Consider the following 143,665-nt stretch of genomic DNA (forward strand, 5'->3'; position numbering starts at 1 on the left):
TGGTCAGCGAGTCAGGACTCCTCACCTTGGTCCCAGCTCTTTCACGAATTGGACAAATCCCTTCCCTGCTCTGGGGCTCCGTTTCCTTTTCTGGAAAACCAAGGAGGGGTGACTTGGGTCATCTCTAGGGGTCCTCCCAGTTCTAGGGGTGCTGTTTCTCTCACCTTGGAGAGGGAGCCCCAGATTTCTAGGTTCTGACTCCTGCGGTTGCCAGCTTGCTTGAGCCGGGTACATTCTCCCTCTGGGCCCTGCTTTGCTTGTCTGCCTAGCAGGAAGATGGGTTCCACTTTCAGCTTCGTGGGTGCCGGATGTGCCTGGACTTTTGAGGTTCTGGAGGTGGGCAGCAGAGTGATGCCAGGACATCTCATCCCCACCTCTCTCCTTTGCTCCCTCATTGAACCCCAGCAGAGAGCAGCCACGCCTAATAATAATAGTGACAAGGACACCAACTACCACTGATTGGTCAGGCCCTGTGATAAAGAGCCCTAAGAAGGGTGTACTTTTATCATCCCTATTTTACAGATAGATCCTCAGGCTCAGAGAGGGCAAGTGACCTGCCCAAACTCACACAGCTAATTCAGTAGCCAAACCAGGATTTGATTCCAGGCTTGTCAAACTCCAGAGCCCCCAACACTGTGAGTCTGCACAGAACTGGCCTGCTTCTCTCTGGAGTCCAGAGAAACAGCTATGGCCAGATGGTGTAAACAGCCTCGTTCCACAGTCTGGGCTCTGAGGAATGTCCGTCCCCGTCACCAGCCACCCCCAGGCCTTTCTGGACTCCCCACCCCCTGTCGTTCCCTTCGTGCCACCCACGGTGGCCACAGTGGCATCTGTGTGGTGGGCAGCACAGCCTGCAAGCTGTGTGGGCAGTTGGCACCGAGGGTTCATGGGCGCTTGTATTTTTAAACCCCGGCTCTGGCCAACTTCTGAAGTTAGCTCAGGGGTTTTCTTTGGGTGCCGCTGACCCTGAGTGGGAGGGCGGGGTGGCATCCTTAGCTTTGGGAGGCACCCTGCCAATAAGTGGGGCTCTTAGCAGCCAGGGAGATGATCAACACTGGCTGGGGTCTGTGTCCCTTGGACCCTGGGAGCCCCAGGCAGGCTGAGCACAGACCATGGGAGCAGTGGGCAGGTTGGAGGCTTGGAAGGAGGAAAGCAGGGAGAGCAGGAGAAGAGGGAGGAGGGCGGAACGCAGTCGGAAGGGGTTACAGGATGTAGGTGGGAGGCCACTTAGAATGCTAAGAGTCTGACCCACTCACTCTGAGATGGGGATGCTGAGGTCCCTAGAAGGAAAATATCCACGTCACACTGAGTTAGAGGCACAGTCAGGACTCGAACCCAGAGCTCTTGATTCCCAATCAAGAGCAACTTTAGACCAAGTTTTCATCTTGGCTCCCAGGGAACTCCTGCTCCTGGGTAGGGGAGTTTTGTCTACCCTGGAGGAAGGCGAGGGCAGAGGAGACCCCTCCTGTGTCTGCTGAATGCTGCCATATTGAAGGAGCCAGGGCAGGGTTTCAGGATCAGGGTCAGATGACAGTGAAAGATGTGACTAGGGTGTAAAGGAGAGGTAGCTATACTCACGGGGCCCACCGGGGCCGCCCTTGCTCTCTCCCTTCTGATACTTAGGACATTGGCCAATTTCCTTGTCCCTGACCCCTGGCACCAGGAGGGTCCCTCATACCATGGTACAGAGCAGAAAACTGAGGGCACTGTGGGGGCCATTTACAGGAGAAACATGATGAAAGTGAAGCACAGAGAGAGCGGGAAGATCCAGTCTGCGCCCCCAGCTTGGACACTCTCCAGCTGCATAACTTTGTTACAGCATCTTTCTGGGCTTCAGTTTCTTTATTTATCAAATGGGGACAATCATCAGCATTTACCAAGTACTGATTTTATGCCAGGCACTGGACTAAACACTTTCATATGTTATCTTATTCAACTTTATGATGATCCATTTTTCCGATGAGGAAACTGAGGCTCAGAGAGGTTAAGTTACATGTCCAGGGTCACTCAGCTGCTAAGTGGCAGAACCTCGGTTTGTCTTTAGAGTCCAGGCACTTAACCTGCATCCAATGCGTCCACCTAGGGTGTCAGGTTGCTCAGATGAAAGACAAGTAGTAAGAGAAAGGGATTTGGAGAGGCTGGCTGGAGACATATACAAGCTGGGTGTTTCAGTACTCTTCCCTTGCCTCCTACCAGGGAAAGGAGGCCCAGACCCATTCCAGGCCTCTCTCCAGATTCTTTCTTGCCCACCCTGCCTAATCCAACCTCCATGCCACTGCCACAAGTGCTGGCCTTCTGAAAACACAAACCTGATCGTCTCACTCCCCAGCTTGAAACCCTTCCATGGCTCTCCACTCCCTCTGGGGAAAGTCTAAACAGCCTAGGTTGGCATTCAGGGCCTTTTTGTAATCCAGCCCCTTCCCACCACTCCAGGGACCCTCTACATTGGCCACATCATTCCCTGGACAGATTTTCTTCTCCTCCCTCATGCCTTTGCTCTGGCAGTTCCCTCTGCCATTTTTACCTTATCCTCAAACTCCTATTCATCCCTCAAAACCAGCCCAAAGTCACTTGTTCTGTGAGGCTTTCTGTGCCTGTCCCTGGTGGAATGTCACTCTCTATTGGTGCTCCTGTCACCTTGAGGGTGGTTCTCGTCACCAAGTTTTGGAGTAAATTGTTTATGTGGCACTCTCCCCAACTCACCTGACACCACCTGAGGGTCTCTGTAGAAAAGGGACTCTGTGAGCCACTCCAGTGTCCTAGCCCCAAGACTGGGCACAGTGAACGTTTGCTGCTGAGTGAATGAATCAAGGGCGTGGATCAGGAAGCTGCAGAGGGTGGTAGACCAGATAAAGTTCTTTCTGGGTAGAAGCCACGTCCTGGGTTCTGGCACAGCTCCATCTGTATCCCACTCACCAAGGATGGTTCAGGTTGAGAGCTAATGGTCCACAGTTGGACAGATGTGGAATTGAGCCAGGTGACTTTGGATAAGTCACTTAACCTCTTTGAGTCTCTGGTTCCTTATCTGTGAACTGCGCTAACAATATGGTTGATATGAGGATTCAGAACAATAGTGCCAGGAAAATGGCTAGAATAAAGCTTAACCTGCAATAGGGTAGGTGCTCAGTACAGATTTTTTCTCTTCTCCTACTGTCATCCCCATCATCATCACCAACGTCTCCATCATCATCATCATCTCCATCAATATTATCATCCCCATCATCATAACCATCATCATCATATCGTCTTCATCCCAACATCATTGTCATCCTCATCATCATTATCATCACCACCACCACCACCATCATCATCAACAAACCACCACCATATCAATATTATGAGAATGTTGTATAAAGGAAATCATATAGTATGTTACCTGTTGAGATTGACTTTTTTCCCCCTCAGCATAATGGCCCTGAGGTCCATCCAAGTTCTTGCATATATCAGTAGTTGGCCTTTTTTGTGTGTGTGTGTGTTTTTTAACTGCTGAGTTATATATTCCATTGTATGGATGTATCAGTTTGTCTTTCACCTATTGAAAGACATTTGAGTTGTTCCAGTTTTGGGCTATTACAAATAAAGCTAGTATGCTACTTTATCTGATATTAATGTAGCAACTCCTGCTTTTTATTTTTTTAATCATTGTTTGCTTGGTATATTCTTTTCCATTCTTTTCTTTCAACCTATCTATATCATTATATTTGAAGTGTATTTCTTGTAGATAGTATATAGTTGGATCATGTTTGCTTTTTAAAAAAATCTACTATGCTAATTTCTGTCTTTTAATTGATGTATTTAGACATTTACATGTAATATAATTGACATGTTAGAGTTTATGTCTGCCATTTTATTTTTTGCCTCTGTTTCCTCTGTTTTTCATTTGTTTTCTTTTTCTTCCTTTTAACTACTTGAACATTTTTTAGGACTTCTATTTTGATTGACCTATAGTGTATTGATATTTGAATATATCTCTTTATATAGATAGACTTTTAGTTGTTTTTCTAGATATTACTTTATGCATACATAACTTATCACAGTCTACTGGTACTGACATTTTACTAATTTGAGTAAAAACCTTACCTCCTTTAATGTTCCTTTCCCTCCTTGTTTTAAATATAATTGTCTTAAATATTTTCTCTACATATATTTAGAAGCACATCAGACAATGTTATACTCTTTGATTCAATTACCAAATATAATTTAGAAAACTCAAGAGAAGGAAAGTGTTTATATATATCAATATATAAAAGAGAAACAGAAAAGTACATATATAATATTATATATATCTCCATATTTTTGCTCTTTCTATTGTTCTTCCTTCCTTCCTGATGTTCCAAGATTCCTTTACTTCCTTACTGTTTCAAGAACTCCCTTTAGCCATTCTTTTAGGGTTGGTCTTCTGCTGACAAATTTTATTATTTTTCCTTCACCTGAGAATGTCTTGACTTTTCTTTGTCCTGAAGGAAAATTTCACCAGATATAGATTTAGGGGTTGACAGTTCTTTTCCTTCAGTACTTAAAATGTGTCATGCCAGTTTCTTCCAGGCACCATGGTTTCTAATAAACCATTGTCATCTGAACTGTTTTCCCCACAAGTAAGGTGTCTTTTCTCTCTCACTAGTTTTAATTTTTTAAATTGTCTTTAGTTTTTTGAAGTTTGTTGTGATGTGCCTGAGTGTAGATTTCTTTAGGTTTATCCTCTTGGAGATTCATTCAGTTTCTTAAATCTCTAGGTTTATATCTTTGGCAAAATCTGGGAAATTTTAAGTCATTTCTTTTTCAGCCCTACCCTTTTTCTCCTTTCCTAGGATTCTGATAACATGAATGTTAAATATTTTGTTATAGTCCCTTAGGTCCCTGAGGGTTATTTTTTTCTGTCTATCTTCTCTCTTATTCAGATCGGGCGATTTCTATTGTTCTATCTTCAAGTTCACTGCTTATTACCTCTGCGTATTACTCTCAATTTTGCTGTTGAGCTTATCCATTGCATTAAACATTTTTCCTGATTGCATTTTCCAGTTCTAAAAATTTCCACTTGGCTCTTCTTTATACATTCTATTTCTTTCCTGAAACTCTTTATTTTTTGTTTCTAGTTGGTTTTCAGTTGCTTGTTGAAGGGTTTTTATGATGACTTTTAAAATTTGTCAGATAATTCCAACAGCTGTGTCTTCTCAGTGTTGGCATCTGCTGATTGTCTTTTCTCATTCAGGTTGACATTTTCCTGGTTCTTGGTATGATGAATGATTTTCACTTATATCCTAGACATTTTGGGTATTGTGTTATGAGATAACGGATCTTAGTTAAATCTTCTGACACTGTGCCAGTGAGGGAAGGAGGGTGTCACTTCATTACTGCCAGGTGAGTGAATGTCCAGGTCCCCTCCTCAGTTTCAGCACTCCAGGGGAGAGGCATGGCTTGTTACTGTTGGGCAGAGGTGGGATTTCAGGTTCCCCACCAGGGCTCCACTGATACCAGCTTGTCTGGGAGGGGGAGGGGTGCCTTGTTATTGCTTCTCACATAGCCTTCACTGACACTGGAACTGGAGAAGGCTTCATGACTGCTGGAAGGCAGTGAAAGTTTTGACTTCTGCTCAGTCTCCTCTATTGCCATTGTAGGAGGGAGGGTAAGGTTGCCTCATTACCACTGGGTAGGGGTGAAAGTCCAGGATCCCCACGTGGCCTCTATTGACACCAACATGGGGTGGAGGAGAGTGTGTTATCACCTGACAGAAATGGAAGTCCTCGCTCTCCATTGTGTCTTCTCTGATACCGTTCTGGCAGGGGAGAGGATAGGGTAGGGGGTGCCTTCTTAGGTACCTGGTTAGGGTGGAACTATAGGCTCCCCACTTGGCCTTTACTGATGGGGTGGGGAATGGGACCATATTTTTTCCTGTAGTGTTTGGCCGGAGTTGGGTGATTATTGTTTAGATGTATACTGTGGACTAGTTTCTCGCTCTTTTCTGGTCCTTTAGCTAGGGGGCAAAAGCTTTCTTGTTGTTGTTGTTGTTTAATCTACTCCCAATAGCATTTCTAGGTTGCTGGCTTCTCCAGCACTCAGTCTGAGATATACAAGACAAAAAGAAAACTCAAGGAGCTCACCATTGTGTTATCCCTTAGGTCCCTAGCCAGTCTGCCTTCTCTCCACCTTTCAGGGTCTACATATGCTTGTTTTAGACATAATGTCCAAGGCTTTTAGCTGTACTTAGCAGGAGGAATAGGGAGAAGAGCATCTACTTCATCTCGGTTCAGAACCAGAAGTCAACTTGGTTCTCTATAGGTTTTTTAAAAAATAAGTAGATCTATTTTATCTACTTGGTTAGAAAGAGAAACAAGCCTTGGTTAGAAACTAAAAAGGGATAAACCAGTTAAATATAATTTGGCATCTGTAGGATGAAACAGAAAGTAAATATCTGATTGTTTGCAGGGTTTAATCACAGAAGCATACTATGGTTGGCACACCCTTGGCTTTAGGGTTATCACCAGGAGAGCAAAGCAGCCCAGCACATCCACTGATGCACATGTGATACCAATGTAGTAATAGGAGGTAGTGCGTGGACAAGCTAATTTAGATCTAGAAGAGGACAGCCATATAGTACCACTTAGGGGGAGTACAGACAACTCTGAGGAATGTACCCTCACTGGAGCTGGGTTGGCGGAAGTCTAAGTAGAATAGGGTGGGGGGAGGATTGGGCATTTTGTACCAATGTGTAAATCCAAACATGTGAGTGAGAATGTGGCAGAATGCAGGTCTTTTGTTTATTCTACTGACCTTGGTCAGGTTCCTGAAGCCAATAAGGGGTTGGTTTATCACTCTGTGTCTCATGGAGTACCTGGCACATAAGTGCTCAATAAATATTTGTTGAGGGGCTTCCCTGGTGGCGCAGTGGTTGAGAGTCCGTCTGCTGATACAGGGGACACGGGTTCGTGCCCAGGTCCAGGAAGATCCCACATGCTGCGGAGCGGCTGGGCCCGTGAGTCATGGCTGCTGAGCCTGCGCGTCCGGAGCCTGTGCTCTGCAATGGGAGAGGCCACAACAGTGAGAGGCCCGCGGACCGCAAAAAAGAAAAATAATAAAAAAATAAATATTTGTTGACAGAATGAATGAATAAATGAATGAGTGACTGGGTGAGTGAATGAGTGTTTACTTGTATTGACTCACGTATTTCACTAGGTGTGATGTTGTTGCTAACTGGAGATTCCCTATTGATGGAGAAAAGTTGGAAACTTACTCTCCTGAGGCTCTGGGTAAGTGGCCTATGGGGAACCCTTGAGGCAGTGGTGCATAGGTTTTCACACTTGGGGGGGTAGGCCAACCGAGAGGGAAGAGGAGATCAGGGAGTCAACAATTCATGCAGCCACTGACCCATCCATTCACCTACTTATACAGGTCTGGGGCCACATGTTGCAGGTTTTCATGCCCAGAGGAGTGGGCCCATGAGAAGGGAGAAGTGGGGAGAGGGTTAACATTTTATTCATCCATCCATCCATCCACCCACCCATCCATCCATCTACCTATCCATTCATGTATCTATTCGTGTATCCATGCATCCACGCATGCATCCATCCATCTATCTAGGGTTGGGGCCAGACTGCTCAGGGTCCTTAAATACCAGCTTAGGACTTTAGACTGAAAGTTATTTTTTTGGTGACAGCTGTCAAGGAGGAGAAGTTAATTTGTATGAACAGCCCAAGTGTATGTTGGAAACTAATTAGGGCTTAAGCAGGGATAGTCTGCAGATTCTGGAGTAAGCCTAAGTAAGCCTAGGCATTTCAGAAAATGACCCCTTCACTCCTCATGACAGTTTTAGAGAGATATGGGGACCAGATGGGACACAGCTACTCTCATGAACAAAACACCTGGATTATGTACCCATTAACCATTTTATACTGACTCTAGAGTATAGGGCAGCAGATGGAATGATCTGGCTGTTCTCAAAAGTTCTTTTGAGAGGGAGAGAACCCAGTTAGGCTTTCTGGCATCATTGTTGGGTTTGAGACTGGGTAACAAATACTTTCTGAATGAGTAAATAATCTGGGAAGGGGTGACTTTCAAATGCTCTTGTCTTTCTGTAGAGACCACAGGTATCTCCTCAAGGTCAAAGCCGAGGCTGGGGCTGTGAGAGGGACCAGGCCTCATGGAGGCACCAACTTTTATTTTATCTTTGCCCCTGTGCTCCCCCTTCTCCATAGGCTGTGCTTGGTTCCTCCCTGTGCTCAGTATATGAAACATAGTAGATGCCAATAATGCTTACAGAGTGAGTGAGTGAGTGGACAAATATATCCATTAGCCAATACATATTTGTTGTGTGCCTACTATGTGCCAGGCATTGTCCTAGGAGCTGAAGGTATAACAGTAGACAAGTGCTCAACATATTTAAAAAACACAAGTGAGTCCTATGTCTTTTAGGGCATGTGCTGCGGTTGTTGTTTCCTGAGGACCTTTGCCAAGTAATGTTTGCAGGTGCCAGTGGGTGATAGTGTCTTGGAGCCAAGGCCCAGTTGTTGATTCTGGGAAAAAAAGGTGAAAAGAGGGCAGTACTAACTGAAGAGTCAAAATTGATGGAAAAAAATTTTTTTTATTTTTATTTTTTTGCCAAGCCATGCAGCATGCAGGATCTTAGTTCCCCAACCAGGGATCAAACCCATGCCCCTTGCAGTAGAAGTGCAGAGTCTTAACCACTGGACCACCAGGGAAATCCCAGTGGAAATTTTTTTTTTTTTTTTTTTTTGCGGTATGTGGGCCTCTCACTGTTGTGCCTTCTCCCATTGCGGAGCACAGGCTCCAGACACGCAGGCTCAGCGGCCATGGCTCACGGGCCCAGCTGCTCCGCGGCATGTGGGATCTTCCTGGACCAGGGCACGGACCCGCATCCCCTGCATCGGCAGGCGGACTCTCAACCACTGCGCCACCAGGGAAGCCCCCCAGTGGAAATTTTTAAGGGCTGTTTATTGAGTATGTTACATGCCAATATATAGGTTCTCTGAGGTCTCCACCCCAGGAAGTAGGCTCTTTTATTTGCTCTGCTTTACAGAGGAGGAATTGAGGCCCCAGCAGCTGCTGTGACTCACCTGAGGCCACAAGGGGAGAGGGTGGTGGAGCTGAGATTGAATCCAGGTTTGTTTGGCTCCAAAGGCCACATTCTTAACCACTTGGCTACACTGCCAGGGAGGGTGGAAGAGAGTGGCAAGAGGGGTCAGCACGAGCTGGGGCCTGGCCATGGAGAACTTTGGAGAGCTGCCTTGGATGCTGTCTTTGCCCTAACACGCTCTTGTCCTTGAGTGTGAAGCAGTCATGGGTGACTTCAGGCAGACCTACCAGGCCAGCCTCCCTGTTGCTGCTCCACTGAGAAGTCCATTCTGCAGTGCAAATCAAGTCTGTCCACACCTAATACAGATCCTGTATGTTTACACAAATCACTGAATAAAAGTTATATATTGTTGCAATTTCTAAACACCACCTACCACCCACCACTTGTAGCTGCAGGAGGAGGCACTGAGTGCTTGGGGAAAGCTGACAATGGCTCTCAGCCCCGCTGGGTGTACTGTAGCTCTGGTAAGTAGAGTAATTCAGTAACTCAGCCGCAAATGGCAGGAATGAGAACCTGGTTCTGCTGTGGCTTCAAGGGTTGACCCAGTCCTGGCTATTTGTCCAAATCTGCATTGATTCCTCCCCACATCTGGAGGCCAAATCCAGAAACTAATGATTATTATGATAAAACAACAATCATAGCCAACTCTCACTGAACACTTTATATAGCCCAGAAGCTTGATTTTACTACAATTCTTAGAAATACATACTTTGCTGTCTCCATTTTATGAAGGTGGAAACAGGCTTTGAGAGGTTAAGCAACTCATTCAAGGTCACCCTGCTAGTAATTGGTGGAGAAGACCACAAACCTAATTCTGATTGATTTAAATGTCTGGCTCTTAGCTGTGATGTTGCCCTGTCCCCACCTGCCTCCTCCCTCTGAGACCCATCAAGGAGATCTTACTTGGGGGAGTAGCCAGCAGCAGTGAACTCAGAGAGGATCCAAGAGAACCAAGCCAGGGGCCAACTTACCATGTGTGCAAAGGTCTTTGAGCATGTGTCCGTTTGTGTGTTCACACGTGTTCTTAATGTGTGTCCTTGAGATTTTGCATGAGCCTATGCGCTTGAAGCTGTATTGTGTGTGTACTGCATATGTTTGCATCCTCACATGTGTGTTTGCAAGTGTGTGGCTGGGTGCTTTTGCGTTCTTGTTCACAAGTATCATCATATGTTTGTGCTAATGTACATTACATGTGTATCTAATTTGTATTGGGTGCTTACTATGTTCCAGGCATGATTCTAAATGCTTTGTAAATATCAACTAATTTAGTCCTCACAACAATCCTATGTGGCAGGTACTATTAATATCCCCAAATCACGGATGGGGAAATTGAGGTACAAGGAGGGTACCAAGTTGCCCAAGCATCTCTTCTTGTGAATACGGAGCTTGTTTTCTTCCTTTATGCTGCCCTCCCTCATTTTTGGCCCATGTAGGTTTGGCATTGGTCCCTAGCTCCCCCACACCTGGGTTGGACGTGGAACACAGGTGTGGTAATGAGAGTCACTGTGATTGGTTCAAGCAGCTGAACCAAGCAGCTCCTGAGAAGCAGCTGAGTATAGTTCTGTGTTATTGAAAGTGTGGTCTGCAGATGGCAGTATCACATTCCTGAGACCCAGCCCAAACCCCCTGAATCAGGAATCTGCTTTCACAAGCCCTCCAGGTGACCCTGGTGCACTTAAGAATTTGGACCTTGAAGCCAAACTGTCTGGGTGGGGGCTAGAATTCCAGCTCTGCCACTCTCAGCTATGGAAAAGTGACATAAGTTTCTGTGCCTCAGTCTCCTCATCTGTGAAATGGAAATAGTAGTCCTGACATTTTTAAGGTCTAAATAGCTTAATACATACAAAGGGCCTAGAGTGGACCCTGGCTGGTGACTTGTTGCTGGAGGGTTTACTGTCACTGTCTTTGCTCAGGAACAGCATGATTATGATGGGACTCAGTCCTGCCCAGGGAGCATCAGCCCTGAGACTTTTGCTGACACCATTAGGAAAAAAGTCTCTTTCTGCCGAGATAGGATGCAAGGCTGGAGCTGCTGGTGACAGCTCACCACCTCACGGGGAGAGCCCGCCTGGGACTAAAGCAGCAAAGAAGAAAGCAAAGGGGGAGGGGACATTTTGGGAGCACCCAGTCCATGCCTAAAGCCACCGGACTTTTCAATTTCATGAGCAAATACATTTCATTTTGGCTTTAGCCACTTGGATTCAGGCTCCTGTCACTCACACGTGAAGGACTCCTGCCAAGTGCCTAATCTGACCCAAATATTTTACAAAAAAGTGAGTTCGAGGCCAGACAGTGAGTTGGGGCAATGCTCAAATACCTGACCCCCAGTGTGGCCCCTCTTCCTGGCTGTCCCATCCCAACAAGGTGACTCCAGGCATCAGCTCCCAGCCCTCAATCGTCCGTCCTCTCTGGCAGGCAGCTGAAGGCCGATGCTGTGTGTTAAAGGTGCCCTCGTGTTACCAAACACAGGTCCGTGGGCCCAATGCATAGTGAGGCCAAACAATACAGAAACGTTGGCATTTGGAGCAGAGAAAGGTTTAGTGCAGGGCCATGCAAGGAGATGGGTGGCTCATGCCTTAAAAGCCCCGAATTCCTCGAAGGCTTTCAGCAAAGCCCTTTTATAGGAAAGGTGAGGGAGGGGCGTGGTTAGTTGTTGCAGACTTCTTGGTGTCACATCCTTTGTCCTTGCAGCTGTCCAGGGAGGTCAGATCAGGGTAAACCTCCATCAAAACAAATGTTATTCTCTGTTCTGCAACTTTTGTTTTTTTTGCAGTACGCGGGCCTCTCACTGTTGTGGCCTCTCCCATTGCGGAGCACAGGCTCCGGATGCGCAGGCTCAGCGGCCATGGCTCGTGGGCCCAGCCGCTCGGCGGCATGTGGGATCTTCCCGGACCAGGGCACGAACCCGTGTCCCCTGCATCGGCAGGCGGACTCTCAAACACTGAGTCACCAGGGAAGCCCTGTTCTGCAACTTTTTATCCAAAGGTGTAATACTCTTAAAGGTATAGCCTTGAGAAGTATACGAGAGGGAAGGGGAGGCATTAAATTCTGGCTCCATGCCTCCTTGCCACTTTGAACAATTAACAAATCTCATAAGCAAAGGGACATCATTACCCCTCAGTTCACTTGTTCAAGGTCCCAAGGACTGACTTTCGCCCTCCGAGGTCCAGGCCCTGGCTAAGAGGCTGGGGTCCAGGTGCGGGCCAGTTACCCTGCCCAGGCATGTTCGTCCAGAACCTGGTCTGGGTACCCCCCCCCAACCCAGGGCGTAGGCCCAGCTGAAGAGGCAGATCTCAGCTAACGGCGCCCTCTGGGCCAGGTCCCCAGACCCTGACCAGCTGTCATCACTGAGGAAGCCCGGAGCCCAGGACCCAGCCGGCCCTCAGGCTGCTCAGGCTGCGCAAACGGGGGCCGGGTCCCGTGGACTGCGACCTAGGGTGACTGCCGCCTCCGGGACCAGATCACCGCGACGCTGCCTGTTGGCGGAGTGGGACCTCTAAGGGCTGCGTTCCCGCCCCGTGCCCCTGTTACGACTCTGGGCCCTGCAGTAAGCCTTTCTCTGCTCCAAACTCTGATGTTTCTGTATTGTTTGGCCTCACTGTGCATCAGGCACACGGACTCGTGTTCGATTAACAGTCGCATTTCTTTGCCGGGGAACACCATGGGCCTGAGAGGGGCGGCGGAGCTTCCAGAGAGAGAGTGACGTATTGGCCAGCTTCACCACGGGGCTGGGCACGTTAGCCACGTGGGGATTTTCTGATGAGGCTCCTTGGCCTCTCAAAGTCAAGCAGAGCTTCCCTCTGCCAGGCCCCCTCTGTAGCTGCTGCTGGGCCCCCTCATTGGCGGTGCCAAGGCCCCAAGCCTGGAGATGGGCTGAGGTCAGAGGCCGAGGACGGGCAGTGGTTGTGTCCATCTTCTTCCTTCCTTATTGGAGGTGTGCGGCAGGCCAGAGGCCATTTTCTGCCTTAGCTTCCCCGGCTAGTGCGCCTCTGCTTCCTGCTTCTGTTCCCTGCCTGACCAGCCTCTCTCTGCCTTCCGCCATCACCCCCAGGGTTCTCCCCGATCTTGCGCATCCCTCGCTCCACTCCCAGCCTTCCCCTGTCTCCCGATTCAAGTTCTCACCATCTCCTCATCTCCCCAGATCTGCCAGTCTCTCTGTCTCCCCATCTCCCTCAGCTTCGTCAAATCTCCCCAGCCTCCTTTAACCACCTCCATCTGACCTCTCCCCATGTCTCCTCGCCTCCCCAGCTCACGCCCACTTGCCCCAGGGTCCCCAGAATTCCAGGCTTTTCCCTCTTCCCAGGGCTCTCCTGATTTCTCCAACCTCTCGGAATCTGCCTCCTTCCATTGTCTCTGTGCCTCAGGCAGCAGCTCCACACCTGTCTCCCCCTCCTCCCTCCCTTTCCCCCAGGTGGCTCACTGCCAGTCGGATACCAGTTGGGTTGCCATGGGAACCACTGAGCTGCTTAGGAAGCTGCCATAGATCTAATCATGGCTGTGAGATTTCAAGGAACAGCTCAGTTTCTGGACGAAAGAGGGTGCTGACAGTGATTAGGCTGCTGCTGGAGGCGGGGTGGGGGGTAGGGTAGGAGGAGCGGAAGCTATGGAAAATGTCAGCCAAGGCAGGGCCTGGCCTCCGGGGCAGCCACGGGCAGGAGGCCAGATGCACCCAGCCCACACCGCACTGTCTGCTACCTCACTGGCGCTCTCAGACCTTCTGGGATTTTCCTTAAGAGATCATTGATGCTCCCTTTATTTTTTCCTCCCCCATCACTCACATTCATTCATTCATTCATGCATTTGTTCACTTACCAAACCGCTTCCCTCTTTTGGTCGTGTGCTCCCAAGGCTTTCCGGCACAGTGGGGGAGACAGATCCCTACACAGGGATCTTCCCCAGGGGGCCAGGCTCTGCTGGAGGGCCTCCGGGGGCTATGGGAGATCCAAGGAGGGTGGAGGGCCATGCAGAGGGGGGACAGTGAGGGGACTAAGTGGTCATCTTCACAGGACATCCCTGAACTGAGTCTCAAGTAGGGACAGGAGTGGGTCAGCTAAGCAAAAAGTGAGGGCCCTTCTGGACCTACAAGTTCTCTCTCTGAAGGGGGGCCATGGAACCTCTTTTTGAGTATGCTTGAGTGAGGCCAAGAGGAGCCACTGCCTACCAACTGAGCCATTTCTGTGGGAGCTGTGGGTGGTCTCTTCAGAGCAGACCCTTCTTACAGCTGTGCCAAGGATGGGTGGGGGGACCTCACCCCTGGAAAAGGGGCCCAAAGTTCACGGCACCCAAGTCCCCTGGGGTTGGTGATCTGTGTTTTGGGAAGGTAGGAGGATGGAGGGTTATTTGGGGGGAGACGTTCTCACCTGCAAATACCCCCCAACCCCTTTTGTTGTGTAGCCAGTAGGGTTGCCTCCAAGCTTTATGGCCAGAAGGGCCTGCCAGCTTGATCTAGTCTCAGATGGCTCCCCGGGTGCCAGGTCTTTGGTTTCTTTCATCCAAGCCAGAGACTGTGTTTGCACATAATTTGCATACATTTGCATGTGGTGAAAGCAGGGCCCGGCATAACAGGAGAAAACATATTTTTCTCGCTAGGGTACTTGCAGTCTGAACTAGATAGAGCTCGGGTGCACAGAGACCAGGCCTATAATTCTTCCTTCCTTTGGCCCTCGAGCCTCCTCTAGGGCATCCCTTCCTGCATCCCTCCCCCACTGTGGTGCTTGGAGCCCAAGTCAGCAGGCAGGAGGGTGTCCCAGTCAGGGAGCCTGGGTTCTCCTGATCCTGGTTCAGCTACCTACTTGCTGTGTGTCACAAGTCACTTTTCCTCTCAATGTCTCCACCTGCCTTTGGTTTACAGAAGATAGAGAAGTGGGGGTGTGTGTCCCTGAAGAAGTGTCCACATCATTCGTTCATTTATTCATTCATTTGATTCTACTCATTGTGTGCTTACAATGTATCAATGCCCTCTCTTCTGAAATGAACAAAACTAGCCATGATCCCTACCTTTGGGGAGTTTCAGGGAGAGTGGCATTAGTCAAATGACCCTACAAATCAATGTACAATTGCAACTGTGATAGGTGCTATACATTATAGAGACACGTGGTGCTTTATGGGAGCCCAGAATTAGTCTGGAAAGTCACAGAAGACTTCTTGGAGGAAGAGTCCTTCAGCTGAGCTGTTAAGTGTAAGATGTTATTTAGTTAAAGAGGGGCTAGAAGAACCTTCCAGGGAGAAGAAAAAGCATGTGCAAAGGCCCTGGGGTGGGAAGGAGCAGAGTGAGTGTGCAGAAGGGAGAAGAAGGCGCTGTGTCTGAGTGAGAGGGTGTGAAGGGAAAATAGACAGGAAGGTGGGGCCAACCCTGCAGGGCCTTTCTGACCCATTAGGGAAGGTTGTCTCTAATACAATGCTGCCTTCATTCTAAGAACAATAGAAGATATTAAGCAAGGCAGTGATATAATCAGGTTTGCATTTTACAGAGATGGCCTGGACTATGTTGTGAAGAATGGGTGGAGTGAAAGCAAGAACACCAGTCAGAAGACTGTGGGGTTGTCCAGGTGAGAGGCAGCAAGGGCGGGGTTAGGCCATGAAGGTAAGGAGGGAGAGAAGGGGAAGAAGCTGTGAGATCATCAGGCAAGGCTTGGTGATGGTTGGGGTATAGGGGACCAGGGTGGGAGGGGGGCTGTTGACAATGACTTCTAGATTTCTAAACAGTCTTTGAGCCATTGACTAAAGAGGAAGACCAGGTTTGGGGATGACGAGCAGGAATTGAGTCATGATCACGTTGAGTTTGCATTGCCTTTGAGGCATCCTAGTGGCAGTTGGGCAGAGGGTCTGGAGCTCAGGGAAGAGGTGGATGGGGGTTTTGTGTCCTTCCAGCCCCCAGTCCTAGGAGGAGGGACCCTCAGGAGCCCCTCTGTATCTAGTACCTTCCAGAAGCAACCAACCTCATCTGTCTCTTTTAAAAAAATAAATTTATTTATTTAATTAATTTATTTTTGGCTGCGCTTGGTCTTCATTGCTGCATGCGGTCTTTCTCTGGTTGTGGAAAGCGGGGGCTACTCTTCGTTGCCGTGGCTTCTCTTGTTACGGAGCATGGGTTCTAGGTGCGCGGGCTTCAGTAGTTGTGGCACATGGGCTCAGTAGTTGTGGCATGCAGGCTCAGTAGTTGTGGCTTGTGGGCTCTAGAGCGCAGGCTCAGTAGTTGTGGCTCACGGGCTTAGCTTAGTTGCTCCTTGGCAAGTGGGATCTTCCCAGCCCAGGGCTCGAACCCGTGTCCCCCGCATTGACAGGCAGATTCTTAACCACTGTGCCACCAGGTAAGTCCTCATCTGTCTTTAGATCAGTACATTGGGCTTATTTCTAATCCCAGGGTAGGCAGAACACTGGGGAATGTGATAAGCATCTTCCCACATTATGTGTATTAAACATGCATCTTCCCTATATGGGGATGGTATCTTCTGAACCCTAAGTCAGCACCTGAAAAGGAATTCCAGGCTAGTTTCAGGAGAGTATACATTGTGAAGGACATGATTTAGATGCAAAAACTTTACCATTTCTGGGATCTTTTGACGGTTTGTGGGGATGAGGGGACAGAATATTTGAAATCAGGACAGTATCAGAAAATTGAGGCTATGTGGTTTCCCCCAGAAGGCAAGCAAAGGGAAGGGAAAGAAAAAGAGGATCTGTTATTTAGGAACATCTACTGAATGCCAGAACTTAGGCTAGGTTTTTTTTTTTCTTTTCGTTTTAATAGTATCATACTATTCTCACAAAAGCGAGGTAGCCCATTTTACAGATGAGAAAACTGAGGCTCAGAGAGGTTAGATAACCTGCCCCAAATTGCAGAGGGAGTATGGGTTGGAGGTAGAATTCTAACCCAAGCTCGTGCTCTTTCCACCACATCAGCAGTATATGAAAGTGCAGTTTTACTCTGAAGCCCAGGAGGGATTTGGCTTTCTTGAGGACCAGGTGCCAGGAGGGTAAGGAGTCACACTTTGTGCATGCACTGCCAAGCAGGAGCCCAGAGCTCAGCTGCGGGCTGCTTTAGGCTCCCGGTTATTCTGCTCTCAGTCCAGTAGTCAGCACGGGGATCTCAGCCCTCCCTTTGTGGTCTCACTCCCCCTTCACCTGCAGGAACTTTCCACCTCAGCACCCTTGCTCTTCTCACGGTCCCCTGGGAATGCCCCCTGCTCTCTCACCTCCACACGTGGTCCTGCTGTGACTCCTTTAGAATGCCTGGTTCTGCTCAAGCCCTGCCAGCCACATCCCAGCTCCTGCCACACTCCCTCTCATCCTTCATGACCCAGCTCAGGGGTCTCCTGTGAACCCTTCCTGATCCTCTGGGCCGAGCTGAGATCCTCCCTCTCCTGGGCCAGGATGGCACCTAAAAGCCCAAGGCCAAGTTCAAATCCTGACTCCTCCACTTAGGAGCTCTGTGACTTAGGGCAAGTTGCTTAAGCTCTGGGGCGTCCCAGTCTGCTCCTCTATAAAATGGGGATCATAATGGTCCTCACTTCACAGGCTCGTGGGAAGATCAATGAGATGATGAAAGTAAGATTCTTAGCCCAGTGCTAGGCACATGTGAGCCCTCAGTGAGAGATGGTCATTGTATAGCTCGGGGCCCACTTTTTGTATTTATTTACTTGTCTGTAAATAAATTTATAAATTTATTTACTTGTCTGTAAGTTTCAACAGGCTGGGAGCTTCTTGAAGGACAGAGCCTTTTTTTTCAGTATTCCCAGGGTCCACCACAGGCCTGATGCATATTAGGTGTTCAGTGGACATTTGTTGAATGAATGGACAAATGCTAGTGTCTTTTTTCTATATATCTTGCTTCCCTTCCCTGCATCTGGCTTTTTTTTTTTTTTTTTTTTGCGGTATGCGGCCCTCTCACTTTTGTGGCCTCTCCCATTGCGGAGCACAGGCTCCGGACGCGCAGGCTCAGCGGCCATGGCTCACGGGCCCAGTCGCTCCGCAGCACGTGGGATCCTCCCGGACCGGGGCACGAACCCATGTCCCCTGCATCGGCAGGCGGACTCTCAACCACTGCGCCACCAGGGAAGCTTCTGCATCTGGATTTTTAAGGTAACAGTTGGGTTTCATGCTCAGTCGTATCCTTCACAAAGCCCAGCCTACACACAGGAGGAGCTCAGCAAAGGTCTGTGCTTCATTTCCTAATCAGCCCTTTCCCAGACAAATGGAATCCAGTCTCTGATCCACACATGCAGCGGCCGTCCTCTTGGGTGTAATGGATACAGATTTCTTATTGCCCACATGTCTCACCTTCCCTGCTGAGCACTGTATTAAGTGGCTGTTCAGCATCTCAAGTGCACAAATATCCCTTTCAAAATTATTACATTCCCCTTCTGTTGGCAGAACATGCCATATGAAGCAGCATAACCTCATATTGACTGTGGGTGTATGCTTTCTGCTTCCACCTCAGTGGCAGTGCTTGAGGCCAAAAGGCCTTGTCAGGGTTCCAAGTGCCTGCTTTGCCAAGTATTGGCTGGACTTGGGGGCGAGTGGGGGAACTGATTCTGGGTTAACCTGAGCTGACCTAAGCAAGGCTGGCATCACCATCACATTATCATTGTCTTCATCACTGACACCAGTACCACAACCATTACTACCATTACTATCACCATCACCACTACCACCACCACCAGTCAGCACCACCACCACCACCATCATTACCATCACCATTATCACCAACATGGCCACCATCATCACCACCACCATCAGCACCAACATGGCCACCAACACCACCATCACCACCAGCCAGCACCACCACCATCACCACCATCACCACCACCAACATGGCCACCATCAGCACCACCACCGTCAGCACCACCACCATCACCACCAACATGGCCACCATCACCACCACCACCACCATCACCACTATCACCAACATAGCCACTATCACCACCACCACCACCAATCAGCACCACCACCATCACCACCATCACCACCATCACCACTACCAACATGGCCACCATCAGCACCACTACCATTACCACCACCATCAGCACCACCACCATCACCACCAACATGGCCACCATCACCACCACCACCACCACCACCATCACCACTATCACCAACATGGCCACCATCAGCATCACCACCATAACCACCAATGTGGCCACCATCACCACCACCATCACCACCACCACCACCACCATCACTACCATCACCACCACCTCCACCACCAACAACAACAGGGCCACCATCACCACCATCACCACTACCACCACACCGTCATTACCACCAATTTTGACACCATGATCACCACTGCCATCCACACAGCTACTATCACCACCACCATTATCACTATTGCCACCATCACCACCATCATCACTACCACAATTACTAATACTATTAATTATCAACATTTATTGAGAGCTTTATCTGTGATAGATGTAGAGCTAAGCATCTTATGTGCATAATTTTATTTAATCTCAAAAGGACCCTGCAGGCAGATACATTTTTAATTCTCACATTACAAATAAGAAAACTGAACTCAGAGAGGTTAAGAAACTTGCCTGACATCACACAGCCAGCAGTTGCAGAATTGATTTTTTAAAAAAACTCAAGCCAGCAGACATTTAGTGAGTGTCCGTCGGCACACAGATACAGTGTCACTTATTACCAGGGACACAAAAGTAAGTGTGCTTCCTGATCATGGGGGATCTTTACAGCTCTCTGAGGGAGACTGGACACACAATTAATACAAAGCAGCCTAAAGGCGTGTCTTAGAGAACACAGGCAAATTACCCTGACGGCCATGGGGAAGAAAGATCCTCTGTGGTTAAGAACCGTACCTAGAGGCACCACTCTACTACATGTGTTTTGATAGAAACCGTCCTAGGCTTTTTGGTCACTTAAGAGCCTCGTGGTCTTTATGACTGCCCTAGGAGGATGGCCAACTTGAGGGAAGTCTTTGCTGTCCCTCTAACTGCACGTGCCGAAGCCCTGGGTCAATTCCTCTTGCTGCTCTAGGTTTACCAGGACCATCTTGGTTTCCAGCTGGAAGGGAGTCTAGCAGCCCTCTTGTAGGTGGAGAAAACAAACTCTGAGAAGGGAAGGGACTTACTGAAGGCTCAGAGTGAATGTCTTTTTCTGTTAAGTTCCCTGACAGCTCCAACGTTCCGTGAGGACTGTATGGACGCTAAGTTCATCAAGAATGAAAGGGGAAGTACCCACATTAGACTGTCTTTCCTCATCTGCTGGTTTATGCAGTCCGGGGTGAGGGAGGGGCTCCTCCCTCAGTCCCTTCCAAGGGGACCTCAGGACATGCTGGTTGGGCCTGGGAGAAGAGAGCTGAGGGCTCTTCGTCCACCAGTCCTTCAGGGGTTCATATTCCCCATGGCTGGCCAAGGAATCCTTCCCTTGGAGGAGGAAGGTTCCAGAGCTCATGGTGTGGTTTCCAGATGCCTCGTCCGAAAAACAGGCAAGCAGCACTTCAGTCCAGGCTTCCTTCCTGGAGTAGCAGCCTGGCCCCTTCTCCCGAGAGGCTGCAGCCAGCCAGAGGGGGTGTTGAAGGGATTTAAAGGTGTTAGGTCCGAGTGATTAGCATGTTCACCCCCTGCCCACCCCCCGCCAGCCCCCCCACCCCCGCTCTTTGTCATTCTCTCAAGAGACTACAGTCCATCCTTCAAGTGGCCTTGGGATGATTTCTGGGTCTAAGACGCGTGTTTCTTTTTTTCTTTTTCTTTTTTTTTTGCAGTACACAGGCCTCTCACTGTTGTGGCCTCTCCCGTTGCGGAGCACAGGCTCCGGACGCGCAGGCTCAGCGGCCATGGCTCACGGGCCCAGCCGCTCCGCGGCATGTGGGATCTTCCCGGACCGGGGCATGAACCCGTGTCCCCTGCATCGACAGGCGGACTCTCAACCACTGCGCCACCAGGGAAGCCCAGACGCGTGTTTCTTTGACAGTGACTCGTGCTGAGGTTGACTTGGAGGAGGCAAGATTGCCCGGCTTGAAGAGCGTCACATCTGGTCCCTTCATTTGCTCAGACAACAAATATTTTTTGACCTCCCGGGAGGCATCAGGCTTTGTGTTGGGAATGGGGTCCAGCGGTGAGGACTAAGTAGAAATGGTCTTCGCCCTCGTGGGGAAGACAGACACGACTCCAATAGTTATGAATGGAAAGAAATGACAAACAGTTTTAAGCTCTACCCCTCGAAGCAGAGACCGCTAAGAAAACATGAAACAGGGAGCTAGGAGTGGTTTTGGGATTTGGGTCTTCCTTGAGGAAAGGATGATTATCATTATTTTACAGATTGGGAAACTGAGGCACAGAAAGAAGGAGGAAGTTGTCCAATATACACAGTTAGTAAGTAGCAGGGTAGGGATTTGAACCGAGGCCCTCTGGCTTTGGAATCCAGCAACTTAGCCATTTTACTCCCAATGTTTCTGGTGGATGAGTGGGTTTAGCAAGGCAAAGATGGGGAGGGCAGATGGAACAGAGCTGCATGGAAAGTGCCTGGTGGTCTGAAGGGTGCAGATCATTCCAGGAGCCAGATGAGGTCCAGTGCAGCTGGCACGAGGGGGTGAGTGGCAGGAGGGCAGGGGAGAGAAGGGTAGGACCAGACTGCTTGGGGTACAGTGGGAACGTGAGGATTTGGGTCAGGATCCTGGTAGAATGAGGTCCACAGGGCAGGCGCTGTGTCTGTTTTCTTCCCCCATGAATACCCAGCTTTGAGCACACTGCCTGGCACGTAGGGGGAGATGGTGAATGATTGACTAAAGAGGGCGAGAACTCCCCTAGCTCCAGCCCCCGCCCTGCTTGGCTTCCTCAGTTCCCACTGTCCATCAAAATCCCCAGGGATCTTGTTAAAAATACAAATGCTGGGGCTACAGCCTCGAAAACTCCAGTTTAGTAATTCTTCTTCTTAGGATCTGTGTTTTCAACAAGTTCCCCAGGTGATTCAGCCTGGCTGTCCCTTGGGTACCCCTGGAAGCCAATAGCTCGGCTCGTATTGGGCGGCACAGAGGGGGCTGCTGCCCTGCAGACACTTGCTGGCGGACACACCTCGAGCTCACAGCCTCCCATTGCAGTCTTCATCTACAGCACCATGGAGAGAAACACTCTTGGGAGAAGGTCTTCCAGTGACCAGCAGGTCTCTCTCCCTTTGGTGATGCAGATGTCAGTTCCCGGACAGAGCCTGAACAGCTGACCACCCGAGAATGTGGACTGGATCATTGTTGACCTTGAGTTTCATGCATCCTTACAGACTCCCTGGAAGTCTGCTGGGAACCAGGAGAGAGAGAGAAACCAATCAATCTGTCAACCAACCAGTAATTGGTCAACACAGAAAAGAGGAACAAGAGAGGGAGGTAGAGACAAGGGAGCAAAGTGAAATAAGAGAGGCGGTGGAGAGAGTTTGAGGATGGAGATGAGGAGTGAGGGGAGAAAGAAGGAGAGATCAGAGACAGAGACTGTGAGGGAAAAAGAACGCACTAAACAGGGATGGAGTAGTTCTGGGAAGGTCGTCTTGAGGAACGGCAGTTCTGGCCATCTGACAGCCAGGAAACGATTCCCCAGCCATTCTTGGAGGGGCTCTGAGGGGGTCACCAGAAAACCTGAGCACATCTCACAGGTGTTGAGGGTGGTAGTGGGAAACCTACTCCCCCCCAACTCTCCTCACTGCCATCTGGGGTTCACAGCTTCAGCTGCTGGGAAAGGATCCCTTCCCTGCAGCTTCCCAGACCTCAATCAATTCAGGATTAATTCCCTGCCTGATTGGGATGGCCTGGCCACTCCCGAGGGCTCACCTGGACTCAAGGGCCACCTATTCCTGGTTTCCATCACGGTACAGTGTTAAAGCATGTGAAACAGGTGAGGCTGGAGGTGGTCAGAAAAGGTGGTCACCCCTGGGCTCTACTTTATTTTATTCAGAACTCAAGACCTGATGTGTAGTGGCCCCTGAGGCCCTCTGTATCGGGACAGGCCACTAGGCCTGTAGCAGATGAACTGGCAGTCATCCAAGCCAGAGCTGACCCCTTATAGGCAAAGGGTGAGGCTGATGGGTCAGTCTCAGTCTCCCCAGCTACTAAATGAGGGCATGGGACCAGAGATCATACCTTTAATTATTAATATTGAGCTCCTGCTATGTGTCAAACTCCTTCTGCAGACATTCTAGGACTCCATCCTGACTTGGCCATACTCACCATTCCAACCTCAGCCCTGCCACTTTCCCCACCACTCCCTGTCTTCAGCCTTACCAGCCTCCTAGACACCGAGCCCATTGCCTCCTCTGGGCCTTTGCACATGCTGTGCCCTCTGCAGAATGTCTCTCCAGGTCTTTGCATGGCTGACTCTTCTTGTCATTTGTCTCTTCAGAGAAGGCTTGCATGATCACCCTGTCTCAGTCACTTGCCATTATGTCGCCCAGTTTTATTTTTTGTCACTCTGCTCTCCCCACCCCCAGCATGTGCAGACCATTAAAGCAGGGACCTTGGCCTTTTTAGACTCAGGGGTATTCAACCCCCACCCCCTCGTCTAGCTCAGTGCCAGGCACACATAGACACTGTGTGTCTGTTTTCTAAATAAAATGAATGAATGAATGAATGCAGGTGGAGTAGTTGGTACTTAATTTGTGTAATTTCATGGAAATATCAGGAATCCCTACTTCCATTAGGTATCGAGGGGAATGTTATTGTCAGCAGTCTACACCCGAGGACACTGAGGTTCTGAGAGGTGAGGTCATGCAGCTGCGACCCGGACCCAGGATTCTGCCCCCAAAGCCCTCAGTCTTTCCCTTACCCCAGGCTGCTCCTTTGCTGAGCCAGGAGGAGACACCAGCAGTGAGAAGGTTATTATTTGCGTTTAGAGATGGGGAGGTGGTGGCTCAGGGTTAAGTTGCAGGCTCCTAGTTGGTGGCACTCAGCACTGCCACCTACAGGCCTTTGGTGGTGATGATTTTCCTGCCTGTTCCTAGTTCCCACCTTCGGCCACTCTGTGATTCTGGGAGGCCCAGGGCAGGGCTGTGGGGAAACGGCTGCTGCGTAGTCTGGATTCAAGTCCCAGCTCTACCATTTACTGGCTGTGTGATGTTAAGCAAGTCACATAACTCTCTGAGCCTCAGTTTCCCCACTGTACAAGAGACAGTGCTTATTGAAGTGCCCCATCCACAGTAAGTCATACGAGAGGCATCATCTCACCATCTGGCCACACTCTCACCTCAGGCCACTCCCAGCCAGTTCCTCCCCTGTACCTTTGCACACACTGTTCTCTGCCTGGATGCCTTGCCCTGCCTTGCCCGCTGGGCAAAGGTCTCATCCTCCTGCAGGGCAGGCACCTCCTCAGGGAAGCTTCCCCCAGACAAATCAGCCCGGGCTTCTCTGGCCCCCACGGTGCTCTGGGCTGATGGGGTTATAAGGGTCAGTGTCCTTGAGGACCTGGCCTGTGTTTTGTTCATCCGTGTCCCCAGTGCCCAACACAGGACTCAGCACAGAGCAGGAGCAAAAGGAATATCCCTTTAACAAATAGATGGAAGAGGAATTAAAAATAGGAATGAATTAATGTGCAAAGGAAGGAATGCAGGAAGGCAAAGAGGAGGAAAAGAGGGAAGAGGGAAAAAAGAAAAAATGAAAGAAAAGGAGAAGGAAGGACAAGGAAAAGGAGGGAAGAAAACAGAAGGAATAAAGAAGCAATGAGAGGGAGAGAAGGCACGGAGGATGGGTTCCAGGCTCGTGTCCCTCAGGCGCCGCTTTCTTCCCCACCCTGCAGCGCTGACACCTCTCCCCTGCCTCTTCCTGTCTGCCTGTCAGCAGAGATCTTCAGTTGCCTCTGGCTCCCACAAAATATTCATTGTTCTCTTGCCTGCCCCATCTCTCCCTGCCTCTTAGGTGCCAAAAACTGGTGGAATTATCAGAGGTAAAATAGGTCTGTCACCAGGCCTGGTGGGTGGGGTGCTGCTACCGGCTGATTCCTTGAAAGATGCTCCTGTCCCTTGTCTAAGGGTGCAGAGGCGGACTCAGGCCCGACTGAGTTTTCCCCAGAGGACCCAGAGAAAGTGGCAAAGACTGTGAAAAGGGACAGTCCCCAGGGCTGGAGAATTTCTTTTAGAGCAACTGGGGCCAAGAATCCTTGGCCAGGGGGCAGACCCCAGCCCATGGGGCTGTAGGGGGCTGGGGAGTGGTGCAGCCTGCAGTGGGGTGGGGTTGGGGGAGAGTGTGAACCCAGCTGGAGATCCTGGGGGAACCCTAAGGGCAGCTCCTTGAGCAGGATCTGGGGTGGCTGGTATCTTGGAATGGGCTTGTGCCAGGGGCAGGGCACACAGGGCACAGACTCTCCAACTGGGGCCAGAGACAGGGCTGGGAGAGCATGAGAGAGTGAAGACTACAGGCTGAGAGGCAGAGGCCAAGGTTCAGGAAGGCCGCTGAGGTCTCAGCCAGCTTGGGTCTGAGATGACAGCCACACAAAATCCGGCTAATTGCTTCTGTTTACCGTGTGCCTACTATGCGCCAGGTCCCGTGCTAGGTGCTCTAGGGGTTTTGTCTAATCCCATCTTCCCACTAGGTGTCATCCCCATGCGAGGAAACCATGGCACAGAGGTCAAGGAAATCATCAGGCCCATGGCTAGAGGATGTCAGAGTCAGGATTTGAGCCAAGAACTGTCAAACCCTGTTGCCTCCCTGTCAAGGCACACATTAAAAATGATTTATTAATCTTTCTAGAATATAATAATACACGCTAGCTGTAGAGATTTGGAAAGTAGAAATCAAGAAATAAAATAAAATTTACCCTAAACCAAGTTTTTTTGTTTTTTCTATGCCCTTAAAAAAAAATCATACAGCACACACCAGTTGGCATCTTATGTCTTCTACTTAACGTTAAAGCATAAGCAATTTCCTGTGTGAGTAAAAACTCTCAGTAAGGGTAATTGTTAACGACTGTCACAATATCCTGGTTGGGGTTTGTACCCTAACTTCCTTAGGAATTCCCTTGCATTTGGACACTTGGATGGACTCTAAGTTTTCCCTGATGTAAGCCTCAGAGTGATGCGTTTCTTTGTGTTCAAGCTTTTTTTCTATGCTTTAGGTGATTTTCTGAGCATAGATTTCTGGAAGGGGAATTACTGAGTCAAAGGAAGGGCTGTTTTTAGGGATGGGTAGATGGGAAGAAGACCAAAGATTACTGGCAGCCTCAGGGATGTAGTTTTTTTCTAAGAGAAACCAACTCATGAGGGAAGTTGGCTTCCTTGGACTAGTACATTTCTGATTTCTGGCTGTGGGAATTAGAACTGAGACAGCTTTTGACAATACTCTTTGGACTGTTTTTTCGCCCTCTCCCAGGGGCTGGTAGGTGAACGTTGAGGGGAACTTCATGCAGTCACCTAGCTACAGGAGGCATCCACCAATTTTATAGACCTCGGGGATCATCCCACCCAACCCTCCCACATTCACATAGATGTGCATTTGACAGGCTGGGCAGCTGAGTCCCAGCAGGGACAGGTAACTTGTCAGAGTCACTTTGCTTGATAGTGACTTTGCTGCGGCCAGAAGTGGGCCCCCTGAATCCCAGTCCAGTGCTCTTTCCAGGACGTTAGCTACTTCGCATTTTAAAATTCCAGGTCATATAATTCTATAAGCGGAGCATAGTGAGTACCAAGCGCTGGTACCATGGTTACCGTGGCAACATTGGCCCTGAATTTCCTCCCAGAGGTGCCTTGGGCAGTGAGAAGCCTGAGGCTGGGGTGGGGGCTGACCTGGATGAGGCTGGAGTCCACTGGTGTCTCAGGCCATTGAGATGACATCACCCTGATGCCCTCAAGGAAGCCCCAGGGCTGGGCCCTGAGCAGGGACTGTCACCAGTGATGCTCCAATTTGGTGCTGATGCTCGGTGTGAGAAGAGAAGCAGGATCTGTGTTTCGGGTTTTTTTAAAGACCGGAAGATGAGAGGCACAGCTGAGTCCTAGAGCCGACTGAGCCACCTAAGCAGGGAGGAGGTGCTGGAGAGAAACCATGTCGGGCCCTTTTGGAAGATCCAGGGAGACAGCAAGGGAGCAGCGGTTCCTGGCAGTGGTGGGTGGCAGGCAGGCTGGTTTGTTCTGGGGAAACTGTACAGAAAAGTGGCTGGAGAGAGGCGAGGCCCAGAATGGGGCTCTGGAGATGGAGGGGCCTGCAGGCAGGACCAGCTCCAGATCCTGCCCCCCGAGGTGTCCTCCAGAGCACTGCCCAGAGAGGGGTCCTCATCTGGGCTGTGGAGAAGGGTGGTGCTTTCATGGAGGAGGATGGGGGAAAGTGGGGGCTTTGGAGGAAGTGGGGGGAGGACCCCAGGAACAGGAGCCGAGGGGAGGAGGTCTTTTTCTGTTCCCCCCTTTTCTCCCCTCCTTATCCATCTATGTCCTTTCCTTCCTTCCTTCTCTCTCGAGCTCGTTCTTTCTCCTCTGTTGCCCTCTTTCTTTCTCCTCCACCTCCTCTCTTCTCCTTCCCTCCTTCTCCAGCCACTCTCCTCTCCTTTCTCCTGCCACTATTTGATCAGTGAATTGAAACACAGCCCAAAGCCAGCAAAATTGAAAAGGAAAATCTATTGCTAAAATTTCCAAAGCTAAATAGACATGCATTTCCCACACTGTGGCCTATGAACTCCAGGTCCTCAGGTGGGACGTGGTTAAAGCACAGACTTTGGAGCCTGTCTGACTAGGTTAACAAATCCCTGCTCGGCAGCATACTAGCCATGTAACCTTGGATAAGTATTTGATCCCCCCGTGCCTCAGTTTCCCTTTCTGCAAAATGGTAACAATAATAACACCTGCTTCATAGGTTGTTGTGAAGAAAAAAATGCCTTAAAATGGAAAGATCTCTTAGCTAGTGGGAAGCAGCCTCATAGCACAGGGAGATCAGCTCGGTGCTTTGTGACCACCTAGAGGGGTGGAATAGGGAGGGTGGGAGGGAGGGAGACGCAAGAGGGAAGAGATATGGGAACATATGTATATGTGTAACTGATTCACTTTGTTATAAAGCAGAAAATAACACACCATTGTAATGCAATTATACTCCAATAAAGATGTTAAAAAGAAAAAACAAAAACAAAAAAGGAAAGATCTTAGAGCAGTGCCTGGCATGTAATAAGTGCTGAATGACTTAGCTATTCCTATAGATGTTCCATGAGAGAAAGTCTGAGAAACACTGAGCACTTCTCCCCCATCATCTTGGAAATAATCAACACACAATAGCACATTAGAAGCCCTAGAAGTCCTACAGCAAAAAGATCTGTTTGCCTTTGCTTACCTTTGGCCATCTCAAAGTGCTCCCTCTTCCTTCTTTGTAAGCACAAAACACCTGTCTCTTAGGACATGCCCACTTCTGAAGGTCGTAGTTTGACAAATACTGGTTTGGGATTACTCACTGTTTCCAGACAATGGTGAATGAGGTAGAGAGAGAAAGCGTTATCTGAGTCATCAGAAAGATCTGAAGTCAACCCCCAGCTTTACCCTACCAGCCACAGGGCTCAGGAAATGTCAGTCAGGCCCAGAGAGAAGAAGTGGCTTGCCCAAGGCTGTACAGTGAGCTAGAGCGAGACCTAAGACTAATACGCAGAACTCCTAGCCCAGGACTCCTTCACTTCCCTCCTCCCTTCTCCCCCATTGTCAAGTAGAAGCAGGAGGTCTTTTCTGGGGGAGGAGGAGAGAGAGTCCCTCAATCTTCGAGACTGATGTGATCCTCTCCGCCCCACTTCCATCAGCTTTTCATGCCCTGCTAGGCTTGAGCCACAATGGCCGTAAAGAAGGTGTGATTTCCTCTCCACCAGGGAGAGTGATGAGGTGAGAAGTTCCGCTTTTCTCCCCCTACCAAAAAAGGTAAAGGAGCTAAACTACCCCCCCCCACCCCGCCCCTACAGGCAGAGTGACCAGGCACTTTTGAGAGAGCCAACATGTGTGTCCCTGTCCCTGGTGCTGAAATATGGCTAGTACCTGGGCAGGGGTCCCCAACTCCTGACCAGGCTGGAATGGCTGCAGCAAAATCTCTTGGGGGAGAGCCCATCATCATGGTGATTCCTAGGCCTTGCATCTCATTGGTTGAATCAGAATCTCCTGGGGTCACTGCCCAGTTTCTATACATTTGAAAATCTTTCAAGGTGTGGTTTGGGACCCCACTTCTTTGGGGAATATTTGCGTATCCCAACGCTAGCCCACCTCTCCCATGGATCATTGTTTTTCAGTGATATTATTTTCTGATTTTTCTTAATAAATTTGTAATTTTCATACTGTGGTAGAAAAACAAATCATTTTATATGCTTCATATTAATGGAACAGATTTTACGGGTGGTTGGCAATTTGAGTTTTTTTATAGTAGTAGCAATATTTTTTCTACTCTGGGAGTTTGAGGGTGCATGTTCCCTCCTGCTCCAATATTTGTGGTCCTCTGAAGTCCACTCCATTCTTTCCCTCTGCCTTCAGGCCTGGAGATTTAGGGTGCTGGAGTGGTTTCAATTATGTTCATGTGCTCTCCGTCCCCACGTTGAAGTGCTCCAGCCATAGTGAGATGCCTTTATTGTGGTATTTACTCTTTCAGATACTTCTCTTTCCCTCTGAGACCCTGAGGAAAATCCCCAATGGAGAAATAGTCGCACTGGAGATTCTACCAAGACAGATGCCAGCAGGATTGGGCCAGAGAGCTTCACTAGCTTCTGACAACCCCCTTGGGCTCTAATGCTGTGGGAGTGGGTGGGTTGGGCCCATGCAGACTGCATGCCTCTCTTATTTGATTTCCAGATTCCAGAGCAGCTGGCTTTGAGGCTGTGAGGAGGTACAGAATAGTGATCACACGCACAGGCTTTGGTGTCACATCTGGATTCAAAGACTGGTTCTGCCTTTTGCTAGCTGTGCGATCTTGGACAAGTTGCTCCTACTTCCTGGGCCTCAGTTGCCTAATGTTTGAAATTGCGCGCTTGCTTGGTTGGCCAAAAAGGGCGTATGCGTTTTCTCCTGAATATATTCAGGAGAAAACGCATACGCCCTTTTTGGCCAAGTGGACAGCACCATTCATGCTTCGATAGGGTTGATGTAGAGATCACATGAGAAAATGGACATCAAAGTGTCATCCTATAAGCCACCATAAGTTATTATAATCGTACAAAGGAATCTCTACCCATATGATGGCTGCAAACTTAAGGAGGGCATTTATTTGCATTTTATTATGATATTCTTGGTGTCCCGCAAACTTCCACTTCTCTCCCCTTCCTCTGGAGATCAAGATCTAAAAATGAAGTTGAGGGCCTTCTCTGGTGGTGCAGTGGTTGAGAGTCCGCCTGCCGATGCAGGGGACATGGGTTCGTGCCCCGGTCCGGGAAGATCCCACATGCCACGGAGCGGCTGGGCCCGTGAGCCATGGCCGCTGAGCCTGTGCGTCTGGAGCCTGTGCTCCGCAATGGGAGAGGCCACAACAGTGAGAGGCCTGCATACCAAAAAATTTAAAAAAATAAATAAATAAAAATAAAAATAAAATAAAAATGAAGTTGAAGGTAGATGTTTGGGGTCACGGAAGGGCAGGGTTGTGTGTCCAGAGCAGAGTGTTGGTCATTGTCCCTTCTAAGGCATCTTCTTGAGGTGCCTCTAAAGGGCAGCTCCAGCCAGAGGAAGAAAGGAAACGGTCCCAGGGGTTGGGGAAGGTTGCTAAGTCTTCCCAGGCCCCAGCTGTGGAAGCCTTGTGCTAGTGTGGGCCTGGAGCTGCTCAGGCCTTAGGGTTGGCCTTAGGGAGCAGAACCAAAGGTCACGAATTGGGGGCCCCTCCCCACTTTGTGCGGATGGCAAAACAGAGGCCCCTACAGGTCAGGTGATTTGCTCCAGGCTACAGAGTTAGTTGGCAGCAGAACCTATGGAAGGAACCAAGTTTCCTTTCATTGTGTCACGTGGCCTCCTGGGCACAGTGCAAGGAGTCCAGCCACGGCTTCTGTCCCGAGCAAAAAAGAAAAGACTTGAAGTGCTGTGGGTTAGTTTCTGGGAAGATGGATTGGGTTGGTTATGTGTGGCTCCGGGGGGAGCCGTAAAGCTTAGGTGTTAGGAACAGAGCTTTCGGCATCAGACAGGCTGAAATGTGAGTTCTGACTCTGTTATTCACCACTGCTAGGGGTTTGGCCTCCAAGAGGCTGGGTTTCTTCACTCGCGCAGTGGGACTAACGAGAGATGCTGCCTCGGTGACGTTGTGAGTCAGTAAGACAGCCAGGAGCGACGTGTACGTCAGTGGTTTTACAATGATACCTCAGTTCTGTGTCTCTGCACGTGCTAAGGTGTTGAATGAGAAAGTGTAGAGGTCACAGCACAGCCAGGAACAGCCAAAATTGTATGCAGAATGGTATGTGCAGACGTCCAGTGACAGAAGGAGCTGCCTGTGTGATAGCGAGCTCCTCATCACTGGAGGGCAGCAAGCCCCTGGTGTGGGTGCCCCTGGGAGGATTCAGGCATCTGCTGGAGAAACGGACCAGCGCCTCTGCCATTCCACGAAGCCCCCTCTCCCCCTTCTCAAGTCCCTGGCCCCTGCTCACCGGGGGGGGTCTCTGTTTTCCAAAGCAGCAAGCTGCCTGCATGGTAATTACTTTTGGACTTATTAAGCATAATTATCCCTAATCGCACACAACCAGTAATCACTGTGGCTGTTACTGGGGCCTACCCATACAGTACCACCCGCAGTCCTGGGGTTCCAACACCCAGCTGGGGCCTGAGGTGGAGCTGGTGCTCTCTGCCATGGGGTTGGGGGGCTCGGCAGAGATGGGGCTGCCGTATCCCCCACCAGTGCTCCTTCAGCCTGGGTACCAGGCTGGTGAGGAAGTTGCTCAAACACCCCAGCCCCAGGGCCTTCCTTCCAAGTACTCCCCACCCTGTATGCCTGCCCAGGCCATGTCCCTTTACCCACACTGCTCCCTCCTCCTGGGACTCTCTTTCTCTCCTCTTTTATTCCCCTTCCTTCCCTCCCCTCCAACAAACTACCCTCCCTTCTTCCCTTCTTTCAAATATTTTTTTAAAATAAATTTATTTATTTACTTATTTTTGGCTGCATTGGGTCTTCGCTGCTGCGCACAAGCTCTCTCTAGTTGCAGCGAACGGAGGCTACTCTTCATTGCAGTGTGTAGCTTCTCACTGCGGTGGCTTCTCTTGTTGCGGAGCACGGGCTCTAGGCACGCGGGCTTCAGTAGTTGTGGTGCAGGGGCTTAGTTGCTCCACGGCATGTGGGATCTTCCTGGACCAAGGCTCAAACCCGCATCCCCTGCATTGGCAGGTGGATTCTTAACCACTGCATCACCAGGGAAGTCTCCCTTCTTTCACATATTTTTGAGTCTCTTTTAGGTACCTGGCACTGTTCAAGGTACTGGAGATACAGCAGTGAGGGAGGGGGCTAAGGACAAAATCCATGCTTTCATGGAGCTTACTTTCTACTGAGGAAAGAGAGAGAGGCAAAGAACAGATAGGTAGTTATATAGCATATTAGAAGGGGTTGAGCGCTATGGAGGAATCAAGCAGAGTGATGAGGGTGAGGTTTTCTTTGTTGGGGGGAGAGAACGTCACAATTTCAATAGAATGGCCATGGTTGGCCTCATGGAGAATGGGACACTTGAGCAAAGACCTGAAGGCTAAAGACTTGAAGACTTGAAGGTGATGGTTAAACTATGATGATATGCGGGGAAAGAATGTTCCAGGAAGAGGGGACAGCTAGTGCAAAGGTCCTGAGGTAGGAACAGGCTTGGGGTGTTCAAGGCACAGGGAAGAGGCCAGAATGGCTGGAGCAGAGGGAGTGAGGGCGGAGAAGTCGGGGCGGAGGTGGAGGGTAGATGGCGCAGGGCCTCATGGGCCATTTTAAGGATGTTGACTTTTCCTCCGAATGAAATATCTGAGCAGAGGAGTGGCTTAATCCGACTTGTTTTTTGTTTTGTTTTGTTTTGTTTTTTAAATCTCTATTCTGTCCATAGAGAGACTGTGGGCATGGGGGAGCCCAATGAGGAGAAGCTGTTACAACAATCAGGTGAGAAATAATGGGAGTTTGGGCCAATTTGGCGGCCAGGGAGCTGGGAGGCATGGAAAGATTCCAGACCCATTTTCAAGGGAGAGAGGACAGGATTCTCTGATGGGCTGGATATGAGGTGTGAGAGAGAGGCAGCCGGAAGGGTTCCAAGGTTTTTGGTCTCAACAACTGGAAGGAGGGAGCTACCACTTATCCAACTGGGGAAGACTGGGGGGCAAAGCAGGTTTCGGAAGGGAGGGCTGATGTTAGGTTCCAGGCACGTTAAGGTCTGGACACCCAAGAGATGCAGGTTAGTCAGTGATTCAGAGAAGACAGGTCTGGCTGGTGTGTGAACGTGGGAGGCCACACACGGATGACAGTTAACACATCCAGATAGGATGCGCTCCTCTAGTGAGTAAATGAAGACAGGTAAGAGGCCCTGGGCCTGAGGGCTAGGGCCCCCCGGGGTTAAGGGGTTGAAGCCAGCAAAGGGCTGAGAAGGAGCGATCAGAGGTAGGAGAAGAATCCAAGAGAAGGAAGGACTCAAGTAGGAGAGAGGGAGCTCTCACTTCTATATCCTTGGGGCACTGGATTCTGCCTCTCGAGCTCCCCGACTTCTGTTCTCACTCCCCTTTCCGTCAATTTATTCCCTTTCCCTCCTCCCCTCCCCCCTCTCTTTCTCTTTCTCTGTCGTTTTGGATGTCTTTCTCAGCGTCTGTCTCTCCCCTGGGCCCCTTCGCTGGGCCTCTCCCTCCCCTCCTCCCTGCTCAGCCCCTGGCCGAGGGTGGAGGCCCCTGGGGCGCCGGAACCCCTGGCAACCGCCGGCACGTGCCAATCTCCCGGCGTCTCAGAACCAGCTCGAGGCCCGTGCCACGCCTCCTGCCCGCGTAATGCGCTCTAATATTTATTTACATGCCTTTCAGACTATTATTTATTAAGGTATCGCTGCCAACCGTGCGCGGGCTAATTGCTCTTAATGTGCCCCCTCCCGGTTCCCACGGCGACGCCTCTGTGCCCGCGGAGTCAGCGCTGCAGGAGCGGGGAAACCGAGGACCAGAGCGCGGAGGGTGCCGGGAGTGCGGGTGCCCGCGCGGGGTGGGGGCGCGGGGGCGCGGGAAGTGCGCGGGTGAGGCGGAGAGGGTGCTCAGGGAGCGCGCAGTTGGAGAGCTGGGGACGAGGAGAGGGCGGCAGGGGGACCCCGGCGCCAGGGCATGAGAGGCGTGCCCGCGGCGCAGTTTGGAGTCTTGGAGTGGGGTGGAGGTGCAGGGGACCCAGCTGGGGGGTCTGGGAGCAGGTGGGGAACTCTGAGTGCGAGGCTGGATGGGACAGAGGTTCGGACGGGCTGCGCTCGGACCTTGCACAGCTCGCTTGGCTGTGGGCAGACAGACCCATGATGGGGGGGGCGGGGAGGGGGGAGGGGGTCGGCCGGGAGGGGGCCGTAGCCTCCCCGCACCCCACCCACATAGGCGGTGGCCTCGCCTCGGCTGGTTCTCCCGACATCATCAGCAGCAGCAGTCGAAGCGGGAGGGAGCGGTTTAATTGGCAGGATTTTGGGTTAAGGACAGATGTGGCTTCGCTGGGTTTGGAGGCTGGGCGTGCGGGGGCGGGGAGGGTGCTGGTCGGAGCGGGCAAAACAGACTGAGAGAGACGCCGGCTAGGCGCCCCTGGAGAGAGGAGGACAAGAAAGGGGTGGCCCAAGATTGGGAGAGAGAAGCAGATGAAGAGGGACAGAAAATACAGCTGGGCAGAAACAGGCAAGATGGACTCTGCAGAGACGGCTGGAAGAGGGGCGCTGCCAGGCTGGCTTCTGCCCTCTGCCAGGTGGAGGCCCTCCCCCTTCTTGTCCGGGACCACCCCCTCCCTGTATTAGCACAGCCCCATCCCAGGCAGCAGTCTTCACTGGGGGGGACAGGGGGCTAACTTGGGGACATTTATTCATTTAATTTTATTATTGGTACTGTGTGTACAGTGTCTGCCAACTCCCAGGCCTTGTTGGTGTCACCCTAAAAATTGTCCTCTGGATTGGAGTTGCAGTTTAATAAAACCCAGGGTGCTGTGCTCCTCCCCCCCATAGAGACTGATTTAAAGCAGCTGTGCAGGGGCCTTTTGGGTCCCTCTTCTGAGCTGCACTGGGCCAAGTGCATTTCTCCCTGTGAACACCGCTGAGGTAGGTGTGGTGATTTTCCAGATGGGCAAACAGGGTCTCTGAGAGGTGAAGTGACTCCCATAGCTAGTGACAAGCTGAAGCTAGAGGGAGTGGCCAGCCCAGAAACTCTACCCAGGGCCAAACCTCTGATTGCTGGTGGCTATAATTTCATCAAGCTTCTGGCCCCAAGGGCTGTTGAGGTGGCCACAGAGCTTTCCGGAACTGAACCCAGTCGATCTGCCTGGTTGGTTGTTGCTTGAGGCTCCGGGCTTGCTCTGTGCTCTGCACGTTCCCCAGATGCCCGGAGCTCATTTCTCCATCCCTGGACCAGATGTGGCCATGCTAGATGCTGCCGCCTGAACGCTGGGAGTCTTATGCCCCATGGGGGAAGAGTCCTCATCTCCAGGAGAGCTGACACAACCTCATAGGGGCTGAGAGTGGGATAGGGGCACCACCCTTTCATCCTGGAATGTTCTGGAGTCTGGAATCAGGATGTTAAACTCACCAGCTTCAGCGGTGGAGGGAACCTTGAGACTTATCCAGTCCACCACGTTCATTTAACAAATGGGGAAACTGAGGCCCAGAGAGAGAAAGGGACTTACCTAGGGGCACACAGTCTGTGCACCTGAAATGACCTCTGCCCTCACTGAATGATTGCTGGGAGGTGTGGATGGCCCCTCCCCCCATCTTATTTCAGCATCGGGGGTGTGGATTTTACTACAGAATTGGGAAAGCGGCAAGATTTGTTTTCTGTGTGTGCCAGCCTTCTTTCCAGCCCTTGCTCCCCCTCACCCAGTGCTCTCTGCTGCCCTAGGACCCGACTTCCCCAGCCTAAGTACCTAGCTTGTAGGTATTACTCCCTGAAGTCACGTGTCTCTAGTCCTTACCTACACACACGTATCTTCCCAGGGACCTTCTAATGACATTGCCTTAGAGTAGCTGTAGTGTGGGATCTTTAGACCCAACAAGGGCAGGTTTTAGGGGACCTGAGTGACCTTGGTGCAGGTCCTGTCCCTCCTGGGCCTCAGTGTCTCCATCTGTAAAGCGGGGGTGCTGCGGACATTTGGAGGTTCCTAGCATCCTTTCCAGCTCTGACATGTCAGGACTGCCCACAGAAGGAGCAGCTGGGACCTGGGTCCCAGACCAGGGCCCATCTGCTGCTTCCCCTCCTTGGGGCAGGAGTAGGAGGGGGTTATGTGGCAAAAACAGTGGAGAAAAGGCAACGGTCTCTGGGCCCCGGTAAGCAGTGTCTGAAGAAGAGAGAAAGGCAGGAGGATTTGTCACCCATTCTCCTCCTGTGTCTGAAGCCTCCTGGCCCCTGGCTGCCTTTCTGGGGAGGGACAGGAAGAGGGGGGCTATATTTGCCTTCTAGGGATGGTGTGGGGCGGAGCGGACTTGGTGGGCACAGGGGCAGTGAGCCTGCAGTCCCTGGACCTGAGCATGGCAGGGCAGTTCTTTGTCTAATGTGGGAGATATGTAACGCTCCGTAACAAACACTCCCCTCCCCTACTTGGCCTGGTTAGCCTAGCCTTGCAGTACCCGGCGCACAGTAGACATGGGGTGAATTCACAGGTGGAGTGAATGAACGAATGAATGTCTTGAAGTAAAGAGGCCTGGCCCTAGAGTTGGGCCGACCTGGGTTTGGATCCTGCCCCACCAATTTCTGGCTGGCTGACCTTGAGCTGATTACTTCATGTCTCTGAACTTCAGTTTCCTCATCTATAACATCGAAAAGATACTTCTTCGAGTTGTGAGGAGCAAACGAGATGAATCAATGGGAAGGCCTTAGAATCGTGTCTGACATTTAGGACTCCCCAAATTAGAACTTCTGATTATTTTCACCAAAGAGAGAGTGACTGGGTCACCCTCTAACCTTGCACTTCAGCACGTGTTTACTGAGCTTCTACAATGTTCCAGGCACCACAGGGGGCCTAGAGGTGATTGAAGCCCAGTCTCTGCTCTCAGATTGCTTATAGTCTGAGAGGGGAGACACCTGACCACACAGCCTTGAAATACCCCTGAGAAGTGCTCATAATAGCTGTTACCTGGAGTATAAAGGGCTGTGGGAGAGGTCGAGTCTGCCCTGGGGTGGGGGTGCAGGTCAGGGAAGGCTTCCTGGAGGAGGTGAGCTCCACACTGAACTCTGAAGGACTTTCCTCCTGGTAAACACCTATCATAGGCGGAGAAAACATGGCAGACATGAATGGCTTGCTTGGGGAGCACTCAGAATCCAGTCTCTGCTCCTATGCCACTTTCTCAGGAAGTCTTCTCTAGCTGCTCTCGGATACATAGCATCCTCCCTACTCTTTTTTTTTTTTTTTTTTTTTTTTTTTTTGCGGTACGCAGGCCTCTCACTGTTGTGGCCTCTCCCGTTGCGGAGCACAGGCTCCGGACGCACAGACTCAGCGGCCATGGCTCATGGGCCCAGCCGCTCCGTGGCATGTGGGATCTTCCTGGACCGGGGCACGAACCCGTGTCCCCTGAATCGGCAGTCGTACTCTCAACCACTGCGCCACCAGGGAAGCCCCTCCCTACTCTTTTATCCGCTTCCCCTATAACTGCTTCACTTTTCTGCTTTACCTTTTACCCCAATATATATTTATTTGCTTTTGTGTTTCTTGTTTCTCTTTCCACTAGGGCATCAGCCCCATGAGTGCAGTGTTATGGATTTAATTGAATCTCCCCCTGCCAAACAGTCTTTGTATGTTGAATTCCTAACCCCTAGTACCTCATGATGTGACCATATTTGGAGACAGGCTCTTTACAGAGGTAATCAAGTTAAAATGAGGTCATTGTGGTGGGCCCTGATCCAATATGATTGGTGTCCTTATTAAAAGGGGAAATTTGGAGACAGGCACATACACAGGGAGGATGCCATGTGAGGATGGGGATTATGCTGCCCCAAGCCAAGGAACCACCAGAAGCTGGGAGAGAGGACTGGAACAGATCCTTCGCTCAGCCCTCAGAAGGAGTCAATGCTGCCGACACCTTGATGCTGGGCTTCTAGCCTCCAGAACTGTGAGACAATACATTTCTGTTCTTTAAGCTCCTGGTCTGTGGTCCTCTGTTATGGCAGCCCGAGCAAACTGATAGAGGCTGAGACTTTGTTCTGTTCATCGCTGTATCCCCAGTCTAGAATAGGGCCAGCGTTTAGTAGGCAACACAATTCATGTTTCTTGAAGGAATGAACCTTGGCTGTGATGTGCAGTGCGGAGGACCCGATCCTGGGTGACCGTGCAGATGGGAGAGAGGAGACGCAGGAACAGGGCGGAGGTGTGGTGCCGACAAGGGGGGCTGGTGGCTTCAGTCCCTTACAAGTCTCATCCACCCACTTGCTGTTCTTCTTTCCCAAAGTGGTGATCTTTTGCCTGATCAAATCCCATCTTTCTCTTACCCAGTGTGCAAAGCTCATGGGACTTGGGGGCAACTCAGATCCCCCCTTGGGGCAGTGGGGAAGAGAGCTGTCCTCATCCGATCACCGTCTGTGAACAGAGTCCTAAAACAGGTGCTACAGGAGCCACACAAGACTTGCCGCCGAGAGTGTACAGTCTGTTGGAGGAGACAGAGCCCTATTTGAGAAAAACCCTGGTCTGCTGGAGGAGATAAGATATGTGCCCTTGGAGAGCCTCCAGTCTGGTGTGGGTACACAGCCCCTGCCCTGCGGGGAGAGATTGCCAAGTGTGATTGGGAGTTTCCAGTCTGATGGGGGAGACATACACACATACATACACTAATAAAATATCCCATAAGAAGCTGCTCCTGGGAGGCCTGGAAAGACTTCCTGAAAGAAGTGGGTTTGCACGGAGTTGGGGGAAGGAAGGGGGGTGGTTTCTATATGGTGGGGGGAGGAGGCGTGGGCAGAGAAGGGAGGGACCAAGTAGGTATCTCTCCTTTCCAGTCCCAGGTGAGCTAGCCTGGTATCTGGACACACACGGGTGAATACGTGACTGGCACAGCCTTTCAGTGGGCTTCCTAGCCATCACGAATCACCCATTTTTAGGAGAGAAAAAAGACTGTTGACAGGGGACGGGAATAGCTTCTAAAGCCTCCCTTCATCCCTGCTGCTCTTGTTTTCCCAAATGTTATCTCCCCAGGCCCTGGATCTGGAAGGCAGTGCATGCCCACAGCGCCCTCTGCTGGAAGGTATCAGAACAGGCTCTGAGCGCCCAGGCATTTGTGCAGGCAGCCCCCTGGTTTCCTGCCAAGGAAAAGAGATTCTGAAGTCAGGAATGAAGGATAGACAGGCCCTGGGTCAGTGTCTGGGAGGGTCCATATCTGCAACCTGGAGGATTTGGAGCTTAAGAGTAGTGTAGGGGAAGGTTAGTTCTGCTTGTGGTGACTGAGGGAGCCATGATAGTAACTTGCCCCCCAGATCTTATCAAGGGCTCAGGAGCTGGGGGTGGCCATCACCCTGGGTAACCAGGACCTCTCCTCCACCCCAGCGCATGGGAGGACCCCCTTCTAGCAGATTACCAGTGTCTCATTATATCCTAGAGGATGTGTGTCCTGGAATTTGGGTGGGTGGTCTGCATGCTTCCAAGAGGGATTGATGGTTGAGAGACTCTAGGTGATGCTCAGATGGGACTGAGGGCCACTGTGCTGGAAGGCAGAAGAAGAGAGCTTGGCAGAGCTAGGCTGGGACTCAACTTAGTATTTTCTCCCTTTTTCAGACCAGGATAAAGATGAATTGAGTCTAAGGGAGCTCAGGGGGCCAGCAGTGCCTTGGAGTGGACAGGCAGCCATAGGACAGAGGACCCAGGAGGTCCAGAGACCCACTGGGCTCACTTCATTCTCTCCTTCTACAGAGTTCCTGGGGAGAACCCGAGTCCCTGCTTTCCTGTGCGTGTTTTTCATGGTGTGAGAGACTAGGAGACCCTTACTGCCATCCCAGCAGGATGCACACGCACACACCCGCCCCCAACCCCAGCTTTTGCAGGATGCACAATGCGAGAAGGGGACAAAGCAGCAAGTTGGAAGTTTCCTAGAAAGGTGGAGGTAGTGCCCAGCTCATGTAAGTCAGTGAGGTGTTAAAGGGACCTTGGGTCCCTCAGCAGCTTGGAGCTGTGGTGGGGATCAGAGAAAGGGCTTGTCTGTCTTAGTGAAGGCCATTACCTGGCTGAAAATCACCAATGAAAGCTGCCCGCGAACAGTATTTCTGTTGACCATTTAATCTCAGCTTGTTGGCTCCTGGCATTTTTTTCTATTAGGGGCTGTTAGCACGTTGTGGTGATGCTTTTGGCCTGTTGGGAATTCCTGTTTTAGTCACTGTTTTCCCCGACCGCTGCAAAGGGATGAATGATTTTGAGGAAACAAGGCAGGCTGCTAGAGGATTTCCAGATGAACCTTGTGTTTGGTTTTGGGGTCAGTCTGTGTAGATTCCAAGATGAAATGGTGGCTGGTGACGATTTTCAAAGAAATATATTTTGTGGAACCACTAATGGCTTCTGAGAAAAATCTGAAATGGGGAAAACAGCTCTGCAGAGATACTGCAGCAGGTGCTGTCAGTGCCTGGCTGTATCCCCTCAGCTCCATTCAGCTCAGTGCACAGGGGCTGAACACCTGCTGGCACCTGTCCTTTGCCAGTGGCTTTCTCTAGCTGCAGAAGTCAGCATGGCTGGTGCACCTGTGACCAGCCACAAGTAATGCCCTTGGGAGGGAGGGACCCTCACCAGTGGCTGAATAGAGCTGATGCACATACACTCCATTCCTTCCCTGTGAGCTTTGAGATGTGCATCTACTCTTGTTCCTAGAGTTCCCCAGGGGGATGAGGGTCCACACCCATAGTAGTAACCAGGTTAGTAACATTCCCTTTCTGGGTGTCCTTCCTGCAGCTATTTCAATTCCTCACTTGCCTAGGATGTTTCGTAGAATCACACAAATACATTATTTGCACTGAATCCTTATCTCAGGCTCTGCTTCTGGGGGAACTACTGTGACCAACTTGTCCCAATTTTCCTGGGATTGTCCCAGTTTTAAAACTCAAAGTCGGGGCTTCCCCGGTGGCGCAGTGGTTGAGAGTCCGCCTGCCGATGCAGGGGACACGGGTTCGTGCCCTGGTCCGGGAAGATCCCACATGCTGCAGAGCGGCTGGGCCCGTGAGCCATGGCTGCTGAGCCTGCGCGTCCGGAGCCTGTGCTCCGCAATGGGAGAGGCCACAACAGTGAGAGGCCCGTGTACTGGAAAAAAAAAAAAAAAAACCTCAAAGTCCCACCTCCTGGGACCCCATCCCCCACCAAGTTCCAGGCAAACTGGGGGACAGTTGGTTACCTGAGAGAGACAAACGTAAGACAGATGTAATCACACTAAGTGAGGCAAAAGGATCACTGAACCACTATTTTGAAAGCCAAGCACTGGCTTCGAGAACAAAAGAGCAGACACAAGTATAATTTCGTCCTATCATCAGGTTCAACAGTTTTTATGAGCTAAAAGCCCTTAAGAGAACAGTAGCCACCATTTACAAAGAAGCCATTCCTTTGAGAACAGGCACACGCATACAGCCCCAGGGTATGCTTTGCTAATTATTGGTGAACACTAGACGCTGGTGTCCAGGATTCCACAATGTCTACATAACTGGCTACCAGGCAGAAAGGTGATGTGTATTCCAAGAACAAGAAGTGTCACAGGCACCATGGGGACATTACAGGTGAGCAGGCAAGGGGGTGGGTAGCCCGTTGTAGGCACTTGAGGCTCTGAGGGGGACAAGCACCGGCCATGCCACTTGAGCCAAAGCCATCTGGGCAAATAGTGAAACTATGCCGCGGGTGTGCCCACATTCGGCCACAGTGAGAGGAGGCGCTTTGCCTTGGAAAGCGGCTGTAAGCTCAAGGCCGCTGGCTCTGAGCCAAAGGGATTTGCAGCATGAACAGGAGAAATCCCACTTTGTCAGGCTACCTGGGAGGCAGTGCTGTTGAGAGGCTGGGGGCCGGGTGAACACATGGGTCAGGAAGCTCCACAGTGGGGACTAGGGGCCTGGCCAGGAGATGCCGCCAAGCTCCTGACCTTGGGACAGATCTCTGCAGATCAGATTATCCAGCTGCAAAATGCCGCACGCGCCCCTGCCCTGTTTATTTTTACACTGGCACTGCAGAGCGTGCTACAGCTGAGGAATGTGCCCACTTTCATTGTTTTCTCTAGTCCTTGCTAGATTGGTGGGGAATAAAAGATCTTCCAAATGCCATGGCAGTGAACACACAACCTATTTCCTGGGGGTAGCAGAGCCCTTCTCTTTCCCTTCCCAGGGCATTAAGGATGCAGAATGCATTTGTGTCTGGGCACCACCTCTACTCCAATATGAAAGTAGTGAGAGGCAGCCTTTGGACCCTGCCACGGCAGGTGCTGCAGTGTCACACAGGTTCCAGCCAGGCAGGTGAAGGAGGTGACAAGTCCCTTGGGGTAGGCTGCACACAGATCTCAGGAGACTCCTTCAAATAAGGGTAGGGACCAACAGGGACAAGTCAGGATTTAAAGGAAACTTGAGAAGTCTTTTCTGACAGCTGTTCCACGTGAACAGCTGGAAGGGAAGAAGAGGAACCCTTGCTTTCTCAAATGTCTGAGGAGCAGGTGAAAACCCACCAGCAGCAAGCCACCAGTAGCTGGTCTTGGGACCAGCTACTCCATTCATCAGCCCTAGCAGTGGAGGACAGTAGATGCCATTGGTTTGGTCCACAGGCAAGGGACAGGTTGAGAAAACAACAGTGCTGGATGGAAACACATGCTGCTTATTTCCACGTCCAGTGTAAGTCTGCCTACGTGTGGGGTCCAGTTTTCCTGGGATCTGGAGTTGGTCTCCTCAGCCGAGGGGTCTGAGAGTGAGGGCTTTGCCTCTGGGTGTAGCCGCAGGTGGGACCCTTGAGGCAGGGACTCCCCCCGTCCCCGCCCCGCTTCCCTGGACAAGGAGGCCCACAGCTACCTCCGCCCTGGCTGAAGTGGTCAGTTTTATTCACACACCAATGAGTGTCAGAAAGCTTAGGGCGGTCTTCAGTGCCAATGGTGCCGGAGGCCACACCCACAGAGGGCAGGACCACAGGGTGGGGGTGTGGCCAGTCAAGACACACCCACCTGGGTGGCCAGGAAGTGAGGAAACGGTTCATGGAGCAGACATCCTTGAAATGCTTCTCACCAAGTTCCAAAAAGCACAGGAACACCACCTAATATGTTCACTACGCCGCCCCAGTGTGCCTGGCATACAGTAGGCTCTCAATAAAGGATTTTTGAATGTCAGTGCCTGAAGAACCCAGGGGGGATCTAGACCAGCATTTTCCCTACTGAATAACCCAGGGAGAGAGACCTGAATCACCCGATGGAGACTGACAATGCATATTTACAGATTCATGGGACTGAGTTGTCCTGACTTCAAGAAATCTGTTTTGCTAGTGTTTTCCCAACATATTTGCCCACCAGACAGTTTCTTATGAATTGCTAATTCACATATCAACCAAGAAATAGTGCTGAAAATGCTGATCTAGTGTCACCTCATCCTACAAAATATGAAATGGGGCCCAGAGAAAGCAAGCAACTTGCCAGAAGTCACACAGCAAAGTAGTGGTGGAGTTTAGACCAACATTTAAATTCCCCAGCTTTTAGCTCCACGTTCTTTCCACTAAAGTCTGGGCTTTTTTGGATAACGCCATTAAGCATTTGTACCCTCCTGATTCTTCAGCCAGGCAGGGCATGAACGTCCTTCCGCATGACCTAGAAAGCAAGGGCTAGGTTAACAAAGAATCCAGATTAATCCAAATCAATCCCGATTGCTGGGGCATCGGTTCACCTACTCAAGAACCCTTGGAACCACTTTAGCTTCAATGTATGTGCTAATTACCTAAGGTTCTTCTCTCTTCCTTAAAGCAAGTCCCTTTGGTCCTCTGCTTGGCAATCCTGGGGACAGATTCCCGAGACCCATGTCCTCTCAATACCACTGGAGTTTTTAAACAATGTCTCTTACCCAGATGTCCCCCAAAGCCCTTGGGTTATCTGAAATCAAGGAGCATTTGTTCCTCTGCACCTTTGAGTGCTGAGCAGGGGAATCAGGGAGTGCACAAGTCAGCTACCTGCTTGTGCATCAGAGTTGTCCAGGGCTCCAGCGACTGCTACTGGGTAAGGGTCTGAGACAGTTCCCTGGAGAAGGGGGTGGTGTGCCCATCGCTCTGCTGGGCTTCTCAGTTCCTCCTTCCAGGTGTCTTGCAGCACTGGTTTTACACTGGGAAGGTACTGGACCACCTGAGCTCTGGTCATTGTCCACACTGAGCTTGGAGGCCCAGAAGCAGGTTAAGCAAGAGGCTGGCCAGCTCAGTCCCACCTGGTCACCTTAAGGGGGAAAGAGGCCCAGAAAGCACATGAGACTTGTTCAAGGTCACACAGACAATCAAGCAAGTCCATGGTCACTAAGAGGGAAACACCTCAGAGGCAGAGAATCTGGGAATATCAAAGCAGGGGGAACCCGCCCGCCAACCCTGGCTCCAGGGCACCCAGAGAGGGATAGCCACTTGCCCAAACTAGTGCCAGGCATTTCAGCTCTCAGCTTGACAATATTTCCATTCCTGGGGGACCAAGAAGGGGATGCCACGCCCCTTCCTCCTTCCCCTGAAGCTGGGGCTGCTGGCTGCATAGCTGCACAAGTGTTATTTTGTGGGGGAGGACGCATGCAGGGAGATGACAAGGTCTGGAGCCAGAGCCTTGAGCCATCATCCCTCCGTGTGGGCGACTGCCTGGCTGGGTTCCTCCCCAGGGCGGGGGTGGGGGTGGGGTCTGAAGCAGAACAGTCAGCCAAGCAGCAGATGAGACTTGATCTGAAGTCTCCAGCCCCTTCCCCTCCATGCGGGATGGGTCACCGGCTTTTTGAGGAGAGCCTCAGAAGGGCTGGGGAGGTGAAATCCCCTCGTGGGAGATTTTACAGCACAGCAGGAGGGTTGGGCGGGGCTGTGCATTGGGGGCGGGTGGCGTGCGGGGTAGGGTACCGCATCCTGGTGGGGCTGCCTTTTCTCCATACGTGATGGGTGTTCTGCTGAAACACCCCTCTCTCTCACCCGCTGCTGAAGACTGGGCATTTCTTGAGTCTTCATGAGACTTCATGAAGGTGTTTGATCCATGGGGTCCTCCACATATCCCTGAAGGGGGACATCTGGTGGGGAGGGTGCTTCTCGCCAGGGCCCTGGGGCCAGAAGGGAATCCTTTCCTTGGTTAGGAAAGGTTATGGCCCTGGAGAGGGGGCTGGGCAAGGGCATGGATTCAGTGTGGAGTCCCAAGCTGATGGGCTTCCTTGGTGAGGTCCAGACCCACCTCCAAGGGAGTCTGCAGGACAGAGGTGATGGGGCCCCAGCCACGAGGGAATCTGAGGCTGGGACACACCTGTCCCCACATGGTACACATGGTGGGCCTGAGAGAGGGACGTCCCCAGGGGCTTTCTGCTTTGAAGCTTCAAGAGTCTTTCATTTCATTGAATAAATCACGGCTCCCAGTGGAAGCTGCCATCCCTAGATGCACTGCAGCCAAGCAAGGTTCTCTTGCAAAAAAAGCCCCTCTGTCTCACAGTGTGCTGTGGCAAGGGAGGGCCCCCACTATCCCAAAATGCAGCTGACACAGGGTGGCTCTCTAGCCCCTCAACACAAGGGGATAGAGCTTGCATTACGCAATCCCTGAATGTCTGTAAAATTACTTCAGGTGTCCTCTGGTTTCTCCACTGACTTCTGTGACCATGGCTCTTCTTTGGGGACTGGTTTTGCACAGACTGCGGCTTAATGCTAACACCTTGGCTTGCAGGGTGCCTCCCCTTGTCCTGCCCATCTCCTCTTTTTAGGTAGGAAGTCACAAATAGTCTGCAAACCAACACTAAAATATATGAAGGGCTTCCAAGCCAAAATAAAAGTTCCCCGGATGACTCTTTTAAAGTGCTGGGAAGGATGGTTCTCCAGGCAGTTTTTAAGTGGGATTTAGGGTCCTGGACTGTCACCATGGAGACAAACGCTCATCCCACAACGCAGCTGGCAGAGGTGGTCTCCCTCTGCCTGGATGCAGGCTTGCGGATCTGGTTACTTTCAGGCTTTGGGGCCGCTCATCCACCCTTTATTTGAGGGGGGCATTGCCCATGTGATCCTCCTCCAGAGAGAACTCAGGCTTAAACTGTATGCTCTCTCTCCCCACCCCTCAGTGGCAGTAAATTCCACGGCTCTCTGGAAAGGAACCTTGGAACATTCTGGGGTTCTAGTCCAACTCCCTCACCTCACCCACTTATTTTACAGGTGGCGAAACTGAGGCCCAGAAGGGAGGGAGGGGCTGGCCTTAAGTTGCACAGTTAGGTGGTACCAAAGTTGGCATTGAACTCAGGCCTCCTGATTGCCAATCCAGGGCTCTTCCTAGCAACCAGTATATTGGCTACAGTTTCAAGAGTCCCCCTACCGGCCCATGTGGTCCCCTCCCCCAGCCCCCTCTCCCCCACTACACATAAGCTGGGTTATAGCAGAGCATATTGAACTCCAGGCTCTCATTCCAGTGTCGCAGGAGCACAAACAGCTGGCGGGCGGCAGCCTTGAGTGCGCCCCGCGTGCGGCCCTCGGGCACCTCCTGCTGCTCCAGCCACGAGTTGGCCTTGGCAGCCACCAGCTCCCACTCAACGAAGTAGGAGGCGGAGCTGTGCTCCAGCCACGCCAGCGCCACCACTGTGGCCCACAGCTGCCCTGTGCGCTCTACCGCAGCCCTGGGCTCCCAGCCTGGCTTGCCCTCGACCAGAGGCTCTGGGGAGAAGCTGTCACAGGAGGGGTGCCGAGGTGAGGGGCTGGTGCACGTCTGGGGACTCAGGGGCTGGCGAGCGGTGAGGGACACTCGGTGGCAGGTGAAGGGTGAGGTCCACTTGAGCTTCTCCATGGGGATGTGGGTGGCCTCGCAGAAGGCTTGGTTGAGAAGGAAGGCTCCAGAGGCCAGCTGCAGAGACACCTGTGTGTGGGGGAGCCCCTCAGTGGGCCTCAAACTTTTTAGCCCATGGAGCCCCAGGCCATGCCCAAGTCTGGGTGCACACAGCCCGCTGGTTCATACCTCCCCCAGCCAGCTCGCCCCACCTACCCAGGGGATTTGCAGGATACCCAGCCCAGCCGAGCACTGCCATGCTTTATCCCACTGGTACTTCAAGCTGATGACTTTCCAAGCCCAGCTCAACATCCTCACTCCAGACCTGCCTCTTGTCCTGGGCAGGTGGGCCCAGCTCGGCCACTGGGACCATCCACTGCCATCCAACCGACTCTCAGCAGCTAACCACCCTCTCCCTCCCTCCATGTCAATCGGTTACCAAGTCCCAACGGGTCCCACTTTCTGAACAGCTCTGCAGCCCACCATCTGCCACGTCATGTTGTCCCTGCCTCTACTTCCCTCCCCTGTCCCCCCACCTTCACTCCATCTTTCCTGCATCCTGAGGGGTATCTGTAAGGCAGAGGCCTTGTCACTTTTTGGAGGCCACCAGCTCAGTAGTTTCAATTTTCTCCTAGGATAAATCCAAGCTATGATTTCCAAAGCGCTGGTTCGTCCTTGACTCTTTCCCCTCCACCCATTCTCCAGCCCCCAAGCTCTCTCTCTCATGTGTAAACTGTCGGCTTAACCATGTAACTTCAGCATGTAAACAATGGGCTTAACCATTACATTCTTCCAGAAGTCATGCGTCATTCCTCCCTGACCTCAAGCCTGGAGTAGGTTTCTCCCTCCCTCCCCATCTCCCCCACCAAACCCAACTGCTCCCATCACAGCACCTAACGATCAGAATTGCCCGGCTTCCTTGGCAGTGCCGTGAGCGCAGGGACCATGTTCACCTAGTTCAAGGTTGTCTTCCAGGGGCTAGCGCTGTGCCTGGCTCAACAAATCCTTGCTGAGTGAATACATGCCTCCTGCTCTATTGCCCGGGACATTTGGAAACTCCAAGTGACACTAAGCACTTGGGTGTGCAGGGGCTGCAGCGGGGCAGTGAAGCTCAAACCCTGTCCCTCCTTTCAGCACCTCTTGCTCCCCAACCTTGCTGAGCCCCCGATGTGGCAGGACCAGGCTCCCTTTCTCCTCGATTCAGAGACACCCACTCCCGACCTGGGTTTCTCTCCCTGCCCCGCATGCTGGGGCATCTGCAGAGCCACTTGCTAAACACGTTGCATGCCCCTGGGGTGTTCATTTTACTTGCCTGTGAGTCATTTCCAGGCTTATTTTTATGTATTGAAAAACAGACACACAGAGGTGGTGGAGTACAGTGCAAGATTCCCGTGAATTTTTAAAGCGAAGGCGGCAGGTTGCAAAGAACGTTCACGGTGCTGGCGCCGGCTTTTAGCAACACTCCTAAACCCCAGATGGAGGGCTCAGGCAAACTCCCTCTGCCCGGCTGCTACGTGGGAGGGAAGGTCTAGGTCTTCTTCCCTTGGTGGAGGGGGAGCAGGGGGCAGCCCCTCTGCTGAGTGTGGGCCTGAGGTCTGGGGCCTGGGGCACTCACCAGCGGGACGTAGTCCAAGCTCTGGCTCCCTGGGGCTGACTCTGGAGCCTTGGTCAGTGGCTTGCCCAGGAAGCCCTTTGCCGCTCGCGTCAGCAGCCTGGATTTGTTGAGATTCAGCCTGTGTGGGTGGAGCCGGGGAAGAGTGACCACCGCTGCGCCAGTGGTGTCCCTGGTCATCCCACCCCCGGAGAGCCCACTCAACAGCTTCTGAAAGCCAGGGCTGGAGAGGGATCTGACAGAGACCTCCTCACGTGACTGTGCATTTCCCCGGAAGCACTCAGTCAGTTAGCAGCTGCCCGGGCGAGGGGCGAGGTAGTGTTCTTTTTAGGACCCTCTTTTGATAGCATGTTCTTGTTCAGCCCAGTGGTCAGAGAGTCTCATGCTAGCCCTCTCAGGGGGACTTGCATTTGCAAAGACACCGTGAACCCGTGGGACGTGAACTTGGGGCGGAGGTGGTTTCAGCAGGGTGATACCTGAAGACGGTGCTATCTCTGGGCAGGGGTCCTTCTTGGCATCCTTCAGATTGTTCATTTTTGTGTAAATGTCAGCCTGGGCCTGCCTTTGGCCTTCCAAGCTAGGGACAGTCCTGGGAAAACGTGTGGCGGTAGAGTGAACCCCCAGTGGAAATCCCATGTACCTGGATCCAAAGAGAGTCTCTGAGGCCTTCAAGGAAGAAAGGGTGTTGGTGGCCAGACTGCGCAGGGGACCTGGAGAGCCAGAGAATGACAGTTAGGGCTTGACAGATGACCCTGTCCAGCTCTTCACTACCCAGATGGGGAAACAGAGGCCCAGAGAGGGCCAGGGGCTTGCCTACACCCCTAGGGATATGAGCTAATGATTGGGCTGCAGGGCTGTTTCCAATCCAGTTGATATGGGGAGGGGAGAAATACGTGGGTCCGTGTGTAAAGAAGCAGGCCTCCAAGTTCCCTTGGCTGGTGGCCCCTGGCATCTTCTGGAAGGTTACCTGTGAGGACAGTGACAACTTCACATCAACCCCCTTCAGCCCCGAGTAGGGACATTGAGTTTCCTCAGTGGGCACATTGCTTGAAGATTCTCGGCAGAGGGAGGTGGTAGAATGGTCCCTCAGCTGGGAATTGGGACGCCTGATTCCTGGCCTAGCTCTGTCACCAACGTGCTGTGTGACCTTGGGCAAGTCACTTCACCTCTCTGGGCCTCAGTTTTCTTCCTTTAAAGTGTGGATACTCCTATTTATCGTACATGGAACTGTTTTGAGGAATAAAAGAACCAACAAGGACTTTGCTGCGTTAAGACACTCTCTTGGCCCAAAGATCTATCACTATTTTAATTAAAGGGAGAGCAGGCAGACTGCCCACTCACCTTCAGGACTAGCGTACTTCCCGTGGCCCAGGGATGTGTTCTCACTGACTGGCGCAGCGGGGCTTTCCTCCACATCTACAATAGAGGAAGCCAGTGAGGCCTGAGCTTCCCCAGCCCTCCTCCTTACCTCCCATCCTCCCAAGGAGAGTGCTGGTCTGAATTCACAGCACCTGGGGATGGGCTGGGAGAGAAAGGTCAGGGTTCCCATCCCTGCCTGGATGGGCCTTCATCTCCCAAAGATACCACCTGTGCTCCACTGTAAGGGTCGGACATGCCTGGGTTCAAATCCCACCTCTCCCAATGATTAGCTGTGTGGCCCCAGGGAAAGTTACTTACTTTATAAGTTTCAATTGCAAATCGGGGATAATAGTATTGATCTGTGTTGTTGTAAAGATTAAATGAGATAATACACAGATAGTGCTTAGTGCCTGGTCCAGGATAACTGCTCAATAAAGCCGAGAGCTACAGACCCAGCAGGGAAGCAGGAACAGGTCAGAGGCCTGAGCATGGTGTTTGGAGGTGGGCGGAAAGGTGGGTTCATGCCAGCTCTCCAGGAGGCATCAGAACATGGCATTGACATGTCAGAGGGCTCTGAGCCTCAGTTTCCCCATCTGTAAAATGGGGATAATACGTGCACATCGTTTGTTCATAATATATAATCAGGATGATTATTCTTATGACTATTATAATATTTCAATGGCTGGAGAGTGATGGGCATATATACTATATAGGAATGATCCAAATTATGGAAAAAGCTTCATGCACAGATTTGTTCTGCAAAGCCTCTGTCTCTCTTATGAGACCGTCAGTAGCTTTGTGAGGGCAAGAAGCTCTGATTATCACTGGGTGCTCGGGGGGGCAGCACAAGAGTGAACCAGTGACTGAATGAATGAGGCAACCAGCAGGCAGAGAGCATGGTGGTTAGTTAACCTCATGGACTCTGGAGCCAGACACGGCTTGTTCAAACCTCCGTTCTCTCGTGCATCTGCGGTGTGACCTTGTGTAAGTCAATTAATCTCTCTGAGCCTAGGTTTCCTCATCTCTTAATGTGGAAAATAAAAGAAACACTCTCAGATGGGTGTGAGGAGTCATGGATAATTAAAGCAGTGCCCAGCACATAGAAAACCCTCAGTGAGTGTTAGCCATTGTCATCCTTGGGGAGAGAAAGGGCTTGGGATAGACTAAGAGTTTAGACGTCCTACACACTGTGTGTGAACCAGAGGACAACTCAAAAGAAGGGATTTGTGACTTTGATGGAAGCCATGGGCCACCAGTAGCTGAGCTACAGAGAAAGGAAAGGGTAGACCAGAAGTTTCCTCTAGACTGGTAAGCCAGCTTGGCTCAGGGGTAGAGCAGGTTCCCTTTGGTTTCGGAGGCTCTGAGGGACCAAGGAGCTGGCAGAACTCCTTAATTCTGAAGAGATCCTCCTCGGGATTTTCACCTCCTTACAAACTGTTCCTTTTTTAACCCATCAAAGTCTTTGAGCACTTTCTAATCCCTCAGGTAAAACATTGTTATGATCTGGGGGTCGGGGCTAGTGGCCCGGTGGGACCTCTGATGTCCTTCCCATGCACAGAAGAAGGCAGGAGATGCTCATTGTACACGTGAGGGCACGTAGGAAGGGGTTAGGACTAGTGCAGCAGTTAGGCTGTCTTTAGTAGGACAAAAAGACACACAGACATCCAAGACACAGAGGATGAAGGCCATCCTGTGAATTGGTGCAAGGTCACCAAATGGTCAAGTCATGGATCTTCAAGGACCCAAGTTGCAGGCACAATGAAATCAGGTGAAGGTGGAAAGGATGCTTTTGGGAATCCTGGAAGAAGCAGAAGGTGGGATGGAACCACCTCTTTGCTTTTCCCTTTATTAGGTTTCCTGGCATTCAGTGCCTGGGAGGACTCAGAGGTTGGAGGCGGGAAACAGACACTGGGGTTGGTGGACCTTGAAAAGAGAGAGGTGGGGGATGGTGTGGGCACGTGGGCAGGGAGGCCAGGCTGCTCTCTGGCGCCTGGTGGCTCTCTCAGCAAAGCTGTGTAAATGATGCATGCCTGGGCCATGCTGAGCCCCGCTGCCCATCTCAGGCCTCAGAGAATCCAGGAAACCTGGCCTTGCTCTCGCCCCATAAGACCCAGAGTGAAGACTCAGAGGGAGTCCTTCGGGGCCTCGGACATGAGGGTGCAGTGGCTAGGGGCCCAGGCTTCAGAGTACACCGGAGGCGGCTCTTACTTAGGTTCTGAAATTTGCCATCTCCTGCAGCCAAGTCTTCCCCAGGCATCGTCTGGGACCGCCTGAAACCAGCAGAAGTGCCCCTCGACTGTCGGGTCAGCACCCGAGAGCTGACCATCTGCAACACAGCACCTTCATGAGGACAAGGAGAAGGGGTCAGATGGGTACAACTGTGCCAGTCTTTTGCCTCTTCCCCAAGGCTGGCAGGAATGATTCTGGCTTCACTCTGTCAATTATCTAAAGGCAGGGAGGCACTGCAGAAGGTAAGACCATGAGCTCTGAGCCAGAATGACCTGGGTTTGAACCCCAGCCCCACCTCTGACTAGCTGGATGGGGTACTGACCACTCTGAGCCTCAGTTTCTTTACCTGGAAAATGGGGAGAATAATGCTTACCTTGCCAGGTAAATTCTATTGCTGAGATAATGTTCAGAAAGCACCAATGTTTTCTAGGTAGTTAAAAGGCTGGTTTTCTCAGAAACACCCCATTTCCCTTCTCTCTCAGTTTGCTGTCTCAGAAACTGAGGTCCCAGTTTCCCCTCCCACAGGGCAGGGCCCTGAGTCCCAGAGCATCACCATCAGGGTATGAAGCTGAAGCTACAGCACCCAACAGTGTGTTTTGGGAAACTCTTTTCTCGGAGAACACTAGTTTGGAAGTTGTTCCTTAAAAAATGAAGAGTTCCATTGGAAAATAAGTCTTGAAGAAGCTTCATACTGTAGTCCATTCTCTGAGCCTCTTGATGTATACTAACACCCTAAAGGCTCTGAGAAGTCCTGCAGTAAAGAAAGCTTTTAAGTTTTATTTAATCCAGCCATTCAGAAATGTTTTTTCCTAGTCTGGTATTTCCTATTTTTGTGCTGAATGGCCATTAACAAGACACGGAACCAGGGTTCTAGTTTGGGAAGTGGAACACATTTTGGGAAGTGCTGATCCAGATCTTAGGGGGCTGTGGGACTTGGGTTAAGATATGTGCCTGGTCCTTAAAACTCCCAGACTGTGGCTACAGAAGCTAAAGAAAATGGTCAGAGATGAGTGGGAGGGGGTGACATCATTCAGGGTGACAGTGCCCAGTGGGTGAGAAGACCCAGTGGAGTGACAGCCTGGGCTGCTGGCCAGAACCTGAAATCAGAGGAACTGAGGCAGAGAGGGAGGGAGGGAGTGGGTTGTTGAATATTTTGGTACCAGATTTTTAAAAAGCAGGGTGGGGGGAGGGCAGAGGAATCAGAAAAGGCATATTTTGTTTCCAAACACAATTCTTTCAGGCGGTCTGCTTTAGAAAGAAAAAAGAAAAAGCTGCTACAAAGAACAGAAAATGTATCGATAATTCAGGAAAGAAAAAGTACATATAGTCCATAAACATAGAAAAGTTTTCAACAAAGAAGCTAAAGAAATTCCCCGAAGATACTTTTCTCCCCTCTCAGTTTAGTAGGTTTAGAAAGATAAACAATTTTCAGTGGTGGTGAGGGTAGAAAACCTCCCTCATGAGGTTTTCTTTGGGGGCAGGGTCAGTTTGATAACATACATCACAATAATTTAAAATGGGCCAACTCTTTGATACACAATCTTAGTTCTGAATGTCAGCCCTGAGGAGATTACCAGACAGGTGCACAGAGATGTTCTTTGCAGCACAATTTACAATAATCAAAAGGGGAATAAACAGGGCTTCCCTGGTGGCGCAGTGGTTGAGAGTCCGCCTGTCGATGCAGGGGACACGGGTTCGTGCCCTGGTCCGGGAAGATCCCACATGCCGTGGAGTGGCTGGGCCCGTGAGCCCTGGCCGCTGAGCCTGCACTTCCGGAGCCTGTGCTCCGCAACGGGAGAGGCCACAGCAGTGAGAGGCCCGTGTACCGAAAAAAAAAAAAAAAAAAAAGGGAATAAACAGAAGGTCTAATAATAGGGGGCTACATTCTGATAAACCTTAAGAGGCAGTGGAGGGACTTCCCTGGTGGTCCAGTGGTAAAGAATCTTCCTTCCAATGCAGGGGATGTGGGTTCGATCCCTGGTTGGGGAACTAAGATCCCACATGCCACGGGTCACAACTACTGAGCCCACGCGCCTCGGCTAGAGAGCCTGCCTGCTGCAAACTACAGCGCCCACACACTCTGGAGCCTGCACACCACAACTAGAGAGAAGCCTGCACGCAACAACAAAGAGCCCGCGTGCTGCAACTAAGACCTGATGCAGCCAAAAAAAATAAATAAATAAATAAATAAATAAATAAATAAATAAATAAATAAATAAAACATTAAAAAAAAAAGAGGCAGTGGAGAGGAGTAGGAGGGAGCACAGACTCTGACACCAGGCTACTGGGAGTCAAAGCCTGACTCTACCCTTCATGGCTGTGTGACCGTGGGCAAGTTACTTACCCCCTTACTTCCCCCTCTGCCTCTGCTTCCCCACCTGTAAAATGGGGGAAACAGTATCTTCTTTGCAGAGCTGTTTTGAGGATTAAATGATTTAATGTATATAAAGGGTTTTGGAACACTGTCTAATTGGCTGTTATGATGATGATCGCTCCCTGCAGTGGGGTACCTGCTGCTGTTAAAATGAAAAGACGGAAAGATATTTCCCACACCCAGAGTTTGTAAGATAGAGCACATATTGGTATGATCTAATTTATACAAAATGATCTGTCTTTTGATTTCTCTACATGTAGACAACTGTAGAAAGAAGTCTGGCAGGATGGTCACACCAAGGGATTAATTAGTACTCATTTCTGGATGGCTGTCAGTCCCAGTCACTTTTGTTTATTTTATGTCTTTCTATATTTAATTTTTTTTTTTTTTTTTTTTGCGGTACGCAGGCCTCTCACTGTTGTGGCCTCTCCCCTCGCGGAGCACAGGCTCCGGATGCGCAGGCCCGGCAGCCATGGCTCACGGGCCCAGCCGCTCCGCGGCATGCGGGATCCTCCTGTACCGGGGCACGAACCCGTGTCCCCTGCATCGGCAGGTGGACTCTCAACCACTGCGCCACCAGGGAAGCCCATCTATATTTAATTTTTAATTTTAATTTTAATTTTTTTTTATTGAAGTATAGTTGAGTTACAATAGTGTGTTAGTTTCAGGTATACAGCAAAGTGATTCAGATTTGTATATATATATATATATATATATATATATATATATGTATATACACACACCCACGGATATATTCTTTTTCAGATTCTTTTCCCTTATAGGTTATTACAAGATGTTGAGTAGAGTTCCCTGTGCTATACAGTAGGTCCTTCTTGGTTACCTGTTTTATATATGTGTGTATATGTTGATCCCAAACTCCTAGTTTATCTCTCTCCCCCTTTCCCCTTTGGTAACCATAAGTTTGTTTTCGATGTCTGTGGGTCTATTTCTGTTTTGTAAATAAGTTCATTTGTATCTTTTTTTTTTTTTTTTTTTTTAGATTCTACATATAAGTGATGTCCTATGATATTTGTCTTTCTCTGGCTTATTTCACTTCATATGATAATCTCGAGATCCATCCACATCTTTCTATATTTTAGACTTTTCTACAGTGAGCACATACCAGTTGGAAAAATACAATCAAGTCATATTCATTCAGTGGGAAAAGGGGAGTGGAATGGTTTCAGAGCCCTCTGCAGAGCAGTGGGATGGGGGTTCATGTGCCCCCTACCCTCTGGCGGCCAAACCATCTGCTGGGGAGCCTTTTAGCTTCAAGGCCCTTCCCTGAACCCCTCCCCACCAGTCTAGGCTGCTTTGTATCCCAGTCCCCTTCCTCTGGCCCCTTCGGAGTTGCTTGGTCCTCAGAAGAGCCCTGGCCGTGCACCTGCCTTACCAGAGTTGGGGTATCCCACGACAGTGGGCAGGTAACGGCTCTCGCTTCTGTCCACAGGCACGAAGGCTGTGTACTTGCTGATGACGTTGCAGGCCTTGCTGGTGTGCACGGCGTTCACTTGGTAGCGGCGGCTGGACCCTGCAGAGGGAGAAGGGGGGTGGGTCACTGTGTAGAGTGGGAAAGTCCTCCCTGACATGGAAGCTCTGGAAGCTAAAAGGAGGGCTAGATCCATGGTGCCGGAATTAAATAAGCCCTTAAAATTAAGGAGCTACCAACTTGCCATTAAGGTCCTTTAAAAGAAACCCTCAAGATTATTAAAACCTCCACCATCACTTCATAAAATAAGGATATTTTAATGTAAAAGAGGTAAGACATCTAATAAAAAATGACAGTTGTGTTCCTTAAATATAGTGTTATTAAAAAAAAAAACCCAAATCTCTGTGTTGTCAGTATCTTCTATTTTCATTTTGCAGCTCTGTGATGAGAATCTTGCTGCAGGATTTCACAGGTCCCCTGGCTGTGTGGGGACCACTGGTCTGGCCCATTGGGACAACCTTGCAGAGACAAACCAGAGAGGGAGAGTGGTGAGCATAGGGTCACACAGCAAGTTAGGAATGGACCTGAGATCAGGACTCAGGATGGTCCCCAAAGCCCAGGCTCTTCCTACTGAGCAGGTGAGCAGTCTCCTTGGCGTGAAGGATGGACAAATGTCCTGTAAACTGTAAGGTAAAGTGCTCATGGGAAGAAAAAAAAAACATTTACAAAAATACAAATAATATAAAATATAAACCATGTAGCATTGTTATATAAATAAAGCATAAACTATAACCAATAATGGAAATATTCTCTATTTATATCTCTATTTATCTGTTCTCCAGGTGTGTTCCATCAAGATCCCAGGAATCACTGTCTTGAAAGTTTGCCCCAATTCCTGAACTAAATTAGCCTCCCCACCATCCCTGTTATACAATTTCTTGGATCCCTGTGTTTCTTTTTAATAGCATTAGGACAAATGCACTCAATTAATTGTGTGTATTTGATTAATGTCGGCTGGCTTCCCTGCTAATCTGTGTCAAGCACTCATAAGTAAGGACAGGGATGGTGGTGGTCACTGCACTGCTCAGCCCTGAGCCTCGCCCCCAGCTGATCTGTACTCAATAAATGGCCTTGATTGGTTACTGGGTGGACCGATTAGATCTAGGGGTTCTGTGGAAAGATAGGTGTGGTCCCAGAGGAGCAAGGCAGGTGGAATAGGGCGATCCCCACGGTTCTGTCTCTGGAGCCCTACAGGGGCGCTGCAGGGAGATGCCCTGGGAAGTGAGGAGGGGTGAGGGACGTGTAGCAGACGAAAAGGAGGGAGGAGAGGACTGGTCACCGGGTGGGTGTGGGAGGTGTGGAGGAGCGTAGGGCTGGGAGGAGGCAGATCAAGCAGGGGGTGGAGCCCTGAGCCGCTGTGTGTGTGTGTGTGTGTGTGTGTGTGTGTGTGTGTGTGTGTGTAGGGGACTGTGGGGGTCAAGGGAGGCACCTGGGGGCAGCGATGGGGAGGGGAGGCGGAGCATTGGGCGGTGGCAGGGCAGTGGGGGGAAGGAAGGGGGTGGAGCCAGGGGAGGAGGGCAGTCCCTGGGGGAGAGGCAGGGGAGGGGCATGGGGCGGGGCTTCTAGGAGGGGGCGGGGCTTCTAGGAGGGGGCGGGCCCTAGGCCCTCACCTTGCTCGATCTCTCCCTCGCGCTCCGCCAGCTGCTCGAAGTCGCGGATGATGGCGCGCGCCGCCAGGTGGTGGAAGGTCTCGCTCCACAGGTCGGGCTCGCACGCGCTGCCCCTCTTGGGGCCGGGAGGCCCCAGCTCAAAGCTCACCTCCCACTGCAAAGGCTGGCTGTCGCGCAGGCCCTTGACCACGGCCTTGCCCAGCACGGGTCCTGGGCTGACGGGCCTGCGGGGACTGGCCTGCTCCTCGGACTCGGCTAGGGGCTCCCAGTCCGAGGACGTCTCGGTCTCGAAGGCGGAGGGGTGATGGGACAGCTCTGGGGGCGGAGGGACAAGCGGGCTGTGATCTGAGCTGCAGGACAGGGGGTCCATTCCCAGGCGACATCATCCCTCCCCAGGATGCAGACACCCCTAAGCAAGGACAGTCCCCCTCCCCCCTCCCACCCCCAGGGAACACACAACTCTTTCCTTAGGAGAGCAGGGGTGGCACTGGCTTGTCCCCAAGAGTAGGGCAGAGCCACCTCTCAGGAAGCCAGTACCTGAGGGGGCCAGATAGGGTGGCGGGTCACTCCACAGGTAGGACACCTGGGAGCCTCACAGGCAGCCCAAGGGCCAGGTTGATTGGGAGAGAGGGATTGGTGAGGTCCTCTGGGAGGGATGGGCCACAGCAGATGCCCCCTCCCAGGCTGGGCTACAGCCTAGGATTCCTCCCTGTCCCCAGTCAGGTCTTGGACCCTGTGGGCACTTACCCAGGTCCCCAGGGCTGCAGCTGTCTGAGGCAGGCTTCAGGCCAGACCCAAGATCCAGCTCTTTCATGGGGCTCCAAGCCTGGGTCTCCTGGCCGGAGGGCAGGAAGGGCTGGCAGCCTTGGGGCAGCAGAGGGGGCCTGCGGGCCCCTGGACCCCGGAGTCTGGGGCCCTGGCTCAGGTCCGGGCCACTGTTCAGCAAGGGCTAAGGATGCAAGAGGAAGAGGAGGAGGCTGAGCTCCTGGTGGCTGGCCCTCTTCCCTCCACTCCCAGCCACAACTCTTCCCCTGGCCACCCCAGCTCCTCCCGGGGGACTGCCCCTGTAGTACCCAAGGACACATGACCTGCTCCCCATTACCCATGAGAAACATCAACACAAGTAATCCCAAACCATAGATAAAGTCCAAACCAGGAAAACCGTGGAAAATCACATACCATGGATAATATTCTAAACCCACCTTTTTTGTTTTTGGCCATAAAGTTTAAAACTCTGTGTGTTTGTGGTTATAATTATCAGCATTTTCCCTTATGTCTTCTCATTTGTCATGCTTAAAAAGTCTTTCCGGGCTTCCCTGGTGGCGCAGTGGTTGAGAGTCCGCCTGCCGATGCAGGGGACACGGGTTCGTGCCCCTATCCCGGAAGATCCCACATGCCGCGCAGCGGCTGGGCCCGCGAGCCATGGCCGCGGAGCCTGTGTGTCCGGAGCCTGTGCTCCGCAACGGGAGAGGCCACAGCAGTGAGAGGCCCGCGTACAGCAAAAAAAAAAAAAAAAAAAAAAAGTCTTTCCTACTAAAAAAAATTCTAGAATTTTTGTGATTCTATTTTTGTTTGTTTAAATCTTTGATTCACAAAAAAATTTGTTTTGATGTAAGGAAATAGAAAACAGCCTTTTCTTTGATTTAATGAAGAGTACAAACGTCATCACCATTTACTGAATACAGTTCATTCATTGAGTCCCTACGGCTTATCAGTTCTCTACCTCTATCCTGGCAAAGCTGTCATGTATATTTGGTTTTATTTCTGGACTTTCTGTTCTGTTTTGTGGATTTAATCTGTTTAGTGCAAGTACAAAACACTTCAAAAGGCAAGGAATAAACTGGGAAATATATTTGCAACACGCATGACAAAGATCATTTTCAAGAAAATGCTCTTATAAATCACTGGGGTGGAGGAGAAGGGAGATAAATTCAATAGAACAATGGGTTAAGGGCATCTGCAGGCAGTTCATAGGGAGAGGATTCTATAAGCCCATGAAAAAATGCTCAGTCTCGTGAGCATTGCTCTAAATTGAAATGTTATGATTTTTTTAATCTTCTGGATTAGCAAATATTTAAATGTTTGATGACAACCATAGTTGTCAACAAGAAGACAGTTTCTCATGGACTGTTGGTGGGACTGTGCACTGAAGCACACTTGTACAAGAATGATTTAGCCGTGTGCTATCTCTCAACAAGATGCACAATCTCCTTTGACCCAGCGATTCCACTTTTAGGAATTTAATTCTGTGGTAATACACAAGGATGCAAATATCCGTGTGCCCATATTGTATATTTATTACGGTACTGTTTGTAAAAGTGAAAATCTGGAAACTGTCTAAATGTCCATCGCTAGGGGTTGGTAAATATGTTATGGTACATCCGTACAATGGAACACCATACAACAGTGAAATGAAAGAGGCAGATTTTTTCCAAACCAATATGGGAAGATGTCCAAGATAGAGTTTATTTCCAAAAAGTAAATTGCAACTGTTCTATATTTTGATTGTGGAGCGAGTTACCTGACTACATGCATTTGTCAAAACAGAGCTGTTCACTGAAAAGAATAATGTTACTGCATATAAAAAGTGAATTAAAAAGACATTTAAAAAGTAAATTGGGGAGCAGTTTGTATATGTGATTGTTCAAAACATATATGTGTGTCACATATGTGTGTTTTTTAATGTGTGTAGTATTTCTGGAAGGAAACACCCAAAACCAAGTGGGTCAGGGCACAGGGGAGGGGGACTTCTATTTTTACTTTATATTCAACTGAATTGTTCGAGAGTTTTTTTATTGAAAACTCTGAATACGTATTACTTTTGTAATTAAAGAATGTTAAATTAGTTAAAAATAAATTTTGCGCCTCTGGGAACACATACATCTGCCTGGAAGGAGGAGGGGATGGGGGGACAAAGGCACTTATTAGGTGTAACAGAGAGAAAAAGTGCCTCTTAGTTTTTAGGCTAACAGTCAACCGTGGGGTCTTTTTCATCTCTATCAAATATTTACTGGAAAGAGGACTGTGCCTCCCCATTAGATGGGGTCTCCTTGGGGCAGGGGCTAGGTTCATCCTTCCTGTTTCCTCTGGGCCTGAGGTCCTGGGGATGGTACAAGGGTGTGGGAGATGAAAGGGACTGCTCCCTCTTAGGACGGGCTCAGTGGGAACTGGTACCCAGCCAAGGCTGCTGGGTCCCAGGGCATCCCTAACCTCTTTACCACAACAGAGACTGGGATTCCTCCTACCCCTGCCCCACCATCACCAGCACACTGAGAAGCAGAAGCTGCTACAGTTTCCATAGCAACAAGTTAATCTAAGATTCAGCCCCCTTCACCCAGCCATAGGCTGCAGGGAGTGTGTGTGTGTGTGTGTGTGTGTGTGTGTGTGTTTGTGTGTGTGTGTGTGCATGCATGCATATACATTCACACAAGTGTATTGGAGATAGATTATGGAAGAAGCCAAGCAGGGAATGGGGAGAGATGAACAAAGATGGGCCAGAAGTGAGGAGGAGAGCTGCCAAGCTGCCCAGAGCTCTCACCAAGTAGAGTTGCATTTAAAGGACACCTACCATGTGCCAGGTGCTGCACTAGGCACTTCATCTTTTATCAGCCAATGCTGCAAGAGCCCTCCACCTACAGTTGGCTTCCAGTAAACACCTGTTGATGACTGTTAGCTCAATCATCTGACAAGCTATTCTCGTCATGTCGTAGATGAAGAAATTGGGGGCTCAGAGAGGCTAAGCAACATGCTTGAGGAGCAGAGTCTGCCTGACTCCATGGTCAGTATCTTCCAACTGCATCGGGTGGCTCCTGGCTAAGCACAGAGGAGAGCCTTCAGGGGCAAGGTGGCAGTGTCCCTGTCGCTGGGGAGCATAGGGGGCTTATGTGTATTTGGAGGTGGGGAGGGATGGGGATTATAGGTGGAAATGGGAGAGCGAAAGGCTACTTTTATGGAACCACAGACTCACAATGACAAAGCTACATAAAGCCCATTCTTAAGAAAATGGGATAAGGCATACAGATAATAGCAAATACCAATTTGGTTTAGGACAGTGACTCTCTTTTGTCCCCCTCTCCTGGGGATATTTGGCAGTGTCTGCAGACATTTTTGGCTGTCCTGAATGGGGATGGTATTGTTCCTGGAATCCAGTGGATAGAGGCCAGGGAGTCTGCCCAACATTCCATAGTGCACAGGACAGCCTCCACAGCAAAGAATTCCCGTGTCGATAGTGTGGGAGCTGAGAAACCCTGGTCTGGCCGGACACCGGATGACTGGTCCTGCTGTGCTTCTAACTCTGAGATGATCTCTGCCCTGGGTGAACATACAGCCTTGGGATCTTCAGAAGGTGCAGAAGGTGACAGAGAGGGGAAAGGAAGGGCTTTTCAGGAAGAAGATCCTTCGCTGCAATCCCCTGACTGGCTGTGTGACCCTGGGTAAGTCACTTTACCTCTCTGACCCTCAATTTCCACATCTGTATGGAGTGGGGGTGGCCGGCCCCCACATTCCCTCCTTTCCAAGGGGTGCTGTAAAATCAAATGAGAGTGTAGATGGGGGTGCTCCTTGCCAACTGGGAAGTTCTATGAGCAGAGAATGGGTGATGTCATTGACCAATGGGTATCATTATTAGGAAGTTGTCATTGGAGGTCAGGCAAGTGAAGGTCCAGAAAAAGGAGGAAAAAGTGACTCACTTCACTGTAAACTGTGGTCAAGCTCCATCCTTATGGCTGAAGCAGGAGACGGAGCTCTTCCCCATCTATGGCCACCCCCAACTCCAATATGCCCTGCTTGGGTACCTGCAAATCAGTCTGCCACCGTGGAGCATCCAGGCTGGTCTGCTTGGTGAGGTCCTGCAGCTTGGTTTTCCTCAGTGGGTATCTCCTGGCAGCTGTTGTGGGGTCGCTGGCCGTGAGGGCCCTTGGAGAGCGCTTGTGGTTGGTGATCTGGTTGGTGCTGTATGCCCGCCGTCGCTGGGAGAAGTTTAGACCTGGGCAGGAGTGGTGACAGGGGAGCCATCAGGGTGGAGGATAGTGGGGAAAGAGAGAGGGGCTTGCATACCCCTTTCTTGCTTGGAAACTTCTTGAGTTTTCCACTGCTTACCTACTGAAATATGTGCAGATGCCTCATCTCACCTGGCATTCAAAGCCTTGCCTAACCTGGCTCTAATCTATCCATCCAGCTACTCTCCTTTCTGCTCAGTTTTCAGGGTATAATGTGCTCCAAATATACCAGCTGTGTATGCGTTTTCTAGGTATGACACCTCCACATCTTTGCTCGGGCAGTTTCTGCTGCCTGGCATCTCCTCTCCCTTCCCACTTCTAAGAATCAGTGCCCTCATTATGTCTTTGTTAATATCCTCTACCAGATGTTCCTTTCCCTGGGATCCTTACAGTTTGTTAAACTCTCTTGTGGTCCATGTCATTCTGCTTTCTCAGAGAGTTAAGGCCAGTTGTGTCTCTCTCACTAGATGGAGAACTTCTGAGGGACAAGTGTCATGTTTGAGTCATCTTTGCTTCCCACACTGCGCTCAGTACCTAGCCTTAGTAGGTCATCAGTAATTACTCTCTGAATGGAAACTAAAACCATAAAGAGGTTTTGGAGGAAGACAGGTCCAAACGCTTTATCTGTACTCTACCTCTTTCACGTTCCATGAGCTTAGTCACGTTGCTAAAATTCTCCAAGTTTCAGTTGCCTCATCTGTAAAGTAGGTATTATAGTACCCACCTCCACAGCTGCTAACCGTTCAATGAGATTGTAAAAAGTGCTTAACACATAATAAGTGTTCAGTAAAAATGTAGCAATCATGGCCTCCCTGGAGAAGGGAGTGAAGCACAAAGAGCAACTGACTGACCAGGACTGGTGGCGGAGTCTCTGCTGGATGGCTGGGCGTCTTTGACCTGCCTCAGGTTGAAGGGTGTCCCCAAGCTCTTGGCAGAGTCTCCACTGTCTGGACTAGGCCCCTCATCCTGTGAGTGGTAGAAGACAGAGCTGCCGGACTCCTGAGAGTGTAGCATGCTGTATCGTCTTCTCTTGTCCTGGAGGGAGGGAGAGAAAAGAGGGCTTAGAGTGAGGCTGGATGTCAGGAAGGACATCCAAAGGGCAGCAAGGGGTGTGAGAGGAGATGGTGGAGTTTCTACCTTTGAAGAACCGAAATAATAAGAAAATTTTTTGCTTGCTTGGGGAATTCAGGCAGACTTCTGCCTCAATTTAAGGGATGGTGAATGGAGGTGGTTTTTCATATCATTTATGTTGTTTATGTTTTTAATTATGTTCTTTATTAAATGTTAAAAAAGTGTAATTCTAAACGCTACTGCTGTCTCCAAATGGATAACCAAAAATAACAGCATGAACCATCTGTTCCTTTCGTTTCATTCTCCGTGATATAAACATATATAAAAATATAAGGGCTTTCTGGGGTCATCTGGCGTTACAAAAGCTGGCCCGTATTACTTACATTTATCAGCAGCTTGAACTTTGCACCTACAACATTTTGGAAATCTTTCCCATCAACTATTCTTTTAAACATTTGGCTGTACGATATTCTACCACCCCTTTTTCTTAAGCACTCGCTTTGTGCCCATTTATTTTTTGCCACCGTAAAAAATGCCACAATAAATCCTTGACCATGAATCTATTACATCACTTTTATTTCTATGTGTTTGATTCTTAGGAGGCTTTTCTGGGTTGAGAAGGTATATATTTCTAATTTTATTTGTTATTTCTAGATCACCTTCCGGGAGGGTAAGTCACGATTATACCCTTACCCAACAACTCTTCTAGTAGTCGGAGAAAGCATTGCCAGTCTCATGGGTAAGGAAAGGAGAATAGATTTGACAGTCCCTGTTAGGAGTAAGGTCTGTGGATGATCTGCTACCTCTCAGGCCCCCAAGAAAGGCCTGGACTGTGCAAAGTCTTGACCAGCATTTTGTTTAGCATGTTCTCCCTGCAGTTGAACACTCTACTCTCCAAAACACTCTTACCATTACTGACCATGGTCCTTAAGAGATTCCATAACATTTTAAAATCTGGAAATTTCAAATAAAATTCTAACTTCTCTTGAAAGATTGGAAACTCATTTAACATAGGGTCCACAATCTTGCATGCTAACTGTTTGTTAGGGCCGAGTAGGGGCTGAGCATTTAGACAGAGTGTGTGCTCTCCAGTTTGCTGTATTCCTCACCACCCCTTATTTCCTCTATATGGGGGAATATCTGCTATCTCTCATGACACTTGTCCCTTTAATTTTTACAACAAGCCCATTTCGTTCATTTTATACCTGCCCACTCCCTCTAGGCATTGAGTTTGTGACTCCTGCTTAAAAGCAAAACAAGATGACAAATCCTTTAAAGCGGAGCGGAGAGACTTACTAACGAGGGAAGCTAGATGAGGAAATAGCATCTCAGGCAATCTTCTACATTTTAGCATGGATTCCACCTCCCTTTGAGAAGTTCCTCGCTTTTATTCCACTTCTGCCACCACATACAAGGGAATTATCCGTGTAAATAAATAAAACACAAATTCATCTAAGGAGATACGATCTCTCTAGTGTGTTCAGGGAAAGAGATCTGAGTGCCATTGTTCTGAATTGAACTATTCACCAAAATCACTTGGAGTAGATTATGCAAAATGCAGGTTCCTGGGCCTTATCTTCAGAGATTTTTATTCAGGGGACCTGGGTCGGAGCTCGGGCTCTGCATTTTAAACATGTTCCCCAAGTTCTCCTCTTGCAGGGCATCTTGAGCACCACATATTGAGATGGTAGCATCTACCCAAGCGGTGTCACCATGACTGAATGCCCATGGCCTGACAACTATACCCCACAAGAGTAAACCCAGATCCAATTGGCTCCTAGCTGCCACAGATAAATTGTCTTTCCAGCCAAGGATGGCTTTGTGGGAAGGGTTCTGGACCCCCCACTGACCCCTGGAATTTCTAAAGTACTTACTGTTCTGGGATTGGAGATGAATAAGGAGGCATCACATACGATGCCATACCCCACCAGCCGTTCTCCAGGGAAGAGGGAGCTGGTGCTGACAGGTGAGATCAGGACCTCGGTAGTCTCAGGGAAGACCCACTCCACAGTCACATCACTCAGGACTGGGGCCATGGCCTTCTTCAGGGATTTGACCATCTGTTGGACAGGGTCGGAGCACAGGTTGGGGGGATGTGTGAATGGGGATATGCACAGATGAGGAGCATGAAAAATTTACCTTCCGGGGCCACCGTGTCCCCTTCTGTTAAAGGGAGTTAGTAATTCTCAACTTTCAGTATAGTTGGGAAGATTAACTGTAGTTGGGAAGATACTGCATTGGAAGTATCTGCCACATGATAGGCATGCAATAAATGGTGGCTGGTTTAGCACTTAGACAGTGGTTTAACCTCCCCTAGGATGATTTCCTCAAACGTACTGCAAAGCTGGAGAAAAGTGATTTGAGGATTGTGGCAACCATAGAGGTGCACTCTCAAATTTCCCTTCGAGAAAGACTGTGTTCTTTTGCTGCAAGGAATGCAGTTAGATGACAGTCTCCATGTGCAATGCCTCAGCTTTCAAACCAAGTTCACACCTCTCCCTGGAAGCCCCCAGGCAACAAATGTGCATGGCAGGGATATTCGTGCCTGGTCTTTCCACCCAACAGAGACAACCTAATGGGCATTTCTTGCTCCAGAGATCCCTGGTGGGTTGGTTGAGACCCTGTCAGACCTGCACTGCAGTCTGAGCCTCTCCCTGACCAATCCTGCTTCCCTCCTTCCCTTTCACAAGTGTTGCATCTGCACGTGGACTAAAAAGTTTTCCCTCCTGTTTCCTCCTCTTTTCCCTTCTACAGATTTTATCCCTCAAGAAAACTTTGCACTCTTAACTTCCGCTCTGTTTCTTGTTCCTGAAAAATCTGGACTGACACAGTGATTTTCTAAGTGTTGGATTATTTGTGCCAATTATGCAAGACATGGAGAGAAGACTATAATTGCCTTGATTTCTGGGTCCTTTAGATTCTTCTGAGCCATCATTTGTCATCATCAGGAACATGGCCAGAAATGACCCCAAGCGCAACTCCTATCCATAGAGGCAATGACTCCTTTGGGAACCCCAATCCTGCCCAGCCAGTGGATGGAACATATGAGCCAGTGGCTGGAGACCAGGGCATCTAGTGTCCTATACTAGCTCCAGGAAATGTCCACTCTGTGGCCTCCAACTCTGATTTCCACTGGGGTGCAGTGTAGCCTAGTGGAGTGCTCAGGCTTGGGGTGAAATCCCAGCTCCACCACTGAGTTGCTGTGTGACCAGTGTGGGCCTCTGAGGTCCCAGCACCAGAAGAGATGGAGGCCCTTCTGCCTACCTTGGGTTGCAGCCGCTCCCCCTCCACCAGGAACTCAGCACTGCCCTTGGACACAGTTGCCAACCCTTTCACCAGTCTGTGGCAGACGTTGGGTCCAATTCCAAAGCTATAGCACCTGGAAGAGGGGGACAAGAGAGGCTGCTACTTCCCATCCTCTCTGCCATTTTTGTCCCCTGATGGGGAAAGGGGTGGATCATGATCCAGCAGAGCTATCTCAGAGCTGGCCCCAGCTTCAGGTAGAGGGTGAGGGAGAAGAAAGAGGGCCATCAGTGGGCACTCACATTCACACACGGACAGCCCATCACCTCCCACCCCAGCACAGAGTCAAAGCAGGTAGGACTTCCTCTGCCTAGACTGCTCTCTGAGACCTGGATGCAGAGGTGTGGGCATCTTATCCCTCCTGAACCACTGTGGGGAAAAGGCAAACTTTGAATTTGGCCACACCATCCTGGAAACAAAGCTCTGTAGGAATTGTGGGTCCCCTCTTCTCCTCCTGGCATTTTCCACGTTGCAGTTCCAGTTCTGACATCCCCAGCCCAGGGCAGTCCAGAATAACCGAGCCCTAAACCTTCAGCCTGTGCCCACCTGGTGGAGAAGGCATGATTTCGCACCAGCTCCAGCACCTTCCCGGTATTGTTGACGGCACCATCTGTGATGAGGAAGAGGAGCCTTGGGTGGCCTCGGAGCACTGGCTGCCGGATGATCCACTTGAGCGGGGAGAGAATGTTGGTGCCACCCATGTCCGCTTGCATTCTCTGGATGTTGTCACAGGCCTTGGCCAAACTCTCCTGCAGAGAAGGGTCGTGGGCAGGGAGATCGTCCCCAGGGTCATTATACGGTGTGGAGACTCTAAGCCCCTTGGAGGATGAATCCTTTGTTTCCCTGGATCTTAGTTCAGCCTCACTGGAGCGGACTCATGTTCCCAGTTTCATCTCTGCCCCACGCCCAGGAAGAATAGGTGGCCACTTTTCGGTGTGAGTCTGCCCAATAACACCACCTACCAACGCCCCAAATGCCACCATTCATGATGTATTAACCTACTGTTGTCCTTTCTTTGTTCCTCTTTAAAAATAAAAACACCCCTGGAAAAGGTAGCGCATCAAGCCCTAACTGCCCAGCACAAATGAGGTTTCCTTTTCTGGTGAGTGAGGCAGGAGGTATGGTGGAAAGACCACTAGACTAGAAATCTTAAGACTTGAGTCCTGGCCTGACTGTGGCACTAAATCCCTATGATACTCTGAGGAAACCATTTCCCCAATCTGGGTTTCAGATTTCCTCCTCCTGGACCAACACTGTGAGACCCAACTGGCCAAGGATTCCTGCCACTGGATGGATGTCACTGTAGCAAGGACAGATTCTCACTGGATATCAGATGTTTTCCTGCTCCTGACTCAGGAAGATGCTCTTCCAACATCCACACTTAGAGTAATGGAATATAACAAAAGTCTTAAAAAAATGTATATGTACCTTTGGAACCAGCAAGATTAGGCATTTATTCCAAGCAAATCATTAAGGATGTATGCAAAGTATTTGCTGCAAAGATAACTAAATAGAAAAGAATGGAGACAACTTAAATGCCCACCTGTAGCGGTTTAGTTAAATAAGTTGCAGCCTATCTGTGTAGTGAAATAGTAGGCAGCTATTGAAAATTATGTTGCAGATTAATACTTACTAGCATGGACATATGCTCATGATAGGCTGTTTGGTTAGAAAAATAGGTTACAGAAAGTATGGGAGGTCTAATCCTACCTTTACTGAAAATGTATGTAAATGCTTAGAGCAAGAAGGGATTTATACTAAGCTCTTAACAGCGGTTTTTCTTTTTTTCTGACTGATCATGGGAGATTTTCAAATTTTTCATTTTGATTATCTAGATTTAAAAATTGTGGGACAATCAATATATATTATTTCTGTATTTAAAAAACTGACAAGTAAGTTATTTTTAATTGAAAAGTGGCTCCTATGCCCTTCTTTCCTCCCTTCCCACCCACCGTCTCTCCCTCCCTCCATCCCTCCCTCCCTTCCTTCCTTCCTGTCCCTAGACCTGGGTAAGATGTCTGCCACCCTCCCGCCTTTATTTTGGCTGTGCTTCATGGCTTGTGGGATCTCAGTTCCCCAACCAGGGATTGAACCTGGGCCACAACAGTGAAAGCCCAGAATCCTAACCACTAGGCCACCAGGGAACTCCCTAGGATGCTCCCATTTTAAACATCCTACTGGGGCCAAGGGTCCTCTTGTTACAAACTGTTACCTTGAGCCATGTGAGTGCCCTTCTTAGTCCACTCGCCCACCTATTCACTCCTCTATCCCTTGCTATTCACTCCTTTGGCTCAACCTTGCATGAGTCTATCATTCTAATGAGATGGAGGCTTCAGTGAGTGGGAGGCCTAAGATATATCCTTTCCCTATCCCTTCCCTCTACCCGCTCCCAGTGTACATCCATGCTTTGCCCCACATGATCTTTATTTTAAGGAGCGGGGAGGCCAGAAGACTGCCTACATGGAGATAGCCTCCCTTTGGTTCTCTGCTCCTGGCATCATCTAGGTTCTATATGTGTGAACAGGTTCTATGAGGGAAGGCCTCGGGGTTACCTCCTCTTTCCTTTTCCTTCCTGTCTCTGTTTCTCACCACCTGACCCCTTCTGGTCCCAGCCATGCCCCCTCCTTACCTCACTGTAGGTCTGACTGGAAGGGAAGAGGGTCTTAAACGTGGATCCAAACCCAATGACGTTGAAGAGGCAGGCTGGCATGAGGCTCTTAAGAGCCACCAGCATGGCATCCTGACAGGTAAGAAAGGAATTTGTAGGAATTCAGGAAGAAGTTCTTACCTTGGCCACCACACAGCAGTGTGCTCATAGCAGCACGGAAGCAGCCTCCAAGTGGACCTTTCACCCTCTGTCCGCACCCAGCATCACTTTCTCCCCCAGATAAAGAAATTCGCTGATGTTGACCAGAGGCTGAGCCAAAGCCATCATCAGAAAACTCCTCATCTGTGTAGCAAGTCAGATTTCTCAAAGCCATCCTATTACAGTTTTCCAGTTTTGTTTCACCTCCCACTGACCCTGAGCGGTGAGGAGAGCGGGGAGCGCCCACCCACTTCCACCAAAACAAAATGGACGTCTAAGGGAGGCACGTGGCCTGGTCCAGGTCCCACTGGTGAGGAAGCAGCCTTCTGCTTCAAGGTCTGTGAGCATTAAAGAGTCTTAACCTATTTAACTGTGCAGCACCAGGAGACTTGGATCAAGGTATATTCTAAAAAATAGTGACAAAGAGAGAAGGTGGAGGAGATGACAAGAGGGAAAATGATGATATTGATGATATTGATGATACAATGCAGTGATAAATGTCAAGCAATTGCTATATGCTAAGCACTTTGTATTCATTACCTCATTTAACCTCTATAACATGTACTATAGCATAGTGGTTAAGGAGATACACTTTTTTTTTTTTTTTTTTTTGCGGTACGCAGGCCTCTCACTGTTGTGGCCTCTCCCGTTGCGGAGCACAGGCTCCGGACGTGCAGGCACAGCGGCCATGGCTCACGGGTCCAGCTGCTCCACGGCACGTGGGATCCTCCCGGACCAGGGCACGAACCCGTGTCCCCTGTATCGGCAGGCGGACTCTCAACCACTGCGCCACCAGGGAAGCCCAAGCAGATACGCTTTGAAGTTAAACATATCTGGGTTTCAACCTCACCTTTGCTATTACTAACTTGACCTTGGGCTAGTTATATCACTCCTCGGAACCTCAGTGTGGCACACAGTAAACATTCAGTAAATGGTTATTATTACCAACCCCATGAGATACATATTAGTATCAATGCCTCTGTTTTACAGATAGGGAAACTGAAGCTGAGAGGGCTAAGGAATTGCACTGGATCATAAAACCTGAGAATAGGACTGAGGGCTTCAAAGCACAGCTCCAAGATCTTTATTTATGTTGGCTCTGCCTTGGCACAGGACTCAGGAATGAGTGGCTTTCCCTCATCCCTATAGAGTTTATTGATGGCACCCCAGGGATCTCAGCATGGCTTCAGAGAAACAAACTGTTACACTCCACAATCTTGAAGGAAACAGCAGCAAGTAGATCCTGGCAACTTTTACACCATGTGGCCTTCCAGGCTCCGCAGCCCTGAAGCCCCTCTTCCATTCCCCTCTGTAAATATTGACATTAATGTTCTGTCTGTCCCCTTTTGTTGCTTGTGTCAATATATTTGTTTTTCTGCAAAAGAAGTCAATATCTGTTTATTTTTGCATTAGTTACTGATGTGTATTGCTGCTAGGAGGAGACTCTGCTGATCCATGCGGATTGTCTCTGCTCACACCTATTAGAATTTTAAAGCCATGTTTTTGGCAGCAAGTGGCAGCTGAAGAATGAGACCAGCTGCAGGAAATTAAATTGGCTGAACTTTCCCCTTTGGCATGGCTGTTTGGATTTCTATTCTCTCCTACCTCCCTAAGCCTAGTTTTTCCTAAAACTTCAACCTAATGAGCCACCTAATGACTCAAGCCACCCCTCAATGGCCTCATTGTCAGTGGGGAAAGGGATGTGCGGCCGGAGTAATTTCCGTGACTTTTTCTAAAAGGGACGTGTTTAGCAGAATGGATTGTGCCAATGCAAAGCCATTTGTGAAAGGATGACCTCGAGCTCACTGAGCTGAACTGGAAAAGAAAGCAAGAGCGACTCCAAGGGGAAAGGGACTGAGACGTGAACTAAGTTATTGTCAGAGAATTCTGACAATAGGTCTCTAGTTCAGGAGCTGGATTTCTACTCACAAACCAGCTCCATTTAACTGGTGGTAACTGCCTGGAACACCAAGATGAGAAGGAGGTGGAGACTGAATCCAGGCTCAGCACTGAAAAAAAGTGTCATGGTCAATTATTGATGTCTGTCTGGGCTTGGAGGAGGGGAACAGAGGGATGTGTGACATATGTTTGCCCTCCCTGAATGAATCCTTCTTTCTTTTCTTACAGAAAGAATAAATGAAGCCAGAGTTGAGAATCAACTTGTCCAAAGCCACATAGTGAGTCAGTGGTAGAATGGACCCTGGAACCCAGGCATTGTTTTTCTCAGAGCCATGTAGCAGGAATGACAATCAGAGGAGAGAGGTTTTCTCAGTGGAAGAGTCTGTATAATTCCCTATTGGCAATGTAAGGAAAATGAGCCCTGAATTAAGATACAGAAGGTTCAGGTTCCCACACCAGCTCTGTGATGTTGGGAAGAACATTTAGCGTCCTGGGGACTGAGTTTCCTTACCTGGAAAATGGCAGGGAAAATGGATTAAATGCTCTCTGAGAGATGTTTTAGGTCTGTGATCCTATGATACGTTAGAGTAACTGAAGAGATGTCTTACAGATTGGTACAGCTGTGGCATGGAATATACATGGCCACACAGTCCTGGAGCATGCTTCAGCACTCCAGCACTGTGGACAGCTCCTCACTTCAATGCCTGCCTTTGATGGTGGGCAGGGATGGGGAAAAGGTACCAACCAGTCCTGCATCCCAATGTCAAGAGGCTCAAACAAGAACTTGGATCTCATATATGACTGCTCTGTCATACTTCAAGACCAAACCCAGTCATAGCAAGGCTTAGGAGATAGCTGCCATCACTGACCCCACTTAGGCCCATTCCTCCTGGCTCATTCTGTTGCTCCGGAAATAAGAGGGACAAGGTCGGGAGAGGGACAAAATTTCAGGTGACAGCAGAGCCCTCTCCTTGTTCTCTCATCCCTTGTTCTCTCGAACTATGATCCTTTACTCAGTTCAATAAACAGCAACCAAGGGCTTTTTACGCATAAACACAGAGCTAGACCCCTTGGGGAGAGACAGATGAGAAAGATCTGGTCCTTTTCCTTAATGAGTGGATAATTCCAGAGGAGGAGACAGACATCTGCACAGCTAAAAATACAAGGAAGTGTTGGATAATGCCATAACTGTGGTGAATAATCTCCTCATGGAGATGGAATGCTTCTGGATGTGGGGGCAGGGTTTTACCACTCTTTCCCCTGAACTCCTTCAGAACCCTCCAAAGCATCAAGACCATGCTCCCAGGCAGGCTTGGTTAACAGGGCTATGCCCCTCACTTGACTGTGAGCTCCTTGAGGGCAGGAACTATGTTTACAAACTACCGTCTTTCCAGGAGGCCAAGCACAGGGCTTTGCACATATTAGGCATTTGAAAAAAAAAAAAAAAAAAGGATGAACCAAGTCATTTCTACTGGATTCTATACATCCCTTGATGGCAGGGGCCATGTCCAATGAATCTCCAGTGTCACATGGTAGAAACGGTCAGACAGACAGATATGGGTTTAAGTTTAGACCATGATCTTGGGTACATTACTGAAACTCTCAGAATGGGTTTTCCTGTTTGGAAAATGGTGACAATTTGACCGACCTCCTAGGATTATTATCTGGATTAAACACCAAGCTGTGCATTCAGTGGCTGCACAGTATCTGACCCATAGTAGGCCCTCAGCAAATGTTAGTTCCCTTCCTTTTTTCTCTGTATCCCTCTCCACTTAGTACCTAGTGAGGTGTTTTAGCCAGAACAGGGACACAACAAAGGCGTGTAGAATGCCAAGGGAAGCTACTGATCACTTCATCCCTTGTAAACGGACAGCAGTTAACCTCTGCTCAGATCACTTCAGGGGTTTATTTTGGGAGCAAGTTGAGTTTGGGTGGGGTTTCTGTTTAAACTGACATACAAAAAAAGTTGTTTGTGCTTTCTCTTAGCCATGGATAGTCATTTAAGGAACTGGTTCAGGTGTGGAAGGAGGGGTGCTTGGGACAGAAAGTGCTGAGAAGCTGGGTACCCTGGGACCCTAGATCCTGAGGGTAGGGGTCCTCTTAGAGGTACCTTGACTCGGTGGATGTTGGTCCCATTCATGCTGCCGCTCCTGTCGATGAGGAAGATAAACTCGCCCTGGGTCTTTCTTAGGTTCGGCTGGACCGACTGGAGGTCAGGGCAGAAGTTGAGCATGATGACCGAATGGTGGGGAATGTCCTTGTGGAGGCGTTTCCGGATGATTTCTGTCTGGAGGAGAAAGGGAAGCTCTCTCACTTGGCCGTTCAAGGGGTCCAGAGCTACTCCTGGGGGTTGTGCTGGCCCCCCCTCCCATTACTCTCCGAGTCTTGTCAGGATCCCACTCAGCCTCTGTGTGAAAGACCCTACCTGGCTCTTCTGCTAGACATTCACAGGTTGCAGCAACGGAAAGGCCTAGGTTTGAATGCCAGCTCTGTCACCAGCCAGCTGTGTGATCTTGGGCAAGACCCTCCTCTGGGTCTGACTCCTCTTTGTAAAACGGGGCAAATAATGTCCATTTCTCAGGGTGGTTCTGAGGATGAACTGAGCTGGCATGCAAATGGGAAGGTCCTGGCACACAGGCAGGTTCTCAGTTGAATAGTGGTTTCTTTCCCTTTCACACCCAGGGGACAAGCCACGCTCTGGCTCATTTTGGCTGTGAACTTGGATTCTCTGGTTTACTGATTCTCTCCCACTGATAACTTCCTACTCATGCTTCAAATTTTACCTCTTTGGAAAACCTGCCCCCATCTTCCTGGTGGACTTAATTACTTAGTTTCCTCATCCGTGAAATGAGGACAAGAGTACATACCTCACTGAGTTGTATGGACTAAATGCAATGCCTGTGAGACGGCTTCCCAGCAGAGCAATTGTCTGCACAGCAACCATCTACGCTCTTGCTGCTGCTGTTGCTATTTGTCCTGGGGACCCAGGCATTTCTCACACTGTGAGGTTTCGCTCATCTCTCTGTCTCCCCTCTAGCTTGGGGGCTACTTGAAGGCAGGTCATGTTTGAGTCTCTTGCATCTCCAGGGCTTAACACAGAGCTTTGGTGCAGAGATGGGCTCAGTGAACATTAAAGGAAGGACAGCACCAGAGTTCTGTATCTTTTCATGTGTTCCCTTAGTTGGCCTTGTCACACCACTACTGAACTGTCCTTGACTCTCCGGTCACTTTGCACCGAATCTCATTTCCTCTCTTCTCACTCTGCTGCACTCTCTCTCCACCCCTACTTTCTCTGTCTCTGTATCTGACTGTCTCTGCGTGTACATATCTCTCTTTGTCTATTTCTCAATTTCTCTCTATTTGGGTCCCTTCCTCAATTCAGTAGATGACATCATCACCCGCTCGGGTGTTCAAACCAAAGACCTAAGAGTTGTCCTTGATTCCCCTCTTTTCCTCACCCCACGCATCCACTCCTTCAGCAGAGGGCTGCCTGTTCTGCAGCTAAAATACATTCTGAACTTAACCTCTTCTCTCTGTCTCCACTGCAATCACCCAAGCGCAGGACAGTACCATCTCTTGCCTGGATCTTTGCAATAGCTTCTTCCTGGCTTCATTCCTCTACTTTTATTTCCCCGTGGTCCCTTCTATAGAGAGCAGGCAGTGTGATCTTTCTTGTTACTCTCTTGCTTAAGCAATAGTTTCATCTCACACCTTGTACCAGGGCTCATGAAGCCCCCCTAAGGACTGACCCCTGCCTACCTGGCCACCTCACGTTTGCCCTGCATTTCAGCCATTCTGGGCATCTTTCTGTTTCCCAAACACATCACCATTATTCTGCTTCCAGTTCTTTGCATGTTCTTCCAATGCTTCACAACCCACCAGGTCTCACCTTCAGACAGATTTTCTCTAAACACCTGGCTAAACAGCAGCCGGTACTCATCACTCATTATCATATCATCCTGGTTTGTGTTTCACAGTCCCCAGTCCTCACCTAAAGATCTTGCTCGTGCGTTTGCTTCTTGTCTGTTTCCCTGTGCTAGAATCTAAGCGCCGTGAGGAAAGGATGTGTCATTCCCAGTGCTTTCTTCCTAGTGCCTAGAAGCTATTGGGCACTTAGTGTTTGTTGAACGAATAAATGAGAGGATGAATCTGTGTGGGTCTTTTTGTCCGTTACTGACCTACGTGCATCTGTTTTTTTGTCTCTCTGTCTCTATTTGTCTCTGCTTCTCTCTGCATCTCCATCTCTCATACATAATGTCTCTGCCTGTGTCTTTTGCCCCCTCTTTGCTAAATCGCAGTTTTTGACAGCTCGTCCCACTCACGCTTCCTGATTGATGCCTCTGGATGCCCTCCTCCCTCCCACTGGGAGCTCCTTTGCCAAAAGCCACTGCCCAGCCTGGCCTTTTCAACGACAGAGCCCAAGGCAGCAACAGCCACATCTCGTAGTGACAGGAGCCCGGTTTTTGCCTCTCCGAGGCATGGAGTGGGGGTCTGCGCTCAGGATCCTCTGATGTCTCGAGCTCCCACTATCCAGTTACAATAAACTCATCACTTCTTAGCAGCTGTGGGTTGATGGCTGTCATCTCTGGAGCTCATGAGAATACAAGGTATTTGCATAACCAACCCAAGGTGGCAAATTAATTCTCATTTGCCTCAGTGGTCCCAGAGCTAATTGATTTAAGGCTTGGCAGGCAGGCCTGGGAGGCTCGTTGCCGACACCCCTTGCCCACGTGCTGCAGTTCTCAGAGCTGAGTGGCACCTCCGGCATTCCCACTACCACTCTGAGAGCCTGTCTCCGGCCTCTTCTCCCAACTGACTCATCTGGGTGAGGGGGCACCTCTGGGAGGACAGGTGTTTCCAGTGGGGTCTCTAACGTGGGGATGAGCATTGAGCCACCTACATCTTCCCTTCACCATCTCCCCTACCTCCCACCAAGCAGGGGCTTCCAGTGGGATCTCTACCAAAGGGAATGATGTCATCAGCTGTAAGTTATGTCATCAGCTGTAAGTTATCTCCGTGTTCTTGTCTGTTCCTCTGCCAGTCAGGCCAGCAGGAATGGGGTGCCCTTACATCCAGCACAATTGCCCCATATGAGCAAGGCAAAGTCCTTAGCCTCTTTGTCACCAAAGCCTACTCCCTTTTCCCAGCACACAAGTTATTTTGGGTGCTAAACCTCAGTTTTCTTATCTCAAAAGGGGAGACAATAAAAAGAAGTATCCCGCGATTATTTTACGGGCCCAGCAGCTCCGCGGCATGTGGGATCCTCCCGGACCGGGGCACGAACCCATGTCCCCTGCATCAGCAGGTGGACTCTCAACCACTGCGCCACCAGGGAAGCCCTTATCCCATGATTCTTAAGCCTACCTTGGCACTCAGGACCCGGCTCGATGTGCAGGGTCACGAGCAGGAGGGAGACTGCGGGGGTGGCTTGTGGCTGTGGCTCAGCATCCTCTTACCCCCCTTCCCCACCCCCAGCCCCTTGCTGATGGTGCCCTTATCCTTTCACTTCTTGGGACAGGGGCGGGCAGAGGGAAAGGATCTTTCTCGGGCTTTCCCTGCTCTGCCTTTATTCTTTACCTAATAGCAAGCAAGGATCCCAGAGGCAGGAAGAGCAAGAGACCCATTCAGCAGGTGGGAAAAGGGAGGCCCAGGAGTAGAGATGGAGCCGGGAGGGCACCCAGCTGTAGGGTCCTTGATGCCTCTTGGGGGTGGATTAGCCTGGAGGAGACCAAGGTTGTTTCTGCCACCAGCCTAGAATTTTGCCTGGCTTAGGCACCTTGGTGGCACTAGGAGCAGGTGACCTGGCAGGAGGCAGGAAGGCAGTGCCAGGGTGACTACCGCATCTGGACATCCACTTTCCCTCTGCCACCAGCTTGCTGTGTGACCTCGGGCAAGTCACACCCACCCCCAACCTCAGGTTCAGGCTCCTCATTGGTCCAGCCAAGACCAAGTCCCCAGTGCCACCCCGGTTCTGCCACCACTGATGTTGCTTCAGTCACCCTCACCTTTCGCTCTGCACTGCTGTCCTTCTTCATCCCTTTAATGAAATCTGTTCTTCCCTTCAAGTGCTGGTCAAACTCTCCCAGGGTCATGTCCCCTTTCTCCATCAGGACATGTGGCATGTAGGGCTCTGCAGAGATGAGATCAACTCTTGGCACTTGCCCGAGGGTGAGGGTGATGCTGGGGGCCTCGGTGGAGTGGCAGATCTTCACAGTGGGGAGGACTCCCAGTTGGAAGAGGGGAATGGGATCCCTGGCTGCTTGAGGCAGTGTGGGACCCGGAGAAGACTCCTTAGCTGGGAGGCAGGGGAGCCTAGTGGCTGTGGGTGATTCACTGCCCCTCCCTGGGCCTCAGTTTACCCATCTGTAAAATGGGAGTGATTCTGGGCTCTGATCTTTTTGCATCTAAACATTCGATGAATTCTTAAAGAGACAAAAGAGTTGCTCCCTGACAGTTCAGAGCTGCCAGGGTCTCATGGAGCTTAGGGTTTCAAAGATCTCTGCTCAGCTGGCCTGGGGGCAAAGTACACCACTGGGTGGATGAGACCCTGGGGTCTCAGGAGCTAGAATGGGGCAGGAGACACTCAATTCTGCCAGTTAGCGCTAAGTTTCCCAGGAGGCAAGTAGTTTGTCTCCTCTCCTCTGTCACGCGCCCCTACCCTCTCACTGGCCACTGGGTGGGGGGCCACGTGTCTATGCCCCATGGGATCAGCACCTCCTCCCTCCCACAGGCATCCTGGGGGCCCCGCCTGGTGCACAGTACCGCTGGGGTGGATGAGGATCTCCACGGGCCGGTCGAAGGTATGCCTGTTGGCCAGGGTGATAATGATACTCTTGGCGGAGCATGCGGACGGGGCGGCGTCAGCTCGTATCTCGTGGGTGGGACTCTCCACCCCTGAGTGGCACAGAAAAGTGGGATAGGCTCAGGAGTCCCCAGAGAGAGAGGGGCTTGGTGGGGGACCCTGAGACTCAGGCCAGAGATGACTGGCACTCCAGCCCCCTCAGGGGCTCCTGACCTGCTGTGTAAAACCGTGGACAGGCCTTCTCGATTTCCCCGTCTGCAAAAGGGGGGCTTAGCTAGATGGGGTCTAATGGCCTTTCCTGCCCTGACCTCAGGATCCAGTGGGCGTCAAAGGAATGGCTTCCTCACAGGGCACAGAAAGACATAAAGAGCTCCATGCTCCATCGGCAGGCACTCCATAAATGCCTGTTGTGTTGGGATGTCCTGTTGCTCTGGGAGAACCCTTGCTGACAAGAAACCACATCCTAGTTAGTGTCTCTTTACAACCTTGACTGGGTGGGGGAGGGGAACCATCAGAACAATGGTACCCGCCTCTGGCTGCTTGTTAGAATCGCCTGGGAAATTTTAAATGTTCCAATGCCCAGGACTCACCCCAGACCAATGTCATCAGAAGCTCTGGGGTGGGGTCTACGTGGTGGGATTTGGAAAGTTCCCCAGCTGATTCTGCCATGCAAGGGGAAGAGCAGGAAGCAGCTTTGTGGCTGTGGCTCCAGAAGAAGACCGAGGACCACGGACTTCGGACGGCCATGCCCTTGTGGGCATTTCCCCGGGGAAGCCATTGAGGTGAGGGTGGGGTCAGCCTTGAAACCTGTCCTTGGGAAAGACTCACCTTGGGCCGCATGCTGGGGAGCAGGAAACGGGGGTGGGGGGAGGGGCATGAGCTTCAGGCTGTCTTCCATCTGGGCTGGCCAGCTGTCCCTCCCTCCCCTTCCTTTCCCCACCCTGCCGTGGCCTCGAATCTTCTTTCCAGCCCCATCCGGGTCTAGGCATCTCCCTCTCACCTGCGAGCAGGCAGGGCCCACGGATCTCCAGCTGGAAGTTGAACTCGTATTCCATGGGGTTGGACACATCGGTGTCCAGGAGAGTCGCCAGGCTCAATTTGCTCCAGGAGTCCAGGGCCTGGGGGCCGAAGCAATGCTTGTCTTTGCTGGGAAGGGGGCCGAGAGGAGGAGGAGGCGGCCAGTCAGGGCTGAGGCAGGGGGCCAGCAAGAGAAGACATGGAGAAAACGGCAAGTCTCAGGCAGCCCTGGCACCCCTGCAGCCCCACCCAAAAAGGGGTTGAGGGGCTTCCTTCCACCCCAGATGCTGACAGCCCCACTCAGCCTGCCTGCAGGGAGAGCCTGGGTTCAGACGTAAGGTACCACTACCTACGATGGATGGGCCAGGCACCAGGCATGCGGGCTCACACTGTTCTCACCATGCCCCCAGAGGAGGGCCTCAGAGCCCTCATCTCCCCCCTCCCATGTGGGGAAACTGAGGCTCAGCAAGATGAGGTCACTAGCCTAAGGTGCCACCCCTGGGACTCGGCAGAGTGTGCATCCCCACCCGGGTCTCTCTGGCTCGGCCGTGAAACATTTTACACTATGTCACATCACTTCTGGAATACCTACTCTGTCTCTGCAAGCTGGGAACCTTTGCATAAAGCCACTTCTCTGAGTCTTGGTTTTCTCATCATTGAATGGGGATAATAATGACACAGCTGTCTTGAGCAAGCGCTTAGCAAAGTGTCACCTGCTGAACGCTCAAGTCTCTGGCCCCCTATCTTTGTCATCCCTCACCCTGTCTCTGATCCTGCTCTATTTCCCTCCCCTCTGTGGTCATGCCTTCTGAGGTCTTTGATACAGGTTCTGAATATGCACATATTTTTGTAAAACACACCATGACTTTTGGTTGAAAAGAAAGCATTGTATTAGGAACCTCATTCAATTGCTCCCCTTTTCTTCACCCAACACTGTGTCTTTAAGCTCTGTCCAGGTGGCTGTCTGCAAAGCGAAGTCTTTGCTGCTGATGTGCTATGGCTTGGGGCCATCTGTTATATTGTACTTAGTTGTTCCTGCCTTCGCCTCCCTGTGTTCACAGACGCCAGCACCATGAATATCCTCATCCATGTGTTATTTTTGGATGTATAAAAGGATTTCTCTGGGATCCCTAGGTCAAAGGGCACACACCGAGTATTGCCCGAGATTGCTTTCCAGGGTGGCTGGGCCAGTTTCCACTTCCACAAGCAATGAACGAGAGTTTCCTTCACGAACACTTGGTATTATCTATTTTTCTTAGTTTTTCTCATGTGACTCTATCTAAGCAACTTTGAGGTTCATCAGAATTTGATGCAGGCATCTCCCAAGAGCATCTCTGTTAGCTCTGCCTGCTGGAACAGGCAGGAATTAGCTTATCAGGGCCACCTCAGGGGCACTGGGGACTCCTTGGCCTCTTGTTCCCTGATCCACCGAGGTCTTGAATGTCCCCAGGTCGGCTAGGTCCTGCCTCTCCCATGCACCTGGCTTGGCGCCTATGGCAGCATTTTCATAGATGACACACGAGCTGGTGTTCCCTGGCCTGAGACTGGCTGGTGCCACCAGCTTCTCTGTTGTACCAACAAGTGTCCTCACTCTAGATTTCGAGACCCTACACAGTCTGACTCTCCCACTTTGCTAGAGTCTTACTAGCCTTCCAGCTGCTCTTCCAACATACCAAGGCTGTTGCTGCCTCAGGGCCTTTGCACTTACTGCCCGCTCTGCCCCCCCTGCCCCGAATGTTCTTCTTCCAGTATACTTCCACGGCCAGCCCCCTTCATTCAGATCAGGCCTCAAATGTTGCCTAAGACCTGTCTATTCTAGCGAAACTAGCACCCACCCCATCCTGTCCCCCTCTAGCCTTTGTAGCATCTATCTCCATAGAGCTCATCACCCAACATATGACATGTTTGTGGGCTTATTACTTTATTGTCCCTTAGAATGCTAGCCCCACGTGGGCAGGGACCTTGTCTGTCTAGTTTACTGCTGTATTCCCAGCACCCAAAACAGTACCTGCCCCATGGTAGGTGTTTAATTACTATTTGTGGTGTGGTTGAGGAGTGCCCTCTGGGCTGGCCCCACGTGGGAGGCTAAAATAACCCCTCCCCGTCAGGTCACCTTGAGGTCAGCACTTTAACTGGTGGTGTCCAGGGGTTTGCTGTCACTGTCCTCTGTGTCCCAGTGGGCACGTGCTCCCAGCTGTCCCCATAGCCCAACCAGGGTATGTATGAAACTCCTAGATACATATGGTACATCTTCCCAGATTTCAACTTGGCTCAAAGATTCAGGCCCAAAGCTGGGGAGGGGGAGTTAAGTAGTTTAACTGGTAATTAATTCAAGTGTTATTTTTCTACCACAGTGGTGCTAATATACTGTGGAACAGATTTTTTTTTTTTAATGACATGAATTGAATGATAAGATACACGACTTCAGGGGCTTCCCTGGTGGCGCAGTGGTTGAGAGTCCGCCTGTCGATGCAGGGGACACGGGTTCGTGCCCCGGTCCGGGAGGATCCCACGTGTCGCGGAGCGGCTGGGCCCGTGAGCCGTGGCCGCTGGGCCTGCGCGTCCGGAGCCTGTGCTCCGCAACGGGAGAGGCCACAACAGTGAGAGGCCCGCGTACCGCAAAAAAAAAAAAAAAAAAAAAAAAGGTACACGACTTCAAAAGACATCTCCTGTATGCATCAGGCTACTTTAAAACTGGCATCCTCTCTCCCTGCAGAGGAAACGCTAGTCCCCCTGGGCTTATAGGTGGGAAAATGGGAGGAGCCCCGATCTCAGCTGCAGGTGCCTCAGGCTGTGACCCACCCCCTCTTCCCTCCTCCCGCACCGGGGGAGTACAGAGAAACTGTCCTGGAGTGTACCCTCCCGGCCCTGCTGAAAACCCTTTTTAATGATTTCTTGTTGCTTCGGGGAGAAATCCAAAGTCTGCCAGGGCCACCAGGTGTCCTGTATCTCTGAAGCCTCATCTCATGTCACCTGTCCTTCAATCCCCCTCGGTGGCCCTGTCCTTGCTGCCTCAGGGCCTTTGCCCCTGCTGTTCCCCCCTATAGGAACGCTTCTCTCTGTGCCTATATCCATCCCCCACCTGGCTCAGCCCTCAGCTGAAATACCACTCCTCAGAGAAGCCTGACCAGGCCCCCAGACCCACCCCCTCCACCGTTGGGTCCCTCTTTTATACTCTTAGCCAATGAACGTCTCCTTTACTGAACTTTTCACATAATTAATTATGCATGCAAGTTCATAAACAGTTCACATTTGTTGTGTTATCTGTTGGATAATGATCTCTCCCACCAACTTCCAAAAAGGCAAGGGACCATGTGGGTTTCGTGTCCTCCGGGTCCCTAACACCCCCTCCCCAGTGTCTAGCACCTAGGTGCTCTGAAAATACCTGTTGAGTGCATTAAAGAAAAAAGCCTGGAAATTCTGATACCAAGCTGTCCAAATCCTAACACTTTGACCAGTACCAACACAGAGCATTTCAGGGAGATTCTTAAGTGCTCGGAATGTGAGCAGGGGAGGGACAATTACTGAGACGGGGGCAGCTACAGAGCTCAGCCTCACCTCCTATCCTTCCCACCCACCCAACTCCCTGCTGCACCCGGGACTCTGGCCTTGTTTGGGCGGGGGCTCCTCACCCGTGGGTCTGTTGGTTGGAGGGGCCAGTGATCTCGGTACAGAACTGAGGCACGGTTGGGACGCAGACAGCAGGTAGCAGGACCCTCACAGCCCCGCTGGGCAGCGTCGGGAGCTCCGAGGAGGTGCTGACAAAGATGGTGACGTTCTCCATAGGGGCGATGGTCCCCAGGTTGACCACAAAGAGGATCCGCTCCAAATCCTCATCCAGAGCCACCTTTCCTGGTGTGCAGGAAGGAGGGACGATGCAGAATGTTTCCTAAGTGCCAGGCCTGGCGTCAGGGACTGTACATACATTCTCTCCCATCCCCTCTAAGCTTGCTGTGTGTTAGGTTAGAGCAGTTTGTTCTGCTGATGGGAAAACTGAGGCTCAGCATGTGGGTGCAACTTGCTCAAGGTACTCAACAAATAACTAAGTTATTGAACCAGGATCTGAACCTACGTGGGTCTGATGCCAGGCCTGTGTACTTTCCACTGTATCCTGTGGGGATTGGGAGACTGGGACCCACAAATCCCCAACAGAGGGTCACATCTCTATCCGCAGACTCTATGTCCCCCCGAAGAATCATGTTGGAGCGTTCCCCCCTCCCCCAGGATCCATGCTCTCTCCTTTCATCTGAAAGGCCCATCCCTCATTCCTTCTTAGCCCATCCTACCCATCCATCCAACCCCTTCACAAAAACCTCCCTGGTCCCACCTGGATGGCTCTTTCCCTCCTCTGACATTATCTGGACCGTTTTTGGCATAGCCGCTGTCAACTTCCTATCGTGGTCCCTACCGGGCATGTCCTAGCTATTCTTCCAGGCTGGGAGAAGTCCTAAAATCTTGGGGAAAACCCTGCATCTCACATCGTGAGTGTTCATTAAAAGATTCTTGAACATCTCAATGATCAGGTGAACAAACTTCACCTCCATCATAAATCCAATGGTAAGAATCTCATATCATATGATCCTTGGTCTGGACTCAAGCCTTGGCTCTGCCACTAACATGCTGTGTGACCTTGGGCCAGTCACTCACTCTCTCTGAGACTCAGTATCCTCAATAGCAGGCATCAGTAGCCATGCTGTGAGTACTTGCTCTGTACCAGGGACTGTGATGAGTGTTCTGCATGCTGTTTGTTGAGATTTGGATGCATAGGATTATTAGTTACAGTTTACAAATGAGGCTTAATTTCTTATCTAAGCTTGCAAGCAACAGGATAGGCAGTTAAATCCTGGTGTGACTCATTCTACAATCTCTGAGCTTAAATGACATGCTCTTCTGTTTCTTAGAGATATCTTAACAATCCTTCTGTTGCCTCCTTTGAGCCTTACCACTCTTTCTAGGTGAGAACAGAAACAATTACCTCTATTTTCCAGATAGTAAGGTCAGGTTCAGAGAGGTTAATTATTGGCCTGAGGTCACACAGGATTCCTGACTCTTAGTGTAGTGCTCTCTCTACCCTATCCCATTGCTGCCCTTTCAGTCTGCCTGAGACTCCAGCCATGCCCAGGCCCTGCCACAGCCTTTCTGGCCTTCTTACCTGTGAGAGTTGCAGCTCGGAGGCCAGTGGCATCTAAGCGGCCACCCTCCATCTTGGCTTTGTCCTTGATCTGTACTGTCACGACTCGGTCGGCAATGACTGCCTCAAAGCCGATCACCGTGGTGTACTCATCCAGTGGGTATACAAAGAGACCTGCCAGAGCAGGGCCCAGCATTGCGGGGTGCCCCAGACCCACGCTGCATGCCCCACCCCGGAGAAGGAACTGGAGCCTTTGGTCTGCCATTCGAGTGGATGGTACTCACTGCCACTTGGAGGACTCCAGAGAGAACTTGGGCTGGGGCCTCCTGGTTCTGGGGGCTGGGCAGGAGATGCACAGCAGCAGGCTCGGTGTCAGCTGCAGGGCAGCTGGAAAGGGACGGCTGCTCCCCTGTCCCAGCCAACTCTTACTCTGCTGGCCTGTGAGGCCGGTGTGACCAGGGCTTCTGATTTTTCAAGAGAGAGTGGAAATCTGGATTTTTTTGTGACCTGATGTGTGGAACTAATAAGACACCTCTGTGTGGTGGTCCCATGCATGGCACCCAGGAGCTGGGGCTTTGGAGGAATAGGGCTGTGGTTCTTGTCCGGGCCCTGCCCCCTTCCCCAGTCTTGTGACCTTGGATAAAAACATTTAGCATCTCTACGCCTCACAGTCCCATCTGTAAAATGGGAATAATAGGGTCAAACTCAGGGTCGTTATGAAAATGGAAAAAACAGCCACCACTTATTAAACTATATCCCCCATAGTGCGTGCCCTACGTCTTTATATCTCAGTGCTTCTCGAACTTGAAGAGCACATGAATCACCTGGGGGTCTGGTTAAAATGCAGATTCTGATTTAGTGGTTCTGGGACAGGGCCTGAGATTCTGCATTTCTAACCAGCTCTGGGTGATGTCAATGGCTGGGGAACCACACTCAGAGGATCAAGGTCGTATCTCATTTTATCTGCCCACTAACATGAGTGCAGCACAGTGCTGGGCCCATAGTGAACTTTCCACAAATCCCAGCTTCCCATCCCTCAGTTTCCGCATCTATAAAATGGGGGGACTGTTCTTTCTGCACATGGAAAGCCAAAGGACTGTCCCAGAGCTGTTCAGTAATTTAGTCCCTGGGTTCCTCATGGGCCTTACTTTAAGCCACCCTCTATAGGTTTCCTTAAGCAGAGGAAAAGTATAGTTTGTTCTGCCCAGGAGATTTCCGCAGGAAGGAGACTTTCCCTTGCAGGTTTCTTTTGGGAATTGAAAGAGTTTCAGAAGCTCAGGTCAGGCTGGAGGGTGGTGCCCCAAGACATGAAGTTTGGGGGTTAGGAGGCCCCCATCACTGTGGATGAGAAGGGATGCTATAACCATAACGAGCCTTTATGCAGAACCCTCCTGGCCAGCCTTCCCATAACTCCCTTCCTTACGTGCAAGGAAAGGAGTGTAATATACAAGCGTCTCTTGCAGGGGAACACCGGTCCACACTCCTGACTGCCTTGCGCTGATGACTCATATTTGCAGACTGTTTTCCATTCCACGCTGTCCTTCCTCATGTACTACCTCATCTGTTCCTCCTGCAAACCCTGGCGTCCAAACAGGTGCAGGAGCACCCTGATGTTGAGAAGGACAGTGGCTTCCCCAAGGCCACGGGGACGAGAGCCACACCTACGACTGGGAGTTGGGAGCTCCTGGCTTCCACTGAGTCTGGACGCCTCTCCTACTGTGAGGCTCACTGGGGAAAGTGGAGGACTGACTATCTGACACAGGTGGGCATGTCTTTATTCCTTTTTTTTTTTTTTTTTTTTTTTTTCTTTTGCGGTACGCGGGCTTCTCACCGCTGTGGCCTCTCCCGCTGCGGCGCACAGGCTCCGGACGCGCAGGCTCAGCGGCCATGGCTCACGGGCGCAGCCGCTCCGCGGCATGTGGGATCCTCCCAAACTGGGGCACGAACCCGTGTCCCCTGCATCGGCAGGCGGACTCTCAACCACTTGCGCCACCAGGGAAGCCCAGGTGGGCATGTCTTGTGAACATAAATAGGGCTGGGACAGTGGGCTGGGGCCGAGCCCCAACCTGGGTTCGAATCCTGACATGACTTGCTACCAGCTTTAAGACCTGCAGGGCAGAGTGGTATTTCTATTTCGCAGATGAGGAAACTGAGACTCAGAGAGGTGACATGACTTGTCCGGTGTTATTCAGCTAATACACGTCAGGATGGGGATTCTGCTTGGAGGAGCAGGTGGTCCCAGGGAAGCGCCAACAGGGATCCTTACCCTGGAAGGGCTGGGCTTCCAGGTTGCCATAGGTGAGGGAGGCGGTGAGACCCAGGGCGTAACCACTGACAAAGGAGGTGATGTCGGATGAGGTGAGGGGCAGGGCTGCCCCTGTGATCTGGTTCAGCAGACCAGGCATCTTTGTGGCTACTCAGCCTTCAGAGCCTGCAAGAGACAGGAAGGCAGGAGGTGGGGAGAGACCCCCCTCCCTCCCCAACTCAGTTCTCCCACTTCAGCCCCCACAGGAAGTCAAAGCATTGTTCTCTTCACTTCCCCCAACTACTTCTCACTCAGTGACCCACGGTGACTCTTGACCACCCCTCAGAAGAGAAGGAGTGGTCATTCCATTTCTTTCCATTTCACAGTAGAGAGACTGAGGCCTAAAGACACGTGTCCTGCCCGGATTCACTCAGTGGGTGGGAGCACAGGCAGGGTTAGAGCCCAGGCAGGCTCGTGTCCACCCTGAGCTCCTCCATGGCCAGTGCTCTCCTAGCTCCGGATGGGAGTCCAGGGGCTCTGATCCCATCCCTTTGTCAGTCCTGTGATCTCTGAGCCTTAGATGCTTTCTCTGCAGAATGAGATGATTGGAATAGCTCAGCAAGCCCCTCCTTTGCTGACTTCAGTGAATCTACCCACTACAGTCAACACTTGGAGTGTAAGGGAAGTGAGAAACACCCACCTCTCCAAAGATACTAAAGTGAAAAGAGCCACCATCCCTCCAGGTGTGCAGACCAAAAGTCTGGGGGCCGTTCTCGGAACCTCTTTTTCCCAACCCCCTCACCTAAGCTATTGCCAAAGATCATGATTTATCTCTGGGAAGACCCTGGCATCCTTCCATGCCTTTCCTCCTCTGTCACCAGCATCCCTGTCCCAGCCATCACCATCTCCACCTGGACCGCAGCTCCTAACTGGCCTCTTGAAGATATTCCTCCCCCCTCAACCCCGGAATCCATTCTCTACCCGGTGACCAGAGTGAACAGACCAACACACAAGTTGGACAGATGTCCATCACCCCCGCCACCTTCTCTCACCCACCAATGGTTTCCTATTTCTCCTAGAATAGAGACCAAAACGCTTTTAAAATTTTGGCCTAGGGCCCTGTGTGATCTGGCCCCGCCTGCCTCTCTAGCTGATCTGTCATCATGTTCCCAACCACACTTTGTGTGTCTCCCAGCTTCCATGCCATCCCTCAGATGTGTCCTGTGCTCTCTCCACCTTTGTACTTGCCACACTCTACCTGGAAGGCTCACCCTGTGACCCACTGTAAACTAGTGACCTCCTATTGTCCTTCAGTGTCAACTCAGGACCCCCCTTTGCCGGGAAACCGGTCCACGCATGCCCAGCATCCTTTCTCTGCCTCTTACAGAGCCGAGCTTCTCTCCCTCTGAGCATTTTCATTGGTTTGTAGGGATCTTGCATCTTGTTCCCGTGAGATTACTTTTTTTTTTTTTTTTTTTTTGGTGGGGGTGGTTCACGGGCCTCTCACTGTTGTGGCCTCTCCCGTTGCGGAGCACAGGCTCCGGACGCGCAGGCTCAGCGGCCATGGCTTACGGGCCCAGCTGCTCCGTGGCATGTGGGATCTTGCCGGACCGGGGCACGAACCCGTGTCCCCTGCATTGGCAGGCGGACTCTCAAGCACTGCGCCACCAGGGAAGCCCCCGTGAGATTACTTTATTCATGTCCGCCATCCTGTTTGGAGTGCACGCCCCTGGAGGCCAGGTCTATTTTTGCTGCCCATGGCATCCTCAGCGCTGACTGAATACATAAAAGAATGTATGACTGTCATCATTCCAACACCAAAGACTTCGGAGCGCTTCTCAGGGCAGGGTATCGATTCTCTTTGAGGTTCCTGAGACCCTCCCAGGCAATCACCTGCCTTCATGAGGTGGGGTGGGAGTGGGAAGCAAAGTCAAACAAAGGGTGTGGAATACGAATTTGAGATTCTTTCTGGGTCTTCCTCTCGGTGATGTACGTGCCAGGCAAAGCTGCTGTGGGCTGGTAGCCTGTTGCCATTTATTTGCAAGGCTGTTCAGTGAGTGCTGATTACTCTGCCTTTTCTCTGAGAAGGGAACTCTTTGCTTCTATGTCCTCCTTGTGTCCCCAAGCAAGGATCCTCGGGTGCTCCCTCCCTCGCTGCTGGGCCAGCAGTGTCTTTTTAATTATGTTCTCTCTGGGGCTCCGGCCCAGACAGCTCTCAGCCCTGGCTTATCTGCAGTGGGCTGACTGACAGCAGGAGGAAGGTAAGGGGCTGGGAGGGAGCAGCTGTATCCCCAGCTGCCTTCTTTCGGGAGTTCTCGGTCTCAGGGGCGTGGCCAAGCCCAGAACAAGATGACGGAGGTCATTTCCCAGCAGAGCCTCATCCCCTGGCATCCACACTCCTGCCCTCTTCCTCCTGGTTCCCTCCTGTCCAGAATGCTGATTGGGAACCAGCACCCAGATGTGTGGTGGACTTGAACGTAAGCTTCAGTTCAACTCGAAGTAGAGTTTTGCCAAGGGCATCTCAGCCAACCCACTCATCCTACACTGCCCCTGGGCCCACCCCAGCTTCCTGGGGTGACTCTCACCCAGAGAGTAGAGCTTGGGTGAGTGATGTTGATAACACAGGCAGACTCACTCAGCACTGACTCTTTTTTTGTGTGTGTGAGGTATGAGGGCCTCTCACTGTTGTGGCCTCTCCCATTGCAGAGCACAGGCTCCGGATGCGCAGGCTCAGCGGCCATAGCTCACGGGCCCAGCTGCTCCGCGGCGTGTGGGATCTTCCCGGACTGGGGCACGAACCCGTGTCCCCTGCATCGGCAGGTGGACTTTCAACCACTGCGCCACAAGGGAAGCCCAGCACTGACTCTTTAACAATGTCGGCCCTCTTGGGAAGAGTAAACTTGAAATTCTGCAGGGCCTAATTCATGCAGTCTCCACCAATTCATCCAGCACTGATAAGCACTTAGTGCTCATCCAGGCCCTGAATGAGCCGCTAGGCATACAAAGATAAGATACAACTCCGTCCTTAAGGAACTTACAATCCAGAGGCAGAGGAGTTGGGGAGTGGGGGAAGATAATGGTAACAGCAGGTGGAATTTGTTGAAAACTGAAACTGTGCCAGGCACACATATGATCTCATTTAATTCTCACAACCTTATAAAGTGTATTGTTTTGCAGGTGAGGACATCGAGGCCTCAGATGCGTTTGGTTTTGCACATGAGTTTGGGGTGCCCCGAGGACATACTGGTACCCAGGGTGCGTGTGTGGGACTTTCTCCTGGAGGAGCCCAGGGGCATCCCTGCGAGAGACGGGGACCAGAGCAAGTACTGCTGAGCATCCTCCCTCCAACCATCCCAATCTGGGCCTCCAGTGGGCATCAGGCCACAGGAAATTCCTAGGAGAATCTTAACAGGGAGGAAGCCACCAGCATCATCCCCAAGACAGTGTGAGAAGCCAGGCTTGGCCTCAGGAACAGTGTGGTGTGAGCGGGGCTGAGGTGGTGACAGGGGATGATCTTAGTGTGTCAGGGTCAATATTTCACTAGGCGTTTACCCGCCTCACCTCCTTCCTGATCGGCCAGACCACCTGTCTTTTCCCAGGTCCTTGACTTTTGGGATGCAGAATCTGGGCTGGTGAGGTGAGAGACAAGAGAAAGGGGAGTGAATGCGCTGGGAGAAGGGATGGAAGGGGCCGCTAGACCTTAGGGCAGCCAAGGGGAGAGTGAGGGGGCGGGCAGGAAAGAGGATTTCTAAGAAGTGAGTGAGCCACTGTAATCCCTGGGTATTCGTCCCCTCCTTTATAAAACCAGGTGAGTGGAGGGGCCAATAGCTCCCATCTCATCAGCACTGTGAAGATTAAGTGGAATAATGTGTACAAAGTACCCAGCACAGTGCCTGGCACACAGTAGGAGCTCAATAAATATTTGTAACGTGAAATGAATGAATGAATGCCGGCAGCCTCCCAGGGACACTAACCTTTACCGGTCACCTAGGCACTGGGAGACAGGTGAACAAGGCAGAAGTGACATATAAACTAACGGAGGTGACAGATATTAAATGAAGCTGCAAAAGCCAACAGATTCAAAACCTGACCCCTTCCTGTCACCTCCACTGCTGCCACCCTCTTGTCCCCCTACAGTTTATTCCCAATGGAGCAGCCAGAGTGATCCTTTGAAGACATGGATCCAGTCACGTGGTTCTAGAGTTCAAACCCTTGCCAGCTCCCCTCGCCCCTCAAGACCCCCTGATCTGGGCCCCATGCCCTTTCCTTTCTGATCTCCCCATTGGTGACTCTGCTCTGGCTCTTATGCCATAGAGCTTTTGCACTGGCTGCTCCCACTTCCTGGAACTCTTTTCCCCTCACTATCCACGTGGCTCTCACCCTCACTCCTTCAAGTCTTTGCTCAAATGGCACCTTCTCGGGGCAGCCTATCCTTAATACTGTATTTCAACTTGCAACCTGTTCCCCTAGCTTCACTTCTAATCCCTCATCCTGCTTTTTAATTTTTCCCAGAGCACATATTACTAACATACTCTATATAAAGCATTTATTATGTTTATTGCTTATCACCTGTCTCCCCTCCACAAGGGCAAGGATTTGGGACCTGTTTTTCTCAAGATATATCCCAAGTGCCTTGAGGAGTGCTTGCATTATTAGCAGGTGGTGAATAAATATTGTTGAATGAATGAATGGATCAATACATATAATCACAGTGCAAAGCTGGCCATTTCTGGGTTTCCCATTTTTCTAGTTGAGGGCAGCTCCCCAGGGAAGATGTCGGAGCTAAATCCATCATTTAGGTTTTCATCCCAGTATTTATCAGTCAGCAGCCCAGATACACCCTCCCCGCCAGCACAGAGGTCCCACCCATCTTCGAACAGACCGTCCATCCATAGGGGATGCTCTGTGGTTCTGCGCCCCGAGCCAGCCCTGGCCCTCTTCCTTCTCTTCTAACCTTCCACTATGCCTTCTGCAACCACCACTCGGCAGCCAGCAGGCTCCCCGAGAGGCTCTCTGTGTCCTTGCCAGAGGACCTGTTTCCCCTTCTTCCAGGAGGGGCTGCTATTCCTTGCACCCCTCAGGTTGGGAGGCTGATGTCTTTTAGCTACACCCCACCCCTGCTTTGTTGCTTGCCATCTTCAAGGTCCCAACCACACCCTCTTTTTAGCAAACACTTGGCACCCGACTCCTGGCTTCCCTGCTCCCCAAGCCCTGCCATCACCTGGGGTGACTTCAGCATCCATGGGAAGGGTGCACCCAACTCATTGAGCTGTGATCCCCAAACCCCCGCATCTCAGTAACCTCTGCTACCCTCCAGCTCAGCTTCCAATTTCCACTCATTCCTTGAACTTGAGTTTCCATTCATGATTGCTCCATCTCTAAAACCTGAGTCACTCAGGCACTTAGGTCGCTCTTAAAATTGCAACCTCTCAACACTTCCTAGCTCTCTTTTCCTGTGTTTTCCTTAGCAGTTACCACCATCTGATAGACTGTATATTCTGCTTATGTATCTTGTTTAATGTGTCTCCCCAACTCTCTAGATAGAGTATAATCCCCAGTGAAGGCAAGAATTTTTAGTTTGTTTCTCGGCTATATATGCCACCCATAGAATAACACTGGGGTATAGTAGATGCTCAATAAATACTTGTCAAATAGATGAAACATCATTCCAAGTGCTTTACATATAAAATTGGGTAGCACCCCTCAGAGGTAGGCACTCTTACTATCCATGTACTACAGATGAAAACACCAAAGCTCAGAGAGGTGAGATAAGTTATCCAAGGCCACCCAGCCAGTTAGTGATGGGGCTGGGAGTTAACTCAAGCAGGAGGACCACAGAGCCCATGTCCTTAACTATGAGGCTACATTGCTTCCTGCATTAAGCTTCTCCCCAAGCCTTGACATTTCTGCCCGAATGCTCTCCCAAAATCTTCCTCTGCTCTCCATCCCCGTTGGGGCTGCTACTTTGCTCTCTCCTGGGCCACCTCTACCAGCTCGTACCTGGTCCTTCAACCACCAGGCTGTTTCCCTTCCCGTCCCCTCTGTCACCCCATGTGTAGGCACATGCATGCACAGACACACACACAGACACACAAACACACAGCAGCCTCCCCTTCCCCTGAGCTTAATGGCTCCCATTGTTTTTGTCCAACAGGGCAGGTTAAACTCCTAGCATGGCATTCAAGGTTCTTCCCCATCGGTTCCCTATCACCGTTCCATATCACCTCCTTCCATGTCGTACATGTTCACTTTGCTCCAAACACATTGACCTCACTATGCCTTTCCCACACTGGAGCCTTTTCCTGTAATGATTGTGGCCTTCTTCTCTGCCTTTCAAAGTCCTATTCACCGCTTAAGACCCAGTTCCACTGTCACCTCCTCCATGAAGCCTTCCCTGATACCCCAGCCCATCAGACACGCCCTCCTCAGGACCTCCACAGCCTCTTGTCTGCCACATCACACATCACAAAGCTCCGTAACTGCCCATCTGGGATGGCTTGTCTCCTCTGCAGGGCTGTGAACGAGGTAAGGACAGGGGGTGCCCCTCCTCCTTTGCCTGTGCCCCAGCTCCCTGCCAGGGCTCAGTTCAGAGGAGGGATTCGAAATGGAGGCACCTACCAGGGTCTAGTGTTTTGCAGTCACTGCTAATGCTCACACTCCCTCACGTTACAGGTAGGGAAACTGAGGGGGACATCTGGAAGCCAGGGTCACATAACTGGTGAGTGGTCAGGCTGGCTGGGATAGGAAGCAGCCTTCCTCCAAAGCCTGCACTTTCCCTTCCCCAGCTGCTTCCTGGTCCGTGCTGAGCACAGGACAAAGGGAAAGAAGGGAGGGAGGGAGGGGGAGGGGGAGGGAGGACCAGGACACTGGTGAACTAGGGCTGTGAGCCTCAGGGACCCTGGGCTTCCCCTGCTCTGATGCCTCTCAAGGTGGGGCTGTGATCCCGATTGCACCATGAACCCTGCCAGCCCCCGTCCATCCTCCAGGCTCCAGAGATGCCTCTGGGGAAGCCTGTGGCTCAGGCCCCAGTTTGTTCTGGAACAGCCTGGGGTGCAGTGTTCCAGGCTGAGCACAGAGGCTGGGTGACAGGTGCCTGCAGCAGGTGCAGTGTGACCTGATTTAGATGCAATGAGGGTAGGATGTGCAGAGAAAGAGCAAGGAAAAGGGTGCTGGGTCCTGCCTGGCTTCAGTCTTCCTGGCAGCAGTATAGAACTCCTGCACTGAGGTCCTGGGGTCAAGGACCTCATTCCTCCCTTGCCAGGGGATATTTGCTTTTCAGAAAGGGATTTAGTAAGGGAGAAACTTGCTTGTGGGTAGCAGCTAGGTCCCAGGATCTAGAGTACTGCCTGAGGATAGATTCTCTGGACAGCCACTTCCTGGTAGCCTTGGGCCAATTACTCGGCTGTGCTCTGCCACGTACATACTGTGTAACCTTGAGCAAGTTATTAACTTCTTTGTGCCTTAGCTTCCACATCTGTAAAATGGGACCGTGACGGCACCTGCCTCCTAGGAAACTGGGCGGGAAGTGGGCGAGTCCTGATGGGGCTGGGGTCTTCTCCCCTCTGCCCTCCTCCATTGGCCGTCCCTGTGAGGGCCACTTCCGGGATTGGGTTGACCCCTGTGCAGACCACCCAGCTGGGAAGGTGCTTGGGTCTCTGCCCAAGTGCCCGTCTCAGTAACTCCTCTGATTCTGCCCTTGGAGCTGAAGTTCCCCATCTCCTTTCATCCCCAGGTCATTTCCATAAATTCAATTTATACCCATCCTTTCAGGGGCACATTTGCAAGATGAGGACCCCTGGCTCACCTGCCAGCATCCTTGCGGCCCCATTGAAAGACACTAAATGGATTCTCCATGTGGCTTCGGCCTCATCCATGTATCTCCAGGCCATTGTTCCCTGTCTCCTGAGGAGCTCATGGGATGATGGTGTGGAGGGAAGGCTATTTTAGAACCCACCCTGTAAACCTTTCCCTTCTGGAGCTGCTCCCTTGCCGTAGGGAACTGTACCTAGGCATCCTTGTGGTGTGCCCTCCCCAAACATCTCTAAGTGGTGAAATGACAGACAGGGAAGCTAATTCCTGTTCCCGGAACCTGCCTTTCCTCCTCTGGATCCAACACTTTCTCATTGGTAACGTCTCTGAAACTCAGTTTCACCCTCTGTATAATGGGCATGTAAAATGGGAGTTTATTCCCCAGGGTTATTGTGCGGATTACAAGTGAGATATTACATATAAAGTGTTTGTCCCAGTGTATGTCCTTTTCTCTTTGGAATTTCCTCCTAGCCTTACTTTCCCACCAACTTAGACTACGTCTGGGCACCTGTGTTTTTTGGCATTTCCCCATGGTGGCCATGGCTACCCATAGCCCCCAGATCTGCCATCCAGCCACCCCAGGGACCCCCTTTCCCAGGGCGCCCAGCCTAGGTATTGGCTGAAGAATTGCCTCATTGCCTTAGCCTCCCTCTGAGGTCCCAGGCTGGTTTATGCCGAGCTGCAAGGCTGCACACACACACACGCTGTCCCCTCAGATGGCACAGAGACGCTATGTAGGCTGAGGCCACTGGACAGGAGGTCAAGGCCCCCAGGCCTGAGTGCCAGCTCTGCCACCCACTCCACGTGGGCCCCAGACTGGACCCTGCTGTCACACATACAGCCTGTGCCCACCTCTCAGGCCTGGCACACAGCACAGCCAGTGGGACGGAAAGACTGGTGGTTGCTGGCTTTAGTGTCTGTCTTTGTCCAACAACCTGAGGGTGGATGCCCCAGGAGTAGGGACCAAAGCCATCTGGTTCCTTGTTATATTCCCCAGCACACAGAGTGGTGGCTGAAATAGTTCTTTAAAAAGAATAACAGCTAACATATATTGAACAATGAACACCTACCAGGTGTTATTCTAAATGCTTTTCATTATTCATCAGGTAACTCTCGGGACAACCCTGTGAAGTAGGCATGATTATCATCCCCATTTTTCAGATGAGGAAACTGAGGCCAGAGTGTTTATATCCCTTGCCCAAGGTGATATACTCATAAGTGGTAGAGCTGGGATTTGGACTCTAGCTTCAGAGATTGATGTCTTAACCATAAGGCTTTATCACCCCCCCCATATTTTTTGCAGAGTGAAATAAGAAGTCACCTCCCAACTCCACCTGGGTCTTGGGGTCTTCATCTAACAGCATGAAGAAGTGGGGCTAGAGATTTAATCCTGTACCCCTTTCCCAAACTGACAGTCCACAGTCCATTCCAGAAGGAATCAAGTACTCGCAGCTGTTCTAAGGCGACTGAAGCTGGTCATTGGTTCCTCATTTGAAGGAGGCCACATGTCTGACAGTTGAGTCCAGGCCCAGCACTGCAGTGTTTCTGGAGTGCCTGGGAGGATTATCTCATTTAATCCCCATAAAGAACCTATGAAGCAGATCATCTTCACTTTACAGCAGAGGAAACCAAAGCTCAGAGAGGTTAAGTAAATCTCAAGGTCACACAGCAAGTCATAGTACAGTCAGGATTTGAACCCAAGCAGTCTGGTTCCAAAACCTGGGTTGTTAACGGAGTCTCCCTGCTGCCTGCTAGCCAGGTCCATGTGCCAAGGCCCAGTCAGTGCCGCTGGGAACTTGCTTGCTCTTATGCAGGGTCTGTGTTCCCTCTGCATGGATTGGGGCAAAACTCCCAGGTTCCACATCCCACTGGCTCCTGCTCTTCTGATGTTCCTTCCAGGAGTGGAGGGTGGGGGTGGGAGCGGGGATGGGGCACATCCTTCCCCGTGCTTTGAGCACAGATGATGGATCCGCCCCATGGCTCTTCTCCTGCAGAGTCAGCACAGTTGAGACGACTCCCACCGGAAATCTCTGAACCAAGAGGCAAATGGACCATAGTGGATGCACACAGAGGCCTCCAAATGGATCTCAAGGGACAACTTACTGCAGGAGAACCTCGGAAGAGGTCTTCAGTGTCTCTTTTTTTGTTGGTGGTAAAGAGCCAGCTGACAGTTAACAGGGAGCAGGGAGACAGTTGAAGAAGATGGTCTGGGATACAGAGTTCCCCACTGCCAACCAGATTTAAGGAGAGAGAATTTAGAGGTTCCTGACACTTGTAACAAGCTGTCACTGAGTCAGGCACTGTGCTAAGTAATTTATGTCGATTATCACACTGATTCCTCCTAAACCTATAAGTTTTTTTTTTTTTTTTTAACAGATGATCTGGGTGAACCTAAGAGAGGTTAAGAGACTTGCCCAAAGTCACAAAGCTAGTAAGTGATAGGTCTGGGACTTGAACCATGGCAGTCTTGTTCTGGTGTCTCTGCATTTACCATGCTGCCTTAGCCAAATCCACAGAAACAAGAGAAAAGCCCATCCAGGGTACAAAGTGGGATTGTCAGCAACAGAGATGAAACCAACCAGAGGCGGGTAAGCAGGAGTCCCCCAGCCAGCTCTGGAGTCCCAGCAGAGTTAGGTTTGAAGCCAGCCTCTGACTTGCATCTCTGAGTAACATGGACAAGTGACTTCACTTCTGTGAGCCTCAGTTTTCTGATTTGTAAAATGGACACATTAGAGGCCTACCTCCTAACGTCATTATGACAAAATGAAGCCATGTGTGAAGTGCCAAGCACAGTGCCTGGCCTGATAAGGGCTTCTCGAGTCTGGACAGTGTGTCTGACTCAGCTAGGGGGTCGGGGCCAAGCTAAAGCTGTGTGAATGAAACGGGGCTGACTATTGAAGGTGAGCGGGCAGCTTTGTCCTGTGTTGGTGAAGATGGGATGAGGGACAAAGCTGGTCAAGGCCGGACTTCCCAACAGGCTTGTGAGGAATCTCTTAGAAAGAGGATATCTTCGAAAACGCTTCAAGCTTCAAAGAATTGAAATGATAGAATTAAAAGTAGTGAGGGGGTTCTGACCCCTGACCAGCTTACCCTCTCAAATCCACCACCAAGCCTTAAAAGTAATAATAAAGAGCATTCATGCCTTGTATGAAGCGATTTATAATCAAAGCACATTCACATCCATGAATTAATTGGAGTTCTCTAAGTAGGGACATAATAAAGATTATTATCCCCATTTTAAGGATCAGGCAACTGAGGCTCAGAGGGGAAGTAACAGAACAGAATTGGAACTCCTGTAGCAGAGCTTCCTCTGTACTATGGACTGAATGTGTCCCCTTTAAGTTCATATTTTGAGGCCCTAATCCCCAGTGTGATGGTGTTTGGAAGTGGGGCCTTCCATCATTAAATTTAGATGAGGTCATGAGGGTGGATTCCCCCATGATGGGATTATACAAGAAGAGGAATAAACCAGAGCTCTCTTTCTCCACCCTGTTAGCACACAGCAAGAAAGTGCCCAGCTGTTTGTAAAGCAGGAAGAAGTCCTTCCCCAAGAACTTGACCTTGCTGGCATCCTGATCTCGGACAACCAGCCTCCAGAACTATGAGAAGTAAATTGTTTAAGCCACTCAGTCTATGGTATTTTTGTTACAGCAGCACAAGCTAAGACCCTGTGAAAACCAACCTACGCTTTGCTAAACTGGGGCTTGAGAGCAGCAGAAGCAAGCTCTGCTGGCCACAAGGTATTCATATCTGCTGATCAGAGCTAGCGGCCAGGACTGGGAGCTAAGATGCTCAAAGGGATCCAACCCAAGATAACCTTTCCTCTTCCCCCAATTTCCCTCTAACATCCTCCTAAAGGCTATGCTGCCCCTCTCTTGGAGAAGCCAGAGTGTGATCTTCGTGCTGCTGGGCAGATCTTTCTGGTTCTCCTCCTCTGGGCACACGGCAGGCTGAACTTCCCTGCCCTTCTGAAGGCGTGGCTGTGTGTCTTGCTTTCGCCAATGAACTGAGTGGAAGTGAAGTGGGTCACTTCCAGGTGGAAGCTGTAAAAGCCAGTGTGTAATTGGCCATGTCTTGTTCCCTGCCATGGTGATCATGGAGACATGTGTCCACGAGGAGCCTCTGTTATCCTGGACTGAAAAGTGACTGAGTTCTGTGACAACGTGCATGACCCCAGGATGTGCGGCACACCCAAGAACACTGCTGCTTATTACTATAGCATCACCTCATCTAACTTATCGAGTCGATCCATACATGGGTCTCTGAGCAAATATGGTCCCAGGGACAGTAGCCGCACTATTGGGAAGGGAGTAAGAGGTGGGGGAAGGGGAGATTTGCCAGTGAGTCCACTAGAATATAAGCTCCATGAAGGCAAAGAATTTTGTATATTTTGTAGACAGTTGTATGCCTAGTGCCTGGCAATCAACAGGAGCTCATTAAATGTTGAGTAAATGAAGGAATGACCTAAGGTGAGGCAGGCAATGCAGAAGCAAGAGACTTGAAAAGTTAAGTGCATGGCATTCACTCACTCACTTGTTCATTCATTCATAAACTTTACAAATATTAAACACTGACCACATAAGGTCTCCATATTTCCGCAACATCTGGACCAGAAAGGGGCCAAGTGAATCCACTTAAGACAGGGTAGAGGGCTTCCCTGGTGGCGCAGTGGTTGAGAGTCCGCCTGCTGATGCAGGGGACATGGGTTCGGGAAGATCCCACATGCCGTGGAGCAGCTGGGCCCGTGAGCCATGGCTGCTGAGCCTGCGTGTCTGGAGCCTGTGCTCCGCAACGGGAGAGGCCACAACAGTGAGAGGCCCGCATATCAGAAAAAAAAAAAAAAAAAGACAGGGTAGAAAATTTCATAGGAAATGGTGAGTGGAAAAAAGTTTTCAACTGGGATTTTATTGTAAGAAATGAAACTAAAAATATGAAAATAAAAACTAACATTATCAAAGTAAGATTGTAAGTACAACCACATGCTCAAATTTTCAATGAACAAAGAACAAAGCAAGTATTGGTTGGGTTGGGGTTGGTAATATTTTTGAACATTATATGCTAGCGTGACATGACGTTTTTTCATTTCATATTTCACTGTCACGGCATAATGATTAAAGTTTCCTATCATGAACTCACTGTGGCCAGTTTTCTCTCCTTGGGTTATGAACTGGCCTACCTCTGCCGGGTTCTCGTTTGTCTATGATTTTGTGTGGGTTTAGAAGCATCCTCCATTGTCCCCTTTGATTGGTGTCATTAAAATCCACAGCTGTCACAGGATGGCAGTTTCACCGTGCAGTCCATTGGCGTTGTATGGTCCACTGCTGACCCCACCCAACTACCAAAGAGGACCTGATGGACATGGATGTTAAGTGATGGGCAGGGATTGGCGCTGGCACTGAGCAAGGAGAGCTGTTCACATAGGGACGATTTTTAAGTGGTCGGTTCATTAACGTTCTTCTAATATGGTGACTTTTTTTTTAACTTACAGCCTCACATTTGTGGGGTCTCAGATAGTGATTACTCAGATTCCAGTGTGAGGTCTGTACAAGCAAAGCAGGTAGACCCATCCCTCACACGCAGCCCCCTTCGCGGCTGTGCTGGGAGCATCCCCTCCCGCTGCCCGTGCTGACCCTGTGTCTTTCACTATCTCCAGGGTGACACTCACTGAAAGCACCACTTAACCAGTGTCCTGGGTCCAACAGTTAGATCCCTAGTGTGGTTGTAGGAAGAGGGAGAAGAATCCAGCAAAGGGTTTACAAACTAGGGACCGGGATCCCCCTAGATCCCGGTGAGGATTCGAGCAGTGAAATTTCAGCTCCTCGGCTTTGTCCATTTGTCCCCCTGAGGCTCAGACCTGATCACTGTGCTCTCTGCTCCACACTGTCCACAGCCTTAACTGAAGGCCAACCACATGTCAGATCCAGCTTCCCTGATGGTCACCCCCAATCCACCTCTGAAACCTGGCCCCATATCACTCCTCCACTCTTACCCTATGTTCCTGAAAAAACAGAATACTTGCCCTCCCTTCCCCTATTCCATGCCCTAGCTATGCTCTCCCCTCAGCCCAGAGCACCCTTGTGCCATCTACATGTTTCTAAACCTACTTATCCTCCTGGCCCTGTCAAGTCCCACCTCTTCCCTGAAGCCTTTCCTAATCCCTTTATCTGGGTGTGACTGCTCCCTCCTCTGAGCCCCCTAGGACACAGCCTCACTCAGTCCCATCCTGCTATGATCATCACCATCTGTGGGGCGGTCCTAACATCTCTTCTAAAGGATGGCACGAGGCCCTTCTCATGTCACTTCCTCTCAGGGCACCCAAGGTGTAGCACATACTCAGAGACTGCTGGACCTGCCCACATCTCTCTCTTCATTTCTGGTGAAATGACTCTGTCATTTGCTACGTGACCTCAAACTGAGCTCTTGGAGCTCTCCAGGACTCAGTTTCATCATCTGTAAAGTGGAGATGAAATAAAATACCATAGGGAAGGTACCTGGTAAGGGGACTTCACAAGGCAGGGGGGACACTCAGTACTGGTCCCCTCCCTCCAGCTGCCTCTTCTCTGTTTCTTTTGGAGGCTCATCCCTCAGCGCCAGGGCTAAAGTGAGGCACGTGACTGGTCATTGGAGGCAGAAATTCCTCAAGGTCCAATCTCAGGCCTTCTCTGCTCTCTGCTCCCTCCCAAAGTTGCTGACCCCTGCCCTGTTCCAGTGTGGGAGTGGATGACTCCCCACTGCCTCTCTCCACCTGGCCCTCACCTCTGGGCTTCGGGTTCTTGTAAGGCCCCTAGGCCTTCTCCTCGTGGCTGGCTTGAAGAGACCTCAGATCAACGAGCTCTTGTCATGGGAGCTCTTTTATATCATGTTGCGTAATTGCTTAATCTTGCTCTCCCCACTTGAGACCGCAATGCCCAACACAGAGCCTGGCATAAAGTGGGCACCCAGTGATGAGTGATTTTTATTCCTTTCCCTCTTTCCACCTTAGGTTGTTTAGTTCATGCCAACCGACTTACTTGATACCAGCTGGCCAAGACCTCCTGCCCCTCCCACCCCTGCCTGTACTCACACCTCTGGCCAAGTATGAAAGCTTCTCTGCCCCTTTTATCCATCCATGTATCCACATCCTTCCACCGCTTCCTCCGGGTCCCCACTGTAACATCACCTCCTCCAGGAAGCCTTCTCAGCTCCACACTGAACACCCCTAGCCCCAGCCCCCTCTTCCAGAGGCTTTCATGGGTCAGCCATTCTGCTGACCCAGAGAGCACAGGTTAGGGAAGGGTTCCAGCTGGATTTTCACCAGGCAGTGCCCCATGGGCACATGCTCTTAAAGGAGTTTAATGGGATGAAAAGAGTTGTGCACTCCTGGTGACCTGGAGCCATAGTTTGTCCACTGATCCCACTGGACTGTTCCCCATGCCTCAAGGGAAGCCTGTTGACTTCTTGTTTATGGTGATGCTCTGCTTGGCATGGCCCAAGCCCCCTTCCCAGTCTGGCTGGACTGGGAACATCTATGAGACCACAAGAAACCTAAGTCAGCTTGGCCACTGGTTATGTAGTTGGAGGGAATGGGCCAGGGCATGCTAAGAGAGACCCACTCACCCAGTAGAGAGGACAATTTGAATCTGAGCAGGGGCCCAAGGCGAGGGTCCTGAAGGAACAGCTGACCTGGAGCACCTGGGTGCCTCTTCCGCTGTCCCCATTCCCCCAGGAGTGTCCATTTTCCCCGTGGAGCAGCCTCCCCCAGAACCGCAATCAGCATCATATGTTTGGTAAAGAGAGGCAGCCAGCGAATGAGCCCAGCTCAGTGAGGGAGAAGCTGTTCTTCCCTCTGGGCCTAGGACCACCTTACTAGCAGCCCATTCACCAGGTAGCAAACGAATGGCCAATGACTGGAGTCCTTTAGAGCTTTAACTAGCCCGGATTTGGGGCTGGTCTGCTACAGACCGCAAGTTACCTAAGGCTGGAGAGGATGCTCAGCACCCCAGTGCCCCCTCCCAGCCCAGGACCCTTGGCCCGTCTCACGTCAGAAAAGCAGTGGGGTCTGCAGCCCACGCATCAGGGCACAGTGCCCACCTCACCTGGGGCCCTGGATCATCACCTGGGGTGGGGAGCTGGACTGGAAACAGCAGGAGCGCTGTCCCTGGGGAGGGATGCTAACCGAGGCTGGGTGACAGGTACTGCATGCGGCCAACATGTCAGGCCTCGGGGACCCTGGCCGCCAACCTCTGGGTCAAGTTCCATCCACAGCTGCCGGCATGTGTACATGTGTGTGCACGCACACACACACATGGCCCACACTCTTCGATCCTGGCACACCAGCAGACACAGGACATCCCATCCATGTACCCCTACACACGTCAGCACATTTACCCATGCACCATGGCCCCCCCTTACCAACTCCTGAGGCTCACTCCCCACCCTTCACACCCTCCAGGGACACAGTGCCGGTACTCTTCTGGCACACACATCCCATGGTCACCACACCCCCAGGCGCTCAGGCCCCCTGTCCCCAAGCACCCCCCCGCCCCCCCCCAATTCCAGCTAACGGAGGGAGACTTGGTGCCCTCTGCCCTCCACCCCTGAGCAGGAAGGTCGGATTTATCCAGGGCCCTCCGAGCCTCTGCCCAGATCCCAGGTCAGGGGAACGCAGGGAACAGGATTCTATGCCAGCAGAGGAGGAGAGGAAGGGCGCTCTGCCTGCTCTTAAGTCTTCTTCTTCAAAAAAGAAAGGAAGACAGGGCGGTAGGAACAGAGACAGGAAGGTGCCTGCGGCTCTAGGAGCGGAGGTGGGGAAGGGGGAGATTCGGCCCCTCCCCCCAGGCCCCGCCGAGCCCCGGTCTGCGCCTCTGCTGGGCGGGCGCTGCGGAGGGTGCTCCCGGCTGGGACTGTTGGCGCTGCTGCGGGAGATGTTATGACGGGACTTCCAGCCCCGGCTTGACGTGTTCGCAGACGCCACCGCTGCGCGCGGGTGCCAGGTTCCCCCACCCGCATGCCCAGCCTGCCCGCCTCCCACCCGCCCGCCGACCCCTTCTCCCTCCTGCAGCTCCGCTTACCTGGCAGGAGCCGGGTGTGCGGGGCCCTGAGAAGGGCGCACGATCAGCCAGCGGCTGCCTTTGGGAACAATCACACGCCCGGCACCCGGAGGGCAGCGGACACGAGCCCGGCAGCCAGGGGAGGACGACCCGAAGAGCGCCTGATGGCCCCGGGGCCCCGGAGGACAGACAGGAGACTATGGGAGACAGGGAGATGGTGAAACAGGTGTCAGGGAAGAGGGGAGGGGGCAGAGACACACAGGGAGCAGAAGATACAGAGAGATTCACACACAGAAAAAAGACAGAGAACTAGACACAGAGAGAGAGAGAGAGAGCTCTAGAAAGAGGGAGAGAGAGGGGAAGGAGTTGGGGGGTGGGGGGAGAGAGAGAGAGAGAGAGAGAGAGAGAGGAAATCCGGGCAGCAACATGTGGTCGTGTGATCTCTCACTTCTATTGCTGGAGCATCCTGAGCCCTGTGTCTGGCGGATCCCCCAACCCACTAGTGCAAACACACAATGTACACATGCAGATGTATGCACATGCTCACACCCACACTCACACACACACACTCGGGACAGCCCAGCTGCGGGGTCGCCACCCTCACACAAGCTGGACCAGCCCTTACCTTGCCCCAGAAACAACACTGTCTGGGCAAACACTCCCTCTGTCCACAGCCCCAACAGCTGCCTCTCTGTGCCCAGAGCTGCTGGAGGGGGCGCCCAGGGCAGGGTTCTAGTGCCAAGCCCAGCGTCCAAGGCCCCAGCAGCCGGCTTGGTGATGCCACATCGCGATGGCTGTTTAGGTGGCCTGCAGGAAGCAGAGCCATTTGTTTTGTCAGAGCGTAACCATGACAATCACCCGACGCACACACCGCTGGTGCTGCGCACCCCTCACCCTTTCCCTCCCCCCTGTTCTCCAGAGCACAGGGGAAAGCAGGAGGCCACTTAGCAGTTCTGCTAATTCCTACTGGGGCTGATGGAAAGGGCCTGGCCAGCGATGACAGACTGGCCTGCGGCAGCCCCTCCCTGGGGAACGGGGCTGCCACCAGGAGAGTCAGCACTGGACAGGGCCTGCTTGGGTCCTGGGCCCTTCTGCCTGAGACCAGGGCCACACCCAAGAACAGGGGCTTTATTCCAGTTTTATAGAGAAACCGCGATCAGAGAGGTGGAGTGATTTACCCAAGGCCACACAGTTAGGAGATGACAAAGTAGGGATTCAGATGCCTGCCTGTCACATTCCAACGCCTGGGGACTTTCCATCACACCCCACTGGCCTTTTGTAGCTATCACTGTGTGCCAGGCACTTGCAAGCAAGGCCCGGAAGAGGTGCACGCTTTTATTCTATACCAAACTCTGGGAGGAAGTTGCTATGCTCCTCATTTCAAAATGATTGACATACACACACTACTATATTTAAAATAGATAACCAACAAGGACCTACTGTATAGCACAGGGACCTTTGCTCAATATTCTAAAATAATCTAAATGGAAAAAGAATTTGAAAAATAATAGATATACCCATATGTATAACTGAATCACTCTGCTGTACACCTGAAACTAACACAACATTGTAAATCAACTATACTCCAATATAAAATAAAAACGAAACAAAATGAGTTCAGAGAGGTGAAGTAATTTGCCCAAGACCACACAGCAAGTAGAAGAGTCAAAATTCGAGGCCAGGTCTGTCTGACTCCATCTTTCCACCCTGCCTCTTTCACCACACATCCGGTTACATCCAGGGCAGATGACCCACCCCTTTTCTGGACCCACTGCCTACGTAGTGTGGCATCTGAGAGTGGGATGGGGGTGGTGGCTGGATGTCATGAGGTTGAAAGTTGTGAAGGGAGCAGAGACACCGTGTTGGGTGCAGGAGCTCCCTGCCAGGGTAACAGATGACACATGATCTCAGCCAGGAGTCTGAGAATCAATGATTCCACCATTAGGGAGTCATACCTTAGGAACCTTGAGGGCTTTAAGTCCCACCAGACCTTCATTAAATGTCTGCCTGAAACCCCGGTAGACATCACTGAAGGTGTCAGACAGCTGAGAGGGAAGCCCCAGCAAGAGAATTTTGGAGAACCATCTGGAGGGAGGGATTTTGTGTGTGGCGGGGGTGTGTGTGGGTATTGCTGGGCAGAGGGAATGGAAGAGGGGTGGAGAGGAAGGGGCCCTAGCTTGTGGGCAAACGAACTTCTCCGAGTTGGTCATTTTGCCTGGATCACCTCTGAATACCTGCTGGGGTGTGAGATCAGTCACCACTAGAAATGATGACGGGGGATGGAATGCTGCCTTCGTCAAAACGGAGACTAACCAAGATACAAGGCATAATTCACTTCAGTTTGAAACTATGATCACCCACGATGAGCTAGGCTTTGGGTCCAGGGCTTAAAGAAGGGGATGATGAGCAAGACTCAAGAGTCCAGGAACTCGGTCAGGTGGGAAGAGGCACAAGGGGTCCCGAGCAGCTTTTGTTCCACTCAACCGTCCTCTGAAGCCTTTCCACATGCACTGTCTTATTTCATCCTCACCATCACCGGTGCGCTGGGCAAAATCAGCCTTGCTCTAGACCAGCTGGGAGACTGAGGTGGAGAGATGACGTCACTGGCAGCTGTAGTGGCTTTGAGCCACTTTTCAGCTCAGAGAGTTCCAGTTTCCTGGAGGTAAGGGACTTGGGCTTAAGGGGCATGACCACTGAGCATTCCAAGCCTCCGCACCCCCAAGGTTCCCAAAACCCAATTCTCAGCCCCCACGAAGTTCAGAATCTCTGTCCCCACACCATTCAATTTCCATATCCACTGGTCATCCTTTCTCCTCAGCCTTCCCCAGCCTGGAGTTTGCATTTCAGGACCAAAGTTCCCCAGGAATCGAGGTCAGCCAGGTTGAGTGACTACGTAAGAGATGGCAGGAGACAGAGGATCTGGGACATGACCTGGGAGGGTAGAGAAGCCTTCCAGCTTGGAGTTACTCTCCAGAGCTGTCTCTGCTTGGAACCTTCAAGACTTCCTTACCCATTGTATTGGTTTCCCAGGGCTTGCTGTAACAAACGACCACAAACTGGGTGACTTAAAAGAAAAGACATCTATTCTCTCACAATTCTGGAGGCTAGAAGTCTGAAATCAAGGTCTCCACAGGGCCATGATCCCTCTGAAAGCTCCTTGCCCCTTCCAGATTCTGGGGGTGGCTAGGATCCTTGGCGTTCCTATGTTTGTAGTTGCATCTCTCCAATCTCTGACTCCGTTTCCACACAGCTGGGTATCTCTGTGTCTTGATGTGTCTGTCTCCAAATCTCCCCCTCCTTTCTCCTGTAAAAACACCAGTCACTGATTAGGGCCCACTCTAATCCAGTGTGACCTCATCTAAACTTGATTTTATTTGCAAAGACCCTATTCCAGAAAGGTCATGTCCACATACCAGGAGTTAGGACTTGAATTATATTTTGGTTGGTGGGGGGCAGGACACAATGCAACCCATAAAACCTAGTTAAAAGGAAATAAAGAGGGACATGGGACAGGCATGACTCCAAGAGGCAAGTTTTCTGGACTTCCAGAAATTTGGAGAGGAGAGTAAAGCAAGTGGCAGCGTACTATGGTGGTTAAATGTGGACTCTGGGGCTGGATTGCCTGGCTTGAAGCCCTGACATTGTCATTCCCTGGCTGTGTGCCCTTGGGGAAATTACTTAACCTCTCTGTGCCTCAGTCTCCCTTCAGTAAAATAGGGATGACTTGAAGTATTGTTATGATAATTAAATGAGTAAATATTTGCAAAGCGCTTAAGATTGCAGGGCACTTAGTAAGCATTGTATGAGTGTTTGTTCAACATTAAATGTCCACTAGACCAATGTTACTATTTTATAGGTGTGAAAACTAAGATCCAGAAAACGGAAATGATATCCCCCAGGTCACCCAGTTGGGCCAGCCAGGGTACAGGCCACTTCTGCTTCCTTCCTTCAGGGTTACCCCTGGGAGAGATTAAATCTTCTTCTCATTTGTTGTGCAGTTGGAGAAATCAGGTAGATGGTCTGGAGGGTCAGCCAGAGAGGAGGACGTGTGTGCTGAGGGGGAGAGGAGATTCCAGTGAGACCAAGAATGGAAGCAGTAGATTCCACCCGCCCCCAACACACACATCTCTTTTCCCACCCACACCTCTGTTAGCAGGATTGAAGCAGTTGTGCAACTGTTTCTGCCCACACAGAGGAAAACAAGACTCCAGAATGTGTAATCAACACAGTCTGAGTGAGAAGGGAAGCTAGTCTTCCAGGAGGCAAGCTGGGGAGCCCAGACCAGGGCTGGCAGAAAGACCAGGGAAGGTCTGGGTGGAGTATGGTGCTGAGGGGTCGGTTCTTTCCCTAGAACATTCAGTGCAGGGTGGGTGGGCTGCATAGACATTGCATCTGAGACGACCCCTGTCCCTGGCTTCATTCCTGATTGAGCTTTGAGGTCCAGACTGGAACAGATCCAAACTTTGGGGGTAGCTGGGCTGATATGTACCCCATTCTTGGCAAGAAACTCATGAACTCCCTTCCTCTCCTCCCAGCCCTGATCTGGTGCAGGAAATAGCTTGAATGACACCCCAGCTCTTCACCCCTCCCTGAATCCATGCCCTGTGCCATGTGACTTGGCAGTTCTTCCTCCAAAAAGGTGGAATAGAGCTCCCACCACTTCACCTTGGGCTCCACCCTATGACTTACCCAATGGAATGTCGATGGGTATCACATAACTAAAGGCTTGTACAGTTCTTGCCTGATTAGCCTTGTTCTCTTGTGCCTCTGCGCTCATTGCCATGAGAAGAGTGTGCCCACTGGTGCCAGGAGGAAGAGGAGGGACTCACAGAGCAGGACCAAACTGCCCTGAGCAGGCCCAGCTGATATCAGCCAACAACAGATATATGCTCAAGTCCAGCCAAGCCTGGCCGAGCCTAGGCAGGATCAGCCAACTCTTAGCTGATCTGGGACCAATGTTGCTTTAAGACATTACTTGGAGTGGTTGGGTATGCAGCCTTTTCTGGCAATAACTAATTGACAAGCCACCTCTTACAGATTTCACCTTCCTGATGTCTTTTGACACGCCCCTCCTCTCCATCCCCCTGCCTCCTCCGTACAGGCCTCCTAAGAGCTTCCTACCTGGGCTGCCTGTCTTGAGTGCCCTGTGTTGCCCTGTGTTTCCCTCCGTTCCCCCGGCTGCAGCCAGATCTTTGTGATATCTGATGATGGTTGTCCCTACCTGTTACCTCCTTTCTCCACCCAGCCTAAGACACTTCAGTGACTCTCTCGTGGCTTTTAGTAAAAAGTTCCCCTTCTTGGCTTAGCATTCAAGGCCCTTTATGATCCGTCCCTGCCCTCTCTCTGGCCCTGTTCCTGCCTAGTGCCCCAGGTGGACCCTTCTTCCAGCCACATGTAGAAGTGTTCATGGTTCCCTGGACCTCAGGTTGTTTCATCCCTCTGGGGTTTTACCAGTGTTGATCCTCCATCTGGAAGATGCCTTTCCCCTTCTTCATCTAGCTATCTTCCACTTGTCCTGCAAAGGAGAGCTGAAGCACCTTGAAGACATCTCCTTGAGAAAGTCTAACCATCCCAGTTAGATAACCTGACTGAGGGGTCACAGTTCCCATGCTGGGCACAGTAGGTGTTCAATTAATATCATATTGGATGAACGAGTGAATGGGGAAATGAACGAATAAGCCTCTCTCAAGGGCAGTACCATGTCTAACAGATACCTGTATTTCCATCATCTAACGCTGATCCTGACATGTAGCAGGGCTTCATAAATATTTGTTGAATAAGTGAATAAATGGCCCTATCGTGTCTGTGTCCCAAGGAGTCAAGGTAAGCTTCCCCTCTGCTCTCCAGAGAAGGTGGAGGTAGGAGAGGGGGCCTTGGCATCTGGCACCGCAGGGACAGGGGTGGTGGGAGCCATCTCCTCTGAGTTCAGGCAAGAAGAGTTACATTGTCTGTAAAGAGTTTAAAAACAATAAAATGGGGCCTTCTCTGGTGGCGTAGTGGTTGAGAGTCCGCCTGCCGATGCAGGGGACACGGGTTCGTGCCCCGGTCTGGGAAGATCCCACATGCCGCGGAGCGGCTGGGCCCGTGAGCCATGGCCACTGAGCCTGCACGTCCGGAGCCTGTGCTCCGCAATGGCAGAGGCCACAACAGTGAGAGGCCCGCGTACCGCAAAAAACCCCCAAAAAACAAAAAAGACAATAAAATGGATTAAAATCAGTTTGTGTTTTATTATCACCATGCATTGGGAAGTTCAAACAATGCCTTGATCAAAAAGTCCTCCCCACTGAGCAGACCCTTCCATCTGCCTCTGCCTTGATGTCCTGCCCTCCCTCTGTCCCTGATGCTCATCATCCCCACAAGAATCTGCCCCATCAGAGGACGTCCTTGGAGAGACAGGGCAGCTGTGTCTCCGGTGAGCCCAGCCTGGGTTACAAGGGCTCACAGCCTTGGTGGAATACTTCTTAGTTCAGGTCAGATGTCAGGAAGACTTTGGCAGCATCAGGGGGCACATAGCTAGAAGGCAGCAAGGACAGGACTTGTACCCAGGTGTGCAGGCCTCCAGAGCTCATCATGTTCACTGTCCTGGGTCCTGTGTCTCCAGCTGGCCCTCGAGCTTTGTCTCCTCCCCACCACGGCTGACATCCTTGGGTTTGGCTGAGGATCCGGCATTTGCTGAGGACACAGGGCTGGGTCAGCCTGCAGGCTGCCCTCCTCACCTGTGGGAGCGAGAACCTTGGGAAAGAGGCCAACCCTGGTCTTGGGGACCAGTCTTCACTCAGCCGCTTGGTACTTGCCTAAATAATGGTAACTGACACTGGTCCCCTGGGGATCAAACCTCTGAATTGGAAGACTGGCTGTGAGCTTGGTCCCATCACTTGCTATTTCCAGGGACCACTTCCCCTTTCTGAGGCTTGATTATCTCATCTCTAGTGGAGATGGTAATTCCTGTCTCCCCCTGTGAATTGCAGCCCTATCCATCTTCACCCCCACCCCTCCCTACCCGACCCCACCTGTGCAGCCAGCTACCAGGACGTTCTCTCCAGCTCTGCTGCCACCATCATTACCAGAACACCCTCATCTTCCTCCAGGATGCCTGCGATGGCCTCCAGGCCCCTGCTTCCCCTCAGGCCCCTCCACTCTGTTCCCCATGCAGCAGTGAACCTTACGAAGCATCAGACTCGATCTCATGACACCCTGATGAAACCGGCAAACGTTTCCCACTGCTTTCAGGATGAAGACACAATTCCTCTGTACCTCCGACAACAGGGAGCACCAGGTCTGGTCCCTGCCGACTTTTCCCATTTCATTTCCACTCTGCACCCCCAGAAACACTGGATTCCTTGCAGGCCCCTCACGATCTCTGGGCTACCTCCTGACCCACATTTTGTCTAAGCTGTTCCCTTTCCCCAGAACACTCTTCCCTCCTCTCTTAGTCAACACCTCTACTTCTTCAGATGTCAGTTCAAGCATTACTTCCTATGGGACCCTCAAGGTCACGCTCCCCAATTACAGGCTCTCATTGCCCCAAGTACCTGTCCTTTGTGTACTTTATAGAACCTGTCATGACTGTAACTTAACATTATGTTATGGGATCACTGGATGAATGTCCTCCTCCCCTACCATGCAAGCCTGAGGAAGGTTCATATCTTATCTCTTTGAGCAACTATATTTGCCATGCTTAGCATGGTGCCTGGCACAGAGTGGGTACCCAGAAAATATTTGTTTCACCAAACAAGTGAAATAAAATGAAACCATTCATGGGTAAGCCTTTTATCAAGAATATGAATCCTAGATACCCATTTCGGTTGTTACTATACCCACTTTACAGATGAGGAAACGGGTGGTCAGAAAAGTGAAGGGACTTACTCACTTCTCCTGGGATAGCAGTAGAGCCAGGGCTGGAACCCAGACATCATTCCTGACACAGGGAGGGGCTTGATCCCTGCTTGCTGAGCTCAAGTGGGTTCTGCCTCCGTCTCTGGTGCATGTCGTCTGCGCCCTGATGCCCCTCTGGGAGGGGGGCTGCCTGGAATTTGCAGATGGCTGCTGGAGGGGTCAGTGCCGGCGGGAGATGGCTGCTCTGCCATCAGGGGCCTCTTTCTTATTCGTGATCTGTTACCATACGTGGTGCTTTGGTACAAACAAACAGGCAGCCACAGCTGCTGGCTTCAAAGCCATCCTGGGGGCAGGAACACAGCCCGGTCTGGCCGGGGCCCCCGGGTACAGGTCAGTGCGGCAAGAAGAGGCGGGGGCAGGGCAGATGCAGGCGACTTGGAACAGGTGGCTTCTTGAGAGCCATTGGAAGGAGGCGAGGGAGGGCTGCTCAGGGGACAAAGAAGGGCTGAATCTCAGAAGCGATCATCTTGTAGCGTTCTTCCAGCTCTTTAAAAATAGACACATTGCAAAGAGGAAAGGAGGCAAATGAAGAAAATAAATTCTTTCAAGTGTGGTCAGGAGCACTTGCTTATGTTTCTTGCCCTCTCGCCTCTCATGCCTCTTTTTTCCCCAGGGGAGGAGGATATTGCATTTTTCGTCCCTGAAATCTGAAGATTAGCCTGGGACACTGGGTGAGAACGTGGACGCCTACAGTGAACCTGGCTCTGTGCCAGGGGCTTTCACACAGTTTCACATAATCCTCAGAACAGCCCTGGGAAGCTTTTTGTTGTTCTGTTTGGATTCAACAAATATTTGAGTGTCTCCTCTGTTAGACACGTGGCCTGCCTAGTGAAGACCAACAATAGCCCTACCATCATGAATCCCACATTCTACATCCATGAGGCCACAAAAGATTTGATGCTATAAAGGGGAGAATTTGAGTGATGCCATACAGAGTCACTAGGGTAGGGGCTGGTGTGTTGGATTGGGAAGTCAGGGGAGGCTTCTCTGAGGAGGTGATATCTGAGCTGAAGCCTGAAGGATGAGGGGGGAATCCAGATATTGAAAGAATGGGGTCAGGGAGAAGTAGTCAGAGATAAGGCAGCAGGCACAGAGATTGGGAAGGGGTGTTGTGGACCCAAGGAAGAGAGAAGACGGGCTGGATCAAAGTTAGAGGGACCCATGCAGAGGAGAGGGTAGGTGGGAGGTGACAAGGACCAGTGCAGGTCAGTGTAGAGTTGGGATTTTACTCTGAGACCAGTGGACCATCCCTGCAAGGCTAAAAGAAGGTGAGAGATATGCTTCTGTTTACATTTTATGAGATCAACCTGGCCACTGTGTAGCGAATGGATTCGAAGCTGGGAGGAGGTCAGTGGGAAGCTATGGTGGTAACAGCAGTCAAAGATGGCAGCGGTGGTGGTGATGGTGGTGATGGAGAACAGTGGATGGACTGGGTGTGGAGGTCAAGGGAAAGGGAATGATCAAGGGTGCTTCCTAGGTTATGGGTTTGTGCAACAAGATGGGTGATGGTGCCGTTCACAGAGGTAGGAAAGGTGCGGGGAGGACCAGGTTGGAGTTGGCATTGGTGGGAATCTAGATTCTGTTTTGGATATAATGGTTTTAGGGCAAATTGTGTATCCAGGTAGAGTTTATAATTGAATATATGAGTTTGGAGATCAGATAACACTCAGCTGAAGGTAAGATTTAGGAGTCATAAAGCTATAGGTAGTACTTAGTACAGTCCAATAGGACCCTCTGTGGGCTGAGAGTTGGTTGATGGCCAGTTGCAAGTTCCATGACAAAAGGGAGCATGCCTGTCATTGTCATTGCTCTCTGCCCCCCTCCACCTACAATCTAGCACAAATTAAGCATTTTCTATGTCATTATTGAAGACTGAAAGGAGAAAATGCAGAGAAAGCCAAAGACGTGATCTCTTTCTTCAAGGAGCGAGCTTATGTTACGGGAGGCCATTCAGAAGCAAACACAGCCTGGAATGCACAGAACACAGAGCTGCAGGACCAGTTTGGACTCTAGGGCCGTTCAGATGAGCCAGGGTTGACATTTACCTTAGCCTCACAGAGCCAGCCCTGGTGGGTGGTCCAAATTAATAAGCTAAGTACACTTAGAGGAAAACATTTAAAGACCTTGAGAACAAGCAATTTCCAAGCCCTTTAGAAGCATCTGCTATATGCTTGGTGGGTTTACACTACATTTGTTTTTGCTTTCCTGTAGCATGTATGTGTCTTTGCTCCTGCAGTTGTCTCATTGCATTGCAGGCCTTTACTTTGGAGACATCCTTACCATCCTCCCACCAAACACCCGCTCTGTCCACAAAACCAAAAGCGTTGCAAGGGTAGAGGGCTTGATCTGATTAATCTTCATAACTTCAGAGGCTGGCTGGGTGCTGGGCATGTGATAGATGACAGACAACCAATGCTCATAATAGATAATAGAAGCTCAGTGGGTTTATTGAATAAATTAATTCTTAGCTATTTACTGAAGCAAATTCTTTAAGAGTCTCTCTTAGGTAATGCTTCTTGGAATTACTATATATGATCCAATGGCAATAGAATTACATTTGGGGTTTTAAAACTCACTACATGCTAGCAGTGTGATCTGGAGTAAGTCTCTGAGCCTCTCTGGGCCTTGGTTTCCTCTAAACAGTCCAGAAAGGGTCTGCCATGCCTGGTTTCTTGCTGTTGTACTGTGGATGAATTTCTACATGTTCATTCGGGTGGCGAGGGGCTCCTGGCTGAGCTGAAGCTAATGTACAGCATTTAGGTAGTTGCAACCTCTGTTTGGAGAAAGTCTCTGCAGAAAGCGTTGGGGGTCAATGCCCAGGGCCAGAGGTAGAAAAAATTGGTAAAATGCCTGGTGGAGGAGAACACTGAAACGAAGAGTTTGTATTTTTATAGTAAAAAATAATCAAGATATCCATGGTCAGTCCATCAGCAAGCATGGTTGATTCTCCCTCCAAAATATCTCTCAAGTCCATCCACCTCTCATCAGCCCCCTCCCAGACCCTCCCCCAACCCCTCCCCCGCCTCGCCCCCAACACCCCGACTCTGCTGCAGTCTCCTCACTGCTCTCTCTGCTTCCCCTCCTGCTTTGCCCAACAGAATGACCTTTAAAAAATATAAATTAACTCACATCCCTGCCTCACTTAAAACACTTTGGGGATTACATCCTGCTCAAAATAAAATCCAAACTTCTCACTTTGGTCTTGAACGACCTGGCCCAGCCTCTCTCTCTAATCTTACCCCTCACCTCTCTCTCCAGCCAGGGTTCCAGCCAGTTCCCCTCTTCTCAGTTCCTCAGGGTCTCGCCCTATAGTGTTCCCTCTGCCTGGAATGCTGTGTCCCTTACTTTGGGCAGGATGGCTCTTAGATCTCAGTATAAATGTCACCTCTTCAGAGAGTTCCTCCCTGACTGCTTGACCCCAAGTATGACGTCCTATGAGTTTATATAATTGAACAGCATCCTGCTGATTTCCTTAGTAGCTCTCCTCACAATTGTTCATGTGTTTGTTTATCATCAGCTACTAGACCACAAACTCCACAAAGAACAAATGCCATGTCACGTTTATTCCACAGTGACTCTCCTGGCACATAGCAGATGCTCAATAAATGGTCCTTGCATGAACAAATTCTCCCCATTCGGCGTGGACCCCAGCATGGCTCTGACACAGTGAGGACAGAGGGGGAAAGAGGGATATTTTGGCATCTTGAGGCTTCAGCGTGGGGAGCACTGGACCGTAGTGCCCTAGAGGATGTGGCAATTAGAGCTCCCACAAAAACTGCACCCAGCCCTCAGCAGGTGACCACAAATTGCCTAGCATGGAGTGTACAGGACTACTCTTTCCCCCAAGACTTTCAGAAACACTTAAAGGAAGGGACTTTGTGGAGTTCTGAGGTCCTACCTAGATGGTGGAGCCCCATGCCTGTGGGTTTTGTATATTTCTGTTAGTGACACTTGTTGGTTGCTCACCTTCCTGATGGCTCTTCGCTATCAGTGGTAAATTCAGTTGCATCTGGATTTATTAAGTGCATCTGCATTCCTGCCAGAGTTGCATCCTCCAGCAGGGAGTCAGGCTGAGCATGCCCTTTGAAAGGAGGCTCTGATAGAGGCTGAGGGCCTTCGTGAAACAATATGACTTAGTTCTGGGGAAAAGGCATGAACAGAATCATCTCTCACAGCTTGTGCTTTGTTCCTCCCTTTCTCAGGTATTAAATGGCCAGTGTAACATAAGCAAAAAGTATGACCTCAAACTGGCTTCTGCAGGAAGTTTCTGGCCTGTGCTGAACCTGCTTTTCAAGGTGAAAAAGGAGGCCATGATGCTTCAGAACCAAGGGATGCCCCTTAAGTTAACTCCTGGATGCCCCAGACACCCCCAAGGTGAGTGCTTGCCCACTCCAGTTCCTAAATCCCTGCTATGGAATCAGAGGGAAGAGCCCACGGTTGCAGAGGTGCCCAGGATCTGGCCAGGAACTTGGTCCAGATAAATACTATTACAAATCTGCCTCCTCATCAAGGAGATGAGATGAGATGAGATCAGATTTTCTTTTTAATTTATTTTATTGGAGTATAGTTGATTTACAATGTTGTGTTAATTTCTGCCATACAGGCAAGTGATTCAGTTATGCATATATCAATACATATATATATATTCTTTTCCATTATAGTTTATCTCAGGATATTGAATATAGTTTGAATATAGTTTTGAATATAGTATTGAATATAGTTTCCTGTGATATACAGTAGGACTTGTTCTTATTCATTCTTCATAAAATAGTTTGCATCTGCCAATCTCAAACTCCCACTCCATCCCTCCCCCACGCCTCCCTCCCTCTTGGCAACCACAAGTCTGCTCTCTATGTCTGCGAGTCTGTTTCTGTTTCGTAGATAAGTTCATTTGTGTCATATTTTAGATTTCACATATACGTGATCTCATATGGTATTTGTCTTTCTCTTTCTGACTTCCTTCATGGAGTATGATAATCTCTAGGTCCATCCACGTAGCTGCAAGTGGCATGATTTCGTTCGTTTTTTAATGACTAACATTCCGTTGTTTATATATACCTTCTTAATCCATTCGTCCGTCGATGGACATTTAGGCTGTTTCTATGTCTTGGCTATTGTGAATGGTGTTGCTATGAACATTGGGGTGCATGTATCTTTTCGAATGATAGCTTTGTCTAGATATATGCTCAGGAGTCGGATTGCTGGATCATATGGCAGCTCTATTTTTCGTTTTTTGTTTGTTTGTTTGTTTTAAAAATAAACTTATTTATTTATTTATTTATTTTTGGCTGTGTTGGGTCTTCGTTTCTGTGCGAGGGCTTTCTCTAGTTGTGGCAAGCGGGGGCCACTCTTCATCGCGGTGCGCGGGCCTCTCACTGTTGCGGCCTCTCTTGTTGCGGAGCACAGGCTCCAGACGCGCAGGCTCAGTATTGTGGCTCATGGGCCCAGTTGCTCCGTGGCATGTGGGATCTTCCCAGACCAGGGCTCGAACCCGTGTCCCTTGCACTGGCAGGCAGATTCTCAACCACTGCACCACCAGGGAAGCCCCTATTTTTAGTTTTTTGATGACCCTCCATACTGTTCTCCACAGTGGCTGCACCAGCTTACATTCCCACCAACAGTGCGGGAGGCTTCCCTTTTCTCCAGGGGCATTTCTGTTTGGGATGGGAAGGGCGGGGGGAGAGGCTGGGCTTGTGCCTTGCAAGCAGAGATGCCTGCAGTGCTTTTCTGTGGCACCTGTGCTAGCGTCTGCTGCTGTAACTTCTCAGCGTCATTTGTGAGAATCTACAAACTCATTCCCTGATGGAACTTGGGCAAATTCCATAGCTCTCTGGACCCAGAAATCCTCTTCTGAAAGTGACAGCAATGATACCTGCCCCACAGGTGGTTGTGAAGACAGATGAGATCAGGTGTAGACCAAGGGCTCCCCGCGGTGCCTGGCACGGGCCCAGCTGTCCCCGCCCCCAGCTTGGTCTCAGCCCTGGTAGCAGAACCAGGACCTTGGCAGTTCACTCAGCAGGCTGCCAATCCAATTTACTAAGTATCCACCTGAGAACACATCACATGTCTTAACAGCGCCCTGTTTACATTACCCACAGTGATGAGAATGAAAACAGCTATGATTTAAGTGTGCACTCTCTGTGTTCCAGGGAATTTTCATCTGGCAGCAGATCTGGTCCTCACAACAGCCCTGCAAGATAAGCCTTTATTATGATCCCCATTTTGTAAATGAGGACACAGGGACTCAAGAGAAGTGAAGGGAATTAGGAGGCAGAGCCAAGATTTGAACCCAGGACACCAGCCGGCCTTTCTCCTCAGCACCATGCTGCCTCTCCCCAACCTGCACGAGAACCTTCCATAACCTCTTTTTTTTTTTTTAACAAATTTAATCAGTTATACATATACATATGTTCCCATATCCCCTCCCTTTTGCGTCTCCCTCCCGCCCTCCCTATCCCACCCCTCCAGGCGGTCACAAAGCACCGAGCTGATCTCCCTGTGCTATGCGGCTGCTTCCCACTAGCTATCTACCTTACGTTTGGTAGTCATAACCTCTTTAACTGGGACTCTCCTTCCCCACTGAGGAGCCTAGACCTCGGGGACAGTCACCGTAGACATGCGGTCAGGCCTATAGATCGGACTAATTGATCCACGGCTCCATTGGGCTCTCAGAGGCAATTGATTGCAATGACGTACTCCAGGCAAGTTTGAAGGTGGTTTTTCGCCCTCGAAGACTTTGTCCCTTTGAGGTTGGACCCTGGGCTTAGTCCCCAGAGAACAGAGAAGCCTGATTTGGCATCTCCAGGAGCAGTCTGGGGTCTCCTGGGAGCTAGGCCGTTGCCATGGTGTCCGCCTTAGCCTCTCTGAGGCTGGGCCCGGCTGGAGAGGTCCAGCTAAGCATTAGACCATGCCAGGCTGATGACTACGTTGCCAAGGGGATGCCGACCTCTGAGATGCTCTGGTGCTGTGAACACTGGAGCAGAGGGAGCAGGAAGCAGGGACAGGGGTTCAGAAGGACACCTCCCTCCCAGGGGCGGGTCCTCTGCTCCTGAAAAGTTCCTGCCTGTGGGTGTCTCCCTAAGAGCCCAGCATGGTGCCTGGCATAGAGCACAGGCTCATTCATTCGCTCATTTGTTCAACCCATGTTTATTGAGCACACTCTGCTACAAGCCCTGGGGATGCAAGGAGGGAGTGAAAACACACACAGGGCTGACCCTCGTGGGGCTTACATTTTAGTGGAAGAGGGAGCTACTCATGAGTGTAAAAGGACAATTGTGACACATGTCACCAAGAGAGTGACATGGTGCTTGCCTGACGTAGGGGAATTTGACCTAATCAGGGAGGTCAGGAAGTCTACTTGAGTTGAGATCTGAATAAGCAAGTGTTACCTTGAAGAGGGGGAGGAGGAGGGGGAGGGGAGGAGGAGGGGGAGGAGGGGAGGAGGGAGAAGAGGAGGGGGAGGAGGATGAGGGGGAGGAGGGGAGGAGGAGGAGGAGGAGGGGGAGGAGGGGGAGGAGGGGGATAGGGGGAGGAGGAGGGGGAGGAGGGGGAGGAGAGACAGAGGGCACAGTACGTGCAAAGGTTGCATGGGGGCAACCTATGGGACAGGATGAGGACCAGACCCCGCAGGGCCTTGCAGACCCTGCTAAGGAATCTGGCTTTAACCTCAAGGTCAATAAGCCATCAGAAAGCTTTAAAGCAGGGGGTGATGTGATCAGATCCATTTTGAAATGCTCCCATAGCTGCCAAGTGAAGATATGGCTCCAAGCGGACATGGAGAGATCAGAGGTGGTGAAAAAAGTGCTCAATAAATATTTTGAAACTATTTTCCAAACCTGTCCCCCGTCTCCCTCCCCCACTGCCACCACCTTGGTTCAGGCATCTTCATCTCTTTCACACAGCTCTAACCAGCCCCTAATTGGACCCTTGGCTTCTGCTATCTCCCATGTGTTATCCACCTTGCAATGGCTGGCAAAATTCCCATTCAGAACTCCCAGTCCGACAATGCCCTCCATCGATTCCATGGTGGTTCTCTGTGTCTTCCTTCCCTCAGCCTGAAATGTGGGGCTCTCTCATTGCAGGACTATTCCCTCCCCTCCCAAGTCTCCCCTCAGCTTCTGGAACATAGGGTGACGTTTATCCCCAGGCAGACTCTCTGCCTGGAATGCCATTTCCTCCTTCCAGTTCCTGGCAACTCTACCTCATCCTTCAGGAGAATCCGGGAGAGTCTTCCTTGGTGGCCCTGGCCCGATATCTTTCCCATACCTTGATCCAGATCCTGATTTATTTTCATGCTGCCTCTTTAGGTAAAGGAGAGAATGGATATCTTTTGGAGCATCACCCAGGTCAGGCTCTCAAAAGTACATAAATTCATTTAATCCTGGTAACAATTGCCATGTAAAGAAAATATTGTTATTTACATTATAAAGATGAGAAAACTAAGTCTCAAAGAAGGGAAAGAACTCGCCCACAGTTATACTGCAAATAACGGCCAGAGTTGGGGTCTGTTTGCTCTGAAAATCCACTCTCTTTACACCACAGCCTGGGATGGAGGGGTGGGGGAGGCATCATTTGGCCTCTGGGGGTTCATTGCACCTGGAAAGGGAAGGAATGAGGAAATGATACAAGGAAACGAACGTAAATCTCCTGCTCCTTCTGTATCTGCTCCTTGCTTGAGGTCCCTTTGTCTCAGACAATGATATTAATACTGGTGTTTACATGTTATAAACATTTATATGTTACAAACATTCATGGTTATAAATGCTTATGTTGTAAATAACATGAACATATTTAGTGCACATGCATATGTGTCTGGCTCTATGCAAACTGCTTAGCTAGCATTATCTCAGCAAAAACTTTCTAAGAACCCTGAAAGTGAGGTGCTATGGTTATGCCCTCCTGTGGAGAGAAAACTGAGGTCCACACCCTCATCTACAAGAAGAGAGGCTGGACTATGCCTTGCACATCTTACAAGGAGTGATTTACCTGGGTCTCAAGGTCATTAAGGGCTTAACCACTTTTGTGGTCCCCCTAGCTTTTCCCATAGCCTGAACCCCACTGTTCTCCCAGCCCAGGATCTCCACGTGCTTCTGGAATTCCCTGGTGGGAAGGAGGCAATTTTTACTTCAGTTCACTGTACTTCATATAAGCATCCATCCAACCATCCATCCACCCATCCAACCAACAGACATTTATTAGTACCTACTATGTGCCATGCCCTAGTATGTGCTGGGACCGTGCAGATCAAAAAGGCCTGGCCCTGCAGGAACCCACAGGCTAGTGCTGTTCCCTGCCCACCAAAGCTATCAGTAACAATGCAGAGACAAGTTAGAAAATCTGATTTCTGGAAGTGCCCAGTGACTGTCAAAGGTTGGCAGCCTGAAGTCGTGCCCAGAAAATCCTTACTTTTTCCACCTCCACTAAAGTCTGGGGAAGATGCTGCAAATCAATGAGAAAGGAATTACCCCAGCTGTGGCTTCTCCCTCAGGAACATCGACAATGAGGAAACATCTTGCAGAGTCTGGGCAACGTTGTCATAGTTGGATTTCCCCTGCTCGGGCAGCTTGCTGAGATTTTTCTAGAGGCAGATTGTCACAGCTTCTCTGTCAGCATCAGCTTAGGAGGCATCTCTCAACAGCTTGCCCTTCCTGTTGACATTTCTGCCACTGGAGTGGCTGTAAGGCAAGCTCTGCCTTCCCGCAGAAGCTACTGTAACAGCTGACATTTATTCTGTGCCTTCTGATACATGTCAGTCTCTTTGTAGGCGACGTTACCACTCCCCACAATGATCCTGGAATGTAGCGGGTATTGTCCCCATTTTAAAGACGAAAGCATTGAGGCTCATTGAGGGAGGGCACTTGGCCCAAGATCAGACAGCCAGGCAGTGGAGTGCTGGGCCAGGAGCCCAGCTCCCTCTGATACATGACTGTACTGACTATATTGTTTCACGGTCAGGTAGCCCTGCCTGAAGGGTAAGCACTATACAATATTGTGATGTGTTCTCATTTTATGATCCCTTTGCTTTGGAGGATTAAGGAGGTCTGAGCACCACAGAGAGGAGAAATGAGAGTCCACTAGATAAAGCTCTCAGCTTACATGAAAATAGTATCTAAAAGTTGGGAATCTGGAATCCATTTGTTTAGGTAAGATGGTGGTTGGATTTCCAGACTGACCCACAAAATCCCATTTGACCCTTAAATACTTAGAGGATTACTAGTAGTATTTCAGCTATACCCAGCTGTCACTTATAACCCTGTTGCTGCAAGAATCACATCCCGAAATCTCACTCATGATACCAGCAATGTGTCTCTCTTCTTCAATGCCCCCACCCCCAAGCCACAGCTTCAGAGCTCCTCCAAAAGGGCAAGGATAGGCTTACTTCCTTTATCTATAAAGGAAAGACCCCTCTGGACACCAGTGAACAGGCCACATCTGTCTAAGACAGGGACTAACACACAGAGGTTCTCACACCAAACTGACAAAAAAAAAAAAAAAAAGACAGAAAGTGGGGCATAGGGAGGATGGTGGGTAGGAGGGAAAGTAAGAATCAGGAAGGGAAGGAGTGATGGACAGACAGGAGAGCAATAGCTTCACTGTGCAGGTGTTTTTGAGATGGAGGGCAGATTCTGCAGGTAAACCATCCAGACATGCCTGCGCTAAACTTGGCCTCCACCTACATAATTTTTCTTCTGGCTGGCTGGCCTGTCTCAAAGATAAAGAGTTCTTCAGTGGCAGGAAAGGCAGTCCTGTCTGCCCTCCCTAGGGGCAGCTACTCTGCTGTAGGGTAATGCAGGGCTGTGAGAGCTGATGCTTGTACCTCCCAAGTGACTCCTTCCCATCCTGGGTGTCCGTTTGCCCTTTCCTGGTGGAAGAGACTCTGTCTGGCAGACAGACATCGCTGGGTGTTGCCATGGTGATGGCTATGACGTCACTCGGGAGTAAATCAGAGGCAAGTCTCACAGTGGAACAGCTCGGGAGGGTTGTAAGGAAGGAGGAAGGAGTTGATGTGGCAAGAGAAGCCAGGGGATCTGCACTGTGTCCATCTCCCACCTCTCTCCTTGCTTTGTCACCTGAGATGAGCCTCGTTCGTTCATTCATTCATGCACATCATTTTTTGAGTGCTTACTGTGTACCAAACACCATGCTAGGTGCTGGGGTGGAGCTGCAGATAAGAGGGTGTGGTCCCTGTATGGCTGTATGGTTTACAGTCTAGTGGGAGGGACAGGCACATCAGAAATTACACCATAACGTGGAGAAGGGAAACCTCCTGCACTGTTGGTGGGAATGTAAATTGGTGCAGCCACTATGAGAACAGTATGGAGGCTCCTCGGAAAACTAAAAATAAAGTTGCCATATGATCCAGCATATATCCAGACAAAACTATAATTCAAAAAGAAACATGGGAAGGGAAGTGGGAACAGATGTATATGAATGACTGATTCACTTTGTTATAAAGCAGAAACTAATAAAAAAATAAAAAAATAAAAAAATAAAAAAATAAAAAAAAAATAAAAAATATCTTAAACCCTAGGAAAAAAAAAAAAAGAAACATGAACCCCAATGTTCATTGCAGCACTATTCACCATAGCCAAGACACGGAAACAACCTAAATGTCCGTCAACAGATGAATGGATAAAGAAGATATGGTACATATATACAAAGGAATACTATTCAACCATAAAAAGAATGAAATAATGTCATTTGCAGTTACATGGATGGACCTAGAGATTATCATACTAAGTGAAGTAAGTCAGAAAGAGAAAGACAAATACCATATGATATCACTTATATGTGGAATCTAAAATATGACACAGATGAACTTATCTATGAAACAGAAACAGACTCACAGACATAGAAAACAAACTTATGGTCGATAAGGGGGAGAGGGGTGGGGGAGGGATGGATTGGGAGTTTGGGACTAGCAGATGCAAAATATTATACATAGAATAGATAAACAACAAGGTCCTGCTGTATAACACAGGGAACCATAGTCAATACCCTGTAATAAACCATAAAGGAAAAGAAAAAACAAAAAGAAATTATAACATAATATGTCACTACCATTGTGATTCGTGCTATGAAGGAAAGTACCGGGAACATATTAGTTTATTCAGGCTGCCATAACAAAATACCATAGATTGGGTGGCTTAAAGAACAGTAATTAATTGTCTCACAATTCTGGAGGCTAGAAATCCAAGATCAAAGTGTCGGCAGGGTTGGTTTCTTCTGTGACCTCTCCTTGGCTTGTAGATGGCTGTCTTCTTCCTGTGTCTTTACATGTTTTTTCCCTCTAAATTTTCTGTTCTAATAAGGATACCAATCACTTTGGATTAGGGCCCACCTTTCCCATTCCGTATGAGCAATGGGAAGCCACCAATGGGTTATAAGCAGAAGAGCAACCTGATCAGCATGTTCTTTTGAAAGATGGCTCTTCCAATGGTTTTGGGAGGATGCCCATTATAGAAGGCATACTATAAGAATGGCGTAGGTGTGGTAGATTGTATTATTTGCCTCCAATTCTTCCTCCCTTCCTGGTCCTTGCCATGGCTTCTCTTCTGTGTGAGGAACATAATTTTCTGCCCCACTGTCTTTGGCCTTAACTATATGATTTGCTTTAACTAATAGAATGTTACCTGATGTAACACAAGCAGGGTTTTAAAAGCATTTGTATGGTTTGGCTGCTACTCTTATGCATCTGCCACTCGCCATGAGAGGAAGATGCCCTGGGTAGCTACTGGTCCATGGAGAAGAAGGATACCTAGAGAGAAGATTAGAACCTAACCTGTAGCCTAAAGAAGTACTACCCTAAATGACCCATAAACCTACTATCAAGAAAAAGAGGGGCTTCCCTGGTGGCGCAGTGGTTGAGAGTCCGCCTGCCGATGGAGGGGACACAGGCTTGTGCCCCGGTCTGGGAAGATCCCACATGCCGCGGGGCAGCTAGGCCCGTGAGCCATGGCCGCTGAGCCTGTGCGTCCAGAGCCTGTGCTCCGCAACGGGAGAGGCCACAACATTGAGAGGCCCGTGTACCGCAAAAAAAGAAAAAAAAGAAAAAGAAACAGAAATGTTGTGGCAAGCCACTGAGACTTTGGGTGGGGGGTGTTTGTTATATAGTATTATCATACAAATAGCTAACAAATACACTAAGCAAGAGATGAGGTTGACTTGAATTAAGGTGATGGCAATGGGGCTGGAGAGAAGTGGGCAGGTTCAAGATGCATTTTGTAGCTGCCAGCATAAAGGTGGCATTTAAGTCCTGGGCTGGACAGTGGGAGTTAGGGCTTCAACATACCTATTTTCAGGGGATACAATTCAATCCATAAGAGGTACCAGGTACTGGGTACAAAAGCAAAACCTGCAAGGCCTCTTAAGGTTTAGATGGGGAGGTCACCCAACATCATATCCACTGCATTTTATTTATTAGTCAAACTAGGTCATATGGCCAGTTCAGATTCTAGGGGGAGGGAGAAATAGATTTCATGTCTCAGTAGGAGGAGTGGCAAAGCCACATCTGCAAAAGGGCATGCAGATAGGAGGGATCATGTGTCCATATTTGGAAGCGAGCATCACAGAGGCTTTGAGGATGAGTGAGCAGGAATCTTCAGAATTCTCCCCAGCCCTCTGGTCCTCACCAAACAGCGTGACAGTTATCTGGAGGCAGAAGCATTTGAAGGCCAAGACATCCCCAGGAAAGTTCCTTTTCACCCCTTTTTCAGTCCAGCTAGTTATTTGAGGACACCCATTCTGTAACTACTGGAACTATTCCATTTTACAGCCCTCATAGGAACTTAGAATTGCTTTGAGTGTGAAAATGATGGACCCCTCAACATCTTCTAAAGGCTATGTGGCTGATGACATGGGATGCCTGTGTTTTGCCCTTCAGCACCATCCTTCCTTTTTATTATAAGTAAGCTCTGAATCTCCTTTTGTGAGCTCCGCCTCCTCTATCGTGGGCAGGATTGGTTGGACTGTCAATCAAGGTGTCCTGCCCATCACCCAGCCAAGAGGTGGACCCAGGACCCAGGATTGCTCCCAGAATTTGAGTCTAAAGAGGAGTCATGTGAAGACAGTGGCAGGGAGAACACGACTCACCCACAGGGGTCTGGCAGGGATTATGCTTTGGTTTCCTGTCCCCTGGATTCTTGGTTTCCTGTTCTTTCTGAGATCTGGTTTGTGTGTTTATTTCCATTTTTCCTTTGATCTGGAATCTTCCCCACATCTCTTCAATGAACTTCACTGTTTAAGTGAGTCAGTGGATCTCTGTTCCATGCAATCAAATATCCCCAACATCAGTCTTGGAAGCTGAACTCTGACATGGCGCAGTCTGCCATGGTGGCATCAAGAACCTTTGACTCAGGAAAAGCCTCTCCTCCAACTGTCCTTTGGGGAGGGGCAGTTAGAACGCGCTCCATTAAGACAGCTTGGAGGCACTGTGTGGCTTTCTCCCTTGCCGTGTCTTGATCACAAAAGGGTTAGGCGAATTTCCCAGCTTGCTCTGGATTTCTTGTCTTTGTCCCTTCTAGGTTGACTCAGAGGCCACTGTTATAAGGGAAGATTCCTGGACTCTGTATGACAGCACCAAACCCTGCAAAGAAATGGATCTCCAAGCACAGGGGGAAAATGGAAGGCCACTGGTGAGCCTCCTGATGGCAGCCCCCAGCAGAGCATAGGCCCAAAGTCACTGCGGGAGACTCAGGGAAGCATTGATGAAGAAGAAACTGGGCAACTGTGTTTTTCAGGGAAGCGGGGAGAGGTGGGTACCAGGAACCAGGGGACCTGGATTCCCCAACTCGCTGGCTGTGTGACCTTGGGTGAGTGGCTCTGATACTCAGTTTCCTTACTTGTCAAATGGAGAGAAATGATAACCCTACCACTTAAAGGTTGTTGAGAGAATGAATTAAGTACAGATGGGTCAGAGTTTTCTGGAATTTGGTACACATGTCACTGCTGGAACATTTTCAAATGGTACACAAATAAGCAAATTTTATTTTTATTATTATTTAGTTGTTGTTGCTGTTTTTGCGGTACACGGGCCTCTCACTGTTGTGGCCTCTCCCGTTGCGGAGCACAGGCTCCGGACGCGCAGGCTCAGCGGCCATGGCTCACGGGCCCAGCCGCTCCGCGACATGTGGGATCCTCCCGGACCGGGGCACGAACCCATGTCCCCTGCATCAGCAGGCGGACTCTCAACCACTGTGCCACCAGGGAAGCCCGCAAATTTTATTTTTAATAGTTGTGTATTTCTATGGACATCAACATGAATAGTGAACACCCTATGGCTGTAATTTTGTGGCTATTACTCTTTAGGATGAGACCAAATTAAAAATTAGTCACTTTAAAAAAATATTAAGTAAATAGTAGGACAGATGGTAAAAGGATGTGGCAATCATCAAACAAACGCAGCTTTGGACACGGTGCTTACAAAGGAGGCATCAGGAAGATGCATGTGGCTGGTGAGGTTGCCAGGGCAATGGGAAGCAAGGGCGGGCTGGGCTGGATCTGGGCCCAGGACAGTCAGAGAATCCAACAGCACATTAAAGGGATCATACACCATGATCAAGTGGGGTTTATCCCAGGAATGCAAGGCTTCTTCAATATATGCACAACAATAAATGTGATACACCACAGTAACAAACTGAAGGATAAAAACCATATGATCATCTCAATAGATGCAGAAAAAGCTTTTGACAAAATTCAACACCCATTTCTGATAAAAACCCTCCAGAAAGTAGGCATAGAGGGAACTTACCTCAACATAATAAAGGCCATATGTGACAAACCCACAGCCAGCATCATTCTCAATGGTGAAAAACTGAAACCATTCCACTAAGATCAGGAACAAGGTTGTCCACTCTCACCACTGTTATTCAACATAGTTTTGGAAGTTTTAGCCACAGCAATCAGAGAAGAAAAAGAAATAAAAGGAATCCAAATCAGAAAAGAAGTAAAACTGTCACTCTTTGCAGATGACATGATACTATACATAGAGAATCCTAAAGATGCTACCAGAAAACTACTAGAGCTAACCAATGAATTTGGTAAAGTAGCAGGATACAAAATTAATGCACAAAAATCTCTTGCATTCCTATACACTAATGATGAAAACTCTGAAAGAAAAATTAAGGAAACACTCCCATTTACCACTGCAACAAAAATAATAAAATACCTAGGTATAAACCTACCTAAGGAGACAAAAGACTTGTATGCAGAAAACTATAAGACACTGATGAAAGAAACTAAAGATGATACAAACAGATGGAGAGATATACCATGTTCTTGGATTGGAAGAATCAACATTGTGAAAATGACTACACTACCCAAAGCAATCTACAGATTCAATGGAATCCCTACCAAACTACCAATGGTATTTTTCACAGAACTAGAACCAAAAAAATTGCACAGTTTGTATGGAAACACAAAAGACCCCAAATAGCTAAAACAATCTTGAGAAAGAAAAACGGAGGTGGAGGAATCAGGCTCCTGACTTCAGACTATACTACAAAGCTACAGTAATCAAGACAGTATGGTACTGGAACAAAAACAGAAATATAGATCAATGGAACAGGATAGAAAGCCCAGAGATAAGCCCACGCACCTATGGTCACCTTATCTTTGATAAAGGAGGCAAGAATATACAATGGAGAAAAGACAGCCTCTTCAATAAGTGGTGCTGGGAAAACTGGACAGCTACATGTAAAAAAATGAAATTAGAACACTCCCTAACACCACACACAAAAATAAACTCAAAATGGATTAAAGACCTAAATGTAAGGCCAGACACTATCAAACTCTTAGAGGAAAACATAGGCAGAACACTCTATGACATCAATCACAGCAAGGTCCTTTTTGACCCACCTCCTAGAGAAATGGAAATAAAAACAAAGATAAACAAATGGGACCTAATGAAACTTCAAAGCTTTTGCACAGCAAAGGAAACCATAAACAAGACAAAAAGACAACCCTCAGAATGGGAGAAAATATTTGCAAATGAATCAATGGACAAAGGATTAATCTCCAAAATATACAAGCAGCTCATGCAGCTCAATATCAAAAAAACAAACAACCCAATCCAAAAATGGGCAGAAGACCTAAACAGACATTTCTCCAAAGAAGATATACAAATTGCCATCAAACACATGAAAGAATGCTCAACATCACTAATCATTAGAGAAATGCAAATCAAAACTACAGTGAGATATCACCTCACACCGGTCAGAATGGGCTTCATCAGAAAATCTACAAACAACAAATGCTGGAGAGGGTGTGGAGAAAAGGGAACCCTCTTGCACTGTTAATACAGCCACTACGGAGACCAGTATGGAAGTTCCTTGAAAACTAAAAATAGAACTACCATACAACCCAGCAATCCCACTACTGGGCATATACCCTGAGAAAAGCATAATTCAAAAAGAGTCATATACCACAATGTTCATTGCAGCTCTATTTACAATAGCCAGGGCATGGAAGCAACCAAAGTGTCCATCGACAGATGAATGGATAAAGAAGATGTGGCACATATATACAATGGAATATTACTCCACCATAAAAAGAAATGAAATTGAGTTATTTGCAGTGAGGTGGGTGGACCTAGAGACTGTCATGCAGAGTGAAGTAAGTCAGAAAGAGAAAATCAAATACCGTATGCTAACACATATATAGGATCTAAAAAAAAAAAAAAAAGGTTCTGAAGAACCTAGGGGCAGGACAGATGCAGATGTAGAGAATGGACCTGAGGACACGGGGAAGGGGAAGGGTAAGCTGGGACGAAGTGAGAGAGTAGTATTGACATATATATACTACCAAATGTAAAATAGATAGCTAGTGGGAAGTAGCTGCATAGCACAGGGAGATTAGCTTTGTGCTTTGTGTCCACCTAGAGGGGTGGGATAGGGAGGGTGGGAGGGAGACGCAAGAGGGAGGAGATATGGGGATATACGTATACATATAGCTGATCACTTTGCTATACAGCTGCAACTAACACAACATTGTAAAGCAATTATACTCCAATAAAGATGTTAAAAAAAAAAAAAAGAAATCCCTGTAGAATACTCTGCCTTGGGCAATGGTGAGGAGGTGTCTGAAGCTCCCTTTAAGCAGGGCTTTAAGGACTGGATCTCTGTCTGCCTCCTGATACCCTAAGTGTGGTGCCTGCTGTGCCTTGGGAAAATGAACTCTTGTCCCCCAGCTCCTGGAGCTGTGCTGTTGCCACAGGGACAAAGGAGGGTGGCCTCCATCTCTTCTTCTTCTGCCTCGGAGCTGATTCCTTGCTAAATTTCCTCTCTCAAGTCAGGCATTGGCAGGAACCATGAGTTGGGAATCAGACAGGGCTGGGTTTAAATCCTGTCTCTGCCATTCACTGGCTTTGAGACTTTAGGTAATTCCTCCTGCTCTGAGCCTCAATTTCCTTATCTGTAAAATAGGAGTGATAAAATATTTTGGAAAAATGTGTTCCCCATCTAATTTCCCAAAAGATTTGGAATGGCAACAGATAGGGATTGTAATGGCCTGGTAACTCATGCAGCTGCTGAGAAGAGAGACGGGATGCCCTGCAAGGGCACCTAGCACAGGGTTCTATAAATACACGGGTCTTTACCTGTCTATACAAAGCCCCACTAATCCTCAGACCTCAGTGTGTTTACCTGTGGGAGGGAGTGATCAGGGGAAGCCTGGGTGGAACCCTCTCCAAGATTCTGCCCAGCTCAAATACACTCTTCTCGGTGCCAAGATTTGTTCTGTTCTGAAAAAATAAAAAACAAAAAGAAAACTGGGAAGCAGGATGGGTTTTATATGTCTTCCCATTCTGCTTTCTCTCCTGTCTGTCTCAGGGTAGCGGGTTTAGAATCAGAGAGACCTGTATGGGAATCTCAATTCTGTAACTAACCAGCCTGGTGACCTTCAATCTCTGTGGGCCTCTGTTTCCTCATCCATAAAATGGGAATAAAAATAATGACTTCTTACGGGTTCTTATAAGGAGTAAATAAGGTTAGGAATGTGAAAGGGTCCAAGAGCGTTTCCAGAACATGGCAGATGACCCTGACACTCTCATCCCTTCCCTTCCCAGCAGGAACTCAGTGTCTCATGTTCCAAAAATCCACTCCATGACTTCAATCCCCCATCAATGACAATTCCAGCTCCTTTCCCTCCCCTCTCTGTCTGTCTCTCTCTGCTGTGGATCCTGCACAAGGTGACCGAGGACAGGAAACTACTGTGTATATGTGTCCAGGGCTCTTGGCTGGGAGTGGAACTGGGGCAAGGGGCAGCTGGCTGAGTGACAGCAACCTGGGAGGAGGGCTTTGGCACTGGCAAGTGAACTCAATTAGGACTGATAAGGCTCAGGGTTCCCTCTCCATACGGGCCTATTAACTCGGCCACTGGATTCCTCTTAATAAACACAGTTGACCAGCATTTGAGCAGGGCACTGGCCCAAGGTGGGTGAGTAGGAACAGTAGGGGTGGGCCATAAAGATTAGCAACAACAGCAATGACAATAACCATCATTTACTGAGTGCTTAGCATGGTTATTCTTTTATTTCTATTTTATTTTTATTGAAGTATAGTTGACTTACAATGTGTTAATTTCTGCTGTACAGCCAAGTGACTCAGTTATACATATATATAGATTCTTTTTCATATTCTTTTCCATTATGGTTTATCACAGGGTATTGAATATAGTTCCCTGTGCTCTACAGTAGGACCTTGTTGTTTATCCATTCTATATACAATAGTTTGCATCTGCTAATCCCAAACTCCCACTCCTTCCCTCCCCCACCCCCCTCCCTCTTGGCAACCACAAGTCTGTTCTCTATGTCTATGAGTCTGTTTCTGTTTCATAGATAAGTTCATTTGTATCATATTTTAGATTCCACATATAAGTGATATCATATGGTATTTATCTTTCTCTTTCTGACTTACTTCACTTGCTATGATAATCTCTAGTTGCACCCATGTTGCTGCAAATGGCATTATTTCATTCTTTTTTATGGCTGAGTAGTATTCCACTGTATATATATGCCACATCTTCTTTATCCATTCAACTGTCAATGGACATTTAGGTTGTTTCCATGTCTTGGCTATTGTGAATAGTGCTGCTATAAACATAGGGGTGAATGTATTTTTCGAATGATAGTTTTGTCTGGATATATGCCCAGGAGTGGAATTGCTGGATCATACAGCATGGTTATTCTAAGAGCTTTATGTGTGTCCCTTTATTTAATCTTGATCTTCGCTCTTTAAGCGTTTATACTCTTATGTTAATGTTAATAATGGTTACCACTACCATTATTTAGTACTTACCCTGGTCCAGCCACTGGGTTAAGTGCTGTCTACACATTTACTCAATTATTCCCCAGAAGCCCTATGAGGCAGATACTATTACTCTGCCCATTTTACAGGTGAGAGAACTGAGGCTCCAATAAATTCCTAGTGCTAGAACAGTGCTTTTCATGCGTTAGTGCGCATATAAAACAGCTGATGATCCTGTTCAACTCCAGATTATTCTGATCCAGAAGGTCTGAGGTGGGACCTCAGATTCTGCATTTCTAACAGGCCCCAGGTGATGCTGGTGCAGTGGTCCAGGGACCACTCTGGAGGTGGGAGATCCCAGATCGCCCAGCTGAAGAGCGGCCCATCTGGGATCTGAAGATGCACCATTGCGCAGCTAAATCAAGTGTGGGACTCACTTTGAAAAGTGCCATAATGAGAGTAGAAAGAGAACGTATGAGAGGACATAGGAGGAAAGGACTATTTCTAATCGGAGGGTTGAAGGAATGCTGCCTGGAGGAGGCGGTCTGAGTCGGGCCACAGAGGTGGAAGGGAAGGGGTGTCTCAGGTTCAGGGAACCCATGAACAAGACCACGGAGAAGGAAAAGAATGGGATGTGTTTGGGAGATACGATTGCTGAAGCAAAGGGTATGTTATGGACTGAATTATATCCCCCCAAATTCACATGTTGAAGTCCTAACCCCTAGCTCTTCAGAACGTGACCTTGTGTGGAAATAGGGTTGTTGCAGATGTAATTGGTTAAGATGTTGTCATATCAGAATAGAGTGGGCCTTTAATCCCATAGGACCAGTGTCCTTACACAAAGGGGAGATTTAGACACAAAGACACTTAGTGGGGAGGACTTCATGTGAAGCTGGGCATTCTACTTCCACAAGCTAAGGAGCTACCAGACGCTCGGAGAGATGCCTGGGACAGACCATTCCCTAGTGTCTTCCAAGGTGGTGGGCTGGCCCCACTGACACTTGGTCTTGGACTTCTCACCTCCAGAACTGTGAGACAATAGATTTCTGTTGTTTAAACCACTCAGGATGTGGCACTTTGTTACGGAAACCCTAATAGGGTATCTGTTGGGTGCCTGTTATCTGTTTCTTAGCAGGTGGCCTCGAGGGAGAAAAACACTCTTTGGTGCCTGGGAACAGCACTTTTAGCCCCAAGAAGATCCCTTGTTAGAGGGGAAATAGGTAAGAGAATGGCTAACTGGCTCAAGAGGAACTCCGTTCTTTGCCTGGGACCTGGGTGAAAGCAGATGTAAATGAGGCATATTCCCGCTTATAGAGAGCAACATACACACAGCGCTAAGGCAGAAATTGAAGTATTTCTAAGAACTGATTCAAGTTTCTCTCCTTACCTGAGAAGGTTGTAGGGGAGGAAATGGGACAAGAACTACCAGGTATTGAGTCCTGCTACGTGTCAAAGACTGTGTTGGGCACTCTCCATGCTTTAATTTCATCCCTACTGGACTCAGAAGGAAGATCTTTTTACCCTCATTTCACAGAAGATGAGACTGAGGGTCCGAGAGTTTAGGTCACTTGCCTGAGGACTCATAGATAGGAAAAACAGCATGAAAGACATTGCAACTCAGTGGTCTAACTTCTCATATCCTTTCCACCATAGGGGAACACATCATGATGGGAAAGGTGACCCAGAACCAGACCACCATTTGAGGAAGGGAATGAATCCAAGATTGGAGGTTGGCAAAGAGATCTGCCTGCAGAAATCTTCCCATGTGAGAGAACAGCCCCGTTATTGTTCAAGCTACTTTTAGTTGGAACGTCTGTTGTTTGCCACCAAAAGCCTCCTAACAGAATCAGCTGTGTAAAATGGACCAGGTCTTGAGGTCTAAGATGTATCACCAGTGCTGCATGCCAAGAGGCGCTAATAAACAGTGCCCTTGTGTCCCCACCCGCATTCTGATCCAAGTGAGAAAGAAGGACAAGAGAAAGGCAGATGGAGTCCCCAAACATCACCTTACTAAAGATAAAGCTGCTATTGGAGAACATGGCTCTATCTGCAGTGAAGTGGGCTGCCTTCTGTTGCACCCAGAATAGGCAGACTCGCCCACCTGGCTGTAGGCAGCTTTGGGCCATGGCGGGGACTGTAAGAACCAAGCAGAACCTGGCTCCCGATGGGCAGCGCACTCCCAAGACGGAGTGGGGAGGGAGGAAGGTGCTGGGCTCTTCTTGCCAAGTTCCTTATCCCAGACTCACCCATGAGCCAGGTCACTCAGTGGGGGGGGGGCTTTGGGGGGCGGGGAGAGCCATCAGAGAGTTTAGGTAGTGTTCCTTCTGGAGGACTCATCACAGTGGGGAAGTCATTTTATTCAGAAAGATAAAATTAAAGCTTCTCTGGTGGCGCAGTGGTTGAGAGTCCGCCTGCCAATGCAGGGGACATGGGTTCATGCCCCGGTCCGGGAGGATCCCACATGCCGCGGAGCGGCTGAGCCCGTGAGCCATGGCCGCTGAGCCTGCGCGTCCGGAGCCTGTGCACCGCAACGGGAGAGGCCACAACAGTGAGAGGCCTGCGTACCGCAAAAAAAAAAAAAAAAAAAAAATTAAAAGAAAGAAAGCATAAGAGAGAAGGCAAGAAAGCAGAGTAATTATTATGTATTACTAATACACAATAATGTATTATTAACTCATTTTTGTTTAAAAAAAATGGAAAAAACCCTACATGTGTGTTGTATATGTTTGTCTGAGCACAGACAGGCATGGAAACGTATACAGCAAAGGGAGGGAAAGATGAAAAAGGGTTTTTAAGGGGGTGGGGGCAATGAGATTCAAGGTTCTTGCCCACTAGGAGCTGCCAGTCCTATGGGGAAGCTCAGACAACCTTCTGGATCCCATCGGAATATGAGATAGTGTTATGGGTTCAGATTGGAACTGGATCGTGCAGACTGTTCGTGGGAGATTGAAGAAGTCAGAGGAGGGTTCCCAGAGGAGAAGAACACTGATAAGGAGGCCAAGAGTGCAGGCTGGTGGTTCTCCAAGAGTGGCCCCCTGACCAGCAGTGTCCACATCACTGGAAACTTGTTAGAAATACACATTCTTGTGCCCCATCCCAGATCTGCTTAATCAGAAACTTGGGGGATGTTTTGTGGTTTTTTTTTTGCGGTTCGCGGGCCCCTCACTGTTGTGGCCTCTCCCGTTGCGGAGCACAGGCTCCGGATGCACAGGCTCAGCGGCCATGGCTCACGGGCCCAGCCGCTCCACGGCATGTGGGATCCTCCTGGACCGGGACACGGACCCGTGTCCCCTCCATCGGCAGGCGGACTCTCAACCACTGCGCCACCAGGGAAGCCCTGGGGGATGTTATAACTAGCCCTCCAGGTAACACTGATGCTCGCTAAAATTTAGAACATGGATGTAGAAGATGCAGCTTTGGAGTCAGACCAAAGACTGGCTCTGGTTCTTAAGAACTCTGTGGCCTTGGGTAGCTCAAATAACTTCTGAGAGTCTCAGGTTCCTCGTGGGGGAAAATAGGAATATTGTCTTATACAGTGATTCTTACACGGTGTATGCAGGCACCGTATTTGATAGTGAGGTCCAGAGTGAAATAGTCATGACCTCTGATCTCAAGGGGCTAGCAGTCAGTGGACAGTAATAAGAGCCAATATTTATTGGCCTAATTGTGCCAGACGCTATGCTGAGTGCTTTATGTGTATTACCTCATTTAGTTCTCACAACACCCCTGTGAGGTAGGAACAATGATTATCCCCCTTTCCAGGTGAGGCTGAGTGACAAGCAAAATGCAGGTGGCCACTGAGTGTGGACAGGGGAGCCGAACACAGGTTGTGTGACTTCAGAGCCCAAGGGAGGGAGACCTCCATGTGGCTGAACAAGTAGGAAGTAAGCCCAGCGCGGAGGCGCCTTCTCCCAGAGAAGAGAGGCCCCAGAGAAAGGCAAGCGGAGTTTTATCAGGACCCCCTCCTTGGCTGCTTAGGTGAGGTGGTAAATTTGTCCACAATTTCATACCTACTTCCCGTTTCAAAGGGTCTGCGTTTCAAATCTTTAAAACTTTTGGCTTAAGATCATTGCTAGAATATTAGTACAAGTAACAGGTACTCTGTTCCTTGCTCTCCAGAAAAGTGAAAACATTCAGGAAAGCACTGAGTTGTGGAGAACATGTGAGAATATAGCTGCAACATTTCAGGACTAACGGCGTGGAAGTATCGTCATGCTAAAGCATCACCGCCATATTGAATTATTGGTTATGTTTAACTTTGATTAATCTCTGTTTGCCCCCTCCCCACCTCCTGCTGCGTTTGTTATCTGCTCTTCTCTGACGTGTTCTGTGTCCCCAGAGGCCGACCACTGCAAACCCCATCAGTCAGCTGCCCTTGGCCTCTGGCTTCCCCTCGGATGTACCAAGAGGAGATTGGAAAGCAGGAAGCAGGAGAGATGGGGTCTCCATTCTGTCCACTTCCTCCTGCTTGGCTACAGTGGGTCTCCTAGTGGCTGTTCTTCTCTGTGGCTACAGCCCCCATGGAGCACCCTCTTCTGTGGCCGCAGCTCTCACCAGCAACTAGCCCCTTCCCTTGTCCCTCCAGGTCTGGAATGGTAGTAGTTTTCTGCTCTTGCTGGCCCCTCACCATCCTTCATAGCTTCCCTCAACCCTGCCCCCATCTCATAAATAGTCTTTTTTTTTGGGGGGGTAGGAGTTTATTAATTAATTTATTTATTTTTGCTGCGTTGGGTCTTCGTTTCTGTGCGAGGGCTTTCTCTAGTCGTGGCAAGCGGGGGCCACTCTTCATCACGGTGCGCGGGCCTCTCACTATCGCGGCCTCTCTTGTTGCGGAGCACAGGCTCCAGACGCGCAGGCTCAGTAGTTGTGGCTCCCAGGCCTAGTTGCTCCGTGGCATGTGGGATCTTCCCAGACCAGGGCTCGAACCCATGTCCCTTGCGTTAGCAGGCAGATTCTCAACCGCTGCGCCACCAGGGAAGCCCCATAAATAGTCTTTTCATTACAGTCTCTTCCTGGTAAAACTTTTCAGCATTCCATTCATTTCCTGAGTGGGACCCTTGCTGATACAGACAACACCACCAATAAAGGTCAGCATTTATGGGGTGCTTACCATATGTGTGGCCTTCTTCCAAGAGTGTTACGTGCTTTAACTTATTTAACCCTCCGTGTATATAGTAGGTGCTATCTGGCCTTATTCTTGAATGAATGCTAGTTATCTTTGGCCAGTGAACTTCAGGCATGGTTCCAGATGAAAGAAACAGAGCAGGAAATCAAACAGAAGGTTCTGTAATGATATCTGACATTTCTGACCATGCCATGGAAACTGATGTTGCAGAGGCCTGGTGCCTCTGTCAGTGACAGCCTCTTGTTGGGGTTTATTTTTCCTCCCCAAGCTCTTTGAGTGCTGCAACTGTTTCCTAAGCTGCTGGGTCCTCCAAGCACCCAGCACAGGCCGAGAGCCTGGCAGCAGATGCTCCATGAGCTCCTATGGACTGATTGATTGGCTGATACTGTGTGGCTGCATGAGTAGATGCTTTCAGAGCAGCTGCTGCCAGGGGAAAATTCCAAGTGCAAAATATTATTATTAATTATTACGATTGCTCATTCGGCTGCAGACACTGTGTCTGCTTCGAAGAAAGAGATAAGGCATCCCTGCCAAAGTAAAAAGACTGATTAATTCTGGTGGATTTTGTCCTCTGAGAGGAGGCTATAGAGTGTTATGATTTTCTTTTTCATGACTTCTAGACTAAATTAAAAAAACACAACACTTGGATTTGAGGTCTGGCTAGGCCCAAGGCTGTGTGACCTTGGGTGAATTACTTAACCTCTCTGTGCCTTAGAGTCTTTATTGATTAAATGAGAAGTTTGGACTAGATGATGTCTAAGATCCCTTCTAGAAGTCCTCCAAAAATGCCGAGCAGGGCAACACCAAGGCCCCAGCTGACTGGCTCTCTGTGTTCATCCATCCTTTGTCCTACTAATGGGGCAACCTCAAATGCCAATGCCTCCTGCCTCCTGGGTCCCTCAGGATGTGAGAGTTGAATGTGTTTTCCCTCTGTTGCTGAGTCATGGCACGGTGGGGAGAGGGGACAGACACAGAGTCCCTTCTTCCTCCTCCTTCCCTCTTCCTCCATCATGATCACAACAGGGTCAAGAACAAGAGTGGCCACCACGACCACCAGCTCCCGCTACTGGAGGCTTTACAAGGTGCCCAATCACCACTGTCAGCGCTTTATAGAAATTAATCCTTTCAGTCCTCATAACACTTCCATGAGGGATATGGTGTTATTACCCTTTACTGATGAGGAAATGAAGGCACAAGATTTTTGAGCCACTTCTCTGAGGTCCCACAGCTGGAAGGAGCATCCCACCCTCAGAGCTGGAAGAACCTATCTAGCCCCCTGCATCTCAACCTGCTTCCATCTGAGAATCCCCAGGGAGCTTGAAAAATGCTGAGTCCCACCCGATTGAGTTGGTTTGGGGTGCAGCTGGGTATCTGGGATTTTTAAATCTCTCCTGGATGATTCTGACATGTGGCAAAATTTGAGAACCACTAATTTCACCTAATTACCTATTTTGTAGATGAGGGAACTGAGACTTAAAGTAGGGAGGTGGATTTACCTGAGTTTCTCCAGCATGTGTGGCCCTGCCCCACAGCCCTCAGGTAGGAGTACCGAGGAAGTGATGCTGAAGCTCGAGGAGGTGATCCTCCTCTACGTGGCCTCCTCATAGCCCAGTATCTCTGAATCTCCCCTGGGTACCACCGGGGGTGGTCTTTACTATCCTGCCCCCATCCCTCTGCCCAGATTGGCATCAAGCCTTGCAGTAACTGGGGACCCCAAGGAAGGGGCTAAGCAGAGGAGACTGGAGATGGAGACCTTGCTGGGGTCAGCCCTGGGGACTTAATTATCCTTCACCTTGGCCTGAGCCTTGCTCTCATCCTCCCCCCAGCACATGATTTCCTGAACTGAATCCTCACAGGTTTGAACTGGCGGAGATCAACAGCATCTGATCTATCATGAGCACTGGTGCTGAGCACACTGGACCCAGGCAGGAACAGCCCGGGGGCTTGGACTAAAACAAAATTATAACAGCAACTTCCTGAGAAGTGCATCCTATGAGCCAGGCACTATGAACATTATTTCATTTAAGCCTAACAAATATAAGTGGGAAATATTATTATTATAAGTGGGAAATATTATGAATCCTGTGTTTTCATTGCTGAAACAGAAGCCTAGAAGTGTTTAATGATTTGCCCAAGATATGTTAACTAGTAAATGGCAGAATGGAATTTGAATCCAGGTCACCTGTGATGTTAGCCTAAACTCCACCTCTTCCAGGAAGTCTTCCCTGAACACCAAGACAGGATAGAACAGATCTTTTTACTATGCACCAGCATTCTCTAATGCTACTTTTCTCCCTTAATAATTAAGCATTCATCAGTGCTGTTATTTGATGAGGCTCTGTCTCTCCCACTAGACTGTAAGCTCCTTGAAGGGGGGTTGTTCTGCTCAATCTCCCCCAGATCCCCAGTTCTCAGCATAGTACCTCCCACAGGGACAGACCAGTTGCTCAACAAGTGTTGAAAGAAAGAAAAAAACATGGTCCAACTGATCCCAGAGTCAATGTTTATATGCACACCACAGTCTGACAGATTTCCCCCAAGTTTACATCAACTAGTTGGGGATGTTCTCCAAAATTAGCCTCTTCTAAGAAAGGAGGGTGCTCCAGAGGAGAAAGGCCTGGGACCCTTGCCATATTAAGATACTGGGCATCTTTGAGAATTTTGAACCCAAGAGAAAAAAGGATTCCATCACAGTTGTGCATCCCTCATGCATCATTATTGGTCCAGTGGAGGCCAAGGGCCCTGGGCTGAGTAGGGAAAGAGCTGGCCATTCAACTGGATCATCAGAATTCACTAAGCCTGTGCCAGGATGTAGCCTTTAGGATTGCATTTAGCTGCATGTAGCAGAATCCTATCCAGTAGATTAACCAAACTGGGCTTTGGTTTTTATATCCGACAATCAGTCCAGAAGAGGGAAGTCCCAGGCTCTCACAGCTGTTCAAGGAAGTCCTTGATGACTCAAGATTCTTCCAGACTCTTGCTAAGCTATCCCCAGTGTGATTTTTTTTTTTTTTCATCCTCCTGGTCACAAGATGGTTGCTCCACCTCGAGGTGTGGAGTCCAAGTTTCCAGATGGTAAGATGGGGTGAGGGTGGTGGAAAATGAAGGGCCAAAGGCCAAGAGCCAGCTGGGACCCATTATCAGGAAAGCAATGGCTTTTCTAGAAACCCACCCTATAGAATTCAACTTGGATCTCATTTGTCCAAACCCGGTCACGTGGCACCTGAGCTTCAAAAAAGCCTGGGGAGGTGAAAGTTTTTAAATAAGCATGTTGCCCAATTGGGATTCTGTTAGGAAGAAAGATGGGAAGAATGGACATTGAGTAGATCCCTGGCAATATCTGTCGCATAGGTTCTGTGTTAGGCACGCAGAATTTCAAAGTGAACAACACGGCACCCTCCCACCATGGGCCATATCTCCTGGTAGAGGAGCCAGGCACAGATACAACCCTTTACAGTACGATGTATAGATTTTTGAAGACTGGTGGGAGCATAGACAAGAGAGAGTAAGTAGATTACCTGGGAGAGCTGCAGTCAGTATCACAAAGAAGATGACATTTTGCCATTTGGGAGAGATGACAGTGGGATCATAGTTTGTCACTTAAATAACGTGAGCACCTGACTTTCAAAAGCTGGTCTCAAACTCCCTGTTAGCCCCAGCTGTTGGGATGACTCCATTCTGAATGCTTCAGACCCACATATAACTAGCTCTATTTTTCATTCTTTGGGATGGGTCTTGAAGGATGGGTAGGAGTTTAACAGTTAAACAGTGAGAGCCTGGCCATTCAAAATTGGATTCCAATCTGTCTTTCAGCCTCAGCTCTTGGGGTTATTATACTCTGCAGGCTTTAGAGCGCACCCCTCCCCCACCAGACAACTTGCCATTCTCACTTATTCCATAGTCCCTTACTTCTCTTTGCCCTTCTCTCTGTGCACGGGTTATTTTTCCTTCCTGGAAAGCCCCTCCACCTTTAGCCTCTGAGATAGGCTCTCCTGTGCAGGTGACACATGCTTGGCCAGCTGTTTAGAGGGCAAGAAAGGACTTCATGGGAGTGAGATGTATTCAGGAGGGATAGCAGTTACACCGCCCGCATGCTGAATTTGGCTTTGCTGGTTTTAGGAATGAGGGAAAAGGGGAAACTAACACTTTGTGAACCCCAATCACATAAGGGAACACATCATCTGATCCCTGAGATGACCCCGTGTGGTAGATATTTTTATGTACCTTTGACAGCCCGGGAGACTGGAACTCTGCGAGGTGAAGTAATTTGTTTTTTATTGTAATGAGTAATAAATGACACACCGGGATTTGAATCCTGCCCATCCAATGCCGAAGCCCATACCCCTTCCATCAAACTATAACTCTTCTTGGTGGCTTTCCTTGTCCCGGGTTCTGCCTTGTTTCTGGTGGTCAGCCCTTCCACTTACAGGTTTTACTTTTGGGTGTTCCAGACACAGTGTCTACCTTGAGTTTCCCTCCAACTCTTCACCCTCATTCTGAGCTATAATAATGGTTCTCAACTGGGCTGTGTGTGATTTTACTCCCCAGACGGAATCTGAAAAGCCTGGAGACATTTTTGGTTGTGAAAACTGGGCAGGTGCGTTGCTCCTGGCATCTAGAGGGGAGAGACCAGGGATGCTCAACATCCTACAGGGCACAAGACATACCCTGACAACAAGAAATTATCCTGCCCCAAGTGTCAGTAGTGCTGAGGATGAGTAACCTGAGTTAATCTCCTTTAGTCTTCCTGAAAACTGAGAAAACAGATTCTTTCTGGGAGGTTCCCCGAGCAGTTGTTGCTGCGCTTTCCCCTTCCACTCTTGACTCTGTGCAAAGCAGCAAGATTCCCTGTGCAGGTTGCATTTTCCATGCACAGGGGGGTCCTCCTTTCTCCAACCCTCTCCTAAATTCTTGTGCATCTAATTCCATTCTTTGCAGTCATAATTCTCATGAAGGGCTGGGCCTCCAGAATTGGGCCTCCTGGGGTTTGGATGGTGAACCATGACTCACCTGGGACAAGTCATTCAGCTCCTCAAAGGTCCATCTTCAACATGGAGACAACAGCACAAACCTTGTTAGGCTGGTTCTGAGGATTTAATGGGATAATTCACACGAATTAGAGCCCTGGGGGCAGATGGGAAATACTCAATATGTGTCTGGCATTATTGTTACTCTGAGCTTCTTATCTCACCTCTTAGCTTCTTTTTGGAGCCATTTCATTTGATTGGAAAGCATCTGGTATAGTAGGAAGGACACAGAACCTAGGGTGACACATCCTAGCGTTCTGATCCCACCTCTGCTGACTTGCTGGCTGGATGACCTTGCATGAGTTACTCCTATGAGTCTATTTCTTCATCTGTAAAGCAGGGACAATAATGCCACTTCATAATTCTTGCAAGGATTAAGCTAGTGAACTGTCTGACACATAATAGGTGTTCAGCAAATGCTAGCCACCCACTCTTTCTATTTCTGAGTCTTCCTGGGCATTGATAAATGAGTATTTTTGAAGCATCTTACACCAAATGTGCAGAAGAGGAATCTTGCCTGAGAAAGATTGGGGAGGACAATCTTCATAGTGGGGGAGCCAAGAAGTCTGTAGCATAAATATTTAGGGGCTCAACTCCGTGTGATGCAGGAGCTGAGACTGTGCTGCCCGTCTCAGAACAAGTTCTCAAGAAAGCACGGGTAAAACTCAATATACGGACTCATTTGGGGGTCTGCCATGGAATCCAATATTGAAAACCTTGTTTAGAAATGACATTTCTTGTATAACCGAATCACTTTGCTGTACAGCAGATATTAACACAACATTGTAAATTAACTATACTTCAGTAAAATAAAATTAAAAGAAAGAAAGAAATGACATTCCTAACCTGCAGGAGGTGAAGATAAAAGTGGCTTTGCTTCATTTCTCTGCAGGAGTTAACATGTAGAAGAGGAATGTTTCAGCGACAAGAGGGGAAAGAGGGTGCTGGAATCTTCCTTTTGGCCCTCCAGACCCACTCTCCACCTTGCTTTCTGCCCCAGAAGCCTGCACCACATGGACTGCATCTGTGAGTTCTGCCATTTTGAGCCTGGGCTGGTTAGGGAGGGAAGAGGGTAAAGTGGGGATATTTTTTCCTGTCCTCTCCAGGCAGTTTCACAGCTAGCTGGCTGGTCTCCAAAGGCCACAGGTTTGATTCAGGCAACTCTCTCCACATAACGTTCTCTCTCTTCAGGCTCCAGCTAACTGCTCCCTGCCTTCTCCCTGGCAGCCTACAGGTTCTGGCCCCAGCATATGACACTCTCCCTTATGCTGTTCCCTCCAACCCGCCCACATCTCTACAAAGAGTCCTTTTCTTAAATTCACCTCAAATAACTCAGTGGGAGTGTGCTGTGCATTTCCTGATGGCACCTGAACTGGTACAGAGGAACTTGTCACAGACACTCCAACCAGTGTTTTCTTGCAAGTTCCTCGTTCTCTTTTTGTGTGCTATGGATTAGTGTCCTATCGCCACTGTAACAAAGTAGCACAGACTGGGTGACTGAACGATTGAAATTTATTTTCTCACAATTCTGGAGACTAGAAGATCAGGGTGAGATCAGGGTACTGGCAGGGCCCTTCCGACGGCCAAG

At 49.9% G+C, this 143,665-nt stretch overlaps 1 protein-coding gene across 1 annotated transcript; it reads right to left on the bottom strand.

Moving 5' to 3' along the window:
- Window positions 1–46,602: 46,602 nt before the first annotated feature.
- Window positions 46,603–87,111, bottom strand: VWA5B1 (von Willebrand factor A domain containing 5B1; the record flags this gene model as incomplete). The annotated part of the gene is made up of 21 exons (XM_081224609.1): window positions 46,603–47,097; window positions 48,623–48,740; window positions 49,260–49,329; window positions 49,961–50,035; window positions 52,187–52,318; window positions 55,975–56,112; window positions 57,681–57,995; window positions 58,428–58,629; window positions 62,474–62,664; window positions 63,529–63,712; window positions 65,623–65,808; window positions 67,013–67,127; window positions 67,598–67,800; window positions 69,681–69,791; window positions 73,867–74,043; window positions 77,762–77,886; window positions 78,519–78,650; window positions 79,559–79,704; window positions 83,208–83,427; window positions 84,728–84,880; window positions 86,973–87,111. 21 exons carry the CDS (start codon window positions 87,109–87,111, stop codon window positions 46,603–46,605), a joined length of 3,627 nt encoding a protein of 1,208 aa, XP_081080735.1.
- Between the last annotated feature and the right edge of the window lie 56,554 nt (window positions 87,112–143,665).

This window comes from Mesoplodon bidens (assembly GCF_964165515.1).
Source record: "Mesoplodon bidens genome assembly, chromosome: 2".
In the NCBI taxonomy this organism is placed as follows: Eukaryota; Metazoa; Chordata; class Mammalia; order Artiodactyla; family Ziphiidae; genus Mesoplodon; species Mesoplodon bidens.